Consider the following 144,179-nt stretch of genomic DNA (forward strand, 5'->3'; position numbering starts at 1 on the left):
AAATGAAAGAAAGAATAAAAAAAGAATGAAATTTGAGTGTTATTTCAAACACAAATAACAGCACTAACACTCCCCAATATATTTTTCTTCAATGATACAAATATTTTATATGTGTATTCAAACTTTGAAATGTGGTTTGTGATATTGAGGAATTATATTTTTTTATTTTTTAGATGGAAGTAAAATTAAATAGCTAAATGTCTATAATATAGGAAAGTGAACCATGGGACAATTTCAGAGTCACTTATATAACAAGGTCTTCTAGTACAGCATGTAGGTCCAAGCCTTGTGTTATTAAAATTTTTAAAAATACTTATGGAAATTTTTGTATTATTTAGAATAAGGGCCCTGGTGCTACTACATTACCAAAAATTCCAAGCAAACTTCAAAAACCTTGTTTTGACTTAGGCTTAAAATGCAATTGTGTGATATTAGAAATTATAAATATAAGGTTCAAGGTTTTTCTAGCTGATGAGAATTAAATAAAAATAAAAATAAATAATTTTTTTGATTTTCAAATTGCAAAACATGTATTAAACTATTATTTCTATAATGACTCCTGCCCAGGCATCTCTCTAGTTGACTTGTGGGCACAGACTTAAATAAATTTATTTAAAATATAGAAAACAAAGACTTTGTCCCTTCAATTTTATGTATAGAAATTAACCAATGAAATAATAAGATACAGGTTAAATGTGTTTCATGCACAAGGTTTGTCAATGAAGCTGTTATTTTTAATAATGCAACCCTGGAAATATTCTCAATGCCCTAGGGTAATGAATTTACATGCTAAAGTACGTATGTAGAATTAGACACTAATTTGTGACTTAAAAAGAAATTTAACATACAATGAGAAATAGTATACATATATTTATATGTGTATAATTCATGATTGCTTAAGCCATTGATAATTAGTTTTATTGTATTAATTTATGTGTTTCAAGAGGCTTTAATGTTAATAACTACACCAACTTAGGTTAATTATTTCTGTTTGAAGTAAAAACCAACCGTTCATTAGTTCTTGACTTTCTAAGCACTACCTCAGCATAGTGTATATATAGCCTTTCATTTAAGTAAACTGCCTTCCCCTTTAGGAAAAACAAAACAAAACAAAAACCTTCCACTATAATCTTTTTATCTTTGTATTTATGTATTTTTGAGCCAGTTTTGCTCTATTTCCCAGGCTGGAGTCCAATGGCACAATCTCATCTCACTGCAACCTCCACCTCCCATGCTCAAGCAATTCTCCCAACACAGTCTCCCATGTAGCTGGGACAACAGACATGTGCCACCACACCTGGATAATTTTGTGTGTGTGTGGTTTTTTTTTGTAGAGATGAGGTTTTGCCATGTTGCCTTGGCTGGTCTCAAACTCCTGAGCTTAAGTGTTCCTTCCACCTCAACCTCCCAAATTGCTGGGATTACATGTGTGAGTCACTGCACCCAGTCACTTTAATCTTTTTATTCTTCTTCTGGTTTCCAATAATTTGTTCTGACTATATCTCTAATGTCCCACCTTCTAGATTCTCTGCTCTCCATCACCTGAACTTTCATCTTTCAGGAACCATGAGCAGCCAGGTGGACCTACATCAGTCAAAATGCTTCCGTCTGCAAGGAATAATACTCTATTTATACTATCTTAAGCTAATATATTAACCTCTGATTCTAGAGCAAAAAAATCCAAAGATGAGAATAATTTGGGCTTACATAACACATGTAACGTGATTCCAAAATGCGTGGTGTAATTCATGTTTGTTTTCCTCTTGTATTCACTGCAAAGGTCATGAGATACAACGTTTTCAGTTCGACCACATGCTTGACATTGAATCATTCAATGCAATTTACATGTCTAAAGAAGGTTTTATTCTATGATAAATTTTTCTGGATCCACATAGACTTCAAATTAAAATTAGAGTATATTATAAGGATTAAGGGAAAGTTGATCCTAGGAAGAAAATCACTGTCAATTATAAAGCTAGAATCTTACTTTTATATTCCTGACCACACAGAATTTCTGATTGTAGGAGAAAGATTCAAACATAATTTTGGATAAACAGAGTGTTTCTTCATTGCAGTCTGTACACATGCAGCACTTCCATATATGAAACCAACAGAGTTGTTCATTTGTCTTTGACACTTTTTAAATGTCCATAACTGTTTAGCTCTTTGATCAAGGCTATTTGTTATCTCTTCCACCTAAGTATTTATATGTTTGATTTGTATGGGTTAAAAATGACAAATGAGCCATTGTATAGTGTTACTGTGTCAAAAATAGAAGGTGATTTGTTACTTTAGCTAAGGTTTGTGAATCTGTCATCACAATGCTATTCTATGCATTGTTAGAGGTATTTTTTAATAGTCTTACATTTTATTTTATGTATCCTCCTTGCTTATCAGTGTTTGTTCATAGGTTAATTATGGTGAATATTCTAATGACTGTTAATGTCTACAATAAACAAAGCAAGCACCATTATAAACTCTTTATCATATTACTATTACTAATAGTATTACTAAGAACACTAATTAGTAATACTATTATTAATAACAATATGACTAATAACAATATGACAAAATATAATTACTTTGACTTAATTATATGTATAACTTGAAAAAAATCCTCTCAAAAATTTGGGTATTTATTCAGTAGAGTGTATAGAATATTACAAATAATAAAACATATTACAAAGGCAAAATAAGTTGTTATGGAAACATAAAGATCTTCAACACAAGAATAAAAGAGTATCACACAGCACAAGAAAATAGGAGTATCAGGCACAATGTACCACTATAAATAAAATGAGAATTGAAAAAATTTGATTTTTCTACCCTTGAGTTTTAAAACTACAGTAAATTATAGCTGATGTCTTCTGCAATGATATAGATCTGATTTATAGAGTACAGGAGTGACAAGAAGGTGGAGGAATAGTTCAACTCTGGCTTATGGCTTTGAAGTGGTGCTATATAGTTATTCTCACAGTAAAATGGCTAACCTTTCATTTATAGATCATGATGATGGATGACACTTTAAGAGCCTTGAGGTGATATGTGGTATCCTAAAACACTGAGATATACTCCTAGTTTTTAAACAGCAATGCAGCAATCATCATCATGAATGAGTATGCTGGCTTTTGGTGTATTTTAATTATGCCATGGCTAACAAGTAGAATTTTCCTGAAAATATTGATGAAAAGATAACTTCTTTTATCAAAAACAAATCTATCAATATAATATAATCATGTATATACACTATTAGGGCATAGTATATTTGAGAAATTTTAATGGAAAGAAACAGAAAGAAATAATATTACCGCATTGTAAAAAAAGAATAACATTAAACTCTGAGACCTAATTTATTTTTCTTTAAAATGTGGACCAAATTACCTGCTTTATTTGTTATCACATGTTTTTTGTTAAACATAAATGAAATATTATGTATAAAGTCAGTTCTATATTGATTCTAGTCCAATATCCTTTTCTGGTTTTTCTCTTGAATCCTTTTTAAGTAATCCAATCCTTAATACTTCATTTTCCCGTAAGTTTCAATTTTTGACCCTCTTCTTTTACCTTGATACTTTTCCCCTATACTAGGTGATTATATTGATTTCCTTTGGTTTAGGATCAATAAAATTGATTTTCTATGATGATCTAGAACCAATTTCAACTCAAGCTATAAGACACATTTAAGGAACTAGCTGCTAAAGATCTGCCACTGAATTTAATCACGTCTCCTCTGTTTTGCTTTAACCTCCATTGTGCTTTAAAGAGGCAAAACTACAATCTAAATAAAAGTCACAACAAATCTAAGTAAACTGGAAATCTGGAAATCTCACTTAAAACTTTCATTTTATAACCACTTAAATCCAAGCAACCAGTAAATCATACCTATTCTATCTAATATACCTCCTTGTAATTCATTCTATTTCTTCTCTAGTTATATATACATCCTTCATTTAAACTACAGCAATATTAGTTTCTAACTTGTGTTCCTACATGTTGAACATCCCATGAAAGGTAGATTGCTAGATCTTAAATGCAAGCTTACATGTCCTCACCACACTCCAATCTTTTATTGATTCTCCAACACCTGTCACTTATTGAGATTTTTAACATGGCCCATGTACCTTTATCATCTGGCCTCTGACAATTTCTGCAAATGTCAGCTGATGCCCTGAAAGTAGGACAAATATGTGGACCCAGTCCCACATCAACAATGGGAAACTCTATTTAGTTTTCTGAATATACCATTCAGTTTGTGCCTCAGTGACATCACACATGCTGTTTCCTGCATCTAAATATCTTTCTCTCTTTTGTCATTTAAATAATCGGGACTCATCTTTAACATTCTTTCTTATGTATTTTCTTCTAAAATACATAAGATGGGAGATCACATCTATTCTATATCTGAATTTCTACAATAATCCACTTAAATATCTGACCCCGTGCCTTGCAGCCCCATTGCAACACTCATTTGTAAGCTTCTTAAAGGCCTGGATGGATCATCCTGATACATGAAATTGAAGACTTTAATCCAAAAATATATTTTTATTAAAACATATTTACTAAAGAAATTGCTAATTAAAACATGACTTCTTTGTATACAAAAAAGTGCCACTAATAATGTAAAAAGGTATAATTTAAATATCTGAGCAAAATTAAAACTTCAGCTGCAATAATAAATTTGATGCAATGTACATTTATGTTGTTCATTTGTTTGTAAAACCTAATGGACCAATGAATAACATATTTTTTATAATTGATAATAAAACATAAGACAAATGAATTTTTGATGATGATTTAAATAGATAATTCAAATTAGAACTGAGTTTCTTTACTATTTATGTGATTTTATCATTTCATCTATATTAGAAAAAGCATTTTTATCTGACAGTGAGAAATTGTCCATGATGCTAGTAATTAAACTGTTGAATACATAGCATGTGTCAGGGAGGATATTACCATACTTCAAAATTCACAAAAATTATATGAGCAAACCATACCTTAAACTGTTATTTGCTACTCTACTTTAATTGGGAAGTGGTGGAGGTAGAGTTTCAAGCCCCAGAGAAGGTCAATAAATCTTCCTTTTGTTTTTTTTTAAAGGATTTTTGTAGTCACATAGGCTCGGTATATGGACTGGACTAAATCATGTTCAGTAGGTTTTTTTTTTTTAATTTTTTATTGGATTTTAGGTTTTGGGGTACATGAGCAGAGCATGCAAGACAGTTGCGTAGGTACACACATGGCAGTGTGCTTTGCTTTTCTTCTCCCCTTCACCCACATTTGGCATTTCTCCCCAGGCTATCCCTCCCCACCTCCCCCTCCCACTGGCCCTCCCCTTTTCCCCCCAATAGACCCCAGTGTTTAGTACTCCCCTTTCTGTGTCCATGTGTTCTCATTTTTCATCACCAGCCTATGAGTGAGAATATGCGGTGTTTCATTTTCTGTTCTTGTGTCAGTTTGCTGAGGATGATGTTCTCCAGATTCATCCATGTCTCTACGAACGACACGAACTCATCATTTCTGATTGCTGCATAATATTCCATGGTGTATATGTGCCACATTTTCCCAATCTAGTCTATCATCGATGGGCGTTTGGGTTGATTCCAGGTCTTTGCTATTGTAAACAGTGCTGCAATGAACATTCGTGTACATGTGTCCTTATAGTAGAACGATTTATAGTCCTTTGGATATATACCCAGTAATGGGATTGCTGGGTCAAATGGAATTTCTATTTCTAAGGCCTTGAGGAATTGCCACACTGTCTTCCACAATGGTTGGACTAATTTACACTCCCACCAACAGTGTAAAAGTGTTCCTTTTTCTCCACATCCTCTCCAGCATCTGTTGTCTCCAGATTTTTTAATGATCGCCATTCTAGCTGGCGTGAGATGGTATCTCAATGTGGTTTTGATTTGCATCTCTCTGATAACCAGTGACGATGAGCATTTTTTCATATGATTGTTGGCCTCATATATGTCTTCTTTCCTAAAGTGTCTGTTCATATCCTTTGACCACTTTTGAATGGGCTTGTTTGTTTTTTTCCTGTAAATCTGTTTGAGTTCTTTGTAAATTCTGGATATCAGCCCTTTGTCAGATGGGTAGACTGCAAAAATTTTTTCCCATTCTGTTGGTTGCCGATTCACACTAGAGACTGTTTCTTTTGCCGTGCAGAAGCTGTGGAGTTTGATTAGGTCCCATTTGTCTATTTTGGCTTTTGTTGCCAATGCTTTTGGTGTTTTGTTCATGAAGTCCTTTCCTACTCCTATGTCCTGGATGGTTTTGCCTAGATTTCCTTCTAGGGTTTTTATGGTGCCGGGTCTTATGTTTAAGTCTTTAATCCATCTGGAGTTAATTTTGGTGTAAGGTGTCAGGAAGGGGTCCAATTTCTGCTTTCTACACATGGCTAGCCATTTTTCCAACACCATTTGTTGAACAGGGAGTCCTTTCCTCATTGCTGGTTTTTGTCAGGTTTATCAAAGATTGTATGGTTGTAGCTATGTTGTGTTGCCTCTGATGCCTCTGTTCTGTTCCATTGATCTATATCTCTGTTTTGGTACCAGTACCATGCTGTTTTGATTACTGTAGCCTTAGAGTATAGTTTGAAATCCGGTAGTGTGATGCCCCCCGATGTGAGGTGGGGATGGATTACCAGGGGAGAAATACCAAATGTGGGTGAAGGGGAGAAAGCAAACAAAACACACTGCCCTGTGTGTACCTATGCAACTGTATTGCATGCTCTGCACATGTACCCCAAACCTAAAATGCAATAAAAAGAAAAAAAAAAGATTTGCAGTGTAGGATTTTTTTTTAAAGTACAAAGGGAGAAAAACACATTTAACTAGTGACTTTCTTGCTTCTCTAAAATTATTCTTTGTAAATTTCACACTCTGACATTCTATACTTTCACAATTTCTTTATAAATTTACCTGACAAGTTAAAGAACTAAACTTGGGGGGGAAAATTACCAATAATTTGGTTTTGACTTTAGGAGTACACTATTCCAAATCAATATGTGATTCTACCAAATGAATAAAAAATTTGGCTTTTTCCCATCCAAATATTCAAAAAGCATATTGCAGTTATTAAAACACTAATGACATTACTATAATTGACTATAAGAGAAAATCAACATTTCTTAGAGTTAAGATATTCAGTTCAGTAAAGCTTTTAACACATATCTAGCAGATCATAATACAAAAAAATTGTCTCTGTTGTTAATCTATTCTATAGTATGAGAAGCAATAAGTCATAGCAGAAAATAGTGGTGAAGTTTTCATTTTGGAGTCAGGAGACTCAAGTTGTAATCCTGCCTTCACTATTAAACTGCAAAGCCATTTGTCGATTTCCTGATCTCTGTAGGTAGCTATTTCTTCATCTATAAAGCGTTTAGGTTATCTCCAAGGTTCCTCCCAGCTGGAGTTTCAATCATTTTGTGATTCGTGACTCAAAGGAACAGTTGTTTCTTAAGAATCATAAATAATGCTTTGTTGCTGACTTATGGGTCACACCCTTAGGACCCAATTTTCTGCAAGATTAAAATTAAATATAGATTGCTTATCAAATTGAATGTGGAGAAATTTGAGAGGTTATGCAGGGAAAACAAAAGGTAATATGTATCATGCCATATTAATTTCGATGATGGTTCCATAAAACATCTGTGTAAATTGTTCTCAATTGGTGCAATTAATTTAATGGGACAGTCATACAAATCACATGTACATTGCTATAAGGAAGATTCTCCCCAATTGAAAAATAGAATATATGTAGACTAAGGAATTTGATTAATAACTATAACCTTGAATTTTTATTTGAGTTATACCCTAGAGATTCCTCTGAAGAAAAAGGATGCTGTAAGTCTGAGAGCATCATTTTCCTTGCAGATCTACTTGTTTTGGATTAGATTTTTAGGTTTTGGTTTTGGTTTTGGACACCCAGTGTTTATTGTTTTTATCAGGGAACTATGCACTCTACTATTTTTGATAATCTTCACCTTTCAACACTGTATTGCAGCAGGAAATTTTACACATTTACTATTTGCTATGTCCTAAAAGCTTTTGAGGGCATTTCCTATCATTGTTCTTGATCCTTGATTTTATTTCTGAATTAGCCCAGACATTGGGATGTATGCATACTTTGACAGATTGCCTGGACTTATCTCTCTTTCCCTTACTCCAATTTCTTAAATAATTGCTTTCTCTGAATCTTTGTCTGTCATGTATTTGTATCAAGGTTACTAACAAAATAGTATGTTAAGTGCATTTTATGTATTTTCAGGTTTTGTGCTGTGAAATAAAAATATTGTTTTGTTTTGCTTTTCTTTGCTTTGGTTATCTGGACCTGACATATGAACTTGCAATATTCAGTTACTCTTATGTAGGATAATTTGACAGCATTTTTGTATCCTAGATTTTATACTGACCACACAATACATTTTAACTGATTTCTTTATCATAATTACTAATCTTATTATACTACCCTGTATACAGTATAGTGTAATACCTATTTTTTTTAAAATAAAGATAACTTTTGAATAAAAGATCAATACGATTTTCTCCAACCATTTTAGAAAGCCTGGGACTTTGGAAATGCTATGTCAACTTTTAAAACCTAAAGTTATGTTCTAAGAAGTTACAGAGAAAAGTAACTCAAAGTTATGCGCATGGTTAATCTCATCTGAAGGTTTATACAATCTAGATTTCATTGAAGCCCAGATAAAACTTTGAGTTAAACACACTGATATAGTCTAAATTCACTTAGAAATATCTCTTCTGAGAAGCTTTTGATTTTAGTTTCACTGCTTATCTAAAAATATAGCAATGCTTTTTAAATTAACAAAACTGTAATCTGTAGTGATTTCAATTGATAGCCACATAGGATTGTTGTGTTAGTTTCTTAGTTTGGAAAAAATAATTTGTAATAGAATACATGAAATAATAAAAAATGGAACTGTTTTCTTTTTCTATCCTAATTTCATTGAACCAAATGATATAATAGTCCTTTCAGAATGCAGGAATGCATTTTTATTATTTTCTAAAGTCAGGCTATAATTTATGGTAGAGCCAAAACTTGTGACTCAAAGGAACAAGTTGTATCCCACTTTAATTATGCTCCACCCCACTAAGTCATAAAATCAAATTTTTAAAAACTTGTTTTTTTAAATAAAAAAGTGGGGTAACATTTTTCCTGCTTGATTATCAAAATCACTCAAATTACAAGTTTGATATTACACCTCAGTTTATACATGTAGATATCCCTTGGGTTATTTTTAACTTTGAAAATTGGCACAATGATTACACAGTATTTTTAAGTAGCCAGAATAATTTTAATTTGAATACCTTGAACTGATCATGGTTAAGAAAAATATCACAGCTATTGCTTATGTCTAAATTTGAAGGATTTCTCACAACAATTATCTTTTCTATGGCTAAGCTTTTGAATTTAGGCATTTGTTGACTGTGAGCTATTAAAACGTCAACATATATGTAAATTATTCAAATTCATAAAGACCCAAATTGGTCAATTTCTGGATCAGTTTTTTCCTAACTGTGTCATGTGACAGTGTTTATTTTCAGATAGAAGATGGCAGCATTGCACTCCAGCCTGGGTGACAACAGCAAAACTCTGTCTCAAAAAAAGAAAAATACTAATTTATACATATGATTGTATTTTAGGTTTTGAGGTACATGTGAAGAACATGCAAGATTGTTGCATGGCTACATACATGGCAATGTGGTTTGCTGCCTTCCTCCCCATCACCTATATCTGGCATTTCTCCCCAGGTTATCCCTCCCCAACTCCCCAGCTCCCACTTTTGCTCCCCTAGTTCCCCCTGACAGACCCCAGTGTGTGATGCTCCCCTCCCTGTGTCCATGTGTTCTCATTGTTCAACACCCACCTATGAGTGAGAACATGTGATGTTTGATTTTCTGTTCTTGTGTCAGTTTGCTGAGAATGATGGTTTCCAGGTTCATCCATGTCCCTACCAAGGACATGAACTCATCGTTTTTGATGGCTGCATAGTATTCTATGGTGTATGTGTGCCACATTTTCCCCGTGGAGTCTGTCATTGATGGGCATTTGGGTTGTTTCCAAGTCTTTGCTATTGTAAACAGTGTTGCAATGAACATTTGTGTGCATGTGTCCTTATAACAGAACTATTTATAATCCTTTGGATATATACCCAATAATGGGGTTGCTGTGTCAAATGGAATTTCTATTTCTAAATCCTTGAGGAATCACCACACTGTCTTCCACAATGGTTGAACTAGTTTGTACTCCCACCAACAGCATAAAAGTGTTCTTTTTCTCCACATCCTCTCCAGCATTTGTTGTCTCTAGATTTTTAAATGATTGCCATTCTAACAGGCATGAGATGGTATCTCAATGTAGTTTTGATTTGGATTTCTCTAATGATCAGTGATAATGAGCATTTTTTAAAATATGTTTATTGGCCTCATATATGTCTCTTTTTGTAAAGTGTCTGTTCATATCCTCTGCCCACTTTTGAATGGGCTTGTTTGGTTTTTTCTTGTAAGTCTGTTTTAGTTCTGTGTAGATTCTGGATATTAGGTCTTTGTCAGATGGGAAGGTTGAAAAAATTTTTTTCCATTCTGTTGGTTGCTGCTTCACTGTAATGATAGTTTCTTTTGCTGTGCAGAAGCTCTCGAGTTTCATTAGGTCCCATTTGTCTATTTTGGCTTTGTTGCCAATACTTTTAGTGTTTTAGTCATGAAGTCCTAGCCTATGCCTATGTCCTGAATAGTTTTGCCTAGATTTTCTTCCAGAATTTTTATTGTGTAGTTCTTATGTTTAAGTCTTTAATCCATCTGGAGTTAATTTTAGTGTCAGGAAGGGGTCCAGCTTCTGCTTTCTGCATGTGGCTAACCAGTTTCCCCAACATCATTTATTAAATAAGGAATCTTTTCCCAATTGCTTGTTTTTGTGAGGTTTATCAAAGATCAGATAGTTGTAGATGTGTGGCATTGTCTTCGAGTCCTCTGTTCTGTTCCATTGGTCTATATCTCAGTTTTGGTACTAGTACCATGCTGTTTTGATTACTGTAGCCTTGTAGTATAGTTTGAAGTCAGGTAGTGTGATGCCTCCAGCTTTGTTCCTTTTGCTTAGAATTGACTTGGCTATGTGGGCTCTCTTTTGATTTTATATGAAGTTTAAGGTGGTTTTTTCAAGTTCTGTGAAGGTTATTGGTTGCTTGATGGGGATAGCATTGAATCTGTAAATTACTTTGGGCAGAATGGCCATTTTCACTATATTCATTCTTCCTAACCATGAGCATGGAATGTTTCTCCATCTCTTTGTGTCCTCTATTATTTCGTTGAACAGTGGTTTGTAGGTCTATTTGAAGAGGTCCTTTACATTCTTTGTTAGTTGTATTCCTAGGTATTTTATTCTCTTTGTAGCAATTGTGAATGGCAATTTGTTCTTGATTTGGCTCTCTTTAAGTCTGTTATTGGTGTATAGGAATGCTTGTGATTTTTGCACGTTGATTTTGTATCCTGAGACTTTGCTGAAGTTACTTATCAGTTTCAGGAGATTTTGGGCTGAGACAATGGGGTCTTCTAAATATACAATCATGTCATCTGCAAATACAGGCAATTTGACTTCCTCCTTTCCTTACTGAATACCCTTTATTTCTTTTTCTTTCCTGATTGCTCTGGCTAGAACTTCCAATACTATACTGAATAGGAGTGGTGAAAGAGGGCATCCTTGTCTAGTGCCAGATTTCAAAGGGAATGCTTCCACTTTTTGCCCATTCAGTATGATATTGGCTGTGGGTTTGTCATAAATAGCTTTTATTATTTTGAGATATGTTCTGTCAATATCTAGTTTATTGAGAGTTTTTAGCATAAAGGGGTTTTGAATTTTGTCAAATGGATTCTCTGCATCTATTGAGTTAATCATGTGGTTTTTGTCTTTGGTTCTGTTTCTGTGATAGATTACATTTATATACTTGTGTGTTTTGAACCTGCCTTGCATCCCCAGGATGAAGCTTACTTGATCGTGATGAATAAGCTTTTTGATGTGCTGTTGCGTTTGGTTTGCCAGTATTATATTGAAGATTTTCGCATCTATGTTCGTCATGGATGTTGGCCTCAAGTTTTCTTTTCTTGTTGAGTCTTTGCCAAGTTTTGGTATCAGGATGATGTTGGTCTCATAAAATGATTTGGGGAGGAGTCTCTCTTTTTGGATTGTTTGGAATAGTTTCTGAAGGAATGGTACCAGCTCCTCTTTGTACGTCTGATAGAATTCAGCTGTGCACCTGTCTGGACCTGGATGCTTTTGTTTGGTAGACTATTAATTGCTGCCTCAACTTCAGCCCTCTTTATTGATCTATTCAAGGTTTCAGCTTCTTCCTGTTTTAGGCTTGGGAGCATGCAAGTGTCTAGGAATTTATCCATGTATTCCAGGTTTACTAGTTTATGTGCACAGAGTTGTTTGTAGTAATCTCTGATGAAGGTTTGTATTTCTGTGGAATCTGTGGTGATATCCCATTTATCATTTTTTCTTGCATCTATTTGATTATTCTCCCTTTTCTTTTTTTATTAATCTGGCTAGTAGTCTCTTTTGTTGATCTTTTCGGAAAACCAGCTCTTGGATTTATTGATGTTTTGAAGGGTTTGTTGTGTCTCTATTTCCTTCAGTTCTGCTCTGATCTTAGTTATTTCTTGCCTTCTGCTACCTTTTGAGTTTTTTTTATCTTGCTCCTCTAGGTCTTTCAATTTTGATGATAGGGTGTCAATTTAGATCTTTCCTTTTTTCTCATGTGGGCATTTATTGCTATAAATTTCCCTCTAGATACTGCTTTAAATGTGTCCTAGAGATTCTGGTACATTGTGTCTTTGTTCTCATTGGTTTCAAAGAGCATCTTTATTTCTACCTTCATTTCATTGTCTTTTCAGTTGACATTCAGGAGCCAGTTGTTCAGTTTCCATGAAGCTGTGTAGTTCTGAGTTCGTTTCTTAATTCTGAGTTCTAATTTGATTGCCCTGTGGTGTGAGAGACTGTTTGTTATGATTTCCATGCTTTTGCATTTGCTGAGGAGTGATTTCCTTCCAATTATGTGGTCAATTTTGGAGTAGGTGCAATGCAGTGCTGAGAAGAATGTATATTCTGTGGGTTTTGGGTGGTGGTTTCTGTAGATGTTTATTAGGTCTGCTTGGCCCAGAGCTGAGTTCAAGTCCTGGATATCCTTGTTAATTTTCTGTCTCATTTATCTGTCTAATATTGACAGTGAAGTGTTAAAGTTTCTACTATTATTGTGTGGGAGTCTAAGTCTCTTTGAAAGTAGTTAAGAACTTGTTTTACATACCTGGGTGCTTCTGTATTGGGTGCATATATATTTAGGATCGTTAGCTCTTCTTGATGCATTAATTCTTTTACCATTATGTAATGCCCTTCTTTGTCTCTTTTATCTTTGTTGGTTTAGTCCATTTTATCAGAGACTAGGATTGCAACTCCTGCTTTTTTTTTTTGGTTTCCATTTGATTGATAAATTGTCCTCCATCCCTTTATTTTTAGCCTACCTGTGTCCTTGCAGGTGAGATGGGTTTCCTGAATACAGCACACTGATGGGTCTTGAATTTTTATCCAGTTTGCCAGTCTGTGTCTTTGGATTGGGGCATTTAGCTCATTTGCATTTAAGGTTAATATTGTCATGTGTGAATTTGATCCTGTTATTTTGATGCTAACTGGATGTTTTGCCTCTTAGTTGACACATGTTTTTCATTGTGTTGATATTCTTTACCATTAGGTACATTTTTGGAGTGGCTGGTACTGGTTGTTCCTTTCCTTGTTTAGTGCTCCTTTCAGGAACTCTTGTAAGGCAATCCTGGTGTTGACAAAATTTCTCAGCAATTGCTTGTCTGTAAAGGATTTTTATTCTCCTTCACTTATGAAGCTTAGTTTGGCTGGATATGAAATTCTAGGTTTAAAGTTCTTTTTTTAAGGATGTTGATATTGGCCCCCACTGTCTTCTGGCTTGTAGGGTTTCTGCTGAGAGATCCACTGTGAGTCTGAGGGGCTTCCCTTTGTGGGTAACCCAACCTTTCTCTCTGGCTGCCCTTAGCAATTTTTCCTTCATTTCAACCCTGGTGAATTTGATTATTATGTGCCTTGGGGTTGCTCTTCTTGAGGAATATCTTTGTGTGTTCTCTGTATTTCCTGCACTTAAATGGTGTTCTGGCTTGCTTGGTTGAGGATTTCTCCTGAATAATATCCTGAAGAGTATTTTCCAGCTTGGATTCATTCTCACCATCATGTTCAGGTACACCTTTTAAACATAGATTAGGTCTTTTCACATAATTTTATATTTCTTTGAGGCTTTGTTCTTTTCTTTTTACTCTTTTTTTCTCTATTCTTGCCTTCTTGTTTTATTTAATTGAGTTGATCTTCAATCTCTGATATCCTTTCTTCTGCTTGGTTGATTCAGCTATTGAAACTTGTGTATGCTTCATGAAGTTATCATGCTGCATTTTTGAGCTCCATCAAGTTATTTTTATTCTTCTCTAAGCTGTTTATTCTAGTTAGCATCTCATCTAACCTTTTTTCTAGGTTCTTAGTTTCTTTGCATTAAGTTAGCACATGTTCTTTTAGCTCTGAGTTTGTTATTACCCACCTTCTACAGCCTGTTTCTGTCAATTCATCAGATACATTTTCCATCCATCTTTCATCCCTCGATGGCGAGGAGTTGTGATCCGTTGGAGGAGGAGAGGCTTTCTGGTTTTTGGTGTTTTCATCCTTTTTGTGCTGGTTTCTTCCCACCTTTGTGGCTTTATCTATTTGTGGTCTCTGTAGTTGTTGACTTTCAGATGGGGTCTCTGAGTGGACGTTCTTTATGTTGATAATGAAATTATTACTTTCTGTTTCTTAGTTTTCTTTCCAACAGTCAAGCCCCTCTGCTGCAAGACAATTGGAAGTCCACCCCAGACCCTGCTTGCCTGGGAATCACCTGCAGGGGCTGTAGAACAGTAAGGGTTACTGCCAGTTTCTTTTTCCATTATCTTCATCCCAGAAGGGTGCATGTCAGATGTTAGCCTGAGCTCTCCTTTATGAGGTGCCTCTTTGGGAATACAGGGGTCAAGGAGTTGCTTGAGGAGACAGTCTGTCCCTTATAGGAGCTTAGGTGCTGTCCTGGGAGCTCCATTGTCCCGTGTAGAGCTGCTGGGCAGGTATGTTTAAGTCTGCTGAAGCAAAACTCATAACTGCCTCTTTTCCCAGGTGCTTTTTCCTAGGAAAGTCAGCTTTATTTGTAAGTTTCTGTTGTGCTGCTGCCTTTTATCATAGATGGCCTGACCTGTATGGAATAGTCTAGTCACAGTCTGCAGGCAGAGGGGTTGCTGAGCTGCTGCAGGATCTGCCCAGCTGCTGTGTGAACTGCCATGGTAGTGGCAGACTGCCTTGGTAGTGATGGTCATCCTTCTCGCCACTGGGTTGGACTGTCCTTGGTCTAGCTGTGCTTGCTGTGAAACTCTAGATCGAGAGCATTTCAGGTTGCTTTTTCTGTGGGGGTGGTACCCACCAAGCCAGATCGCCTGGCTCCCTGTCTCAGTCCCTCCATTTCAGTTGAATGGTCGGCACTGTATCCTAGGCATTCCAGGAGCCAATTAAAACAGCCACCCAGATTTGTGTAAGTTTTTGTGTGCCAACCTGGCACTGGCTGAAACTGCAGTCCTGAAAACTCATGATGCTTTTTGGCCTGGAAATCAGCTGGTCTGAGGGCAGTGAAAATTAGTTTGGAAATGCAGTGGGCACTCACCCTCTGCATTGTTCTTGCTAGGAACCTCACTCCAGAGCTGTTTGTATTTGGGCATCTTGGATCAAACCTCTGACTTCTTCTTTTCTTTAATTGCATTTTAGGTTTTGGGGTACATGTGCAGAGCATGCAATACAGTTGCATAGGTACACACATGGCAGTGTGTTTTGCTTCCTTTCTTTCCTTCACGCAAATTTGGCATTTCTCCCCAGGCTATCCCTCCTCACCTTCCCCTCCCACTGGCCCTCCCCTTTTCCCCACAACAGACCCCAGTGTTTAGTACTCCCCTCTATGTGTCCATGTGTTCTCATTTTTCATCACCCGCCTATGAGTGAGCATATGCAGTGTTTCATTTTCTGTTCTTGTGTCAGTTTGCTGAGGATGATGTTCTCCAGATTCATCCATGTCTCTACAAATGACACAAACTCATCATTTCTGATTACTGCATAATATTCCATGGTGTATATGTGCCACATTTTTCCTGTCCAGTCTATCATCATTGGGCATTTGGGTTGATTCCAGGTCTTTGCTATTGTAAACAGTGCTGCAATGAACATTTGTGTGCATGAGTCCTTATAATAGAACGATTTATAGTCCTTTGGATATATACCCAGTAATGGGATTGCTGGGTCAAATGGAATTTCTATTTCTAAGGCCTTGAGGAATCGCCACACCGTCTTCCACAATGGTTGAACGAATTTACACTCCCACCAGCAGTGTAAAAGTGTTCCTTTTTCTCCACATCCTCTCCAGCATCTGTTGTCTCCAGATTTTTTAATGATCGCCATTCTAACTGGCATGAGATGGTATCTGAATGTGGTTTTGATTTGCATCTCTCTGATGACCAGTGACGATGAGCATTTTTTCATATGATTGTTGCCTCATATATGTCTTCTTTACTAAAGTGTCTGTTCATATTTTTTGCCCAGTTTTGAATGGGCTTGTTTGTTTTTTTCCTGTAAATCTGTTTGAGTTCTTTGTAAATTCTGGATATCAGCCCTTTGTCAGATGGGTAAACTGCAAAAAAATTTTTTCCCATTCTGTTGGTTGCCGATTCACTCTAGTGACTGTTTCTTTTGCCATGCAGAAGCTGTGGCATTTCATTAGGTCCCATTTGTCTATTTTGGCTTTTGTTACCAATGCTTTTGGTGTTTTGTTCATGAAGTCCTTGCCTACTCCTATGCCTGGATGGTTTTGCCTAGATTTCCTTCTAGGATTTTTATGGTACCAGGTCTTATGTTTAAGTCTTTAATCTATCTGGAGTTAATTTTGGTGTAAGGTGTCAGGAAGGGATCCAGTTTCTGCTTTCTGCACATGGCTAGCCAGTTTTCCCAACATCATTTGTTAAACAGGGAATCCTTTCCCCATTGCTGGTTTTTGTCAGGTTTATCAAAGATTGTATGGTTGTAGATATGTTGTGTTGCCTCCGATGCCCCTGTTCTGTTCCATTGGTCTATATCTCCGTTTTGGTACCAGTACCATACTGTTTTGATTACTGTAGCCTTGTAGTATAGTTTGAAATCCGGTAGTGTGATGCCCCCCGCTGTGTTCTTTTTGCTTAGAATTGACTTAGATATGCGGCCTCACTTTTGGTTCCATATGAAGTTCATGGTGGTTTTTTCCAGTTCTGTGAAGAAAGTCAATGGTAGCTTGATGGGAATAGCGTTGATTTTGTAAATTACTTTGGGCAGTATAGCCATTTTCACGATATTAATTCTTCCTAAACATGAACATGGAATATTTACCCATCTGTTTGTGTCCTCTCTGATTTCGTTGAGCAGTGTTTTGTAGTTTCTTGAAGAGGTCCCTTACATTCCTTGTGAGTTTTATTCCTAGGTATTTTATTCTTTTTGTAGCAATTGTGAATGGCAGTTCGTTCTTGATTTGGCTTTCTTTAAGTCTGTTATTAGTGTAGAGAAATGATTGTGATTTTTGCACATTGATTTTATATGCTGAGACTTTGCTGAAGTTGCTTATGAGTTTCAGGAGTTTTTGGGCTGAGGCGATGGGGTCTTCTAGGTATAGCATCATGTCGTCGGCAAATAGAGACAATTTGGCTTCTACCTTTCCTATTTGAATACCCTTTATTTCTTTTTCTTGCCTGATTCCTCTGGCTAGAAGTTCCAGTACTATATTGAATAGGAGTGGTGAAAGAGGGCATCCTTGTCTAGTGCCGGATTTCAAACAGATTGCTTCCAGTTCTTGCCCATTCAGTATGATATTGGCTGTTGGTTTTTCATAAATAGCTTTTATTACTTTGAAATAAGTTCCATTGATACCGAGTTTATTGAGGGTTTTCAGCATAAAGGGCTGTTGAATTTTGTCAAATGCCTTCTCTGCATCAATTGAGATAATCATGTGGTTTTTGTTTTTGGTTCTGTTTATGTGGTGAATTACGTTGATAGATTTGCATATGTTGAACCAGGTTGGCATCCCTGGGATGAATCCTACTTGATCATGATAAATAAGTTTTCTGATTTGCTGTTGCAATAGGCTTGCCAATATTTTATTGAAGATTTTTGCATCTATGTTCATCAAGGATATTGGCCTGAAGTTTTCTTCTCTCCTTGGGTCTCTGCCGGGTTTTGGTATCAGGATGATATTGGTCTCCTAAAATGATTTGGGAAGGATTCCCTCTTTTTGGATTACTTGAAATAGTTTCAGAAGGAATGGTACCAGCTCCTTTTTGTTTGTCTGGTAGAATTCGACTGTGAAGCCATATGGACCTGGGCTTCTTTTGTGTGGCAGGCTCTTAATTGCTGCCTCGACTTCTGACCTTGTTATTGGTCTATTCATAGTTTCAGCTTCCTCCTGGTTTAGGCTTGGGAGAACACAGGAGTCCAGGAATTTATTCATTTCTTCCAGGTTTACTAGTTTATGTGCATAGAGTTGTTTGTAATATTCTCTGATGATGGTTTGAATTTCTGTGGTATCTGTGGTGATTTCCCCTATATCATTTTTTATTGCATCTATTTGGTTGTTCTCTCTTTTCTTTTTAATCAATCTGACTAGTGGTCTGTCTATTTTGTGGATCTTTTCAAAAAAACAGCTCTTGGATTTATTGATTTTTGGAGGGTTTTTCGTGTCTCTATATCCTTCAATTCAGCTCTGATCTTAGTTATTTCTTGTCTTCTGCTGGGTTTTGAGTTTTTTTGATCTTGCTCCTCTAGCTCTTTCAATTTTGATGATAGGGTATCAGTTTTGAATCTCTCCATTCTCCTCATATGGGCACTTATTGCTGTATATTTTTCTCTAGAGGCTGCTTTAAATGTGTCCCAGAGATTCTGTCATGTTGTGTGTTCTTTCTCATTGGTTTCGAAGAACTTCTTTATTTCTGTCTTCATTTCATTGTTTATCCAGTGAACATTCAAGAGCCAGTTGTTCAGTTTCTATGAAGCTGTGTGGTTCTGGGTTTGTTTCTGAATTCTGAGTTCTAACTTGATAGCACTATGGTCTGAGAGGCTGTTTGTTATTATTTCAGTTGTTTTGCATTTGCTGAGCAGTGCTTTACTTCCAACTATGTGGTCAATTTTTGAGTAGGTGTGATGTGGTGCTGAGAAGAATGTATATTCTGTGGATTTGGGGTGGAGAGTTCTGTAAATGTCTATCAGATTTGCTTGTTCCAGGTCTGAGTTCAAGCCCTGGATATCCTTGTTGATTTTCTGTCTGGTCGATCTGTCTAATATTGACAATGGAGTGTTAAAGTCTCCCACTATTATTGTGTGTGAGTCTAAGTCTCTTTGTAAGTCCTTAAGAACTTGCCTTATGTATCTGGATACTCCTATATTGGGTCCATATATGTTTAGAATCGTTAGCTCTTCTTGTTGTATTGATTCTTTTACCATTATGTAATGGCCTTCTTTGTCTCTTTTGATCTTTGTTGCTTTAAAGTCTATTTTATCAGAGATGAGAATTGCAACTCCTCCCTTTTTTTTGCTCTCCGTTTGCTTGGTAAATCTTCTTTCATTCCTTTCTTTTTAGCCTTTGTGTATCCTTGCATGTGGGATGGGTTTCCTGGATACAGCACACTCCTGGGTTTTGGTTTTTATCTCATTTTCCAGTCTGTGTCTTTTGATTGGTGCATTTAGTCCATTTACATTTAGAGTTAATATTGTTATGTGTGAATTTGATACCGCCATTTTGATGCTAGCTGGCTGTTTTGCTCATTAGTTCATGTAGATTCTTCATTAACTTTATGATCTTTAGCATTTAGTTTGATTTTGGAATGGCTGGTACTGGTTGTTTTTTTCTATGTGTAGTGCTTCTTTCAGGAGCTCTTGTAAAGCAGGCCTGGTGGTGACAAAATCCCTAAATACTTGCTTGTTCGCAAAGGATTTTATTTTTCCTTCACTTATGAAGCTCAGTTTGGCTGGATATGAAATTCTGGGTTGAAGGTACTTTTCTTTAAGGATGTTGAATATTGGCCACCACTCTCTTGTGGCTTGTAGAGTTTCTGCCAAGAGATCTGCTGGGAGACGGATGGGCTTCCCTTTGTGGGTGACCCGACCTTTTTCTCTGGCTGCCCTTAGTATTTTCTCCTTTATTTCAACCCTGGTGAATCTGACAATTATGTGCCTTGGGGTTGCTCTTCTTGCGGAATACCTTTGTGGTGTTCTCTGTATTTCCTGCATTTGAGTGTTGGCCTGCCTTGCTAGGTGGGGGAAATTTTCCTGGGTAATATCCTGAAGAGTATTTTCCAGCTTGGATTCATTCTCTTCGTCACATTCTGGTACACCTATCCAACGTAGGTTATGTCTCTTCACATAGTCCCACATTTCTTGGAGACTTTGTTCATTCCTTTTTCCACTTTTTTCTATAATCTTCGTTTCTCATTTTTTTTCATTGAGTTGATCTTCGACTTCTGATATTCTTTCTTCTGCTTGGTCAATTCATTTGTTGAAACTTGTCCATGCTTTGCAAAGTTCTCGTATTGTGTTTTTCAGCTCCTTCAATTCATTCATATTCCTCTTTAAGTTATCCATTCTTGTTATCATTTCCTGAAATCTTTTTTCATATCTTTTTTCACGGTTCTTAGTTTGTTTGCATTGATTTGAAACATGTTCTTTTAGCTCACAAAAGTTTCTCATTATCCACCTTTTGAAGTCTAATTCCGTCATTTTGTCACACTCATTCTCTGTCCAGCTTTGTTCCCTTGCTGGTGAGGAGTTTTGGTCCTTTCTAGGAGGTGAGATGTTCTGGTTTCGGGTGTTTTTTTCCTTTTTGCGCTGGCTTCTTTTCATCGTTGTGAGTTTATCCACCTGTCATTTGTGTAGTTGCTGACTTTTCGATTGGGTCTCTGAGTGGACACCCAGTGTTGATGATGAAGTATTTCTGCTACTTGGTTTTCCTTCTACCAGTCTACCCCCTCCACTGTATGACTGCTGAGGTCCACTCCAGGCCCTGCTTGTCTGGGGCGCAACTATAGCAGCTGCGGAACAGTGAGGGATGCCACCAGTTTCTTTTTCTTCTATGTTTGTCCCAGAATGATGCCTGCCAAATGTCAGTCTTCTGGATATAGAGGGGCCAGGGAGCTGCTTGAGAAGACAGTCTGAACTTTATAGGATCTCAAGTGATGAGCTGTGAGCTCTGTTGTTCATTCAGGGCTGTTAGGCTGCTATGTTTAATTCTGCTGCAGCAGAACTCATAAAAAAAACCTTTGTTTTTTCTCAGATGCTCTGTGTCAGGGGGTTGGGGCTTTCTTTATGAGTGTCTGTTGCACTGTCCTGCTTAGCTAGGAGGCAGTCTAGTGACTATTTGCCTGCCGAGGCTCCACCCTGCTGGTGTGAGGTCCGCCCTGTTGCTGCAGGCTCTGCCATGCTGCTGTGGTCTCTGCCTTGCTGCCACAGGCTACACCCTGTGGCAGAGTCTCTTTGTTGTGGTGGGTTGCCTCAGCAATGGCAGGCTGCATCAGCAATGGGAGTGTTCCTCAGTAGAGGCAGATTACCTCCATAATGGCGGACGCCCGTCCCTCACCGAGCTGCACCGTCCTGGGTTCAGCTGTGCCCACAGTGTACCTCTTTACCCGAAGCATTTGGAATCGCCATTTTGTTTATCCCACTGCGCTGGCCCAAACGCCATTTTTCTGGAATCTTCTGGCCTGGCTCACTGTCCAAGTCCCATTCAATTAGATGGATATGCCTATCTGCCCTCTCAAGTCTCACATTGCCAGTTCAACAGGGCACCCGGACCAGTGTGCTCTGTGTGGAGTGCTGTGGAGTGCAGCTGCACTGCAGCGCTGTCCGCCAGCTGTTCTGGCCCCCTGCTGCACCAGCCAAAACTGCTAAGCTCATGTCCCACATCTCTTTTATACCTGGGAGTTTCCCCCTTTTGTGGGCAACAAAGATCCATCTGGAAATGCAGCCCTGACTCACCCTCTTCACGTTCACTGAGAGCTTCAATCCTGGGTTGTTTTAACCATGCCATTTTGAGTCCCCGCCCAACATAATATTTTATGCCACAAACACAGGATAAACAAGAGTTGGTGAATTCAACAGAGTTATTTATGAAACGTTTAAAACAGAATGCATGAAGGAAATAAATGATCATAATGTGTGTATATTTTCTTCACCATTAAAATATAAAATTTACAGTTTTAAGAATTCAAACCCCACGTATAGACAATAAGCAGAGTTAACTTTTTTCTCACCTCTCCAGTCCCTTTCTCCAAAGGTAACCACCATTAACACTTTCCTGTTTTATTTCAAAAACATATGCAAATATAAGTATGAACCTATAGGTACACACATGTCATTATTTTTTTGTTTACCAAAAAGCATCATTTCTGTAGATGCTATTATGTATTTTGCTTTTCTCATGTTATAAGAAAAACTTTAAATAAATTAAGCAGAGTTGAAGCAATATAGAGAAATTATCTGATTGACTACAGCTGGGATATGTCCTATTTTTCATGATTGCCTTAACGCCATGATGAGTTGACTATCTGTGATTGGTTGAAACTGTTATAATCCTAAATCAATATTTCGTTTTTTCTTCTATATGCTAAGTTACGTTTCAGTTCATTATATCAGAACTCAATGTTGAGGAGACAGCCTCAGGTTAATGGCTTCCTGCTTACTTAATTTAACACTCAAGTCACAAATATCCCAGACATTTTAAAACAAGTCCTCCACTGATGGTAAACTTAACCTTATTATTTCTTGCAGAGTGCTTTGCCTGTGAATATAACAATAGATTAATTTGAAATTGGGGCAGTCATTAATAAATACTTATATTTTTTATATAGGCAAATTGTCCTCAAAAAGAGCTGTACTATTTTGCATGCTCAGTGAATTGGAATGTGTTATTGTTATGTTGAATAGAAGTTAAGCAAAAGTATTTATTCACTTTTTTACAGTTAATGATTTATATAGCAATGAGGAAACAACACAGTATTGAAATGTCTAAGTTTTATGATAGCTCTGATAATGCTTTTTAAATATGATAACTATGCTATGGTTTTCATAAGTGGTAATTGTTGAGATTGTATGGGAACTTCCAGTTGTTTTCTAGTGTCTTATTAAAAATCTGAATGCTAGAATTTGCTTAATATAACAGAACCTAAATAGTAATCTTGAAATAAACTTAAGGATAAATATGGTGTGAATATACAGAAGAAAATTTTATCCTCCATAGATATTTTACATTGTAATTAATGAACTATAAATAATAAATAACAATCCATGATGACTGCATACTTCCACAAGGCACAGTTATATTTGAGTGTAGTCTGTTTCCTAGGTTTGAGTTATTATGCATGTTTTACAGATGAATATTAAAAGCATATCAGTTTGTACCTAGGTAAAGGCAGAAAATGGCCTTCTGGATTTCAATCCAGATTTTCTCATTCAAAGACTGTTTGTACTTTTACTAAAATATACCATGCAACACACAACATTGACTGAGGGCACAGGGGAATATCTAGGTACTACTTGTAAGTACGTACATAAAGCATCAGATGAAGCTATGTATACATATAGGCAGTGTATGCATGTGTATATATATGTGTGTGTGTATAAATATAGTTTTGTATACTCTATTAATTTCATAATGAAACTCTGGAAAAGCAAAACTTTTGCAGATTTGACAATTGTTTCAGTATTATTTTTATTTTATTTGCCAATATAATATAATAGATTAGCTACTAATAACTCAAAAAGGCAATTACCAATTACATAAGATATTACAATTCAATTTCTATTATGATTTTGTTTTTCTCAGTTTCAATCTTGTAATCCCATTTAAATTGGGGGGAAGTTGTATATTATTGCACTTACTTTGTATTTAAGGACTGATGCAGCAGTTTAAACAGTTAATCAAAAAGAAAATACAACTTTGCTAAGCTATTCTTAATTGATAAGCTAAATAACTTTGTATGTACCCTGAAAAGTTCTTTTAAATGTCACATATCATCATAAATGAAGATTTTAGTTTTAGATTATCAAAATAATAATGTGCAGGAGGACTCAAGATGGCGCTGTGAGAACAACCCAGGATTGAAGCTCTTGCTGGAGGCATGGAGAGGGTGAGTTGGGGAAGCAGTTCCAGATGGATCTCAGTTGCCCACAGAACGGGGAAATTCCCAGGTATAAAAGAGACACGGGACGCCAGGCAGAGGTCTCCGCTGGAGCAGCTGGCAGCCAGTGCAGCTCCGGCCCACACCGGAGCACAGAGGCGCTCCACAGAGCTCCATACAAAAGCGCACTATTACAGTTGCCCTGTTGAACCGGCAAACTGAGACCCAAGAGGGCTGAACTTGAGACTGAATGGGTCTTGGACTGTGACCCAGCCCAGGAAATCCCAGGGACTCAGCGATAGGGGTAGCGCAGAGTGACAAACAAAACAGTGATTCCAAACGCTCCCGGTGAAAAGGTTTTCTTAAAACGCAGCTCTGTGGGGGAGAGGCATCCGCCATTACTGAGGCAATCAGCCCCTACTGAGGTACACGCCCATTGCTGATGCAGCCTGCCTTTGCCGAGGCAACCCGGTACAACAGAGAGACTCCGCCGCAGGATGTAGCCTGTGGCAACAGGGAGGAAACCACAGCAGAAGGGCAGAGCCTGCAGCAAAAGGGTGAACCTCACACCAGCAGGGCAGAGTCTTGGCAGGCAAAAAGTGACTAGACTGCCTCCTAGCTGGGCAGGACAGCAAGGCAGACACTCACAAGGAAAGCCCTAACCCGCCCCCAGACAGAGCATCTGAGAAAAAAAGGGTTTTTTTTATGAGTTAGGTTGCAGCAGAACTAAACATGGAAGCCTAGCAGCCCTGAATGAACAATAGAGCTCACAGCTCAGCACTTGAGCTCCTACAAAGTACACACTGTCTCCTCAAGCAACTCCCTGACCCCTCTATATCCATAAGACTGACATATGGCAGACATCATTCTGGGACAAAGAGAGCAGAAAAACAAACTGGTAGCATCCCTCACTGTTCCGCAGCCGCTTTTGGTGCACCCCAGACAAGCAGGGCCTGGAGTGGACCTCAACAGCCATACAGCGAAGGGGCTAGACTGGTAGAAGAAAAACCAAGTAACAGAAATACTCCATCATCAACAATCTGGGTGTCCATTCAGAGACCCAATCGAAAAGTCAGCAACTACACAGATAACAGGTGGATAAATCCACAAAGATGGGAAGAAACCAGTGCAAAAAGGAGGAAAGCACCCGAAACCAGAACACCTCGCCTCCTAGAAAGGACCAAAACTCCTCACCAGCAAGGGAACAAAGCTGGATGGAGAATGACTGTGACGAAATGACGAAATTAGACTTCAGAAGGTGGATAATGAGAAACTTTTGTGAGCTAAAAGAACATGTCTTAAATCAACGCAAAGAAACTAAGAACCTGGAAAAAAGATTTGAGGAAACGATAACAAGAATGGATACCTTAGAGAGGAATATGAATGAATTAAAGGAGCTGAAAAACACAATACGAGGATTTCGCGAAACATGCACAAGTTTCAATAGCCGAATTGACCAAGCAGAAGAAAGAATATCAGAAGTCGAAGATCAACTCAATGAAATAAAACGAGAAACCAAGATCAGAGAAAAAAGCACAAAAAGGAATGAACAAAGTCTCCAAGACATGTGGGACTATGTGAAGAGACATAAACTACGTTTGATAGGCGTACCAGAAGGAGACAAAGAGAATGAATCCAAGCTGGAAAATACTCTTCAGGACATTATCCAGGAAAATTTCCCCCACCTAGCAAGACAGGCCAACACTCAACTGCAGGAAATACAGAGAACACCACAAAGATATTCCGCAAGAAGAGCAACCCCAAGGCACATAATTGTCAGATTCAACAAGGTTGAAATAAAGGAGAAAATACTAAGGGCAGCCAGAGAGAAAGGTCAGGTCACCCACAAAGGGAAGCCCATCAGACTCACAGCTGATCTCTCAGCAGAAACTCTACAAGCCAGAAGAGAGTGGGGGCCAATATTCAACATTCTTAAAGAAAAGAACTTTCAACCCAGAATTTCATATCCAGCCAAACTGAGTTTCATAAGTGAAGGAAAAATAAAATCCTTTGCGAACAAGCAAGTACTCAGAGATTTTGTCACCACCAGCCCTGTTTTACAAGAGCTCCTGAAAGAGGCACTACACATAGAAAGGAACGACCAGTACCAGCCATTCCAAAATCACACTAAATGCTAAAGAGCATCAACATAATGAAGAATCTACAACAACTAACAGGCAAAACAGCCACTTAGCATCAAAATGGCAGTATCAAATTCACACATAACAATATTAACCCTAAATGTAAGTGGACTAAATGCACCAATCAAAAGACACAGACTGGCAAATTGGATAAAAAGCCAAAACCCAGGAGTGTGCTATATCCAGGAAACCCATCTCACATGCAAGGATACACGAAGCATAAAAATTAAGGGATGGAGGAAGATTTACCAAGCAAATGGAGAGCAAAAGGAAGCAAGAGTTGCAATCCTCATCTCTGATAAAATAGACTTTAAAGCAACAAAGATCAAAAGAGACAAAGAAGGCCATTACATAATGGTAAAAGGATCGATACAACAAGAAGAGCTAACGATCCTAAACATATATGGACCCAATGCAGGAGCACCCAGATACATAAGGCAAGTCCTTAATGACTTACAAGGAGACTTAGACTCCCACACAATAATAGTAGGAGACTTTAACACTCCACTGTCAATATTAGACAGATCAACCGGACAGAAAATCAACAAGGATATCCAGGGCTTGAACTCGGACCTGAAGCAAGCAAACCTGATAGACATTTACAGAACTCTCCACCACAAATCCACAGAATATACATTCTTCTCAGCACCACATCACACCTACTCTAAAATTGACCACATAACTGGAAGTAAAGCACTGCTCAGCAAGTGCAAAACAACTGAAATCATAACAGCCTCTCAGACCATAGTGCAATCAAGTTAGAACTCAGAATTCAGAAACAAACCAGGACAGCACAGCTTCATAGAAACTGAACAACTGGCTCCTGAATGTTGACTGGATAAACAACGAAATGAAGGCAGAAATAAAGAAGTTCTTCAAAACCAATGAGAACGAAGACACAACATGCCAGAATCTCTGGGACACATTTAAAGCAGTCTCTAGAGGAAAGTATATAGCAATAAGTGCTCATATGAGGAGAATGGAGAGATCCAAAATTGACACCCTATCGTCAAAATTGAAAGAGCTAGAGGACCAAGACCAAAAAAACTCAAAACCCAGCAGAAGACAAGAAATAACTAAGATCAGAGCTGTACTGAAGGGGATTGAGACACGAAAAACCCTCCAAAAAATCAATAAATCCAAGAGCTGTTTTTTTGAAAAGATCAACAAAATAGACAGACCACTAGCCAGATTGATTGAAAAGAAAAGAGAGAACAACCAAATAGATGCAATAAAAAATGATAAAGGGGAAATCACCACAGACTCCGCAGAAATTCAAACCATCATCAGAGAATATTACAAACAACTCTATGCACATAAACTAGTAAACCTGGAAGAAATGGATAAATTCATGGACTCCTGAGTCCTCCCAAGCCTAAACCAGGAGGAAGCTGAAACTATGAATAGACCAATAACAAGGTCAGAAGTCTAGACAGCAATTAAAATCCTACCACTCAAAAAAAGCCCAGGTCCAGACGGGTTCACAACTGAATTCTACCAGACACAGAAAGAGGAGCTGGTACCATTTCTTCTGTAACTATTCCAAATAATCCAAAAAGAAGGAATCCTACCCAAATCATGCTACGAGACCAATATTATCCTGATACCAAAACCCGGCAGAGACCCAACAAGAAAAGAAAACTTCAGGCCAATATCCGTGATGAACATAGATGCAAAAATCTTCAATAAAATATTGGCAAGCCGATTGCAACAGCAATTCAAAAAACTTATTCATCATGATCAAGTAGGATTCATCCCGGGGATGCAAGGCTGGTTCAACATATGCAAGTCTATAAATTTAATTCACCACATAAACAGAACCAAAAACAAAAATCACATGATTATCTCAATTGATGCAGAGAAGGCATTTGACAAAATTCAACAGCCCTTTATGCTAAAAACCCTCAATAAACTCGGTATCAATGGAACGTATCTCAAAGTAATAAAAGCTATTTACGACAAACCAACAGCCAATATCATACTGAATGGGCAAAAACTGGAAGCATTCCCTTTAAAATCCGACACTAGACAAGGATGCCCTCTTTCACCACTCCTATTCAATAAGGTACTGGAAGTTCTAGCCAGAGCAATCAGGCAAGAAAAAGAAATAAAGGGTATTCAAATAGGAAAGGTGGAAGCCAAATTTTCTCTATTTGCAGACGACATGATAGTATACCTAGAAGACCACATCGCCTCAGCCCAAAAACTCCTGAAACTGATAAGGTACTTCAGCAAAGTCTCAGGATATAAAATCAATGTGCAAAAATCACAAGCCTTCCTCTACACCATAACAGACTTAAAGAGAGCCAAATCAAGAATGAACTGCCATTCACAATTGCTACAAAAAGAATAAAGTACCTTGAAATACAACTCACAAGGAACGTAAGGAACCTCTTCAGGGAAAACTACAAACCACTGCTCAACAAAATCAGAGAGGACACAAACAGATGGAGAAACATTCCATGTTCATGGTTAGGAAGAATTAATATCGTGAATATGGCTATACTGCCCAAAGTAATTTACAGAATCAACGCTATATTCATTAAGCTACCATTGACTTTCTTCACAGAACTGGAAGAAACCACCATGAACTTCATACGGAACCAAAAGAGAGCCCGCATAGCCAAGTCAATTCTAAGCAAAAAGAACAGCGGGGAGAATCACCCTACCAGGTTTCATACTATACTACAAGGCTACAGTAATCAAAACAGCATGGTACTGGTACCAAAACAGAGATATAGATCAATGGAACAGAACAGAGGCATCAGAGGCAACACAACATAGCTACAACCATACAATCTTTGATAAACCTGACAAAAACAAGCAATGGGGAAATGATTCCCTGTTCAACAAATTGTGCTGGGAAAACTGGTTAGCCATGTGCAGAAAGCAGAACCTGGACCCCTTCCTGACACCTTACACTAAAATTAACTCCATATGGATTAAAGACTTAAACATAAGACCTGGCACCATAAAAACCCTAGAAGGAAATCTAGGCAAAACCATCCAGGACATAGGAGTAGGCAAGGACTTCATGAACAAAACACCAAAAGCATTGGCAACAAAAGCCAAAATAGACAAATGGGACCTAATCAAACTCCACAGCTTCTGCACGGCAAAAGAAACAGTCTCTAGTGTGAATCGGCAACCAACAGAATGGGAAAAAATTTTTGCAGTTTACCCATCTGACAAAGAGTTGATATCCAGAATTTACAAAAAACTCAAACAGATTTACAGAAAAAAACAAACAAGCCCATTCAAAAGTGGGCAAAGGATATGAGCAGACACTTTACGAAAGAAGACATATATGAGGCCAACAATCATATGAAAAAATGCTCATCGTCACTGGTCATCACAGAGATGCAAATCAAAGCCACATTGAGATATCATCTCATGCCAGTTAGAATGGCGATCATTAAAAAATCTGGAGACAACAGATGCTGGAGAGGATGTGGAGAAAAAGGAACACTTTTACACTGTTGGTGGGAGTGTAAATTAGTCCAATCATTGTGGAAGATGGTGTGGCGATTCCTCAAGGCCTTAGAAATAGAAATTCCATTTGACCCAGCAATCCCATTACTGGGTATATATCCAAAAGACTATAAATCGTTCTACTACAAGGACACATGCACACGAATGTTCACTGCAGCACTGTTTACAATAGCAAAGACCTGGAATCAACCCAAATGCCCATCGATGATAGACTGGATTGGGAAAATGTGGCACATATACACCATGGAATATTATGCAGCAATCATAAATGATGAGTTCGTGTCGTTTGTAGGGACATGGATGAATCTGGAGAACATCATCCTCAGCAAATTGACACAAGAACAGAAAATGAAACACCGCATATTCTCACTCAGAGGCGGGTGCTGAAAATTGAGGACACATGGACACATAGAGGGGAGTACTAAACACTGGGGTCTATTGGGGGGAAAAGGGGAGGGCCAGTGGGAGGGGGAGGTGGGGAGGGATTGCCTGGGGAGAAATGCCAAATGTGGGTGAAGGGGAGAAAGCAAACAAAATACACTGCCATGTGTGTACCTATGCAACTGTATTGCATGCTATGCACATGTACCCCAAAACCTAAAATGCAATAAAAAATAATAAAAATTAAAATTAAAAAAAATAATAATAATAATGTGGAGATCTGTTCTGAATATTGAATAAGACACATTCTCATTAATACAAATATCTATAATATCTTTCTATGTATGGTCTGGTCAACAGAATAATTTCTTTAAAATTCTTTGAACTATTTTATAGAATAAGACAGTTTCTCTTCTCTTGTTTTTTATAATTAGAATACACACGTAGAATTAAGAACCATTTTTTTCCTTTTAGTTGTATATGGGATTTTATTCTAATGTGAAGAGGTGAAAAGACAAATATCCATGATTTGGGACTCTTAAATTCTCCAGATATAGTAGAAATTAAATGAGATATCCTCAAGGGATAGTCTTTTTTCAAGATATAAAGAATGGTATTTTAAAGCAAGAAGAATCTTGGTGAATTCACTGCCTAAGGTACAGAGGTAGAAAAGCATGAAGGCTGACATGGAATTGAAATTGGGCAAAGGATATGAACAGACACTTTACAAAATAAGACATACATGAGGCCAAGAAACATGAAAAAATGCTCATCATCATTGGTCATTAGAGAAATGCAAATCAAAACTACATTGAGATACCATCTCATGCCAGTTAGAATGGCGATCATTAAAACATCTGAAGACAACAGATGCTGGAGCGGATGTGGAGAAATAGGAACACTTTTACACTGCTGGTGGGAGTGTAAATTAGTTCAACCATTGTGGAAGACAGTGTGGCGATTCCTCAAGGACCTATAAATAGAAATTCCATTTGACCCAGCAATCCCATTACTGGATATATATCCAAAGGATTATAAATTGTTCTACTATAAAGACACATGCACACAAATGAATGTTCATTGCAGCAAAGTTTACAATAGCAAAGACCTGGAATCAACCCAAATGCCCATCGATGATAGACTGGACAGGAAAAATGTGGCACATATACACCGTGGAATATTATGAAGCAATTAAAAACAATGAGTTCGTGTCCTTTGTAGGGACATGTATGAATCTGGAGAACATCATTCTCAGCAAACTGACACAAGAACAGAAAATGAAATACCGAATGTTCTCACTCATAGGCAGGTGTTGAACGATGAGAACACATGGACACAGGGAGGGGAGCACTACCCAATGGGGTCTGATGGAGGGAATAGGGGAGGGACAGTGGGGGGTGTGGAGTTGGGGAAAGATAGCATGGGGAGAAATGCCAGATACAGGCGAAGGGGAGGAAGGCAGCAAATCACACTGCCACGTGTGTACCTATGCTACTATTTTGCATGTTCTTCACATGTACCCCAAAACCTAAGATGCAATTAAAAAAATAAATTGGGGGATTGTTTACAGGCACTTGTGGAAATGGCCCTATAGCAAGACTCAGTATCCAGCATTATCATCTATTGTAGTCAAAGCTAGGGAAATGGGACTGAGAATTAAACATAGAAACTAGTTAAACCCCCGAACCTCCCAAACTGGTGGCAAACTGTAAGTCAATATATGGAACAAATCAGACTCAAAATTCAGAAAAAGGAAGTGGCTGAGAAAGTGAACAGGGGTAGGGAAGAGGTATGCATGGTAATTTAAACAAGCCAGGAGGCTACCATAAAGAGTTTGATTTTGAGTATGTTTCATAGCTTCCTACTCAGCCTCTTTTCTCTTACACTTCTAGTACAAAACCTAAACATGCATGTACAGGTGCTATGTCAGATTCACCACAGTAAGAAAACAATATTTTATTGTCTTTATTTCAAATCAGAAAATGTTAGCATGTCACAGTGCATCTAATCCGACTCTCCTCTGGCTGATGATCCTACATTTTCATGTGCGATGTTCCAATATTCAGTTTGCCAAATACAGAGACTGGAAAAGCAGACTGAAAGCACTGGGCTGTTTTGTAGGAAATAATGCCTCAGCTTGCTTATCCCTCAAACAACTCTGAGATTTAGACCAGTTCTTACTTTTAGATATGTCAATGAATACATGTAGAGGTATTTAATGTATTTGTATTTATATGTTTTTAAAATCAAAATATAAATTCCACAAATGCAGAGATAGTGCTTTACATTCTTAAAGTCCCCTCTCATTCTCTACCTTTACTGTTCTGTGTCCTAAGGCCCTTTCTAGGTAAATCCTACTCTACATGTAATATTTAAGAAATAGTATATACCCTTTAAAGGTATTATTAGGGTATCAATATTAATTGTCTGACATCCTGCTTTGTTCTGAATGTTTTTGACTTGTATTTCAGTAGCTAGCTTAGTCATACAGAATAACACTAGTTTTGTTTTTGCATGGCTATTGATATGATTAATACTGCTGAAATGTTGCCAGTGGAAATTTTTCTTGAGAAGATGCTTGGTTGGTTGGTTGTTTAATTCAGTATTTTTGTCTGAAAATCAAAGAGGTTTACTAAGAAAACATTAAATGCAGTATTTCATATTCTGGAGTATATACCACAAAGAACAAAATATATTGATAAGAAAGATGCATTTTGATTATTCTGTGAATGTTAGAATGAATTATTCACTATTTCAACTGTCAGCTTAATGTTAGGATAAGAAAGGAAACTGGGATATAGATTCCTGTAACAAAATTGGAACATAAGGATTATACGGCAAACCTTCCTAGGTGAATTCAGGATGGGACAAATGCTATGCTCTAATTTTGGCCTGTATCTGCCCTCTGGGGTCCTATTATCTCTTAAGTTTCCCTGAGTTATTTTCTGGCTATGGGTCAAGGTAACATGCAGGCCAAACGTGAATAATTAGGTTTACTTCAGAGACAACCTAACACAATGGCAACTTATACTCCAGTCTTTGGTTTTAAGAGGCACTCATAAAATGCAATTTCAAAGGTACTTAAAATAGGCATGTAATCATTTTTCCAAGTTATTCTCGTTCAAAGACATCCTTGAATATAACTGTCTTAACCAGAGTATTATTCTGTCGAATAAAAGGCTGTGCAAAAATGGAAAGATGAAATTATCTCTATTTCTAGTATACAATGTTTTTAAGACACTGATAAACTAGTGATATCAATATATAAAATGCATTTAGTCACAATCGGTATAACTATACAGATGTAACCTCATTTTTAGATATCTGGGAATCCAGCCAACCCGAACAGGAAAGTCGGCTCAGGGAGCCACTGAGGTCAGGACGATCGGCCTCCTGCTCAGCTTGTGGCAGGCTGCCTCTTTCCCTGGAGCCGCCTTGGACACCGCCGCCAGCATTTTCCGGTGCCGCTGCGGCCCCCCTACCACAGAGCGCCCACGTTGCCGCTGGCCAGTTGGGCACGCCAATGCACATGCGCAAGCGGCGCGTCACAAGCGCGAGTTCCAACCCGGGGCTCGCGTTACAGTGACAGCCCCCGTGGCCTGGGGAACTGCCGTCTCAGCGGCTTGGCAATGAAGAGGCCCTCCGTGCCAGTGCCCGGGCGTTGGGCGACGGCCGCTCTCTCCCCGAGACGGTCGCCAGGATCTGGCGATTTTAGGAGTTGGGCAGGGCAGGACCAGGCTGAGAAGAGCTGCAGCGGAGCTTCAGGGATGTGCAGGGCGATCCCCGAGGATCCCCACGATGCTTCAGGCCTCCTCAGACGCCGTGGGAGTTGCGTCTCCTTGAAAGCTGTCCCTGCTTGGATTTCCAGGTACCGCCAGCCTGTGTGCCCCGGGGCTGCTCTCTCCCCGAGGGGCTTCCCGGGAAAGAGCAGAACCCTGCAGCCTCTGGAGCTGCCTGCGACTGTTGGATGTCTCCGTGTGTCTTGCTTCCTTCGTGTGTGTGTGTGTGTGTGTGTGCGTGTGTGTGTATCTGTGTGTGTCTGCAGGGGTCCCTGGGCTTCCAGACCAAGGCAGGGCCCCTTGGTGTGTGGCCCAGGTAGAAGTGGGACAGTGAGCTGATGGAGCCAGGGAATGTTCAGCTGTTGGAGGAACAGCAAGGAGGTCCCTGTGGCTTGAGCAGAGTGAGTGGGAGAGAGGGAGGAGGGAAGGAGGACGGATTGGGCAGGGCCTGAGGGCCTTGGGATGGGGGGAAGTTAAGCAGTTTATCTTTTATTGTAAGTGTGATCAGAAATCAGGAAGCAAGGAAGAAACAGTCCAATTTGAGTTTCTGGGTTTCTTTTTCCTTGTGATGGACGCTCACTCTGTCACACAGGTGGGAGTGTCGTGGCCTGATCTTGGCTCACTGCAATCTCTGCCTCCCAGATTCAAGTGATTCTTGAGGCTCAGCCTCCTGAGTAGCTGGTATTACAGTCACCCACCACCATTCCCGGCTAATATTTGTAATTGTAGTAGAGACAAGGTTTTACCATAATGGCCAGGCTGGTCTGGACTGCCTGACAAGTGGATCAACCTGCCTCAGCCTCCAATTTATGTTTTAATGCAAAGATATTGGTCTGGGTTGGTGGCTCACACCTGTAATCCCAGGAATTTGGGAGGCAGAGGCAGTTGGATCACCTGAGGTTGGGAGTTTGAGACCAGCCTGACCAAGATGGAGAAATCCCATTTCTACTAAATATACAAAATTAGCTGGGCATGGTGGCCCATGCCTGTAATCCCAGCCATTTGGGAGGCTGAGGCAGGAGAATTGCTTTAACCTGGGAGCCGGAGGTTGCAGTGAGCCAGGATCCTGCCACTGAACTCCAACCTGGACAACAAGGGCCAAACTCTGTCTGAAAACAAACAAAAAAGAAAAGAAAAGAGAAAAATAACGTGGGCATGGTGGCAAGCACCTGTAGTCCCAACAACTCAGAAGGCTGAGGCAGCAGAATCGCTTGAACCTGGAAGGTGGAGGTTTCAGTGGGCTGAAATCACCCACTGCACTCCTGCCTGGGTGACAGAGCAATATTCTGTCTCAAACAAAACAAAAACAAACAGTTCTGGGCTCATGTGATCCTCCTACCTCAGCCTGCAAAATTGCTGGGATTGTAAGCACGTGCTACCATGTCCAACCTGGGCCAAAATCTTAATGGAAAAGGGTAACAAAGTGTGAGAAGGAATGTATTCGGGGGTAAGCACTTTTGAGGCAGAGAACCCAGCCTATGCAAAGGCCCTGGGACAGGAGTGTGTCTGCCCTGTTGGAGGATAAATGAGGAGTTCCCTGTGGCTGGAGCAGAGTGAGGAGGGGAAGAGAGAGAGGAGGGAAGGAGGAGGGGTTGGGCAGGGCCTGTGGGTCTCGAGGTGGTGAAGGAAGTTAAGCAGTTTATGTTTTAATGTAAGTGTGGTGGGAAATCAGGGAGTAAAGGGAGCAGGGAGTAAAGAGTCCGATTTGAGTTTCTGGGTTTTTTTTTTTCCTTGTGACGTACTCTCACTCTGTCACCCAGGTGGGAGTGCAGTGGTGTAATCTTAGCACACTACAACCTCTACCTTTCAAACTCAAGTGACTCTTGTGGCTCAGCCTCCTGAGTAGAGGCACCGGCCACCATGCCTCGCTAGTTTTTGTAATTGTAGTAGAGACAGGGTTACACCATAATGTCCAGGCTGGCCTGGAACTCCACATACCTCTAGTGTATCAACCTGCCTCAGCCTCCAATTTATGTTTTAATAAAAAGATATTGGTAAGGGTTGGTGGCTTATGCTTGTAATCCCAGCATTTTGGGAGGCTGAGGCAAGTGGATCTCCTGAGGTTGGGAGTTTGAGACCAGATTGACAAATTTGGAGAAATTCTGTTTCTACTAAATATGCAAAATTAGCTGGACATGGTGGCCCATGCCTGTAATCCTAGCCATTTGGGAGGCTGAGGAAGGAGAATAGCTTGAACGTGGGAGGCGGAGGTTGCAATGAGCCAAGGTCATGTCACTGAACTCCAACGTGGGCAACAAGAGTAAAACTCTGTCTGAAAACAAAATAAAATAATAATAAAAAATTTGGGCATAATGGCAGGCACCTGTAGTCCCAGCTACTCAGAAGGCTGAAGCAGCAGAATCTCTTGAACCTAAAAGGTAGAGGTTTCAGTTGGCTGAAATCACCCACTGCACTCCTGGCTTGGTGACAGTGCAAGATTCTGTCTCAAACAAAACAAAAAGCTAAATAAAAGCAAACACTTCTGGGCTCATGCGATCCTCCTACCTCAGCCTGCGAAATTGCTGGGGTTATAAGCAAGTGCCACCATGCCCAGCCTGGGCCAAGATGTTAATGGAGAGTGGTAAGCAGTGTGAGAAGTAAGGTATTGGGGGGTAAGCACTTTTGCTTTCAAATTGGTTTTTATTATTTATTTAGAGAAGGATCTTGCTATGTTGCCCAGGCTGGAGTACAGTGCTATTCACTGGTATGACCATGATATAATACACCTTTGAACTCCTGGGCTAGAGTGATCCTCCTTTCCCAGCCTCCATACGCGCTGAACTACAGGCATGCACCACCATGACTAGCTTTTAACAATCTATCTACAATTCACTAGGTATATTTTATTCAATGACATATATCAGAAAAGTACATTGTTTTATTAGTCTCTTTAGTTAAATAGTGATTGTTTCGGGTGACAGAGGGAATGTATTTTTGGGTCACTGCAGATACACATGAATCTATTTGAAAACCTCCAAATCATCAAAATTAGTCATGTATTTTTTTGGTGCTGTTCTCGTATAAATTTTGCAGATTTTACAGTATGTGTTACCAGACTCTCAGAGGAATACTCTTATTTATTAGCTTTTGGCTATTTCATTCACTGTTATAAACAACTCAATGAATTGATTATCTTTGTAGGTTTGTCAAATATATAACTGGTCTATTGCCTTAAAATTTGACCATAGCATCTTGTATTTCATTTATTCAAATAACTATTTTAAGTCAAATTATGGAGAAATAAATAATCCTCAAACATAAATTTTAGAATGTAGTTTTCTCTCAAAAACTTAAACTTCTGAGACCTTTTTTGCCTTGTAATATTACAAAATAAAGAAATTTAGACTCAGCTTCAAGAAATACTTCATAACTCTTTACTCTGACCAAATAAGATTTTTATGTCTATGGCAAAAGTGTATGTATGCTTCCTCATAGATTCTTCTGAGGCCATGTTTGTCTGAATCTCTTTAAATATTATTGTGAACTATGGAAGTTGAAAATAATATTAACTTTCTTTTTTTTTTTTTTGAGATGACGTTTCACTCTTGTTACCCAGGCTGGAGTGCAATGGCACGATCTCGGCTCGCCGCAACCTCCGCCTCCTGGGTTCAGGCAATTCTCCTGCCTCAGCCTCCTGAGTAGCTAGGATTACAGGCACACGCCACCATGCCCAGCTGACTTTTTGTATTTTTAGTAGGGACAGGGTTTCACCATGTTGACCAGGATTATCTCGATCTCTTGACCTCATGATCCACCCACCTCAGCCTCCCAGAGTGCTGGGATTACAGGCTTGAGCCACTGTGCCCGGCCAATATTAACTTTCAAAAGTGGAAACATGTATATGATGTAATAAATTTGAATTAATTATTCATTTTCTATAAGAAAGCATCAACACAGCAATTAATTTTGGAGACACAAAGGTAATACTCACCTGAGAATTTCAGGTTTATTTATTTATTTATTTTAGGGTTTTTTTTTAAAGAGATACAGGAGATAAAATAAAAGGTACAGTGCTTTTTTAACATAGGCTATTGTCCATTGCATCATTCTGTATACCATTGTGTGCCCATAGCTTAGCTTCCACTGAAAAGTGAGAACTTGTAGTATTTAGTTTCATATACCTGACTTACTCACTTAGGATAATGGCCTTCAATTTCATCCAAGTTGCTGCAAAAATAAGCATAATTTTATTCTTTTTTATAGCTGAGTAGTATTCCATGGTGTCTATATATTACATTTTTTTAATCCACTTATTGGTTGATGGACACTTAGATTGATTCCATATCTTTGCACCTGTGAATTGCGTTGCAAATGGAAGGCAAGCACTATCCTAAATGCATTAGCAACCTTTTTGTATGTTTGTTTTATATGGTTAAATTTTTAGCGAGGCACTTTAGGATTTTAGTTAATACTGGATACTTAACTGAGTATAAAGAGATATACTGTAGATACAGTAAAAATGTGGGTGATTTCTGAAGGAAATATTTTTTCCCACAAATTCAGAACTTGAATTTTGAAAGAATAATCTTAATTATAAGTATCTGTCAGTTATTTGTGAGGCCATGTCTTTCTTTCCTTAACTTGTTTACTGGATTGCAATCAAATAAAAAAATGTAAAGGTAAAATATGTAGTTTCTCTGTGAGGTTGGCACCCCAATCCAACCTCATAATGTATGTCTAAAACATACAGTTATAAGAAGCTGAAAATAATGATTTTTTTTCTCATGAGACCATTAGTCATTAGGGTTCAAGCAGATGTTTTGTGTTGCGCAAGTTACAAAATGTGACACAGGGTGGAGGGGGAATTTCCCTATTTCCATGAAGGACAGAGAGAAAATCACTGTGTCTGCCTAGGACAAAATTTCCTTATCTGTTATATGAAGGAATTAATCCAAAGGAATTCTTTATTAAGAGACTGTACTAATTAGTCAAGTAGACTTGTCCACATATAAAGTTCATCTGTTTCAGATGTTATAACACTTAATATCCCTTGCACTGTCCACAGTGCTGAGTAGATTCAGATAAGTATGTTCTAAAACTTGATTGTTTCCAATATCATATTTATTGAGCTCATTGAACACACTGGTTAATTTTTATGCCCCTTGGGATAGACAGAATAATGACTCTTCAACTATTTCTATGTCCTAATTCCCAGAACTCACAAATGTGTTATGTTACATGACAAAAGAGCATTTATTGAAGATAAAATTAGCCAATCAGCTGACCTGGAAATATTATTTTAGAATATGCAGGAAATCTCAATACAATAACTAGAGTCCTTGAAAATAAAAGAGTAAAGCAGATAAGCTCAAAGTCTGAGGGAAATGTGACTATGGAATAAGTGTGAGATGTGATGCGAGTAGCACAGAGAACCATGGGTCAGGGAAGTGGGCTGTCTCCAGAAGTCATAACAGACAAATAAATGGATTTTTCTTTTGACCTATAGGTGTGGCTATAGTTCTGTCCACACCTCTATTTTAGGCTAATGAGACTTATGACTTACAGAACTATAAGGTAACAAATCTGTGTTGTTTTAAATCATGTAGTCTGTGGTGATTGCTGCAACAGTGATAGAAAACACTTCTCTTATAGATTTTACAGCATAGTGAGGGATACTAACAAGTAAATTCATATATCTGTCAAAACAGTATTCCTAGAATATGATGGGAGGTCAAATTATGTAACAAAATCATTCTTTAGCTAGCCTCACTAAACTGTTATTTTTCAAAATTGTTTCTTAGTTGAGTCTTGACTAGGAATAGGACAAACAGGAATGGATATGGTGATATAGAGTAAATAATTTTAGCTCAAAAAAGGAAACAATGTATGCTATGCCATAAAAGTTTGAAAGGCTTTTATACACTTAGAAGAATCACAACATACTGAACTCTTGTTTACTTGTATTACACCATGAATATGTCTCAATATGGCCATAGTTTGCATTGACATGATTTTGTGTAAAGCATTTGAAAATTTTGTTCTGTTTTCTAGAACTAGAAAATAATAGGGCTATGGTATATTGGAACTTAAGGTTCTTATTTATAAGTTACAAAAATAAAGACTTTAACAATATTACATTTTACAGATTTGGGACTGTTGGTCTCTTCTGTCATGTCAGTAATTACGTCTAGAAAGCTTACTGGTAATGCTACATCCTTCCCATGTTCTTCTTTCAGTTCTGCTCTTTCTCCTTCTTTCTCTTTGTAGATTTAAGAGACCTATCCTAAAATCTTAAACCTACTTCATTTGTTATCATATATGGCTTCTAGAAAACATATTTATATAAAATTGTTTTATGATTTGTCAAAATAATTTACATTTATGAATTTGTATTAGGAAGGAAAATGTGATCTATGCAAATTAAATATAATTTAGCTTTACGGTATGCAGAAAAGAGACCCAAGACTGTTGTCGTTAGAAAGGTCTGCTTGCAGGATTAAATCTTGTCTGGCCTATAGGAAAGTGATTATCTCTGAGAATAAAGAGATGGGGAATGAGAGAATAGAGACATGCAGATGTATAGTATAGTTGGTAGTAGTCTAATTCTTGGTTTAAGCAAGTTTTTAATATTCATTACACCATACAAATAAATACCTTTAAGAAAAGCACCACTTATCTGCTAATGGTAATAGTGTATCATACATAAACTGTTGATTAGCCTAATGTTGTACCTTTAAGTTCCAAATAAAATATTAATAGTAGAAAATATAAGGGGTTTAGAAATGGATTAGTATTCATTTCATAGAATTTACTGAATTAATGCCTTCATGTCAATTATTAACGTTACTTTTTTGAGCTTCTGTTTACTTATTTCACAAACAATGGTAATGGCTCTCTCGTAAAATTTTTTTTGAGAGAGGTTAGTCATTATTCCTGTTACGAAATATTTCTGATTCTCTTTGCAGACACATGACAGGATTATACTCCTATATTTTTGTTTTTCAAGTGATGCATGATCATATTTGTGCTTAAAAGTGAACTGGTAGAGGTCATCTCTGAATGAGAAATAGATCCACTATATTTTTTACAATGTTTTCCTTCCCTCTGTCAAGTGTGTAATTATTAGTTTATGTCAACCTACAACCATGAGTGAGCATAATAGCAGAAAAATTTAGACATGGAGAGTGAATAACAATATATAATTTTTGTACATGTGTCCTTATAGTAGAACGATTTATAGTCTTTTGGATATATACCCAGTAATGGGATTGCTGGGTCAAATGGAATTTCTATTTCTAAGGCCTTGAGGAATCGCCACACTGTCTTCCACAATGGTTGAACTAATTTACACTCCCACCAACAGTGTAAAAGTGTTCCTTTTTCTCCACATCCTCTCCAGCATCTGTTGTCTCCAGATTTTTTAATGATCGCCATTCTAACTGGCATGAGATGGTATCTCAATGTGGTTTTGATTTGCATCTCTCTGATGACCAGTGACGATGAGCATTTTTTCATATGATTGTTGGCCTCATATATGTCTTCTTTCGTAAAGTGTCTGTTCATATCCTTTGCCCACTTTTGAATGGGCTTGTTTGTTTTTTTCCTGTAAATCCGTTTGAGTTCTTTGTAAATTCTGGATATCAGCCCTTTGTCAGATGGGTAAACAGCAAAAATTTTTTCCCATTCTGTTTGGCCAGTGGGAGGGAGGGTGGGGAGGGATAGCCTGGGGAGAAATGCCAAATGTGGGTGAAGGGGAGAAGGAAAGAAAAGCACACTGCCATGTGTGTTCCTACGCAACTGTCTTGCATGCTCTGCTCATGTACCCCAAAACCTAAAATCCAATAAAAAATTAAAAAATATATATATATATAATTTTTGTCATTTTAGGGTTCTGATATTTTATATTTGTTACCATAACATATCCTTGCCTATCCTAACTAATAACATTTTTATTAAATTAAAAGTGATAAAAGAATGTCAATTACACAGCACAATACTTAACATATTACATGTGATTTACAATTTAGAGCAGTTTCAGTAATGAAAATTTCACCATTTTCATGTAATATAACTCTGGCAGAATACAAGATAAAAACAGGTAAATTTCAGTGACAGTAAAGACTGTAAAATTACACATTGTATGAAAACATGTGTACATATACATATATATGATGTATTAAAATGCATTAAACATGAATGTCACCAGTTTTTACATGAAACTATTTATTTTACTTGAGTTTTTAAAGCAAACCTCAGCTATATAAGCATGTATTTTATATGGGTTTTTTAAGTAATTGCTTTCATTTTACCCTTGACTGAGTCAGGAAAGCAAGTTCAGAAATTATTTATTATAAGAGACTATCTGTATACATTTCAAAAACAAGAAAAGCTATATATCATTTAGGTCTTTTTAATGTGTTATTTGTTTAAAGTAAGGAAATGATGACAAAAATTCTGGAAGGTATTTAACTCTAGCTGTAAGGTTTCAATGATGAGTTCATAGCTTAAAATCTCTACTCTATAAATCAGATATCTAAGCTGTCCTGCTTTCTTCCTAAAGAGACCATGTAGACTTAGAAAATCACCTTTAAAATGTTCTCTATCAAAAAAAAAAAAAGAAAACTCTGTTTTGGTCTTGTTATCCAAGGCAGTGACATCAGATATTATATGACATTTTAGGAGCATAAATAAAAATAAGCAGCAGTTTATGAATGTAAACATGCCTAACCATGTGTCTTTTATTTATGTGAAGTTAAAGTGCTTGTTTTAGTATATCTACAGCTGAAGTAGTTGGAAGATAATGTATATGCACAGGCATCTTTAAAAGTAACTCTTCTAACCACCAAAGTTATAAATAATATATATAATTTTTTCTAAGTCTTTTGTCCTTTTGTTTATTTTGCTTTCCATTCTCTTTAGCCACTTGTAAGAAAATTTCAGGCATATTCTATATTCTAAAAGGATACACATGCTTAGATTAATAAACAATTCTCCTTTTTCCAAGTGAAAACACATGTTTTAGATAAAATGCAATAAGGAAGGATCCCAGGACTTTGGGAGGCAAAGGTGGGCAGATCGTCTGAGGTCAGGAGTTTGAGACTAGCTTGGCCAACATGGTGAAACCCCATCTCCACCAAAAATAAAAATAAAAAAAAAATATCTGGGTGTGATGGTGGGAAACTGTAATCCCAGTTACTTGGGAAGCTGAGGGAGGAGAATCTCTTGAATTTAGGAGTCAGAGGTTGCAGTGAGCCAAGATCGTGTCAGTGTGCTCCAGCCTGGGCAACAGAGAGCAATCTTTTCTCAAAAAAAAAAAATACAATAAGTCCAGAGATGTATATGACCATTTTGAATTAAAATGAATAAAATATTATTTAGTTTTTATAGTTATGACAAATTTTACCTGCTGCTGAGTCCAAGAAAGAAACACTTTGAGACTTTAATCATTTCTAAAGATTGTTATTTGCTGTAATGACATATCATATGCATGATATTTCTAAGTATAGGAAGCAGTGTCAAGATTTTATAATTTAACTTATAAAAAGTTTTATCCTTTTGAAATTTAGTATTGCTTTTGGTAACAATCAAGGTTGCTCCTGATACAAGTTTATAAGAGTCAAATGTGGTCATTTGGCTGTGGTTACGAGAAGCCTGAAAGTAATAGAAGGTATTTATGAAGCTAAGGAACAGCTCCAGTAGCCAGAAATAGATTCATGGCTGGTGTGTGGACATCTTGGAGTATCAGCTTTCCATAGGGTCATGGAAAGTTCTGGCCAATTTATGTACAATCATGCTGTCAAATACATTGCCTGTTAAATGTTTCTAATGTGTGTCTGAACTCTTTTTTATGAATTAGGTTCAGTGTTTCAGATCTTCATGTTTATTGCAGAGAGATCTCTCTACAGGAAGAGATATCTCTACATTCATTAGCATTGGCTTAGGGACATAATTGATTTACAGATAGATAGTTTATATTTTCTGAAACTTTGGAGATCACCAAGACTCCCATTTCCCTCACTGAGCCAGTGTTTGTGTGGGGAGGACAAATTTACACTGTTTCCTTTCCATTTTACTTTTTGCACCTTCTTCACAGGGTCAAGAAATTCTCCACGGTCAGGTACTCTGGGCTTTCACATGTCTCCTTGTTGAACATAGACAGGGCCCACAGGTTTCACTACTTTGCTTCTCTGCCTGAATAATGGATAAAACAACCAGCCTTCTTTATTTGATCTGTGATACGTGTTTCTTATTTTTTACAAAACAAACTCTGCAACTGTCAGGTTCATGCAAATCCCCTTACTAAATGATTAGGGCAACTTCTAAAAAAATTTAAAAATATAAAGGGAAAGATTTAAAGCTCTGTCTACAACCCAACATCTTTTGCATCTCCTAAAAGGATTTTCATAGAACCCAAGGCACTCAGAAGAAGAAAATCTCCAATGGATGCCTTTTTACTCTTTACTTTGCTCTTGGTCAGTATTATGCAGTCTCCTTTCTTCTGGTTACTCCATTTAAAAAATCAATCATCTAACTCCTTCACCAGAAATGTGTCTCATTTACTTGAGCTTTTTTCAGTCTGCATACTCCAGTATGGTGTTAGACCAAATGGAAATTGTAGTGAAGACTTCAGCTTTAATCTGCTAAACTGAGATTCTCTTCAGTTTACAGTTTCATTTGTACAGGTAAGTATATACTTTTCATTTCTTGTTTCTTTTTTAATATTTCCATTAGTGGAAATTCGGGCTATCTGTCTCTAACCTCTCCTTGTTGACATTTAAAGTATGCACATTTCCTCCTAAAACCACTGTGGCTATTTTGTTTTTCTTAGAACTTATTATTCAAGTCCTTTGAGGTAGGATTCAGATCTGACTTTCAAGTCCATGGACTATCTCTGGGATTGAGAATTTTAGATGAGTGATGAATAGATCTGTGTCTTCACCTTTTGATCTAGCCTTGGGGCAGGCACAAGTGCCTATGTTTTATGATCTTCCTCAGAATGGAAGAAAGATGTCAGTAGTCCCTTATTCTTGAGACACATTTAATTTTCTTTTTAAGTTATAACTATTGTTAATTGAAATTTAATGGGTATTTTTAATATACATTTTTATTTTGAAATTAATTTTCTGAAAAGTTGCCAATAGAGTATTCACATATGCTTCTCACACAGTTTTCCCGATGTTTAATTTTTAACATAATTCTATATTTTCTTTTTTATGCCAATTGAAGATTTATTTTATTTTATATTTTATGCTTTCAACTATTGCTTTAGATTCAGGGGGCACATGTGCATGTTTGAGACATAAAAAGAGTTTAGGCACATATTGACACTGAGTTTTGGGGTGTGATTGATCCCTCCACCCAGATAGTGAGCATAGTACCCAATAGGTAATTTTTCAGACTTTGGCCCACTCCTGTTCTTCCCTCTATAGTAATTCGCAGTGCTACTGTTCCCATATTTATGTCCATGTGTACCCAATGATTAACTTTCACTTATAAATGAGAACATGCTGTATTTGTTTTTTCTCTTCTTGCATTAATTTGTTTAGGATAATGGCCTTCAGCTACATCCATGTTGCTGTTAAGTACAAGATTTTATTCTAGTTTTATTGCTGTGTAATATTTCATGGTGTATATATGCTGCATTTTCTTTATTCAATCCATGAACATCTAGGTGGATTCCATGTCTTGATAATAAGGTTTGGCTGTGTCCTCACCTGAAATTTCATCTTGAATTGTAATCCTAATAAGCTTCATAATCCCCACCTGTCAAGGGAGAGACAAGGTGGAGGTAGTTAATCATGAGGGGTAGTTCCCCCATTGCTGTTCTCGTGATAGTGCCTGAGTTCTCGTGAGACCTGATGGTTTTATAAGTGTGTGGTGGTTCCTTCTGAGTTTACGCTCCTTCCTGCTGCCTTGTGAGAAAGGTGAGTTACTTTCCGTTTGTCTTCTGCCATAATTGTAAGTTTTCTGAGTCCTCCTCAGCTATAATGAATTGTGAGTTGATTAAACCTTTTTTCTTTATAAATTACCCAGTCTCAGGCAGTGCTTTATAGCAGTGTGAAAACAAACCAATATACTTGGCTTTTGTGTTTAGTGCTATGATGGAACACACAAATTAATGTGTTCTTTTCTCTTAGTATGATTTATTTTCCTTTGTGTATATGCCTAGTAATGTAATTTCTGGGTCTAATAGTAGTTCTAAGTTCTTTTGGAAATCTGCAGGCTGCTTTCCAGAGAGGCTAAACTAATTTACATTCAAACCAAGAGTATATCACCATTCCCTTTTCTCCACAGCTTCACCAACTGTGTTAAGCTGTTCTTGTATCACCACAAAGAAACACCTGAAACTGAGTAATTTGTAAAGAAGAGAGATTTAATTGGCTCATGGTTCTGCAGGCTATACAGGAAGAACAGCTCCAGTATTTTCTCAGCTTCTAGAGAGGCCTCAAGGAACTTTTGCTCATGGTGTTATTTTTTGACATTTTAATAGTAACAATTCTGATTGATGTGAGGTGGTATCTCATTTTTGTTTTGATTTGTATTTCTCTGATGGTTAGTGATGTAGAGCATTTGTCATGTTTGTTGGCTGCTTTTAAGTCTTCCTTTAAGAACTGTCTGTCCATATCCTCTGCTCACTTTTCTATGAGTTTTTTTCACTTTTGAATTGTTTAAATTCCTTATGGCTTCTGGATATTAGACTTCTGTCAGATGCATAGTCTGTGAATGTCTCCTCCCATTCTGTAGGTTATCTGTTTACTTTGTTGATAGTTTATTTTGAGGTGCAGAAGCTCTTTAGTTTAAGGTACCAATTGCCAGTTTTTACTTTTTATACTACTCATTTTTGTAACTGTTTCTGAGGACTTAAATTCTTAGCCATGGCTGATGTCCAGAATGACATGTCCTATGTTCTCTTCCAGCACTTGTATAGTTTTAGGTCTCACATTTATATTGTGATAATTTTTGTATGTGATGATAGGTGGGGATGCATTTTCATGCTTCTGTATATGTCTAGACAGTTATCCTAGCACCATTTATTGAACAGAAATTTTTTTCCTCATTGCTTATTTTTGCCAACTCTGTTGAAGATAAAATGGTTGTAAGTGTGAAGCTTTATTTCTGTTCTCTAATCTGTTCCATTGGTCTATGTGTTTCTTTTTTGTGGCAATACCATGCTGTTTTAAAGTAGTCTTATATGCAATTTGAAGACAGGTAATGTGATGCCTTGAATTTTTTTCTCTTTACTTAGGATTTCTTTAGCTATGCATATTCTTTTCTAATTCCATATGAATTTTAGAAGACTTTTTCTAGTTCTTGAAAAAACATAGATGGTAGTTTAATAGGAATAGTGGTTGAATCCATAAATTGCTTTGGATAACACGGCCATTTGAACGCTATTCTTCCAATCCATGGGCATGGAATGTTTTTCCATTTGTTTGTTTCATCTATGATTTCAATCAGGAACATTTCATAATTATCCTAGAAATCTTTTACCTCTTTTGTTAATAAACGCATTCCTACCATATTTTTTGTGGGTATTAAATGAGTTTGTGATGTTAATATGGCTCTCAACTTGAATATTATTGGTGTGTAGAAATGCTACTGATTTTTGTATGTTGATTTTGGATCCAGAAATTTTACTGAAGTTGCTTATCAATTCCAGGATCTAGAAGCCTTTTGGAAAAGTCATTATGGTTTTCTAGGCACAGAATTATGTCATCAGCAAAGAGAGTTAGTTTGCTTTTTTTCCTATTTAGATGCCTTGTATTTCTTTCTTTTGCCTGATTGCTCTGTCTAGGACTTCCAGTACTATGTTGAATAGGAGTGGTGAAAATGGGCATTATTATCTTGCTTCAGTTGCCAAGGGGTGTGTTTCCAGATTTTGTCCATTCAGCATCATGTTCACTCTACATTTGTCATAAATAGTTCTTAATATTTTGAGGTTTGCTCTTTTAATACCTGATTTGTTGTAGGTTTTTATCATGAAAGGATGTTGAATTTTATCAAGAGATTGATCTGAGTCTGTTGAGGTAATCAAAAGGTTATTATGTTTTGTTTATGAGGTGAATCAAATTTATTGATTTGCATATGTTGAATCAACTTTGCATCCCGGGAATAGAGCATTCTTGATCATGCTGAATGAACTTTTTTATGTGCTGCTGGATTCTGTCAAATAACATTTTACATATCTTTTTTTAATTCTGGAATACTACATTTCTTCCTTTCTTTTTAAAATATACTTCTATAAAGTTTTTTTAATGTTTAATTGTAACACTCAGAAATGCTAGCTAACATTTTTTAAGTAATTGCCTGATTTTTCTCTGGGTCCTACATAACAGTTCTGCACTCAGCTTGTTTCATGTTGAAGCATATGCTTTCTTCAGATGAAACAATAAGAACTGTAGCTAGATGAAAATTATTCAGGAATTTAGCAATATTGGAAATTCAACAAATTTGATAATTTTGACATGAGCTTTCTATGAATTTTGAATCTCATATTTAAAATTTTTTGTGTGTGTATTCTTTTTTGCTTGGGCATCTCTTTTAAAGCAGCAGAAATGTTCAATAATTAGTGTAAATTTTGGTGTACCCAATATAGGCCATTCCTAATTAGAGCAAAGGAAAAATCAAACAACTGAAATGGAACTCTTGGTTAGAGCAGAGGTGATGTCAGCCACATCGTATTTATCAAATCCACTCATGGATATTAGTCTAACATTCTCACCAATTCTGGTCATAATCAAAGTGACTCTTAGATACTGATCTAATGGAGATCAAGAATAATGTCATAGTATTGCTCTATCCCTTGAACCCAAAACAGTAACTGATACATGAGAGGCATCAAGGATAATTTGGTTACTCTACCATGAATTATGAAAGATCTAAGGTAATTAATCATGTATAATAATTGTGTATCCATACTCCAATTGACAAATTTAGATGAATTACTTGCATGACTTCTAAGATACAAGTAACATTGTTTGCCATGTATTATTGAATTTAAGGTTTGTCTGCTTCCCTGTAACTTTTAAAGATCTGCAAAAATAAATTTAATGAAAGAATTGTGGAAAACAGAATTTGTATGATTTGAGAGCAAAAAATAAGAGGAAATGTCACTGAAAATCCAGAAAAAGAAACTCTCATGAAATAATCAAGTTGGTAAATCTCTGGAAACCTCAAAAATAAGAAAATAGTTTAATGCATAATTCATGTGGGAAGAATATAAGGCCAACAGGGACCTATATCTTCCTGCTGCTTCTTGTGCATAGTAACTTAATGGATGTTTTGTGTTTAGTCATTCTTTCTTTTGCACATACATTCAGTTTCTTGGAGATTCTACTCCCATTCCCTCAGTTTCTGTATCTAGTTCTAACTTACAAAAATACAGTTTAAATAAATAAGGACAGCATTAATTCATGAAAAAGTTAATTAGCCTATTAACCCATTTCAAATAAAAGCAGTAACCCTAGCATATTCCTCAGGAGGAAATACAAGAATTAAATAATAAGATGCTATAAATATAGCTCAGTGAATGATAAATAGTAGCCTAGATATATTAGTTATTATTATTAGTTTCTTGTGACAAAGACTCTCTTGATCAGACTTTAGTCAGCCTCCTCTGAGCCTTTTTAGGGACTGGGCCTTAACCTTGGCCTGGGAGAACTACAGATTCTCAGCATAAATGGTTTTGTGCATGTCCCACACTGAGACTTGAAGAAACACTAGCACAGCTTTTAATAAGGACACATATACACGAATGTTCATTGCAGCACTGTTTACAATAGCAAAGACGTGGAATCAACCAAAATGCCCATTGATAATAGACTGGATTGGAAAAATGTGGCACATATACACCATGGAATATTATGCAGCAATCAGAAATGATGAGTTTGTGTCGTTTGTAGGGACATGGATGAATCTGGAGAACGTCATCCTCAGCAAACTGACACAAGAACAGAAAATGAAACACTGCATATTCTCACTCATAGGTGGGTGATGAAAAATGAGAACACATGGACACAGAAAGGGGAGTACTAAACACTGGGGTCTATTGGGAGGAAAATGGGAGGGCCAGTGGGAGGGGGAGGTGGGGAGGGATAGCCTGGGGAGAAATGCCAAATGTGGGTGAAGGGGAGAAGGAAAAAAAGCACATTGCCATGTGTTTCCTACGCAACTGTCTTGCATGCTCTGCTCATGTACCCCAAAACCTAAAATCCAATAAAAAATTAAAAAAAAAAAAGTTCAAGGTTGTGTTCCAGGTTAACATCCCAGCCCCCTTAAATGCTTACTTGAGAAAGATCAATACTGCCAAAATGAGGTACTGTTTGTTTTGGCCAAACCATGGCTATATTAATCCATTTTCAAACTGCTGATAAAGGCATACCTGAGACTGGACAATTAACAAAGGAAAGAGTTTTAATGGAGAACTCACAGTTCCATATGGCTGGGGAGCCTCACAATCATGGTAGAAGGCAAGGAGAAGTAATTCCCATCTTACATGGATGGCAGCAGGTAAAGAGAGAGCTTGTGCAGGCAAACTCTCATTTTTAAAACCATCAGATCTCATGAGACCCATTCACTATCATGAGAACAGCATGGGAAATATCTGCCTCCATGATTTAGTCATGACCACCAGGTCCCTCCCACAGCATGTGGGAGTTTTGAAAGCTTCAATATGAGATTCGGGTGGGGACATACAGTCAAACCCTACCCCCCACCGTTTTTTCCCAAATCTCATATTTCCAAATTTCAAAACTAATGATGCCTTCCCAAGAGTCACCCAGAGCCTCAACTCATTTCAGCATTAATTCAGAAGACCACAGTCCAGAGTCCTATCCAAGATAAGGCATGGACCTTCTGCCTATGAACCTGTAAAATCAAAAGCAAATTAGTTACTTCCTAGACACAGTGGGAATATAGGCATTGGGAAAATATAGCCACTCCAAATTGGCCAAAACAAAGGGGATACAGGTCCCATGCAATTTGGAAATTCAGTGGGGCTGTCAAACCTTAAAGCTCCAAGATGATCTCCTTTGAATCCACATCTCACATGCAGGTCATGCCGATGGAAGTGGTGGGTTCCCATGGTCTTGGGAAGCTCCATCCCTGTGGCTTTGCAGGGTACAGCCTCCATCCCAGCTGCTTTCATTGGCTGACATTGAGTGTCTGCAGCTTTTTCAGGTGAACTGTGCGACCTGTCAGTGGATCTACCATTCTGGCGTCTAGAGGATGGTGGCCCTTTTCTCATAGCTCAACTAAGTGGTGCCCCTGTGGGGACTCTGTTTGGGGGCTCCAACCCCACATTTTCTTTCTGCACTGCCCTAGCAGAGGTTCTCCATGAGGGCCAGGCTCCTGCAGCAAACCTCTGGCTGGGCATCCAGGCATTTACCTACACTTTCTAAAATCTAGGCAGAGTTTCCCAAACCCCAGTTCTTCACTTCTGTGTACTTAGAGGCACAATACCACATGGAAGCTGCCAAGGCTTGGGGCATGCAACCTCTAAAGCCATGACCCAAGCTGATATGGTTCCCTTTCAGCCATGGATGGAGTTGCAGGCTGGGAAGCAGGGCACCATGTCCCTGGCTGCGCACAGTATGGGGACCCTGGGCCCAGGCCATGAAACCATTTTTTCCTAGGCCTCCATGCCTGTGGTATAAGGGCCCACTGTGAAGATCTCTGACAAGCCCTGGATATGTTTCCCCTATTGTGTTGGGATTAACAGTAGGCTCCTTGTTACTTATGAAAATTTCTACAGTCTGCTTGAATTTCTCCTCAGAAAAATCGGATTTTCTTTTCTATCACATTGTCTGGCTGCGGATTTTCCAAATATTCATGTTCCACCTCGATAATAAAGCTGAATGTCTTTAACAGCACCCAAGTCACATCTTGAATGCTTTGCTGCTTAGAAATGTGTTTTGTCAGATACCCTAAATAATCTCAGGTTCAAAGTTCCACAAATCTCTAGGGCAGGGGAAAAATGCTGCCAGTGTCTTTGCTAAAACATCACAAGAGCCACCTGTGCTCTAGTTTCCAACAAGTTTCTCATTTCTACCTAAGATCACCTCAGGCTGGACCTTATTATTTATATCACTATCAGAATTTTTGTTAAAGCCATTAACAGATCTCTAGGGAGTTCCAAAATTTCCCACATTTTCCTGTCTTCTGAGCTCTGCATACTGTTTCAACCTCTGCCTGTTAGCCAGTTCCAAAGTTGCTTCCACATTTTCATGTATTGTTTCAGCAAGGCCCCCCTCTACTGGTACCAATTTACTGTATTAGTTCATTTTCATGCTGCTGATAAAGACATACCTGAGACTGGGAAACTTACGAAGTAAAAAGGTTTAGAACTCACCACTTAGCTGGGGAAGCCTCACAGTTATGGTGGAAAGCAAGGAAGAGCAAATCGCATCTTACATGGATGGCAGCAGGCAGAGAGAGCGAGCTTGTGCAGGCAAACTCGAGTTTTAAAACCATCAGACCTTGTGAGACCCATTCACTATTATGAGAACAGCTGGGAAACACCCTCCCAAATAATTCAGTCATCTCCCACTGGGTCCCTACTGCAACATATGGGAATTATGGGAGTTACAAGGTGAGATTTGGGTAGGGACACAGAACCAAACCATATCATTGGCTGTTAGTCTCAGACTTCACTTTTCTTAGAGAATTTAGTTTAGGAAACTTGTAAGTCCTTTGTTTGTCCTTCCAAAATGTATCTTCAACTCAGGAATTTCTATCTCAAGGACCTTGGAGACCTCCTTTTGAAACCTAACCATTGAGAAAGATAGGGCCCCTATCTCCCAGTCTCTGTGGTAAAGTAGGAACTTTATTTCTGTAAGTGCCAGTTAGCAAACACAGCTGGCCTAATCACGAGGACCATCCACTCAAAGTGCTTTGGTACTTTTGCTTTAGCACAGTGGTCCCCGGTCTTTTTGGGACCAGGGACCAGTTTCACAGAAGACATTTTTTTCTATGAACCCAGTGGGACAGGGGGGATGGTTTTAGAATGATTCAGCTGCATTACATGTATTGTGTACCTTATTATTACATTGTAATATATAGTGAAATAATTATACAACTCACCATAATGTAGTATTGGTGGTAGCCCTGACCTTGTTTTCCATCAACTAGGCTGTCCCATCTGGGGGTTATGGTAACAGTGACAGATCATCAGGAGCAGGCAACCTAGACCCCTCATATGCACAGTTCACAATAGGGTTTGTACTTCTATGAGAATCTAACATTGTGACTTATCTGACAGGAGGCAGAGCTAGGTGGTAATGCCAGTGATGGGGAGCAGTGGTAAATATGGACAAAGCTATACTTACTTGCTCACTCACCATTCATCTCCTGCTTTGCAGCCCAGTTCCTAACAGGCCACAGCCCCCTGCTGATCCATGGCCCAGAGATTAGAAATCCCTACTTTAGCATATTCCAGCATTTAAACATTTTGTTAAAGAAAACGGTTTGTTAAACAAAATGTTTAAATGCTGGAATATGCTAAAGTAGGGATTTTATCAGAGTTTCATCAGAGTTGAGCCTAGTTTTCACAGTTAGCCTAGTTTTCACTGAAGTCTCTCTTCCCTACTGCAATATCTTACTAAGATCTGTCTTACCATTTTTAGTAAGTGTCTTACTGTGTTTCTGTATGAAAGTTTTAATGTTCATAACTTGGGATCAGGTAACAAATTCAAGGCAATCAGTAGTTTTATATTTTCTAACAGTTTTGCTACAAATTCTTTTAAAATATAAAGTAAACTCTAGACAAATGGTTCTAAATATTTTCACCACACTTCCTTATCTTTTTTGTTCCTGTACTATAAACCCAAATTTAAGAGATGGCATATGCCAAATTTCATTTAGAGCATTATAATTGTTTACCCTATTTTGAGTAAACAAATATGTATAAATACTTCTATGGAGAAACAGTGTTATAAAATTAGTTAACATAGGCCAGGTGTGGTGGCTCATGCTTGTAATCCTGGCACTTTGGGAGGCCGAGGCAGGTGGATCATGATGTCAAGAGATCCAGACCATTCTGGTCAACATGGTGAAACCCCATCTCTACTAAAAATACAAAAAATTAGCTGGGCATGGTGGTGCATGCCTCTAATCCCAGCTTTTCAGGAGGCTGAGGCAGGAGAATTGCCTGAATCCAGGAGGGGGAGGTTGCAGTGAGCCGAGATCATGACATTGCACTCCAGCCTGGATAACATGAGTGAAACACCGTCTCAAAAAACAAACAACAACAACAACAAACAACTAGTTAACATATTTCCATATCAGCAAAAATAATGCCTTATTACCTTATGACTCTTTATAATCTAAACCTGTGATTTTCTTTGGGTTTTTGAAAAGCTTTTTTAATGTATCAAGCATTTACTCTGTTCTTTCCTTATAGTCGCTACAGTTAATCTTGGTAAAATAATGTCATGTGATGTCATCTTAAAATACAGTATTTTGTATAGTCAACATATAAACCATTAATGGTTTCCAAATATTCCTGTTCATGACAACCCAAATCAAAGCAGGTAGCTAATGGAGCCTAGTAATTGTTATCAGTGGATAACTAGTAGTCGTCTATACCAGAAGTAAATGCTTTTACAGAGAACTGTTCATAAAAGTTTTAATGGCTTGGAAACCAAATATCTTCATCTTGATTAAGAAAATGAACACTTAATGTGGTTTACATTTTAACTAATGAGGACCAACTTACATAGTTTAGTGTCCCAAGCCAAAGGAGACTGGGCTTGAAGAGCCCCAAATATGGCATTATTTCTCACCAAGGAAAGATTTGCGTCAACATTTGTCCCTGCTGATTAAAAAATAGCAATAAAATAACAATAACAATCAGTAACAACGTTAGAACATTCATATTTATCTCAGCACAGTTCTGTGCAAATTATTTATAAAAATCTACTTAATCCTTACATGTTATGAAGTAGCTACTATTACATAAAAAAGTCAAACTGAAAGAGTATTTTATTAAAAATAATGCTTATAAAATATATTAAAGAAACCATAATTTGACTTTTTTTTTGGTTGTGTTAATTTGCACATCACTGTCTAGGCAAGATGGGCATGTGCAGAGCTTCTGCCACCAAACACTCAGGGAAGACCAATAGACAACCCAGGACAAGAGTTACTTTATTAATAAATTCCATTTGCTTTGATGGGTAAGGCTGTACATAGTGATTTCAGGGCAGGAAGTCAGGACAATGGTTGAAACTTGTCTACCTTGAATAGAGTAATGGAAAGTCATGCAGGGAAAGGAAAATCAATGGAACAAAATTGTGAATAATTAAGTTGATGAGATTGGACTTCATTTGGAGGTAATGGGAATCACATAGGCATTCAGTCAAAGAACTAACCTGAAAGGAAGTGTGATATTTGAAGAAAATATATCTGACAGCAGTTGGTGAGATGGAGCAGGTCTTGGGAGAATGAAAATAAAGAATATGCTTTAAAAGACACCATAAAGAAGAGGTTGTGAACTACACTGGTGGAAATAGAAATAGAAAGAACTCACAGAACTAAGGGACAATGTACAGGGGAAGTAGCCACTGATTAATTCACAAATTGCCAGTGGGAAAAATATATATACAGGTTACACTGATTTTGACAGCAACAGTTTGGAATAGTGAGAAGAACTACTTAAAGTAGTTTGTAGAATAGGTTAAGAGGATTAGGACAAATGACATAAAACAAGCCAGAATGCCCTATCACCAGGACTCATGAAAAACAAACAAAAAAATTAATTTTGTTACCAATTACTGTATTTTTCAAAATCAAGGTTCTCTCCAGCATTCAGCTTCCCTAGAGCAACAGTGTTGTCAGAGATAGGAAAAGCCAGGGAGATCTAATAACTCAGGGCTTCCGCTTATAATATACTCGCACACACAAATATTGCCTTGGGTAGTTATATAGAGCATCACCATTAGCCTCCACATACCCCCTCACAAATTCAGAGTAGAGTGTCTCCTTCTGTGACAGGGATGGTACTCCTTTGCAGTCCCTTCATTCATCAAAATATGTTCACCAGCCTTCCCCACAGAATCTCGTTTTTAGCCAGTATCATCTACCTTATAAGAAAAGCTGGTGATTTAATAAGCACAGAAAACCACAAAGGAAACTTAAATTCTCATTTCCCAGTAATAACTTTAACTCAGTGTTTAAAAATGATCTTCCCCTTTTCTAATTAAAAAAAATACCTCTTCTTTCCTTTCCTTACAACATTTGACCCTATCAGTCACCCTTTCTCTCATGTTTATGCTCCTGTACTAACTCTCTGACAAATAGTGTTTAATTTTCTTTCCTGAAGAGTATTTCTTTGCTTCTCTTTCTTTCTGCCCCCATTTTAACATTCGTTATGTGTGACTCTGTTTTATCACTAGTGAGTGATTCTGGCTAAAGTAGGATGAGATTGTGCAGAGAAAAAATGGGATTTGAGGAGAGAATCCAAGGAGCTTAGAAGTAAAAACAATGCTAAAAGAATGTACTTTTAAAAAGAGAAAAAAACAATTTTCCTCTTAGAATAAAACAGTAAGAAAAATGGATAGAGACTCCTGTGTTCAGAGGCAGAGAATGACACAGATATTGGACATTTTCTATAGGTTGAAAAAGTAAGTTGTGTTATCTGCTTAAAACGTCTGATTTTAAGAGGGTGAGACAATTCAGAACAATGGGCCTCCAAGGGAGCTTGTATTAGGTGAATTTTAGTAAACGTAGTGTTTGCATATTTCATCTTTACTTTCTTTTTAAATTTTTATTGGATTTTAAGTTTTGGGGTACATGAGCAGAGCATGCAAGACAGTTGCGTAGGAACACACATGGCAGTGTGCTTTGCTTTTCTTCTCCCCTTCACCCACATTTGGCATTTCTCCCCAGGCTATCCCTCCCCTTTTCCCCCCAGTAGACCCCAGTGTTTAGTACTCCACTTTCTGTGTCCATGTGTTCTCATTTTTCATCACCCACCTATGAGTGAGAATATGTGGTGTTTCATTTTCTGTTCTTGTGTCAGTTTGCTGAGGATGATGTTCTCCAGATTCATCCATGTCCCTACAAACGACACAAACTCATCATTTCTGATTGCTGCATTATATTCCATGGTGTATATGTGCCACATTTTCCCAATCCAGTCTATCATCAATGGGCATTTGGGTTGATTCCAGGTCTTTGCTATTGTAAACAGTGCTGCAATGAACATTCGTGTACATGTGTCCTTATAGTAGAACGATTTACAGACTTTTGGATATATACCCAGTAATGGGATTGCTGGGTCAAATGGAATTTCTATTTCTAAGGCCGTGAGGAATCGCCACACTGTCTTCCACAATGGTTGAACTAATTTACACTCCCACCAACAGTGTAAAAGTGTTCCTTTTTCTCCACATCCTCTCCAGCATCTGTTGTCTCCAGATTTTTTAATGATCGCCATTCTAACTGGCGTGAGATGGTATCTCAATGTGGTTTTGATTTGCATCTCTCTGATGACCAGTGATGATGAGCATTTTTTCATATGATTGTTGGCCTCATATATGTCTTCTTTCATAAAGTATCTGTTCATATCCTTTGCCCACTTTTGAATGGGCTTGTTTGTTTTTTTCCTGTAAATCTGTTTGAGTTCTTTGTAAATTCTGGATATCAGCCCTTTGTCAGATGGGTAGACTGCGAAAATTTTTTGCCATTCTGTTGGTTGCTGATACACTCTAGTGACTGTTTCTTTTGCCGTGCAGAAGCTGTGGAGTTTCATTAGGTCCCATTTGTCTATTTTGGCTTCTGTTGCCAATGCTTTTGGTGTTTTGTTCATGAAGTCCTTGCCTACTCCTATGTCCTGGATAGTTTTGCCTAGATTTCCTTCTAGGGTTTTTACGGTGCCAGGTCTTATGTTTAAGTCTTTAATCCATCTGGAGTTAATTTTAGTGTAAGGTGTCAGGAAGGGGTCTAGTTTCTGCTTTCTGCACATGGCTAGCCAGTTTTCCCAACACCATTTGTTAAACAGGGAATTCTTTCCCCATTGCTTGTTTTTGTCAGGTTTATCAAAGATTGTATAGTTGTATGTATGTTGTGTTGCCTCCGGTGCCTCTGTTTTGTTCCATTGGTCTATATCTCTGTTTTGGTAGCAGAACCATGCTGTTTTGATTACTGTAGCCTTGTAGTATAGTTTGAAATCCGGTAGTGTGATGCCCCCCGCTGTGTTCTTTTTGCTTAGAATTGACTTGGCTATGCGGGCTCTCTTTTGGTTCCATATGAAGTTCATGGTGCTTTTTTCCAGTTCTGTGAAGAAAGTCGATGGTAGCTTGATGGGGATAGCGTTGATTCTGTAAATCACTTTGGGCAGTATAGCCATTTTCACGATATTAATTCTTCCTAACCATGAACATGGAATGTTTCTCCATCTGTTTGTGTCCTCTCTGAATTCGTTGAGCAGTGGTTTGTAGTTCTCCTTGTAGAGGTCTCTTACGTTCCTTGTGAGTTGTATTCCAAGGTATTTTATTCTTTTTGTAGAAATTGCAAATGGCAGTTCGCTCTTGATTTGGCTTTTTTTAAGTCTGTTATTGGTGTAGACGAATGCTTGTGATTTTTGCACATTGATTTTATATCCTGAGACTTTGCTGAAATTGCTTATCAGTTTCAGGAGTTTTTGGGCTGAAGCGATGGGGTCTTCTAGGTATACTATCATGTCGTCTGCAAATAGAGACAATTTGGCTTCCACCTTTCCTATTTGAATACCCTTTATTTATTTTTCTTGCCTGATTGCTCTGGCTAGAACTTCCAGTACTATATTGAATAGGAGTGGTGAGAGAGGGCATCCTTGTCTAGTGCCAGATTTCAAAGGGAATGCCTCCAGTTTTTGCCCATTCAGTATGATATTGGCTGTTGGTTTATCGTAAACAGCTTTTATTACTTTGAGATACGTTCCATCGATACCGAGTTTATTGAGGGTTTTTAGCATAAAGGGCTGTTGAATTTTGTCAAATGCCTTCTCTGCATCAATTGAGATAATCATGTGGTTTTTGTTTTTGGTTCTGTTTATGTGGTGAATTACGTTGATAGACTTGCGTATGTTGAACCATCCTTGCATCCCTGGGATGAATCCTACTTGATCATGATGAATAAGTTTATTGGTTTGCTGTTGCAATCGGCTTGCCAATATTTTATTGAAGATTTTTGCATCTATGTTCATCATGGATATTGGCCTGAAGTTTTCTTTTCTCGTTGGGTCTCTGCCGGGTTTTGGTATCAGGATGATGTTGGGCTCATAAAATGATTTGGGAAGGATTCCCTCTTCTTGGATTGTTTGAAATAGTTTTAGAAGGAATGGTACCAGCTCCTCCTTGTGTGTCTGGTAGAATTCGGCTGTGAACCCGTCTGGACCTGGGCTTTTTTTGTGTGGTAGGCTCTTAATTGCTGCCTCAACTTCAGACCTTGTTATTGGTCTATTCATAGTTTCAGCTTCCTCCTGGTTTAGGCTTGGGAGGACACAGGAGTCCAGGAATTTATCCATTTCTTCCAGGTTTACTAGTTTTTGCGCATATATTTGTTTGTAATATTCTCTGATGATGGTTTGAATTTCTGTGGAATCTGTGGTGATTTACCCTTTATCAGTTTTTATTGCATCTATTTGGTTGTTCTCTCTTTTCTTTTTAATCAATCCTGCTAGTGGTCTGTCTATTTTGTTGATCTTTTCAAAAAACAGCTCTTGGATTTATTGATTTTTTGAAGGGTTTTTCGTGTCTCAATCTCCTTCAGCTCAGCTCTCATCTTAGTTATTTCTTGTATTCTGCTGGGTTTTGAGTTTTTTTGATCTTGCTCCTCTAGCTCTTTCAATTTTGACGATAGGGTGTCAATTTTGGATCTCTCCATTCTCTTCATATGGGCACTTATTGCTATATACTTTCCTCTAGAGACTGCTTTAAATGTGTCCCAGAGGTTCTGGCACGTTGTGTCTTCCTTCTCATCTGTTTCGAAGAACTTCTTTATTTCTGCCTTCATTTCGTTGTTTACCCAGTCAACATTCAAGAGCCAGTTGTTCAGTTTCCATGAAGCTGTACGGTTCTGGGTCTGTTTCTGAATTCTGAGTTCTAACTTGATTGCACTATGGTCTGAGAGGCTGTTTGTTATGATTTCAGTTGTTTTGCATTTGCTGAGCAGTGCTTTACTTCCAATTATGTGGTCAATTTTAGAGTAGGTGTGATGTGGTGCTGAGAAGAATGTGTATTCTGTGGATTTGGGGTGGAGAGTTCTGTAAATGTCTATCAGGTTTGCTTGCTCCAGGTCTGAGTTCAAGCCCTGGATATCCTTGTTGATTTTCTGTCTGGTTGATCTGTCTAGTATTGACAGTGGAGTGTTAAAGTCTCCCACTATTATTGTGTGGGAGTCTAAGTCCTTTTGTAGGTCATTAAGAACTTGCCTTATGTATCTGGGTGCTCTTGCATTGGGTCCATATATGTTTAGGATCGTTAGCTCCTCTTGTTGTATCGATCCTTTTACCATTATGTGATGGCCTTCTTTGTCTCTTTTGATCTTTGTTGCTTTAAAGTCTATTTTATCAGAGATGAGAATTGCAACTCCTGCCTTTTTTTTGCTTTCCATTAGCTTGGTAAATCTTCCTCCATCCCTTTATTTTGAGCCTTTGTGTATCCTTGCATGTGAGATGGGTTTCCTGTATACGGCACACTGATGGGCTTTGGATTTTTATCCAATTTTCCAGTCTGTGTCTTTTGATTGGTGCGTTTAGTCTATTTACATTTAGGGTTAATATTGTTATGTGTGAATTTGGTACTGCCATTTTGATGCTAAGTGGCTGTTTTGCCTGTTAGTTGTTGTAGATTCTTCATTATGTTTATGCTCTTTAGCATTCAGTGTGATTTTGGAATGGCTGATACTGGTTGTTCCTTTCTATGTGTAGTGCCTCTTTCAGGAGCTCTTGTAAAGCAGGCCTGGTGGTGACAAAATCTTTGAGTACTTGCTTGTTCGCAAAGGATTTTATTTTTCCTTCACTTCTGAAGCTCAGTTTGGCTGGATATGAAATTCTGGGTTGAAAGTTCTTTTCTTTAAGAATGTTGAATATTGGCCCCCACTCTCTTCTGGCTTGTAGTGTTTTTCACTCTTTCTGCCAAGAGATCTGCTGTGAGTCTGATGGGCTTCTCTTTGTGGGTGGCCCCACCTTTCTCTCTGGCTGCCCTTAGTATTCTCTCCTTTATTTCGACCCTGTTGAATCTGACGATTATGTGCCTTGGGGTTGCTCTTCTTGCGGAGTATCTTTGTGTGTTCTCTGTATTTCCTGCAATTGAGTTTTGGCCTGTCTTGCTAGGTGGGGGAAATTTTCCTGGATGATGTCCTGAAGAGTATTTTCCAGCTTGGTTTCATTCTCTTCGTCCCCTTCTGGTACACCTATCAAACGTAGGTTAGGTCTTTTCACATAGTCCCACATTTCCTGGAGACTTTGTTCATTCCTTTTTGCGCTTTTTTCTCTGATCTTGGTTTCTCATTTTATTTCATTGAGTTGGTCTTCGACTTCAGATATTCTTTCTTCTTCTTGGTCAATTCGGCTATAGAAACTTTTGTTTGCTTCGCGAAGTTCTCGTATTGTGTTTTTCAACTCCTTTATTTCATTCATATTCCTCTCTAAGTTATCCATTCTTGTTATCATTTCCTCGAATCTTTTTTCAAGGTTCTTAGTTTCTTTGCATTGATATAATACATGATCTTTTAGCTCACAAAGGTTTCTCATTATCCATCTTCTGAAGTCTAATTCCGTCATTTCGTCAGTCATTCTCCATCCAGTTTTGTTCCCTTGCTGGTGAGGAGTTTTGTTCCTTTCTAGGAGGAGAGGTGTTCTGGTTTCGGGTGTTTTTTTCCTTTTTGTGCTGGTTTCTTTTCATCTTTGTGGATTTGTCCGCTGGTCGTCTGCGTAGTTGCTGACTTTTTGATTGGGTCTCTGAGTGGACACCCAGAATGTTGATGATGAAGTATTTCTGTTGCTTGGTTTTCCTTCTACCAGTCTAGCTCCTTTGCTGTATGACTGCTGAGGTCCGCTCCAGACCCTGCTTGTCTGGGGTGCACCTCTAGCAGCTGTGGCACAGCGAGGGATGCTACCAGTTTCTTTTTCTGCTATCTTTGTCCCAGGATGATGCCTGCCTAATGTCAGTCTTTTGGATATAGAGGGGTCAGGGAGCTGCTTGAGGAGACAGTTTGTACTTTATAGGGGCTTAATTGCTGAGCTGTGAGCTCTGTTGTTCATTCAGGGCTGTTAGGCTGCTATGTTTGATTCTGCAGCAACAGAGCTCATTAAAAAACCCTTTTTTTCTCTCAAATGCTCTGTGTTGAGGGGTTTGGGCTTTATTTTTGGATGTCCATTGAGGTCCTGCCCAGCTAGGACGCAGACTAGCCACTGTTTGGCTGCCAAGGCTCTGCCCTGCTGTTGTGTGATTCGCCCTTTTCCTGCAGGCTCTGCTGTGGTCTCCTCCATGCCCTGCGGCGGAGTCTCTCTGTTGTAGTGGGTTGCCTCGGCAATGGCAGGCTGCGTCAGCAGTGGGCGTGTATCTCAGTAGGGACGCGTTGCCTTGGCAATGGCAGGCTGCGTCAGCAGTGGGCGTGTATCTCAGTAGGGACGGGTTGCCTCTGAAATGGCAGGGTGTGTCAGCAGTGGACGTGTATCTCAGTAGGGACGGGTTGCCTCAGCAACGGCAGGCTGCGTCAGCAGTGGGCGTGTATCTCAGTAGGGACAGGTTGCCTCGGCACCGGCTGGCTGCGTCAGCAATGGGTGTGTATCTCAGTTGGGGCGGGTTGCCTCGGTAATGGTGGACACCCCTCCCCCTCAGAGCGTCTCGGGCCGTCTTCCCGGGGCTTGTTTGAAATCACGGTTTTGTTCGTTCCACTGGGCCAACCCTAACGCTCTGTCCCTGCGATCCCCTGGCTGGCCCACTGTCCAAGTCTAGCTCAGTCTCAAGTCCAGCCCTCTCATGTCTCCTGTTGCCAGTTCAATGGGGCACCCAGACAAGCGCGCCCTGTGGGGAGCGCTGGGTAGGGCCGGCCGCTGCCACCCCGGCTGCCGGCTTCGCCAGGCGGAGGTTCTGCCTGGCGTCCTGCATCTCCTCTTCACTTGGGAATTTCCCCGTTCCATGGGCAACAAAGATCAGTCTGGAAATGCAGCTCAGACTCACCTTTCCGTGGACACAATGCGAGCTCCAATCCTGGGTTGTTCTCACAGCGCCATCTTGAGTCCTCATCTTTACTTTCTTATGCAAAGTAAAATTTTTTTTTAAAATCTTGAGGTATGCAGAGATGAGTATATTTAATAAATTGAACCATTTAATATGCACTAGGGAATGTATTTTATTATAGTAATTATTGCTGCTAGCATGGTGTTTGGAAGGTCACTAATCAATAGATGTTCATTTACTTGAAATAAAATAATCCTAGCATTAATCCATTTTTGATAAATATTGCTTTGGTTAAGCAAATAATTACAACAAGATGTTGAATTTGAGTGAATCAGATTATGACCACTGGGCTTACTTAAAATGAATTACAAGTATGTAATTTTATATAAATGAAAATAATTTTCTCCACCTATACAGTCAACTTTAGGGAACAGAATATACTTAAGCTTGCTATGTTTATGTCTTCCTAAAAAGGAATATATATATATTTCTCCATTGAAAATTAAGAGATTGGATATTTTCATTCTCATTCCTTTATTAAACTAGTAAGAACTCTTCTTTGATGTTTCAGAAAAGCATGGCAGAGTGTTTTATACACAGCTTTTCAGTAAAGGAAGAAAAAGGAGGCATTGTATTGATAATATTCCCCTTAGAATGACAGTGGAAACATAGACTACCTCTGTTTATCTTACACATTACAATTCTTTTGCAAAATATAGATAATCCCATGGGGTGTAGAAAACATATGAATAATAGAGCTTTACAGTACAAGTTAGCCTATTATAATTATTATATTCTACTAACAACAATTTTTGCCTCACTTGCTCAGTGATATCTATCACAAAATGTATTGCTCAGCTTTCACAAGAAAGCAGACAGAATGTTCAGTGGTTTAAATGTGCTAATGCAGGCTTCTTTCTGAAGTTGCACTGGCATATTCAATCTCACACCAGTTAGAATGACAATCTTTAAAAAATCTGGAGACAACAGATGCTGGAGAGGATGTGATGAAAAAAGCACTGTTACACCGTAAGTGGGAGTGTAAATTAGTTCACCCATTATGGAAGACAGTGTGACAGTTCCTCAAGGATCTAGAAAGAGAAATTCCATTCGACCCAGCAACCTTATTACTGGGTATATACCCAAAGGACTATAAATTGTTCTATTATAAAGACACATGCACATGTATTGTTCATTGCAGCCCTTTACAATAGCAAAGATCTGGAACCAAGCCAAATGCCCATCAATGACAGATTGGACAAGGAAAATGTGGCACATATACACCACAGAATACTATGCAGCCATAAAAAATGAGTTCATGTCCTTTGTAGAGACATGGGTGAATCTAGAAACCATCATTCTCTGCAAACTGACAAAAGAACAGAAAACCAAAACTGCATGTTTTCACTCATAGGCAGGTGATGAACAATGAGAACACTTGGGCAAAGGGAAGGGAACAGCACTTACTGGGGTAGGTTGGGTGGTGGAGGGAAAGGGAGGTGAGGGACAGTGAGGGGCAGGGAGGTTGGGGAGGGTTAACACCGGAATAAATGCCTGATGTAGGTGACAGAGTTGGGGTGCGGGAGATAGCAAACCACCCTGGCATGTATGTCAACAATCCTGCAGGATGCAGGATATGCACATGTACCCCAGAGCCCAAAGTACAATAATAAAGTAAAAAGAATCGGTTTTAGAAACCAACCCCTGTAATTTGTCTTATGTGATGATTTCCCCTGAAAGTTTCATTTGGGATCAGTTTCATTTATAAGGCTAGAAACATTAGAATTTTTTATCACTCAAATTCCCATCTCATATTCAAAATCCATTGTATCATATTTTTCCTATATGATATGTGATTGTATAATAATAAGATTGGTATTTTATCAATCTTGGCCTAATTTTCCCATTACTCTATAATCATAGGTTCAGAGTATTATTTTCCTGAAAAAATTATGTTTATCCAAAATAAGTTATTGACTAGGGGTCAGCAAACTTTTTCCGTAAGAACAAAGTAAATCTTGAGGGCTTTTGTGGGCCAGATCATCTCTGTTGCAACAACTTAACTCTGTTGCAGTGTGAAAATCATCAGTAATACATCCTTAAGAGGGGAACAAGATTGTGCACATTTGAATTTAAATTTTATGTAATTTCCCCATGTCAAGAAATATGTTTTTCCCCCAAATATTTAAAAATGTAAAAAACATTCTTATCCTTTCAGCCTTATAAAAATCAGGTGGTGGGGATGACACAATCAGTGATACTACTCTTAGAAGCCCAGTCCCAGATTTAGAACATAGATTAAGAATTCTAGAAGAATACAGATAGGAAGTAGAAAAAATAACGTAAATTTTATCCACACTGTGATTGCTTTTAGTGCAGCAGTCTAGAAAATTAAAGATGGTAATTTAGTTAGAAGTGGGGTGTAGTGGTAATGGGGGAAGCTAGACACTTACCTTGAAGTCACTTTTGCAAAGCAAGCATGTTGTTTAATTTAGAGTACCTTTGGTGGGAACAGATCCTCTGCTTAACATCCCTGCACCCTATCATTCCTCATTTTCACTACTTACTTAAAACATGAACAATCTGTTACAAGAGTAAACACACAAAGAAAACTAAGGGAGAAGCGATGTGTTTCTCATTAATATCACCACATGTAATAATTATATTAAATCCTTCCTTCAGCCTTTGAGACTTACCTCAGCATCACCATGAAATGACACCTGTTTCTCTTGCCATTTCCTCTCTTCTCCCAATCAATGAATTAACCCTCCTTCCTTTAGATTACTTACGTTTTTTCAATCCTTATTAACAGATGTTATCCCAGTATGCCATGTGACAGAATTGATGACTTCTTTAAAATCTCTTTGAAGTTAAATTTTGAGGAGGTAGAGTCTATATTAGTATCCTCAGAAGCCTCTCCAGAGGGAAACTTCAATTGAATTGTCTTTTATTTAAAATTTTACTTTTAAGTTATATTAAACCCATTAATGAAATGTAAGATGTTTTCAGATTCTTAACTATTAATATTGAAGATCAGTGTTTGATGTTCTTCTCTATGCAAAAGGAAACATTTTGTTAAAAAGTTAATGAGTGGGGTCTATTGGGGGGAAAAGTGGAGGGCCAGTGGGAGGGGGCGGTGGGGAGGGATAGCCTGGGGAGAAATGCCAAATGTGGGTGAAGGGGAGAAGAAAAGCAAAGCACACTGCCATGTGTGTACCTACACAACTGTCTTGCATGCTCTGCTCATGTACCCCAAAACCTAAAATCCAATAAAAAATTAAAAAAAAAAGTTAATGAGTAACATGGACTGAAAAATTTAAAGATTCATGCTACATATTTCCTTTTAATGAAAGAATTCATTTGATGCTTTGATATCTTCTTGGAGTACCATTTTATCTGCAGATACAGATTTTTTTTTCATATGGAATAACATACTGATGTTGTCTCCATATATAGCCACTTTTTGTGTCTTCATGTATTTTTCTTTGTAGTGAGCTTATTTAGACACCAAAGTATCTACCAGTTTGTTAAGTCACATACATTTGTAACAGTCTTTCAACACAGTTGTTCTAGAAATACATAACATGTAGCAAACTAATTGCACCTTGGTGCCTATACACCCACACATGCATACACACATATACTAAACTAGATAACACAAATCTGTTATTAGAGTATGTATGTCTGTTTATATACAGAGATTACTAATCAAACCATAGTAACAATAATCATCATTAAGTTCATAGTAATTCACATTTGTTATATTCTTACTCTGTTACCCATTATGCTAACCAAGCTACTTGCACGTTCTTATTTGGTGCTTACAGCAATCACACTGATAAAACACAGCTTCATAATCATTTATCTCTGCTAAGAATGAGTTTATGTGAAATATTTCCCTGGTTCTACATCACAGCATATGTTCCAGCGTAAGGCTTGTAGGCTAATACTATCTGTATGTGCAAAGTGTTTCAGACAAGGAATATAACTAAACTTAATAGGGCATTTGTTAAAACCTAAATATCACTTTAGGAAGGATATATGTTTGTTGCTCCCATCAAATAGATGCTTATACTGTCATTTTAATAGATCCATTTTAACCTCAAATCCTCATGTACTTAATCTACATCCTTATTCTACAGAAAACAGGAGATATCAAAATATGTTACCTCTTTGCATATTATACTTACATGACAGAAGAACTTTAGAACATGTTAAATGGGAAGTAGAATATATAGAAGAATTCCCCAATCTTCTAATATTTCTTGAAAACAAAGTTACAGTTGGGCTGAATACTCTCCTTTCCTATGCTTATTTGAACATTCTGTGACATTCTTTCTCCTATTCTTCCTCTTCCTCCTTTTCTTTTAAACCTGCTTTTTAATATATAGTAATGATGGTTAATGTTGTATACTATGTTACTTATCAATGCTAATAACAATTTCTTAGTTTCATTTTCTCATTCAAATGAAGTCCAGGTACTCAGGTCACAAAAATTTTAGCTCTGTGGAAGACCTTATGATATAGTAAGTTTCCATATAATAAAAGTATATGTTCTCTTTATTGTATATTAATATGATTAACTTCTGAGTAAGATTGCCTGTAAAACACAATTTTACTATTATTCAAAGGCAGATTCACAAAGAAATTAGGTAATTAAGAAAGTCCTACATTTGACATCTTGATCTACAATTTCATCAGTTAGTTGCTCAATGGCTACGATCCCACTGGAAAGAACATTCACAATATTCTTAGGACTCTGGTGATGTTTATCAAATAGTCATGGTTTTAGTCCAGGTGGACTGGCTCAGGCCTGTAATCCAAGCACTTTAGGAGGCCAAGGCAGGCAGATCATGTGAGGTCCGGAGTTCAAGACAGGCTGGCCAACATGGTGAAATCCAGTCCCTACCTTAAAAAAAAGAAAGTCATGTTTTTAAAAGATGCAATGAAATTCATTATTAAATATTAGTGATCTTTAATGACAGATCGCTTATGAACTAGGTTTTCTTTTTCTATGCTGAATTTAAACAATTATTTAGGTAACAAATACCATTTTGCAAAATAAATTATAAGCTTTTAAATGATTAATTTTAATTGTAAAAATGGGCATCCAGAAAATTAGTAGTGAGAAGGAAGAGTATATAATGCAGTAAAGTATAGCCTCCATGTAGCTGAAGACACATTTATATCACCTAGTTAAACTTGTTATAAATACAAGTCTTGGGTTCCAATTGCAGGTGCTCATGAGTCTAAGTTGGACCCAAAGTCTCAAACTCAACAAATGTCTTTGGTAACTGTGAGTCTAGTAGTATAATTCTTAACATGTACTTTGTATTAAAGTTAAGTAGAGGTACTTTTTTAAAAAAAATCAGATTTCTGTACTGAACCGAAAATACTTGATTCTATATCTGGAAAGCTGTCTGGGAATCTGCATTTTAACAAGCACGTCTGTGATTGCAGTTGGGAAGCTCACAAAACATACTTTGAAAAATAAGACACACTTACAATGGCTTCATTTAAATAACCCCAAACAGATAAAATATTAAGGCCTCCAAATAAGCATCTCTATGATTTCACTGATTTAAAAGTTGCTCATCTGTCTAGGAATATGTTATTTATGCCTGACCTAATTTTCCATAGAAAATCAAGGAGAGCAGCTTTTTCCTCATGTTCTTTCTGTATCTTCCAATTTTCTATAGTTTCTGCAGAGCTTTTCCTCATGCTTCCCTTTTAAAATTCCTTTAGTTCAGGATCAAACAGCAGAAACCTGAACATTGATTCCACCCACAGACATAATTTTGAGGTTTTTTTAGACTTTATTTGAAAATTTTTTGTTAGTCATTTTTTTAGAATTAAATATTGTTAAAGGCTTTGTGCATTCAAATATCAAAATGTATTTCTACTAAAAAAAAAAAGAGATAATTTGGTAATGTTGAGCCTGCTGTTGTCCACGCCTTTAAACACTGTGATATTTTTAGTTCACAAGTGTCTGTACCAATCCCTATAATCTCACAGATACTGAGACCAAGTATCCATGGCCATTTTCCATTGGGAATATTTTTATTATTGAAAAACTTCTCTCTATATTTATGGTTTTATATCTAATAATAAATTATAAAATTTGACTAAAAGGCTATATATATCAAGATAAATGGAGACAATTTTTAATGAAATGAACAATATTTTGTGTGTTTATTTTATAAAAATGCTTGACACATTTTGTTACTTGTATGTGTCTTATTTTGTCATTGTTAGTTTATGTGTGTTTTTTCTCTCTTGCTAGAATGAAAGTCTATGATATTTTTATACAGAGATAGACAGTGTCTTATTCATCTCCATGTTTCAGGTACCAAGCTAACTGTGATGTTCTTGGCATAGAACAGATGTACATATGTGTATTTCATTGATTAATACTGTCTTTTAAAAAAACTATGAACACTAGAGATTGCATAATTCTAATTTATTTTCTTGGGATTTTCTTCAATTTGTTGCACATCTGTTGGATTATCTCTTGAATCTTCTCTTTCCATTCTTGCCCAATTCCAAAATTTCCACACACGTATTTCTGTTTAGTTACAGAAACAGAATAAAACCTCTACCGAGTATACTTTTATAATAAACATTGTATCTAGTAAAGAATTGTCCCAACATGTTCTAGCCTTATGACTGCTAGTAGAAACAACCCCCTTCTATTTTCTACTGTATAGACTCAATTTTTATCATTTTATCACTTACTTGGTGCATGTTTATTCTCAGTTAATTCATAATATGTATTCTCTCACATGGAATATATTTATTATTTTAGGTAATAGCTAACGTTCAGTGTACTTTTTCTCTTTAGAAAGCATGATGAACATTTAGAAAACATTGTATGACTGAATACATATGCAACATTCAATTAAAAAATAAACAAAATCCAAGCCCAAATCAGCAAGACCAAAAATAATCACCACTTACTCAGTACTTAGCATATATGTATCATATGTTAGTCATTCAACAAAGACTATTCTGCCTGGTATGTCATTTGATCCGCATCACAACTCTCAGAAACTCTAGATTAAAAATACAGTTTCAAGGAAGAGGTAATCAGTAGCAGAGACCAGAATCAAATGGCAGACTGATCCTAAACCCTTGTTGCATACACAGGAGTATGCAGTGGGGCTTTGCCTCTTGGTGGGAATTTCTGTGGAAAAGCATGAGAAAAATAAGGACAGTATAAGAAGAAAGTTGATGACAGTAGCACCCTGACCAGAAGCTTATTTGTATAGATAGTGCACTTCATTAGTGTTGAAAATGTTTAAATATTTAATATTTAGTTCAGGTGGTGCCAATATAGTTGTAACATTAAATTATAGTTTTGTGGCTATTTTGGTCATGAAAATTATTAAATTATTAAGTTTAAATTGCTTAAACTTCCAAAGGGATAAAGTTCTTGACTTTAAAAGCTTTAATTTTTAAGCCATTAAAATTTCTTTAATGAGCAATATTGCCTTAATAATTACCCCTTAAACGGAATAAAACTTTCAGCATTTTCAACTGCTTTCACCTCTTTCATCTCTTTTAAAAATTCTTGGAGCAAATAAAACAGCATAGATTTGATACTGGCAGGAAGTTGTGAAATGCTTCAATTATGCAGCTGATGATACAACTCAAAATTTCTTTTGGCCTCTCAGTTTCTCTAAGCTAGTGTTGGCTCAGCATTTTTATTTCCACCTTTGAGATACTGTATGATTTTTATTGTTCTTACTAATATATAGTTCCAATTATATACATATAGATCTAGGATGTATACATATATGTGTATATGTATGTATATGTGTATATGTTGCTATGCATTGTTTACTAATTCTCTTGCTAATGATTTTTTTTTTTTGAGACGGAGTTTCGCTCTTGTTACCCAGGCTGGAGTGCAATGGCGCAATCTCAGCTCACCGCAACCTCCACCTCCTGGGTTCAGGCAACTCTCCTGCCTCAGCCTCCTGAGTAGCTGAGATTACAGGCACGCACCACCATGTCCAGCTAATTTTTTGTATTTTTAGTAGAGACGGGGTTTCACCATGTTGACCAGGATGGTCTCGATCTGTTGACCTCGTGATCCACCTGCCTTGGCCTCCCAAAGTGCTGGGATTACAGGCTTGAGCCACCGCGCCTGGCCTGCTAATGATTTTTTATCCACTTTGACTTTATATAACATTAAAATAGTTTTATTATGAAATAATTATCTTTATTAAGAAAATAATTCTTCAATGAAACATTATATAATTTTAAATTTGGAAGTTGTCTGGGAGTTCCTTGTCTCCTGCCATTGTAGCACTCATTTATAAAATATTCATGAAAACTCATCCAAGGTTGAGGAGCTAACACATTTAGATTGTTGTTTTCTTGTGTGTGGAGGACAGCTCAAAGTAATCAATGAAACCATTTGCAACTTTGATTTTTTTGTGTATTTTTGTTGTTACTGTTCTGATGCATGATTGAAATAAAGCTGCTGCCAATCTTATCCCCTTTTAACACCAGTTAATCTGCTGAAATACTAAAATTATGAATTTACTTGTCTTCAGATTGTTCAAAAAAGCATCATGTCCACAGAGACCCTTCACCACATTTGTCAGAGTCCCTACTTTACATTTCTCTCACTTTCCTTGCCTTAATTACCGTGTGTGTGTGTGTGTGTGTGTGTGAGAGAGAGAGAGAGAGAGAGAGAGAGAGAGAGAGAGAGAGAGAAAGAAAGAATGTGTCTGTATGTGTGTGTGTTTGAGAGAGAGAGAGAGAGAGAGAGAGAGAGAGAGAGAGAGAGAGAGAGAGAGGAGGACTGAAGTCTTTAATATTTCATCATGAGATTGTGATGAAACATGCTTCTCTGTTTCTTATGCCACAAAGTGAATCATATTTGCTGGCTTTAATAACTCAATGACTCAGCAAATATGATTCATTGAACTCCCTGAACAATAGTCTTTTTCCTCATTCACATTCCCCACAAATTGTAAGCCTTGCTTTTAGGGAGTTAGAAAGTTTCTTTCTCTTCATTTTAGAAAAACATGGCATTGCTGTGTTTCTAAGGCACACTTTAGAAAGTGAAGTCCTTCTACATTGAACTTTCTAAAGTGAAGTCTTTCTAAAGTATGCTTTAAAAATAGAGCAGTGCCATATTTCCCTATAATGGGTATTGCAAAATATAAATACTGTTTCTAGTCCTAAATCAGTATTTTTTTCTAACCTTCCATTATTTCCTTAGTTTTCCCAAATATTGTCATCTAATTATGTTAAAATGTAAAATTATACTGTGCTGCTGTGCCCCGTTATCCTGCCCTCTTTTAAGTTACAAAGAGCTATAGTTTCATTTATTATCTTGCATCTTCACATATTCATGCTATTGCCTTAAAATTTATATTAAAAAGTATGAAAACATAAATATTAAGATGGACATTGCAAAGTAAATATTACCAGTGACAATAAGAAACTTGCTTGGAACTTATAGAATCTATTCCAACAAGTTTTTATACTGTGTAAATTAATAAATTATATCCCATTTGAGTACAACACTGTCACCCAACCATTATGTCACACAAGATATAATATTAAATTATATTTCTGCAACCAGTTTTATTTTTTGTTTATAAGTAAGTCAAGGCAAAATTTTTATAATATAGTTTAGAATGTAAAAAGAACCACATACAATATATTCAGTTTGTTTTTCAAACTTTTATATTATAATTTTTTGTCAAGATTGCCATCTTGACTTTGCTGGTGATATCTTGAAGAAAGTGTCATTTATGCCTCCAGCTCACCTAGATTCAAATTTTCTCTAGATAATTAAAAATTAATTATTGTATTTAGAGAAAACACTCATTTAATAATGCAACGAAAAAAGTTTTTTAATCATTGACGTTAGTGAATAGTGAGGTTAAGTACTGAAACTTTTCATGCCACTCTGTGTAATACCAATTGTTAATTAAATTTTTTTAATATATGTACACAGAGCTTTAGAAATATGTCCCTTGTTTCATTATGCACAAAAGATGCTGACAAGAAAGGTAGTTTTGTTAAGCTGATAATTGTTGTTTTATTTCATTTGTTCATTTTATTGTGTTCCTCTTTTACTTTTGGGATTATACAGTTATTCAAATCTGTTTAAAAAGTGACTTGCTCTGCTCCCACTCTGTGAAAGCTACTACAGCTACTCTATAGAAATAACCAGAATGGTCAAAGATACAAATACCTTAACAAATGAAACTTAGCCAATGAGATGGACCTTATTATTTATTAACTTTAGTGCTGTTTTTGTGTTTATTTACTCTATACTCTTTGAACAATCGAATATTTTAGAAGAGGAACAACATGAAAGAGGAAATATTAATCATTCATGTAGTCATACAGTCTCTTGGTCATTTTTCCTCATCCTCTCATTTTTCTAGTTGGAGAAAGTTTTGAAGAAAAAACAAGTAGGAATATGACAAAACCAGAAAGACTGACTTAGACATGAGAAATACAGGAAGCTGATGATGATGCAGGTTTAGTAGGCTGTTTATAGACCTTTTAGATAAAAGGTCTGGACTGACCCTAACGTGCCTTGATTAAATGCAGGTAATTTCATCTTGACTTGGTTCTATATTTATCTTCTTTTCTCTCTAGATATGTACTTGCCTCAAATGTTCTGTCACTGTGCAAGAGGGACCTGACTCTTTGAATTGTGTGACCTAAGGGTTCAGTCTTAGGTCACTATTGTCTTGCTTATTCTCACTTTCTTGGTGATATCATTCATTCTTATAGCTTTAAATACCACCTACACCCTGATAATTCCCCAAATTTCCTTCTGTATATCTGACCCCTAGAACTCCAGGCTTACATATTCAAATGCCTTCTCAACCTTATAACTTTCATGTCTCGTATCTCATACTCAACACATCTAAAACTGTTTCCTATTGGCTAGTGGGCCATTATCTCAGCTTACAGGGTCAGCTGTTGATCTTATTATCCAGATAAAACAATTCTCCCTAGATATGAATAAGCTTAAACTTCTACTGGGAATTTTTATTTTAAAGAGAATTTTTACAGTACATGGTAACAGATTTCTAAGGTAATCAGAGGTGGTGATTTTGAGAATAAGTGCTTCTGTGTCCTTCATTTTTGTTTTAATTACTCTAATTCTGGCCAGGCAAGGTGTCTTACACCTGCCATCCCAGCATTTTGGGAGGCTGAGGCAGACAGATCACAGGTCAGGAGTTCGTGACCAGCTTGGTGAATGGTGAAACTCGGTCGCTACTAAAAATACAAAAAGTTGCTGGGCATGGTGGTACAAACCTGAAGTCCCAGCTACTGGATAGGCTAAGGGAGAAGAATCACCTGAACCCAGGAGTGGAGGTTGCAGTGAGCCGAGATTGTGCCACTGCCCTCTGACCTGGGCAGCAGAACGAGACTCCATCTCAAAAAAATAAAATAAAATAAAAATTCTAATTCCATTCCCTTAAATTATCAAAGAGTTTTTTTAATATAAAAACATCAATATTACTGTAACATATCATTGTTTCTCTGTTGAACTTTGCAAGGGGATACCATAGCGTGTATAGACATATAACTTGGTAAGAATATTGGAGTTAGCACAGAGAATTACAAATATTCAACAATTTAAAAAATATTTTCAGTTGTAAGACAAAAATGCTAAATTGTGTTTGTGTTCTTTTGAAATGTATGTACTATACTACGGTCACCCATGTATTTTTATTATTTATTTTTATTTCATTATTTGTGGTATTTAAGCCATTTAGATAATTTAATACAATCTTTGGAAAGATATAGAGCAGTCATGGGCATAGGTTGTTCTGTGCTGGAGGAATGTTACTAGTATAAGAAGCAAATAACACAAAAATTACAGCAACAAAAAGAAACAAAACAAACTTTAAAAATATTTTTTTTCTTCTGAGACAGAGTTTCGCTCTTGTTACCCAAGCTGGAGTGCACTGGCGTGATCTCGGCTCACCACAACCTCTATCTTCTGGGTTCAGACAATTCTCCTGCCTCAGCCTCTGGAGTCGCTGGGATTACAGGCACATACCACTGTGCCCAGCTAATTTTTTGTATTTTTAGTAGAGACCATGTTTCACCATGTTGACCAGGATGGTCTCGATCTCTTGACCTCATGATCCACCCACCTTGGCCTCCAAAAGTGCTGGGATTACAGGCATGAACCACCATGCCCAGCCAAAAATATGTATTTTTAATATATTTCTCAAGTACTATGAAGAGAAGTAGCACACACCTTTTTCATTTCTTTGTCATTTGTTGACTTCGTACACCAAAGCTGATCCATTAACCCATTCTCTTTAAACCAACTTATCTTCAGAATGTCTTCTCCCTTGATTCCAAGCCTTTTCTGCTCTCATTCTTCTAATCTCCTTTTATTATTATTTTGATTATTTTAGAAAACCAAAAGAACTAATACAGCAAAACAAAAACTCAGAAGACAAAAATATGTAAAGATTAAGTCCCCTAACAGAATATTCATAGAAGGAGAGAAAAAACAAGCACTGTATTGTCCAAATAGCCTCAGATGTTAGGGAAGGACAGGTATACAGTTAACTGTACAATTTTTTTAATCAACACAGTCCTGAGTTTAAATTCTACTCTGCCATAAACTAGCTATGTGATCTTGGAAATATTAATTAACCTCTTGAATTTGAACTTTGCTTATGTTATACAATGGTTAAAACATACCTATCTCATAGGATTGATGTAAATGGAATGAGATAATGTAGCTAAAATATTTAGACACTGCCTTGTACTAAACAATGTAAGAAAATATTTTTGAGATTCTGAGAGTGTTAAAGATGAGATCAAGGGTTAAAACCATTGGGCAAATCCAGGCTGGTAGTTTGGTAAGACATAAGAGCTAATATATAGTATTTCTGAGGTGAAATACTATATTTGAAAGGATCAGGATCTGCCCCAGTAAACAAAGCCTCTTTACTTTCCAAGGTTTTGAGTTGGCCAGGCTATATGCACATCCCCTAAGAGGAAGAATTAGTCACAATCAAATTGATGTAATAGGATAAACATAAAGGTAACAACTAACAATTTTTGATGGCTATTTTACCCCTAAAGAACAATCAGTATTGTTCATAAAAGTATCAAGAAATATAAATGAATCTAATGTCTTATTTTACAACATTAGAGAAATTTTTAATGACATAAATGAACATAATTGAACTGCATATAAAAAGTGTTTAACCAATATTTAGTATCTAATATGTTATAAATAGCCCTGCCTTCACATATATTTCCTCTAGGAAAAAATATAATTATTTACTTTCTATAGATATTTAGTGTTCTTCAAAGTATCTTTGTTATTAAATTAATTTGGGAGGGGGATGTGGTTAAGAAAACACTGCTAAACCAGTACATATAACTATGCAATTTATATAATAAATGCAACCACAGTGGCTGTATATTTTCTGGATGTTAATGGCCTGAAATCCCTTTCAGTAGCAGCATTAATCAGTCAAGGATGGGTTATTTTATGGACTTTAATTGCCTTTGTTGATATATGGAGATTTTGTTTACAGATTATTCTTCATTAAACCACCATAGATTGCAAGCTATGTTTCTTAAGAGATATTCTCAAAACATAAATTATACTGCTAAAAAATCTGTTCAGAGCTAAATTAAATTAGATAGCTGCATTTTTTATGAAGCATAGGTAATGGAGCAGTATACCACAAATGCCTTTTCATGAGACATTAGTGTGGAATATGTTTAACACATAATTTTTTCCCAAGAAACATTCCTCTGCTTGCGTGCAAGTTTATGAGCCTACTTGTTGTTTCCCCTGAGTAATTCATGTAAAACATATAACATTTGAAATGTACTTATGATGTTTGACAATTGTAATGAATACCTGCCTTAAGGTCAGACATTGCCAACAATTTTCATTTTTTAAAATGAACTAAAACAGTAGTGCTCATTTATATTTTCCAAATGTCTTAATAATGTTGAATATACTGAGAATTAAGTAGCAAAAGTTTTAGTAAGTGTTGCAGTCAATGTTTTGTTTCACATGAATAATTTTTTATTGTACCTTTTGGGGAAACATTATTCATGGGCTTGTAGTACATGACTATCGTTCATGTTGATTTTAATAACATTTTGCTCACATACATTTTTAGATGGAGTACAGAGTCAACAAATTTGGGTATGATTTTACTACTTGAGAATATATTTTCATTTCCAAAATGTTATTGACTTTCGAAATTTCTAGCTAGGGACAGAATTTTTTTTCTCATTTTTTTTTCATGGAGAGTAATGTAACAGCTGTGGGAAAACAAATGTGATTGTATTTACCAAAGTACACTAAACAAACCAAGACAGTCTTAATTTAATTCAATGTGAAAGTTGGAATTTTAAGAGAACTTAAATGCATGACTTCTTGAAGAATATTATTGGACCAGGTCATATCATTTTATTTGATGATTTTCTCCGTTTTGTATTTTTTATTTTGTTGAGAGAGGTTCTCACCGTGGCACCCAGGCTGGAGTGCAGTGGCTCAATCATGGATCACTGCAGCATAAATCTCCTGGGCTCAATCTATCCTCCCACCTAAGCCTCCAGAGTAGCTGAAACTATAGGCATGTGCCACCACAACCAGATAATTATAATTTTGATAATTATAAAATATAATTACATTATAAAATAAGTATAATTGTAATTATTATTTGTAGAGATGAGGTTTAACCAGGTGGGTCTCAAACTTCTGTGTTCAAGTGATTCTCCCACATTAGCCCCTCCAAGTGGCTGGACTATAGGTGTACTTGCATCATGTCACCTATTTTATTTTGTAGAAATGAGGTTTTGTCATGTTGCCTGTGCTGGTCCTAAACTCCTGGATTCAAGCAGTCAGGCTGCCTCAGCCTCCCACAGCCCTGGGATTAAAGTTGTGAGCCACTGCACAAAGCCTCCCCTTTAATATAGAGCAAAGTGTTTGTATACAAATCCCCTCAGATGTTTTGCTCTGAAATACCCTCAGAGCTATGCTTAGTCCTTTTTTAGCTCTATTATTTTTACTCTGTTTGTCAAAGTATTTCAAGTTAAAATATTTTTTAAAATTTCATATGTGTGCACATCTTCCCATAGTAACCAAAATGACATAGGCAAAGCCTTTCCAAAGCACAGAAGTATTAGGTTGGTGCAAAAGTAATCACCATTTTTGCCATTACTTTCAAAGGCGAAAACCGTGATTACTTTTTTACCAACCTAATAGCCTGTTTAACAGTGTCTTGCTGGTGGCGTCATATCTCTTCCTTACCATGCATCTTCATTTATCTGTAAAAATTCTTTGTAGTAGACAGTAAAAAACTTAGTTATCATTGATTTATTGAGCAACCTAATATTTATTCTAATATATTAAGATAATATAAATTTTAAAATCTCCATTACCCTCTAGTCTGTTATATTTTATTGATCAAATTGTTATGCTAAGACAATTCTAATGGTAAGTACTATAGGTTAATTTCTACTCTTAACCTGAAACAAGAATAAATTTGGCATGCAGGCAAATTTATGTAATGTTCAAAACATGAACATATGCCAGGAATTGAGGGATTTCTGAGGGCAGGTACCTAGATTTTCTGTATGCCTTTCCTTCTCTTCTCTCTGTTCTTCTGCCATTCTTTAATATTTTTCCATATTTAATAATGCCACATGTTATATTGGGCAGTGGGCCAGGATATGGTTAGAATCATGTGTTTGCCCCAGGATCTTCTAACAATAATATTATTAAATATAGAAGAGTTTATATACCATTATTTTTACCACATGTGGTGCACATAAATTTCTTTTTAAAACTTCTATTTATCTTGTGACTTGTTTAGATATATTGAATTACTGTATTATTTTCTTTATCTAAAAGTGTTATTAAATGTAAACATTTAAAACAACCTATTTTAACAAATAATTTTAGCATTATTTTTATTTTTTTAATTACAATACATATAAAGTATAAATACTTCAACTAAAAGACCTTTATTATTTATATTAATCTTTTTAGCCACCTGAAATGGCTATATCTTTTCCAGAAATTTGTTATATTTTTATGGGTATTTGTATCCACTCATGATCTAGCCTTAGTTTTATGACACTAGAGAATTCTGCATTAAAAGTTTCAGACTAGTTAGACTACGAATGAAAGACAAAGCTTTATAAGACTGTTCTTACATATCCCTGTTCTCTCTCATCCTTCCATTAGGAATTCTGCCATACTCTTGGTTTCTGATGGATTTGGTGTTACTTGACCTTAAGTTTGGACCATCCTTTAAACAATTCATCTGTGTTCTCTGTTACATTCTTTCTGAACAAGTGTAGCTTGACTCTTACCTCTTATGATTTCTGAAAACATTTCAGCCTAAAGAAACATATACACTTAGGGATTTTGGTTGCTGATTCTACTTGATGACAATACTAATTTTTCTGGCCTAAGTGCAAACTGGCATCTTTACATAATCTCAATCCTGACCCATTGCTTCAATGTGCAAGATAGCAGACAGTTCTAAAATCTTTATTTTGTTTTACTTAGTTTCAGTCTGTCTTTATGTTAAACAAGAAGGACACAAACCAGGAAGCATCTTTAGGCACTATGTGAAGACTGCTCAATGGAGTTGTGATTATTCTCCTATATCTCAAAATTGAAAATGATTCTTGTCCTCTGTGAAGGGTTTCTAGTAGTTGCTTTTAGAGTTCTTAGTTAGCCTTTCATTATATTCATTCTCATCCATGGAAGACATTCTTTGGAAGTAATTCTTACCTCTTATGAATTAGAATAATTATTTATGTGGTCAGCTACTACAGAAAAACTAAGGTACATTGAGAAAAAAATGCCCAGACATATGAGTTCTTCACATGTTTCCTCTACTCCACCTTCACATTCACTGACAAGCTACAGTGATAAAGCCCTGTTCCTAGATTCTCCATGAAAAGAGTTAAGACTACAAATCTAACAGTCTGTGTTTTCTAGCTCCTACCTGAGGTCTGGCTTCTAACATGGTTTATGAGAGCTGTGGGATTGTCATTCACTATTTACGTGTGGACAATGAAAAACAAAGCAGCCATTTTAAACAGGCATGTGGTGTTTACACAATTTCTCCCTCTTGCTCACTCAGGGGTAAAAACAAGCCCCTAGCTTCACTCTGGAAGGAATTGATATATGAAAGTATCCCCTCAACTTTTCCAGCCACTACGTGAGGAACTAGCTTCTAACTTCTGCATCTGTGAGAACTAATGGAGACCAGCATCCACTAGCATCCATGGAAGCTATAGATATCAAAGCAACAGTTTGAAGAAGTGTGTGGCTTGAATGAGCTTGCGGACACTTGCCTTAACTCTTCCCCCAGCTCAGTTTGCATGAGCAGATTATGTACTCAGCTCTTCCCTGAGGAGAGAAGAAACTGGAAAATCCAGTTAGTGCCCAGCATTTATGGCTACTACTAAAAAGGACTGGTATCTCACCTATTTCAGGGCAGTGATGAGACTTGGCATACTCTAGACACCCAGAGACCACACAGAAAAAAAAGAAAAGACATTTCTGAAAATCACAAAGGTTTAAGAGGTACATAATTTCTAGTAGGGCTGAATTGTGAGGATCTTCCCATATATGAGACCAATCTATGAAAACTAAAAGAAGTGACTGGTTTAGATAATCTGCAGACACCAGCAGAACAGTAAAGGAAAATGAAGAAATAGAGAAATATGTTCCAGATAAAAGATCCAGCAAATACTCAGAAATAAACCTAATATATTGGAGATATATGATTTTCACAACAAATAATTCAAAGTGATGGTCATAAAGATGTTCACCAAGTTCAGAACAGCAGTGTAAAACCTGCACATGTGGCCCTCAGCATAAAATAGAAGTGCTTTTTAAAAAAAAAAAAAGGATCAGTAAACTAATGGAAAAAACTAATGCAGGAGAGGGGATGGGGTTCACTAGAAACCATCCAGAATAGCAAAAAATGAAAAAGGAGAAAGAGTCAAGATAGCTTAAAACCTATGGGAAACCATCAAGTGGACCAATATAATCATTATGAAAATATAAAAAAGAGAAGCTAAATATAGAGGGACAAAAAGCTTATTTGAAAAAAAAACTTGTTTCCATGTCCTACGTAATCTAGAAAAAAATAAAGATAAATCTTTAAATGACAAAAAACTTCTCAAATTTGAGGAAGAAAAGAAACATCTAGTGCTAGAAAGCCAAAGGGGCATCTTTTGATCCATACCAAGACACATTATCATCAAATTGAGAAAAGTTAAAAACAGAATTTCAAAGCAGCACAAGAAAAGCAACTTGTTATGTATTGGGGAACCCTTAAAAGACGGTTGGTGGATTTTCAGCAGAAAGTTTGCAAACTAGAAGGGAGTTGGATGATACATTTAAAATGCTGAAACACACACACACACCCCTGTCAACCAAAATAATATGCCCAGAAAATTATTCTTCAAAACTTGAGGCAAAATAAAAATTAAAGCTGCAGTGTTTATTGCCACTAGCCTTGCCATATAAGAAAGGCTAAAGGGAGTACTTGAAGTTGAAATCAAAGGATGCTAAGTAACAATATAAGAGCATACAAAAGTATGCAACTCATTGGTAAAGGTAAATATATAGAGGCAAATAAAAAATACTATGTTGTTGTAACAGTGGTGGTAAATCACTTAATTCTAGTCTAAAATTTAAAAACAAAAGTATTAAAAATAGCCACAACTAAAATTGCATTAATAGATACACAATATTTAGATATGTAAATTCTGACATCAGTAATCTAAATGGGAGCACGGTTAAAACGTGAAGATTTTGTGTGAAAGTGATTTGTTATCAGGTTTAGATTGATATAACTATAATATAGTTTGTATAAAACTCATGTCAATCACACAGAAAATACCGACAGAATTTATACAAAAGAAAAAGAGAAATGAATTAAAGCCTATCAAGCAACAACAATAACAAAATGCAAAACACAAAATAAGGCATCAAGAAAGAAAAAGAGTAAAGGAACAAGAAAAACAGAAAGCAGTCAGTAAAATTTCAATAGCAAATCATTCCCTATTAATAGTTACTTTAAATGTAAATATTAAACTGTCCCATTCAAAAGATATTAACTGGCTGAAGGCATAAAAACTTGACATTAACTATTTAAGGACATACACAGTTAAGCATGGGATGGTAAAACATATTTTATGCAAATAGTAAGTAAAGCAGTATGGCTATATTTACATTAGACAAAATAGACTTTATGTCAAAAACACTCTAGAGGCAAGGTCATTACCTTATGATAAGGTCGGTTTAACAAGAAGATATAACTATTGTATATGCACTCTGTATCAGAGAACCTAAACATATAAAGAAAATACTGACAAAACTGAAGAGAAACATTTAAAGCAGCATAGTAATATTAGGAGATTTTAATACTCTACTTTTAAAAATGGACAGAATATCCACAGAGAAAGCAATGGAAAACAGCTTACTTGAACAATAGAAGAGATCAAATGAAGCTAACAGATATCTATAGAAATTTCTACCCAACCACAGATTATACATTCTTTTGAAGCACATATGGAACATTCTTCACAATAGATCACCTGTTAGATAACAAAAAATCTTTTTAAGATGATGGAAACTGTATTAAGTATCCCTTCAGGTCACAATAGAGTGGAATTATAAATCAGTTAACACAAATACATGAAAACTGAACAATACACTCTTGAATAACCATTGGGTCCAAGATTAAATTTAAGAAATTAAAATTTATCTCATGACAAAAGTTAAAACAAACTATAGCAACAATTGTGAGATACAGCAAAAGCATTTCTGAGAAGGAATATTATAGCAACTGAGCCCAACCTGTTTTCTGTTGTCAGTGCACTACTTCTATATCTATACAATATCAAACATTCTCTCTCTAGGCTCAAGGACCATCTTGGAAGAAGAGAGAATGTGAAAAATTGTAAGATCTGGGTCAGACAGGTGGAGTGTACAGGCTAAACCAAATCTGTCTTGAATTCTGATTCAACATGTCGGCTTTTGATTAACCTCAGTTCTGGGAATACCTCTAAACTCTTTACTCTACTACAGCTAAGAGCACATACTTACTGCAGTCTTTGCCCATAAGCAAATTACTTCAATTGTCCTTAAATATGGTATATAAGCCCTGGGTTCTGGAGGTTCATAGCACGGACATCCATCAATTTGTTTCACAGCCACCCAAAACGTGGCTTCTGTTTGTAAGTAACTATTAAATATTTCTGAGCAGGAAAAATAAAAGAAACATCTTAAATAACCTAAAAAAAAAGTAACACAAATATTATCAGAAGGAAGGAAATGATGCTAATTAAAGCAAAAAAGAAGTTTTAAAAGGATAGAAAAGCTATTTCAAGTTGCTTATCAGTTTCAGGAGTTTTTGGGCTGAGGCGATGGGGTCTTCTAGGTATACTATTATGTCGTCTGCAAATAGAGACAATTTGGCTTCCACCTTTCCTATTTGAATACCCTTTATTTCTCTTTCTTGCCTGATTGCTCTGGCTAGAACTTCCAGTACTATATTGAATAGGAGTGGTGAGAGAGGGCATCCTTGTCTAGTGCCGGATTTCAAAGGGAATGCTTCCAGTTTTTGCCCATTCAGTATGATATTGGCTGTTGGTTTGTCATAAATAGCTTTTATTACTTTGAGATACGTTCCATCAATACCGAGTTTATTGAGGGTTTTTAGCATAAAGGGCTGTTGAATTTTGTCAAATTTTTTCTCTGCGTCAATTGAGATAATCATGTGGTTTTTGTTTTTGGTTCTGTTTATGTGGTGAATTATGTTGATAGACTTGCGTATGTTGAATCAGCCTTGCATCCTGGGATGAATCCTACTTGATCGTGATGAATAAGTTTTTTGATTTGCTGTTGCAATTGGCTTGCCAATATTTTATTGAAGATTTTTGCATCTATGTTCATCATGGATATTGGCCTGAAGTTTTCTTTTCTTGTTGGGTCTCTACCGGGTTTTGGTATCAGGATGATGTTGGTCTCATAAAATGATTTGGGAAGGATTCCCTCTTTTTGGATTATTTGGAATAGTTTTAGAAGGAATGGTACCAGCTCCTCTTTGTGTGTCTGGTAGAATTCGGCTGTGAACCCGTCTGGACCTGGGCTTTTTTTGTGAGGTAGGCTCTTAATTGCTGCCTCGACTTCTGACCTTGTTATTGGTTTATTCATAGTTTCAGCTTTCTCCTGGTTTAGGCTTGGGAGGACACAGGAGTCCAGGAATTTATCCATTTCTTCCAGGTTTACTAGTTTATGTGCATAGAGTTGTTTATAATATTCTCTGATGATGGTTTGAATTTCTGTGGAGTCTGTGGTGATTTCCCCTTTATCATTTTTATTGCATCTATTTGGTTGTTCTCTCTTTTATTTTGGCAACTTCAGCAAAGTCTCAGGATGTAAAATCAATGTGCAAAAATCACAAGCATTCGTCTACACCAATAACAGACATAAAGAAAGCCAAATCAAGAACGATCTGCCATTCACAATTGCTACAAAAAGAATAAAATACCTTGGAATACAATGCACAAGGAACGTAAGGGACCTCTTCAAGGAGAACTACAAGCCACTGCTCAACGAAATCAGAGAGGGAACAAACAGATGGAGAAACATTCCATGTTCATGGTTAGGAAGAATTAATATCGTGAAAATGGCTATACTGCCCAAAGTAATTTACAGAATCAATGCTATCCCCATCAAGCTACCATTGACTTTCTTCACAGAACTGGAAAAAACCACCATGAACTTCATATGGAACCAAAAGAGAGCCCGCATAGCCAAATCAATTCTAAGCAAAAAGAACACAGCGGGGGGCATCACACTACCGGATTTCAAACTATACTACAAGGCTACAGTAATCAAAACAGTATGGTACTGGTACCAAAACAGAGATATAGACCAATGGAACAAAACAGAGGCACCGGAGGCAACACAACATATCTACAACTATACAATCTTTGATAAACCTGACAAAAGCAAGCAATGGGGAAAGGATTCCCTGTTTACCAAATGGTGTTGGGAAAACTGGCTAGCCACGTGCAGAAAGCAGAAACTGGACCCCTTCCTGACACCTTACACAAAAATTAACTCTAGATGGATTAAAGACTTAAACATAAGACCTGGCACGATAAAAACCTTAGAAGGAAATCTAGGCAAAACTATCCAGGACATAGGAGTAGGCAAGGACTTCATGAACAAAACACCAAAAGCATTGGCAACAAAAGCCAAAATAGACAAATGGGACCTAATGAAACCCCACAGCTTCTGCACGGCAAAAGAAACAGTCACTACAGTGAATCAGCAACCAACATAATGGGAAAAAAATTTTTGCAGTTTACCCATCTGACAAAGGGCTGATATCCAGAATTTACAAAGAACTCAAACAGATTTACAAGAATAAAACAAGCCCATTCAAAAGTGGGCAAAGGATATGAACCGACACTTTACGAAAGAAGACATATATGAGGCCAACAATCATATGAAAAAATGCTCATCGTCACTGGTCATCAGAGAGATGCAAATCAAAACCACATTGAGATACCATCTCATGCCAGTTAGAATGGCGATCATTAAAAAATCTGGAGACAACAGATGCTGGAGAGGATGTGGAGAAAAAGGAACACTTTTACACTGTTGGTGAGAGTGTAAATTAGTCCAACAATTGTGGAAGACAGTGTGGCGATTCCTCAAGGCCTTAGAAATAGAAATTCCATTTGACCCAGCAATCCCATTACTGGGTATATACCCAAAGGACTATAAATCATTCTACTAAAAGGACACATGCACACGAATGTTTATTGCAGCACTGTTTACAATAGCAAAGACCTGGAATCAACCCAAATGCCCATTGATGATAGACTGGATTGGGAAAATGTGGCACATATACACCATGGAATATTATGCAGCAATCAGAAATGATGAGTTCGTGTCGTTTGTAGGGACATGGATGAATCTGGAGAACATCATCCTCAGCAAACTGACACAAGAACAGAAAATGAAACACTGCATATTCTCACTCATAGGCGGGTGAAGAAAAATGAGAACACATGGACACAGAGAGGGGAGTACTAAACACTGGGGTCTATTGGGGGAAATGGGGAGGACCAGTGGGAGGGGGAGGTGGGGAGGGATAGCCTGGGGAGAAACGCAAAATGTGGGTGAAGGGGTGAAAGCAAACAGAACACACTGCCATGTGTGTACCTTTGCAACTGTCTTGCATGCTCTGCACATGTACCCCAAAACCTAAAATGCAATAAAAAATAAGAAAAAAAATGAATTTAAAAAAAAAAAGCTATTTCAAAAGTCAACAAAACTGAGTTGTTTTTTGAAAAGGCAAAAAATCCTTTCGTAGAGTAACTAAAGAGAGGGAAAACTGAAATAAAACCATAAATGAAAGAGTAGACATCACAACAGATGTCTCAGAAATAAAAAGGGCCCATAAGGGGATATGAATAAATATACAGCAACAAATTAGATAAATGTGAAGTAATAGTTAAATTCCTAGAAACATATACATTCTACCAAGATAGAAGAAATAAAGCCACTGCATGGCTTTGTGGGAGAATGCCACCATTCAAAGAATTAATAACAATCTTTTTTAAATTCTTTGAAAATCTGGAAGATAGAACACTTAACAAACTCCTTTTATGTAGCCAGCATTGATCTGATAACCAAAGACATTCACAAGAAAAGTAAACTGCAAGCCAGTAACCTTGATGTACATAGATGCAGAAATTCCCCAATAAAATATGAGCAAACTTAATGCAATAACACATTGAAAAAACTGTATACAATGACTAACTAGGACTCATACCTGGGGTGTAAGGATGGTTAAACATACATAAGTCATTCAATAAGATACACCACATAAACAGAATGAAACACAAAATTCAGCAACAGAAAAACACAAAATCATTTCAATAAATTCTGGAAAAACATTTGACAGATTTAGCACCTATTTCTAATTTTAAAAAACTCAATAGGTATAGAGAAAACCTACATCAATACAGTAATAGACAGATGAAAACCCCACTGATAACATAATAATCAATGTGGGAAACCCAAAATCCTCTTCTCTAAAATCCTGTAAAAGACAAGATTTCCTGCTCTTGCCACTTCTAGTCAAGATAACACTAACTAGTCAAGATAACAATAAAGCAATTATATAATGAAAATAAATAAAAGACATTCAAATTGGATATGAAAAAGAAAAATTTTCTGTTTACAGTTGACAGAAAAGTGTCTTAGAAAAGTCTGAATGTCTCAATGACAACCAAAAAATGCTACAATGAATATATGAATTTAGTAAAGTTGCTCTATATAAAAATAGGTGGCATTTGTATACACTAACAATAGATTATTTGAAAGGAAATTAAAATACATTTTATTTATATAATTTATTGAAATATAATCAAACAGGAACATATATACATTGAAAATTATAAAGTATTAATAAGGGAAAATGTTTACTTTTTGTAAACTACCACATTTTTCTTTTTTAGAAAACTTTTACCTTAGGTTTAGCAGTACATGTGGCCGGTTTGTTATGTAGGTGAAATTATGTCATTGGGATTTGATATACAGGTTGCTCAAGTACCTGTGTACTATGCAAATGCCCAAAAGTTACTTTTGCTCCTGTCCCTCCCCCCACCTTCTGGTTGGTCTCACTGTCTGTTGCTCCTGTCTTTGTGTCCATGTGTTTTCATCATTCAGCTCTCAAGTGAGAACATGCAGTATTGTTTCCTGGTTTTCTCTTTCTGTGTTAGTTTGCATAGAACAATGCCCTCTAGTGCTATCCATGTTCCTGCAAAGGACATGGTCTCATTCTCTTTCATGACTGCATAGAATTCCATGGTGCATATGTACCACATTTGCTGTGATGAATATATGTAGGCATGTGTCTCTGTAATACATCAATTTATATTCCTTTGGCTATATACCCAGTAGTGGGGTTACTGGGTCAAATGGCAATTCTGTTTTTGGCTCTTTGAGGAGTTATCACACTGCTTCCTACACTGGTCAAACTAAAGTATATTCCCACCAACAGTGTAAAAGTGTTCCCTCTTCTCCATGGCCAGGCCAACATATGCTACCTTTTTTTACTTTTTAATTAAAAAAAAACTTTGACTGGTGTGAAATGTTACCTAGTGTGGTTCTGATTTGTATTTCTCTAATGATCAGTGATGTCGAAATTCTTTAAAATATGTTTTTTGGTTACAACTATGATTTTATTAAGTGTTCATGTACTTTGCACACTTTTTAGTGGGGTTGTTTCTTTCCTGTAAATTTGTTTAAATTTCTTATAGATGCTAGATAATTTACCTTTGTCAGATACATAATCTGCAAATAATTTCTCCCAATCTGTCAGTTGTCTGGTAACTTTGTTGATAGTTTCTTTTGCTGTGCAGAAACTCTTTAGTTTATTTAAATTCCATTTGTCAATTTTTACTTTGGTAGTTATTGATTTTGGCATATTTGCCATGAAATCTTTGCCAGTTTTTACGTTCAGGACAGTATTGCCTATATTGTCTTCCAGTGCTTTTTATAATTTTGGTTTTTACATTTAAGCATTTAATAGATTTTGAATTGATTTTTGTAGATGATGTAAGGAAGGGTCTGGTTTCAATCTTCTGCATGTAGCTAGCCAGTTATCCCAGCATGATTTATTGAATAAGCAGTTCTTCTCTCATTACTTATTTTTATCAGTTTCCTCAAAGAGCAGATGGTTTTAGGTGTATGGACTTATCTCTGGACTCTGTTTTGTTCTGTTGTTCTATGCATCCGTTCTTGTACCAGTACCATGCTGTTTTGTTTACTGTAGCCCTGTAGTGTAGTTTGAAGTCAGATAGCATGATGCTTCCAGCTTTGCTCTTTGTGCTTAAGATTCCTTTGACTATTTGGGCTAATGTTTCTTCCATATAAATTTAAAATAGTTATTTCTAGTTCTGTGAAGAATGTCAATGTTAGTTGGACAGAAATAACATTTTATCTATAAATTGCTTTGTGCAATATGGTCATGTTAACCATATTGATTCTTCCTATCCATGAGAATAGAATTTTTTAAATTTATTACTGTTATCATTCATTTCTTTTAGCACTGCTTTATAGTTCTCATTGTAGAGCTCTTTCACCTCTCTGGTTAACTGTATGCCTATGTATTTTATTCTTTTTGTGGCAATTGTGAATGGGACTGCATTTCTAATTTGACTCTAAACTTGACTGTTGTTGATGTATAACAATGGTAGTGATTTTTGTACATTGATTTTATATATTGATACTTCACTAAAGTTGTTTATAAGCTTACAGAGCTTTTGGGCTGAGAGTGGGCTTTTCTAGATATAGAATCATGTCATCTGCAAACAGGGTTAATTTGACTTCAACTCTTTCTCAAGCCAGGACTCTTAATATTGTGTTGAATAGAAATGGCAAAAGCAAAAATCATTTTCTTTTACTGGTTTTCAAGCTGAATCCTTCCAGCTTTTGCCCATTCAGTCTGATGTTGGCTGTGGGTCTGCAATATGTGACTCTTATTATGTTGAGGTATGTTCCTTCGATACCTAGTGTGTAGAGAGTTTTTAACATGAAGGGATGTGGAATTTTGTCAGAAGCCTTTTCTGCATTTATTGTGACGTTCATGTGGTTTTTATCTTGAGTCCTGTTTATTTTATGAATAATATTTATTGATTTTTGTATGTTGAACCAACCTTGCATCCAGGGATTAAAAAATAATGATGGTGGTACAGTATTGAAATAGTGTTGGATTCAGCTGGGTAGTATTTTGAGGATTTTTGCATCAATGTCCCTCAGGTATATTGGCCTACAGTTCTTTTTTGTTGTTGTGTCTCTGAATGATAGACACAATATCCTGAATGTTTTGTTATCAGGATGATACTGGCCTCATAGAATGAGTTGAGAAGTTTCTTCTCAATTTATGGGAAAGAATTTAGGCATGGCACCAACTCTTCTTTGTATATCTGATAGAATTCAAATGTAAATCCATGTGGTCAAGGGTTGTTGTTGGTTGGCAGGCTGTTTTTACTGATTCAATTCAGAATGTGTTATCGATCTATTCAGGGACTCAGTTTCTTCCTGGTTCAGTTTAGAAGATTGTAGAAATTAAGGTCTTTGAGATTTTATAATTTCTGTTTATAGAGAATATCATAGTAGTCTCTGATAGTTAATTGTATTTTTGTGGGGTCAGTGGTAATATACCCTCTGTCATTCATGATTCTGTTTATTTGTATCTTTTCTGCTTTCTTCTTATTCTAGCTAATGGACTATCTATTCTATTAATGTTCCCAAAAGTAACCTCCTGACTTCTTTTGAATGGTTTTCATATGTCCCAAATCTCTTTCTGATTAGATCTGATTTGGTTATTTTTGTCTTCTGCTAACTCTGGGTTTTTATTCCACTACCTTGTGTAGATTTTTTTTTTAATTTTTTATTGCATTTTAGGTTTTGGGGTACATGTGCAGAGCATGCAAGACAGTTGCGGAGGTACACACATGGCAGTGTGCTTTGCTTCCTTTCTCCCCTTCACCCACATTAGGCATTTCACCCCAGGCTATCCCTCCCCACCACCCCTTCCACTGGCCCTCCCCTTTTCCCCCCAGTAGACCCCAGTGTTTAGTACTCCCCTCCCTGTGTCCATGTGTTCTCATTTTTCATCACCCGCCTATGAGTGAGAATATGCGGTGTTTCATTTTCTGCTCTTGTGTCAGTTTGCTGAGGATGACGTTCTCCAGATTCATCCATGTCCCTACAAATGACACAAACTCATCATTTCTGATTCTATTCCATGGTGTATATGTGCCACATTTTTCCAATCCAGTCTATTATCAATGGGCATTTGGGTTGATTCCAGGTCTTTGCTATTGTAAACAGTGCTGCAATGAACATTTGGGTACATGTGTCCTTATAGTAGAATGATTTATAGTCCTTTGGGTATATACCCAGTAATGGGATTGCTGGGTCAAATGGAATTTCTATTTATAAGGCCTTGAGGAATCGCCACACTGTCTTCCACAATGGTTGGACTAATTTACACTCCCACCAACAGTGTTAAAAGTGTTCCTTTTTCTCCACATCCTCTCCAGCATCTGTTGTCTCCAGATTTTTTAATGATCACCATTCTAACTGGCGTGAGATGGTATCTCAATGTGGTTTTGATTTGCATCTCTCTGATGACCAGTGACGATGAGCATTTTTTCATATGATTGTTGGCCTCATATATGTCTTCTTTCATAAAGTCTGTTCATATCCTTTGCCCACTTTTGAATGGGTTTGTTTTTTTCCTGTAAATCTGTTTGAGTTCTTTGTAAATGCTGGATATCAGCCCTTTGTCAGATGGGTAAACTGCAATAATTTTTTCCCATTCTGTTGGTTGCTGATTCACTGTAGTGACTGTTTCTTTTGCCGTGCAGAAGCTGTGGAGTTTGATTAGGTCCCATTTGTCTATTTTGGCTTTTGTTGCCAATGCTTTTGGTGTTTCGTTCATGAAGTCCTTGCCTACTCCTATGTCCTGGATAGTTTTGCCTAGATTTCCTTCTAGGGTTTTTATGGTGCCAGGTCTTATGTTTAAGTCTTTAATCCATCTGGAGTTAATTTCAGTGTAAGGTGTCAGGAAGGGGTCCAGTTTCTGCTTTCTTCACATGGCTAGCCAGTTTTCCCAACACCATTTGTTAAACAGGGAATCCTTTCCCCATTGCTTGTTTTTGTCAGGTTTATCAAAGATTATATAGTTACAGATATGTTGTGTTGCCTCTGATGCCTCTGTTTTTTTCCATTGGTCTATATCTCTGTTTTGGTACCAGAACCATGCTGTTTTGATTACTGTAGCCTTGTAGTATAGTTTGAAATCCGGTAGTGTGATGCCCCTCGCTGTGTTCTTTTTGCTTAGAATTGACTTGGCTATGCGGGCTCTCTTTTGGTTCCATATGAAGTTCATGGTGCTTTTTTCCAGTTCTGTGAAGAAAGTCGATGGTAGCTTGATGGGGATAGCATTGATTCTGTAAATTACTTTGGGCAGTATAGCCATTTTCACGATATTGATTCTTCCTAACCATGAACATGGAATGTTTCTCCATCTGTTTGTGTCCTCTCTAATTTCATTGGGCAGTGGTTTGTAGTTCTCCTTGAAGAGGTCCCTTACGTTCCTTGTGAGTTGTATTCCAAGGTATTTTATTCTTTTTGTAGCAATTGTGAATGGCAGTTCGTTCTTGATTTGGCTTTCCTTAAGTCTGTTATTGGTGTAGACGAATGCTTGTGATTTTTGCACATTGATTTTATATCCTGAGACTTTGCTGAAGTTGTTTATCAGTTTCAGGAGTTTTGGGGCTGAGGCGATGGGGTCTTCTAGGTATACTATCATGTCGTCTGCAAATAGAGACAATTTGGCTTCCACCTTTCCTATTTGAATACCCTTTATTTATTTTTCTTGCCTGATTGCTCTGGCTAGAACTTCCAGTACTATATTGAATAGGAGTGGTGAAAGAGGGCATCCTTGTCTAGTGCCAGATTTCAAAGGGAATACTTCCAGTTTTTTCCCATTCAGTATGATATTGGCTGTTGGTTTGTCATAAATGGCTTTTATTACTTTGAGATACGTTCCATCGATACTGAGTTTATTGAGGGTTTTTAGCATAAAGGGCTGTTGAATTTTGTCAAATGCCTTCTCTGCATCAATTGAGATAATCATGTGGTTTTTGTTTTTGGTTCTGTTTATGTGGTGAATTACGTTGATAGACTTGCGTATGTTGAACCAGCCTTGCATCCCCGAGATGAATCCTACTTGATCGTGATGAATAAGTTTTTAAATCAAAATCAGCTGTTGCAATCGGCTTGCCAATATTTTATTGAAGATTTTTGCGTCTGTGTTCATCATGGATATTGGCCTGATATTTTCTTTTCTTGTTGGGTCTCTGCCGAGTTTTGGTATCAGAATGATGTTGGTCTCATAAAATGATTTGAGAAGGCTTCCCTCTTTTTGGATTGTTTGGAATAGTTTTAGAAGGATTGGTACCAGCTCCTCTATGTGTGTCTGGTAGAATTCGGCTGTGAACGAGACCCACTATTTTTAAGCCCATTTATGAGCTTAGTGCCAGTATTGATTCACAGGCTATACCAGAAAACAAGTATCATTCTGTTCTCTAATATAGGTGACTAGACTTCAAAAGTATGTGAATTACTTATAAAATTTTAAAAACTATTAGAAATTTTTCTCATATCAGGGCTTCTCTATTTCAATTCTGTTTGCTGAAATCACATCACATAGTTTGAGAAGATACTACATGGTAAACAATGAGTTATATAAACTAGTGATTTTTCTCAGTGAGCAGTAGGTTCAGTTACATGAATACATTTTCCAAAAAAATAGCATTGTCCTTCAAATATGCAAACTCAAATCTATGCAAATTGCACTTACATACACTTAAGATAAAATATTCTTTAAGTAACTGAGAATGTTTATAATTGACATTTTCCATTCTACAGGTTAAAAAAGAGATCTATTTTCCCAATGAATATATTATCTCACATAAAGAACAAATAACAAGATATATTTAACCGTGGTATATAAAACTAATGGTATATCATAACAATTCATCCTATTTATCTAAGAGATGGAAATATTGGTAAAAGTTGTTAATATTATTATCCTTTTGTTCAGCAGTTATCCAAGAATATTTAGTAGTAATACTTAGCACACATTAAATAACTAGTATACATCATATAAACATGCTGTTTGGTGGGACATAAATAGGTGACATTCAGGGATTTTGTATGGTTCAAACCAATATTTATATCAGTTACAACTTTTGTTAGAGAATGTTATAACAATATTATTTATGAGGAAACTGAGAAATCATTGAGTAGGTAATATGTTCAAAATCAAGCAGTGAATGATGGAACCTGGAAGAGAACGTACATCTATCCAATGTTCAACCACCATATTATACTGTCGCTAATTCAATGAAGCAGTTTGATATGACAGAAAAAAAATGTCCTACATTGAATCGTAAGACTGATATTTTTGTTATAGTTCTGCTCCTGGCCCAGTGATCATTAACAAATCATTTAACCTTTATAACTTTCAGTTTTCTAACTGTCAAGTAGGGATAATTACATTTGTGTTCTCTACATCACAGACATAAAAATAAAGTGGAAACTTCAAAGTAAAGTATATGAATTGCATAGGCAAACTAAATGAGGTGAAATGGAAGAGAGAAATTTGGGCAGAAAATAATCAGTTACAAAGAAAGGAGGCTGACATTTGGAGGTTAGGAGAAACCTTCTGAGGATAATGCAGGAGAAATTGAAAGTGTGGTAGTCATGTAACATTCAATTTATTTGAGATTTGGAGAGCAAAAGGCTTGAACTTTTTCTTAAGTTTAACATGAAAGACAGCATTTCAAAGAAGTGTGTATGTGGTAGGCTAAAAGGTTATTTTTTTAAACAAACAAGCCCATTCAAAATTGGGCAAAGGATATAAACAGACACTTTACAAAAGAAGACATATATGAGGCCAACAATCATATGAAAAAATGCTCATCGTCACTGGTCATCAGAGAGATGCAAATCAAAACCACATTGGGATACCATCTCACGCCAGTTAGAATGACGATCATTAAAAAATCTGGAGACAACAGATGCTGGAGAGGGTGTGGAGAAAAAGGAACACTTTTACACTGTTGGTGGGAGTGTAAATTAGTTCAACCATTGTGGAAGACAGTGTGGTGATTCCTCAAGGCCTTAGAAATAGAAATTCCATTTGACCCAGCAATCCCATTACTGGGTATATATCCAAAGGACTATAAATCGTTCTACTATAAGGACACATGCACACCAATGTTCAATGCAGCACTGTTTACAATAGGAAAGACGTGGAATCAACCCAAATGCCGATTGATGATAGACTGGATTGGGAAAATGTGGCACATATACACCATGGAATATTATGCAGCAATCAGAAATGATGAGTTCATGTCGTTTGTAGGGACATGGATGAATCTGGAGAACATCATTCTCAGCAAACTGACACAAGAACAGAAAATGAAACACCGCATATTCTCACTCATAGGCGGGTGATGAAAAATGAGAACACATGGACACAGGGGAGCACTAAACACTGGGGTCTATTGGGGGGAATAGGGGAGGGCCAGTGGGAGGGGGAGGTGGGGATAGATAGCCTGGGGAGAAATGCCAAATGTGGGTGAAGGGGAGAAAGCAAACAAAACACACTGCCATGTGTGCACCTATGCAACTGTATTGCATGTTCTGCACATGTACCCCAAAACCTAAAATGCAATAAAAAATAAAAATAAATAAAAATTAAAAAAAGTTTTTTTCCTCCACTTCAACAGAACGGGTTTAGAGCAGTTATTATATGGCTGAGTAGCATTTTAGTGGAAATAAATAAGAAAAATCCCTAAATACAGCATCAGTATTTGCAGTACAGATGTCTCAAGGAGCAGAAAATAAATATTAAGATCAAGTGGAATGGTCCCAGTGTGGGAGATCTCTCCATAGCAGTAAGGAAAAGGCCAGAAAATATGACAATCAAAATGAGAAAATGTATTTGAGTTAGTCAGATCTCCAACGTATCCAATTATCAGAAGCCACTTTAAGTTTGTGCAGTAAAAAGATAAAATTTATAATTGATATGTTGTAGGAGATTAGAATATAATATCTCAAAATATGCCACTTCAGCATAAGGATTATTATAAACCAAAGGAAAATAAGAAGTGAGCACATGAAAAGCTCTCTGCCCTCTCTTTATTTGGCTAAAAAGTAGGACATAAATTTACAAAAGCAAAGGTATACTTTCTTGCATCTCTACCCAGGAAGCAAAAAGGTTGACACACTGAAATCAACTTTAGACTCTCAATTAGAGACCAAAAAAGTCTACATTAATAAACTTTACCAATTTGCATTTATTTACCTTCTCAAATTTTCTTTGTTTAAATATTCAAAGTTCTTTTCCTTTGTCTTGTCACTGCTGTAAAAATTTACTGTTTTTTGTTGTTGTTGAAGATGTTATATAAGCTAAAATTCGAAACCACTTCTTTTAGAATTATTCATTTCTTTGGTATCTCCATGTATATGTGAAGTGTACAGCTAATAAATTTGCCTTTGTTTTTCTCTTGTTAATTTGTCTTTTGTTACAAGGGTTCATCTCCGTTAAGATGTATGAAGGATAAAGAGAAAATTGTTTTTTTTCTCACCTACATCACCATGATATCTCATGAAAGTCAAGGAAAAATCAAACACAAGCAAACAATCTTATAAAACAAATGCATTCAGCGTCACTTTGAGAAGAGGAAAAAGAATTAAACTTCTGTCAGACAAAAGAAAAAACCCAAAATAAGGAAAGAGAACTTTCACATGACTCTCCCATGGGTTAATATAATTAAAAAGGCATTTTCAGTTATGAATTAAACATTTAAATATCAAAGATAGAAATCAACAATGGTAAGATTAGAAATTAGATCTAAACAAATTCTGAAGAAGCTGAAGAAAAACATTACATCATCTCAGAAATTGTGACCAAAAACAATGTTGCCAAGTATTATACAACTTACTATACAAAACAGTGTGATAAAAACGTGGAAACAATAAAGCCGACACCATGAACATCTCTTTTAGATGAATTGAAACAGAGAAAAGGATAATCAAAGAAAACACCCTACCGAAGATGGCGCTGTGAGAACAACCCAGGATTGGAGCCCGCGTTGAATTCGCAAACGGTGACTCAGTGCTGCATTTCCAGACTGATCTTTGTTGCCCACAGAACGGGGAAACTCCCAAGTATAAAAAGACACGGGACGCCAGGCAGTAGGTCTGCCTGGCGAAGCCGGCAGCCGGGGCGGCGGCGGCCGGCCCTACCCAGCAATCCCCACAGGGCGCGCTTGTCCAGGTGCCTTGTTGAACCGGCAACCTGAGACTTGAGAGGGCTGGACTTGAGACTGAACGAGACTTGCACAGTAGCCCAGCCCAGGGGATTGCAGGGACAGATCGCTTGGGATACCCAGGGGGACGAACAAAACCGCGATTTCAAACTATCCCGGGCAGACGGTCCGAGATGCTCTGTGGGGAAGGGGCGTCCACCACTACGGAGGCAACCTGCCCCAACTGATATACACGCCCACTGCTGAGGCAGCCAGCCATTGCCGAGGCAACCCGCCCCAACTGAGATACACGCCCACTGCTGACGCAGCCAGCCGTTGCCGAGGCAACCCGTCCCTACTGAGATACACGCCCACTGCTGATGCAGCCGGCCGTTGCTGAGGCAACACGCTACAACGAAGAGACTCTGCCGCAGGGCATGGCAGAGACCACAGCAGAGCCGGCAGGAACAGCACGAATCACACAACAGCAGGGCGGAGCCTCGGCAGCCAAACAGTGGCTAGTCTGCCTTTGAGCTGGGCAGGACACCTGATCGGACATCCAAAAATAAAGCCCAAATCCCTCAACACAGAGCATTTGAGAAAAAAAAAAAGGGTTGTTTAATGAGCTGTGTTGCAGCAGCATCAAACATAGCAGCCTAACAGCCCTGAATGAACAACAGAGTGCACAGCTCAGCAATTAAACCCCTATAAAGTACAAACTGTCTCCTCAAGCAGCTCCCTGACCCCTCTATATCCAAAAGACTGTCATTAGGCAGGCATCATCCTGGGACAAAGAGAGCAGAAAAAGAAACTGGTAGCATCCCTCGCTGTGCCACGGCTACTAGAGGTGCACCCCAGACAAGCAGGGTCTGGAGCGGACCTCAACAGTCATACAATGAAGGGGCTAGACTGGTAGAAGGAAAACCAAGCAACAGAAATACTTCATCATCAACATTCTGGGTGTCCACTCAGAGACCCAAACGAAAAGTCAGAAACTACGCAGACGACCTGCGGACAAATCCACAAAGATGGGAAGAAACCAGCGCAAAAAGGAGGAAAACACCCGAAACCAGAACACCTCGCCTCCTAGAAAGTACCAAAACTCCTCACCAGCAAGGGAACAAAGCTGGACGGAGAATGACTGTGACGAAATGACGGAATTAGACTTCAGAAGATGGATAATGAGAAACTTTTGTGAGCTAAAAGATCATGTATTAAACCAATGCAAAGAAACTAAGAACCTTGAAAAAAGATTTGAAAAAAGATTCGAGGAAATGATAACAAGAATGGATACCTTAGAGAGGAATATGAATGAATTAAAGGAGCTGAAAAACACAATACGAGAACTTCGCGAAGCAAACGCAAGTTTCGATAGCCGAATTGACCAAGCAGAAGAAAGAATATCTGAAGTCGAAGACCAACTCAATGAAATAAAATGAGAAACCAAGATCAGAGAAAAAAGCGCAAAAAGGAATGAACAAAGTCTCCAAGAAATGTGGGAGTATGTGAAAAGACCTAACCTACGTTTGATAGGTGTACCAGAATGTGACGAAGAGAATGAATCCCAGCTGGAAAATACTCTTCAGGACATCATCCAAGAAAATTCCCCCCACCTAGCAAGACAAGCCAACACTCAATTGCAGGAAATACAGAGAACACCACAAAGATATTCCGCAAGAAGAGCAACCCCAAGGCACATAATCGTCAGATTCAACAGGGTTGAAATAAAGGAGAGAATACTAAGGGCAGCCAGAGAGAAAGGTCGGGTCACCCACAAAGGGAAGCCCATCAGACTCACAGCAGATCTCTCGGCAGAAACACTACAAGCCAGAAGAGAGTGGGGGCCAATATTCAACATTCTTAAAGAAAAGAACTTTCAACCCAGAATTTCATATCCAGCCAAACTGAGCTTCAGAAGTGAAGGAAGAATAAAATCCTTTGCGAACAAGCAAGTACTCAGAGATTTTGTCACCACCAGGCCTGCTTTACAAGAGCTCCTAAAAGAGGCACTACACATAGAAAGGATCAATCAGTACCAGCCATTCCAAAATCACACTGAATGCTAAAGAGCTTCATCATAATGAAGAATCTACAACAACTAACAGGCAAAACAGCCACTTAGAATCAAAATGGCAGTATCAAATTCACACATAACAATATTAACCCTAAATGTAAATGGACTAAATGCACCAATCAAAAGACACAGACTGGCAAATTGGATAAAAATCCAAAACCCATCAGTGTGCTGTATCCAGGAAACCCATCTCACATGCAAGGATACACAAAGGCTCAAAATAAAGGGATGGAGGAAGATTTACCAAGCTAATGGAAAGCAAAAAAAGGCAGGAGTTGCAATTCTCATCTCTGATAAAATAGACTTTAAAGCAACAAAGATCAAAAGAGACAAAGAAGGCCATTACATAATGGTAAAAGGATCGATACAACAAGAAGAGCTAACGATCCTAAACATATATGGACCCAACACAGGAGCACCCAGATACATAAGGCAAGTTCTTAATGACTTACAGAAGGACTTAGACTCCCACACAATAATTGTGGGAGACTTTAACACTCCACTTTCAATACTAGACAGATCAACCAGACAGAAAATCAACAAGGATACCCAGGGCTTCAACTCAGACCTGGAGCAAGCAAACCTGGTGGACATTTACAGAACTCTCCACCCCAAATCCACAGAATACACATTCTTCTCAGCACCACATCACACCTACTCTAAAATTGGCCACATAATTGGAAGTAAAGCACTGCTCAACAAATGCAAAACAACTGAAATCATAACAAACAGCCTCTCAGACCATAGTGCAATCAAGTTAGAACTCAGAATACAGAAACCAACCCAGAACCGCACAGCTTCATGGAAACTGAACAACTGGCTCTTGAATGTTGACTGGGTAAACAACGAAATGAAGGCAGAAATAAAGAAGTTCTTCGAAACCAATGAGAATGAAGACACAACGTGCCAGAACCTCTGGGACACATTTAAAGCAGTCTCTAGAGGAAAGTATATAGCAATAAGTGCCCATATGAGGAGAATGGAGAGATCCAAAATTGACACCCTATCGTCAAAATTGAAAGAGCTAGAGGAGCAAGATCAAAAAAACTCAAAACCCAGCAGAAGACAAGAAATTACTAAGATCAGAGCTGAGCTGAAGGAGATTGAGACACGAAAAACCCTTCAAAAAATCAATAAATCCAAGAGCTGGTTTTTTGAAAAGATCAACAAAATAGACCACTAGCCAGACTGATTAAAAATAAAAGAGAGAACAACCAAATAGATGCAATAAAAAATGATAAAGGGGAAATCACCACAGATTCCACAGAAATTCGAACCATCATCAGAGAATATTACAAACAACTCTATGCGCATAAACTAGTAAACCTGGAAGAAATGGATAAATTCCTGGACTCCTGTGTCCTCCCAAGCCTAAACCAGGAGGAAGCTGAAACTATGAATAGACCAATAAAAAGGTCTGAAGTTGAGGCAGCAATTAAGAGCCTACCTCACAAAAAAAGCCCAGGTCCAGATGGGTTCACAGCCGAATTCTACCAGACACACAAGGAGGAGCTGGTACCATTACTTCTAAAACTATTTCAAACAGTCCAAAAAGAGGGAATCCTTCCCAAATCATTTTATGAGACCAACATCATCCTGATACCAAAACCCGGTAGAGACCCAACGAGAAAAGAAAACTTCAGGCCAATATCCATGATGAACATAGATGCAAAAATCTTCAATAAAATATTGGCAAGCCGATTGCAACAGCAAATCAAAAAACTTATTCATCATGATCAAGTAGGATTCATCCCAGGGATGCAAGGCTGGTTCAACATACGCAAGTCTATCAACGTAATTCACTACATAAACAGAACCAAAAACAAAAACCACATGATTATCTCAATTGACGCAGAGAAGGCATTTGACAAAATTCAACAGCCCTTTATGCTAAAAACCCTCAATAAACTCGGTATCGATGGAACGTATCTCAAAGTAATAAAAGCTATTTATGACAAACCAACAGCCAATATCATACTGAATGGGCAAAAACTGGAAGCATTCCCTTTGAAATCTGGTACTAGACAAGGATGCCCTCTCTCACCACTCCTATTCAATATAGTACTGGAAGTTCTAGCCAGAGCAATCAGGCAAGAAAAAGAAAGGGTATTCAAATAGGAAAGGTGGAAGCCAAATTGTCTCTATTTGAAGACGACATGATAGTATACCTAGAAGACCCCATCGTCTCAGCCCAAAAACTCCTGAAACTGATAAACAACTTCAGCAAAGTCTCAGGATATAAAATCAATGTGCAAAAATCACAAGCATTCGTCTACACCAATAACAGACTTAAAGAAAGCCAAATCAAGAGCGAACTGCCATTCGCAATTGCTACAAAAAGAATAAAATACCTTGGAATACAACTCACAAGGAACGTAAGGGACCTCTTCAAGGAGAACTACAAACCACTGCTCAACAAAATCAGAGAGGACACAAACAGATGGAGAAACATTCCATGTTCATGGTTAGGAAGAATCAATATCGTGAAAATGGCTATACTGCCCAAAGTAATTTACAGAATCAATGCTATCCCCATCAAGCTACCATTGACTTTCTTCACAGAACTGGAAAAAACCACCATGAACTTCATATGGAACCAAAAGAGAGCCCGCATAGCCAAGTCAATTCTAAGCAAAAAGAACACAGCGAGGGGCATCACTACCGGATTTCAAACTATACTACAAGGCTACAGTAATCAAAACAGCATGGTACTGTTACCAAAACAGAGATATAGACCAATGGAACAAAACAGAGGCACCGGAGGCAACACAACATACATACAACTATACAATCTTTGATAAACCTGACAAAAACAAGCAATGGGGCAAGGATTCCATGTTTAACAAATGGTGTTGGGAAAACTGGCTAGCCATGTGCAGAAAGCAGAAACTGGACCGCTTCCTGACACCTTACACTAAAATCAACTCCAGATGGATTAAAGACTTAAACATAAGACCTGGCACCATAAAAACCCTAGAAGGAAATCTAGGCAAAACTATCCAGGACATAGGAGTAGGCAAGGACTTCATGAACAAAACACCAAGAGCATTGGCTACAAAAGCCAAAATAGACAAATGGGACCTAATGAAACTCCACAGCTTCTGCACGGCAAAAGAAACAGTCACTAGAGTGTATCGGCAACCAACAGAATGGGAAAAAATTTTCGCAGTCTACCCATCTGACAAAGGGCTGATATCCAGAATTTACAAACAACTCAAGCAGATTTACAGGAAAAAAACAAACAAGCCTATTCAAAAGTGGGCAAAGGATATGAACCGACACTTTACAAAAGAAGACATATATGAGGCCAACAATCATATGAAAAAATGCTCATCGTCACTGGTCATCAGAGAGATGCAAATCAAAACCACATTGAGATACCATCTCACGCCAGTTAGAATGGCGATCATTAAAAAATCTGGAGACAACAGATGCTGGAGAGGATGTGGAGAAAAAGGAACACTTTTACACTGTTGGTGGGAGTGTAAATTAGTTCAACCATTGTGGAAGACAGTGTGGCGATTCCTCAAGGCCTTAGAAATAGAAATTCCATTTGACCCAGCAATCCCATTACTGGGTATATATCCAAAAGACTATAAATCGTTCTACTATAAGGACACATGTACACGAATGTTCATTGCAGCACTGTTTACAATAGCAAAGACCTGGAATCAACCCAAATGCCCATTGATAATAGACTGGATTGGAAAAATGTGGCACATATACACCATGGAATATTATGCAGCAATCAGAAATGATGAGTTCGTGTCGTTTGTAGGGACATGGATGAATCTGGAAAACATCATCCTCAGCAAACTGACACAAGAACAGAAAATGAAACACCGCATATTCTCACTCATAGGTGGGTGATGAAAAATGAGAACACACGGACACAGAAAGGGGAGTACTAAACACTGGGGTCTATTGGGGGGAAAGGGGGAGGGCCAGTGGGAGGGGGAGGTGGGGAGGGATAGCCTGGGGAGAAATGCCAAATGTGGGTGAAGGGGAGAAGAAAAGCAAAGCACACTGCCATGTGTGTACCTATGCAACTGTCTTGCATGCTCTGCTCATGTACCCCAAAACCTATAATCCAATAAAAAATTAAAAAAAAAAACACCCTACCTTCTAAAATGACCAGAATACGTAGAGCAAAAATTCTAGATAATTTTTGTAAAAGAAAAGGCATCCCCCATATGCATATTAAAATGACACTTACGGTCTTTGTAAAACTGACTTAGAATAGTTCATACCTTAGACATATTGGCAAGCTTAGGAAGGGTTACAAATGAGTAGTAACATGAGGAAATACTATACAAATAACACCTTTTAAGGATTCAAGTAAAGGACACCTTTTATTCAATGAAGAGTTGGCTGGGAAAACTTAAAATAACTGTAAGTGCCTATGTATGAATCACTGGGTAAATGAAAATCCGGGAGTTCACAGTGATCATATAAAGACATCAGAAGTTAGGGAGAGAAGAATAAAAGGATGAAGAGAAGGAGGAGGAGGAGGGAAAGAAGGAGAACAAAAACAGAAACAAGATTTGCTATATTAGGGATTAGTATTATCTAAGCATTTAATATATAAATCAGTAATATGAGAAAAAATAAACATTCACTATTCCTTTTTTAGGAAGAATTGTATTACTTTCTTAGAAAATGAGAGAGGAAATTACATAGAAAAATACCAACTAATATATGGGGAAGGTATGACTGAATTAGAAAAATCACCATTTTGTACACCCTAATCAAATAATTGGTACAAGAATTTGGTACAAGAATCACAAACAGATGATATATCTATTAATTTTTGGGAACGGGAAAATTTTAAGGTGCAAGGCTTAAGCAGCAAAGTCTCCTTGCTAAGATCCACAGAAAAACTTACCTTTGAAATGAACACATTTTATAATCATTATCTTAAGTAAGCAATAAAAATTAGTATCACTAATAGTGGGACAACATGATACTATCTTATGAGCTCATCAACCTGAATTATTAAGTGATCTATGAAATAATCTTGCAAACAGTTTAATCTGCATCTAACCTTGCCTTTATGTCCATTCAATTTAGAGGAAATAAAGGAATAGTATGGAAGACACAAAGAGGAAATAATCAGACAAATAAAAAATATTCTGTGAAAAAAAAACTGTCCAAGTTTTTTGTAAAAACGTCATGAAAAAATAAAGTGAAGTGATTGCTTTAGAACAAAAGAAACTAAAGAACAAATAACAGCATATCAACTTGTTGATTCTCATCCTGATATGTATCTTGCCGGGCCAATAGGTAAGGCAATGATGTTTAGAGACAGTGCATACAGAAAGTCTTGGAAGGCTCAGAGCAGTGGTAATAGCCTTTTTGTCTTTGAAAATTTATTGTTTGCTTCCCTTGACTCAAATTTGAAGCATCCGGTCTCATGACCTTTATTTTTGTTTTATTCTACTTCACCTAGAAAATGCTGTATTTTTATATTGAATGGATTACTTGAATATGAATGACTTTCTAGTCTGTACTTTATATCAAACCTCTCACCTGAACATCATTAGATTCCAGTCTCTGTCAGTGACTAGTTAGGGATACTTTGTCCAATAATTTAAGTTGTGACTTAGCCTGATTACACATAATACAGAAATGAAAACACCAGGCTGACCTACCTCAAGAGTCTATTCTAATTAAGAAGGAAATATATAAAAAGTTCTAAAGCTGTGAAATAATGTGCTTATGATCATTTACTTAGGTATATGGATATATAAATTTCCTTTATTGAGGAGGACAGTGTTTCACAAAGGCACCTATAGGCACTCTACATCCATAGAGAGCTAATAAGAAAAATAAATACTCTTAAACTTTCTACTCTTGCTATTTTCTTGAGTTCCCTTGTGATTTATGGGTCTGATTTCAGTCAATATGTACATAACCAAAAAAGATTAAGTATCACCCAGTCCTCATTTTCCATAACGAATTTAATCAATTTTAAAATGTCTTTTCTCAACCCACTATTAAGGCGAAAAAGCTTCATTTACAAAAACAACTATATGGTTGAAATTTGTACCTATAGTAGAAATATATAACTAACAAATTTTTTAATAACTTGCTCCTTTCAAATAAATTTAGTTGTCATAAAAATTTAAAAGTACATTGAGCCAATTTTCCTAGGCATGTACAAAAAGATAGTAATATATCTACAAGTCTTCAGTGTAGGTTGGCATAGTTTAGAATAACTGATTCTGATAACAGATCAGAGAACATCTCTAACACATAGGCACACACATTACAGGCCAATCACAAGGAAATTTAAAACAGACCTGATTCTGATGGTATGTTTGTACTTGAATCAATGCAAAGGCAGTAAAAATAAGACAGAATTTAATAAGAGTGTTTAGAACACTGCAGCAAAAATACATATCAAACTGACAGTGTGGCGGCCTGTCTGGAGCAGCCACTACAGTGATGCCAGCTGCAAGCCAGGGATGGCCTGAGGCCTTGTGGCTGGACTGCGAGTTCTAGAATGAGAACTTATGGATCTTTTTCCATGTCCATCCATGACTTCCCATGGATTAATCAACATGTAATTTCTCCCTTCTGAGCCCTCAAAATCCCCAGCCAAATTCAGACATTTTTCAGGGCAACCTGCCTGCTAATAGGAGCTACCCACTTCAAATATTCTCTACAATCTTCCTGATAACTGTCTGCAGTTAGAAGCTACCCACTTTTGGTCTCCTCTATAAACACTTTGGTATGACCTGTGTACGGAAAGGAGCTAATCACTTTGGGTCCCCTCTACTCCCACTGGGACAACCTGCCTGTAGATAAGACCCATTTGGGGCCTCCTCTACACTCTTCAGGATGACCTGCTGGCAGATAAGAAGTACCCACTTTGGGTCTCCTTTACACTCTTTGGGAAGACTGGCCTGTAGATAGGAGCTACCTACTTTCAGCCTTTTCTCTGCTGAGAGCTGTTCTGTCACTCAATAAAGCTCTTCTCCACTTCACTTACCCTCCAGTTGCCCACATAACTTTATTCTTCCTAGATGCAGTACAAGAACACTGGATTCACTGAATGGTGGGAGCAAAAGAAACTGTAACACTTTCCTGGGTAGCTTTTGCATGCCCCTGGAGTGTAGGAGTGAAGAGTGATCTTTCTGGGAGCCCAGAACTTGGTATTCTCTAAGACAGAGCTGCTCTAACACTATAGTCTTCCTGCCCTCTGCAGGCACTGGGCAGCTTCCCCACATGATGGGAAGCAGTGGCAGGGCTGGGTAAGCCCAGGAGCTATGGGCCAGAGTAGGGTGGTGAGACTGAGAGAGCTGTAGTATAAATGGGCTGAAACATACCTCCCCCACTTGCCACACTGCAGGCAACAAGAAGGAGAAAAGAGCTGGGGCCCTTCTGGGACCCCAGATGTTGGGGCTCTCTGGACTGGGGCTGTGACATTCTGTAATATCCTTTTTGGGGATCTGTGGTTCCTGGGATCTGCAGGCTTAAGAGCACTACAGTGTTCTTGTCTAGACACAGTTGCCAAAGTGGAAGCTCTTTGCTGTACATCTGGTCCAGCCATGGCCTCACATGGAGCTGGCATATGTGCTGGCTCCTGGAGCTGTCTGCCTTGCCACAGCAGCCAGAGTGCTTGGTGCACAGTGGCTGGACCCTTTGCTTGCTCATTCACACACCTCTCACTGCTCCACTTTTGGCTCGCCTTTAGCAGGAGTGGGATCCAAGATGGTACTGAGTCAAGCACAGCCTGCTGGGCCAAGTGGGTGGAATGAGCCCAGCAGGCATGAGAGATAATCAGGTGGAAGGCACCACAAACCACAAAAGTTTTTGGCTAGTGAAGAAACACCTAAAGGGTCCTGTGACAGAACTAAACTCTGTTTATAAAAAATGCACACTTGAAAATCTGAGATAATATGGACTTTACTACTAAATCCCAGGTCAAGTACATCTAATTATGTTTCCCTTAAGATAACACGTCTAATTTCTCACATCATAAATCTGTACATAGAAGGTTGTTAAATACAAGAGTTTTTTTGGGGGGGTGGTTGTTTCTACAGTGATTATCAGATGCTTTATAAAATAGTATTTTTCTGACATTTGAGGAAAAATTTTAGTCCTATTTCCCAGTAAATCTAACTAGTAATTCTCATTCCTTGATTTATTAGCTGCTACCATAATTCTATTCTTCATTTCCACTGGCTCTAGGTGGGAGGCAATTCTTTCTGGAAGGTGTCACTGGCAAAAGAAGGATAGAATATCTGCCTATCTGATAAAAAATAATGTTTCCTTTACTATTTTAATGAAAATAGATTGGGTTGAGCCCTTTATCATACATTCTCACTAAAATATTTGTATGTTTTATATCTCAGTAACATTTTTACCTCCCACATTATTCTTTTCCATTTATTTCCTGTGACAACTTTTTGTGTAAATTAACCAGTGTTCACGGGTTTTCCCTGAAACAGTTCACTTGACTGAAGACGTTAAGATGATGAGTTTGCTTCATCATGTAGCACAATACAAATGTAAAGGTGAATATTAGACAACACTGTATTTAAAAATCATCTAGCTACCAATTGAAGGTTATCACCATTCACCTCTTTGCAAGATCTTAACACGGTTATTTTTCTAGAACTCCCCTGTTCAACATAATTCTCTTTCACTTTTCCAATAGAGGCCGCTTTATCTCCGTATACTCTACTCTTTTAGATGTAATCCTTCATCAATGTGTTTACAAAATAACATGCCCCTATACTTTTACAGAAACTCCAGGATCTTGTTCTAGGTCCTGTTTCTCACCAAAGAGAAAGGCAATCACTGTGACAAAAATTGCCAGGGAAGAAATCTTTATTTGGATGATACAGCTGAGACAATGGTGATGGAAGATCAATCTCAAATTCATCTCTTGAAGAGGCTAAAACTAGGAAAGGAATTTAACTATGTATTGGGAAGAAGGAATTAGGGAGAGGTAAGGAAAAGGAGTTGGCAACAGGAAGCAAGTGGTCAGTAAGGTCACCCTGACTAGTGAGGGGTCTGAGTCTCATTGTTCAGATATGGTTATCTGGTAAGTTTCATTTTCTTAGTATTATCTGGGAGCCCTGATGGTTGGTTTCCTAAGAAAGGAACTCAGATAAGACAAATGGAACTTTTTCAAGTTTTAAGACTGGCATGGTCAATTTTTATGTTTATTCAAAAGAAACTATAAACAGTTCTATGGGGCAATTGGGCCAGTTTTAATACTAGGTCTAAACATTTGGTAGCACAGAAGAACTGCCAAATATTTTGGAATATTAAGTACAGCTTTGATACTAAGTCCCCAAACACTTAAAAAGTAGCAGTGACTTTAATAAATTTTTGTATAATTATTCTCACTCTGCTATTATAAGACCTATGCCAATTTTGTAGAAGAAAACCACATCAGCATGGAAAATATGGTTTTACAATGATCCCTCTGATCTCATGTGTTTATTACTAGAGCACATATTCTCAGAATTTTATAAAGGGTTTGGTCCCATTGTTTTCACAACAAGATCAAGATATGAAGACAATCTGTTCCCTTTCCATCTATCACACTGAATATTCAAAAACCTACAAGATCCTTAAAACATTTAGAAGACAAAAGTTTGGTAATAATATCATTGATAGAGTCTGCAAAGGAACTCTGGTAAGTAAGAAGCCATTTCCTCTGTGGCTTAAAATTACATTATTTTTCTAGAGAGGTGAAGTTCTGAAAGGCAATTAAAGTCTTTAATTACAATTTCCCTGAACCTCAAGGTGGGAAAATGTATAAAAACTTCAGAGACCACTAAGAAGGCACTAATGAATGATAATGTATTCTCAGCAATCAGAAAGAGCCACCAACTCTAAAACAATATGCTACTACTTCTGTAGCTTTTGCAAACACATAGGAAAGGTTTTGTTAATTTGTAGATAAAGAATACTTGAAAAAACATTTTAAATATATTTGACAAGTTACATTTTGCTAGAGGCCTGACACAATAGAATATCAGCTATAATACACCTATTAAATATGTACATGTAAATCTAACCATAATCGTTATAAGTTCTGTCCCATTCATGGGGAAGGAATGAAGTTACTGTTTTTTGAACAAAATATAACATTTTATAAGTAAGGTAGAAGATAAGGTTGAAATCACCAACATGTATCTCACAGTGGTATGGCTCGTTTGTGGCCCCACCCAAATCTTATCTTGAATTTTAGCTCCCATAATCCTCACATGTAATGGGAGGGAACTTATGGGAAAAATTGAATCATGGGCATGGGTTTTTCCCATGCTATTCTCATGATAGTGAGTAAGTCTCATGATATCTGATGGTTTTATAAAGGGCAGTTTCCCTGTACACACTCTTCTGCCTGCTTCCATGTAAGATGTCTTCGCTCCTCGTTCACATTCTGCCATGATTGTGAGGCCTCCCCAGCCATAGAAAACTGTAAATCCATTAAGCTTGTTTATTAATTAGCCAATATTAGAGGTTTCTTCATAGCAGTATGAAAATGGACTAATACACATAGTATGGTTTTGTGAAACTTTGCCTCATATACATATATGCACATATATAAGTAAATATGTGTGTGTGTATATGTGCATTAGCTTGCTATGTCTTTGAGAAGCCGCATGAATGTGTTTTTTTCATAATGCAACCACATTTAAATTGGAAACATTTCCTCACTGGGGTAGTCCTGATTAAAAACAACCTTTTCTGTGAATCTAAAATAAAATAATTAGGAGATCCAAGATGGCCGACCACTAACAGCTCGGGATTGTAGCTCCCAGTGAAAGCTCAGAGAACAAGATGACGCCACACCTTTAGACGAATTTTCATCACTCACCGATCAGCTGATTACCAGTGGAGGAGCCCTACGGGTCGCCAGCGCGACTCTTGTGGCCACTGCAGCAGTTTTGCTGGCGCCTTGGCGCAGCAGCTCTTCATGCAGAGCAAACGGGACTGCTTCCCCTACTGACCAGAGTTTGGAGCTCCAGGAAGTCAGAGCCACTTGTTGAGGACTCAAGAGGGAAGCCAGACCAGAGACTCCCAGGCAGAAGAGCACCATCAGTCTTATTGCTGCTATTTAGGCCGCCACAGTGGGTTGCTCGGATCCCAGCACTGGGAATCAATAAATTGGACGTTGACTCAGAAACCTAATTAGAAAGGCAGTTCATCCACAATTAAGGGAAAAAAACAGCCCAAGAAGGCCGAGTACACTCAGAATAAGAACCCATCAGCAATGGAACAAGCCCTGATGGAAAAGGACTCATCCACAATGGAACAAGCCCTGATGAAAAAGGACTCATCAGTAACGGAACAAGCCCTGATAGAAAAGGACTGTGTTCCAGTATCTGAAGTAGGCTTTAAAAGGTGGATGATAAGAAACTTCTGGGAGTTAAAGGAACTTGTTCTAACCCAATGTAAAGAAACTAAGAATTTGGAAAAAAGGTTCGATGAAATGATGAAAAGAATAGACAATATAGAGAGAAATACAAATGAACTTATGGAGTTGAAAAATACAACACGAGAACTTAGTGAAATATGTACAAGCTTAAACAGCCGAATGGATCAAGCAGAAGAAAGGATATCAGAGGTCGAAGACCAACTTAATGAAATAAAATGACAAGACAAGAATAGAGAAAAAAGGATAAAAAGGAATGAGCAAAGTCTCCAAGAAATATGAGACTATGTGAAAATACCTAATATACGTTTGATTGGTGTACCTGAATGTGAGGGAGAGAATGAATTTAAGCTGGAAAATACTCTCCAGGACATTATCCAAAAAATTTTTCCTAATTTAGCAAAGCAGGACACTATTCAACACCAGGCAATACAGAGAAAACCACACAGATATTCCTCAAGAAGATCAACCCCAAGGCACATAATTATTAAATTCACCAAGATCGAAATGAAAGAGGAAATATTAAGGGCAGCCAGAGAGAAAGATCAAGTTACCCATAAAGGTAAACCTATTAGGCTTACAGCAGATCTCTCAATGGAAACCCTACAAGCTAGAAGAGAGTGGGGGCCAATATTCAATATACTTAAAGAACAGAACTTTCAGCCCAGAATTTCATATTCTGCCCATTTAAGCTTTACAACTGAAGGAAAAATAAAATCTTTTAGGAACAAGCAAGTACTCAGAGATTTTATTACCACCAGGCCTGCTTTACAAGAACTTCTAAAAGAAGCATTATACACAGAAAGGAACAACCAGTATGACCCTTTCTAAAAATACATCAAAAAGTAAAGAGCATTAACATAAAGATGAATTTACATCAACAAAAGGACAAAATAGCCAGTTAATATCAAATGGCAGCAACCCTAAATTTAAATCGACCAAATCTCCCAATCAAAAGATACAGACAAAATCTAACAGTATATCCAAAGATATACATAGACTCAAAATAAAGGGTTGAAAAAAAAAAACTTACCAACCAAATGGAGAGCAAAAATAAATAAATAAAAAGCAGGAGTTGCAATTTTCACATTTGAAAAAATAGATTTCAAAGCTACAAGGATACAAGGGTAAAAGGATTAATGTAATAATAAGAGATCTCAACACCCAGATACATAAGGCCCATAATGAGATTTAGATTCAACGAGACAGAAAATTGATAATGATATCCGGGACTGGAACTAAGATCCAGAACAAATAAACTCAATAGAGCTCTCTATTTTAAACACACAAAATATACATTATTCACAAAATCTAATGGTATACCTAAAGATATACAAAGACTCAAAACAAGGGGTTGGAAAAAAACTCACCAACCAAATGGAGAGCAAAAATAAATAAATAAAAAGCAGGAGTTGCGATTCTCACACTTAATAAAATAGATTTCAAGGATACAAGGGTAAAAGGATTAATGTAACAATAAGAGATCTTAACACCTAGATACATAAGACCCATAATGAGATTTAGATTCAACGAGACAAAAAATTGATAACGATATCCAGGACTTGAACTCAGAGCCAGAACAAATAAACACAATAGAGCTCTCCATTTTAAACACATAAAATATGCATTAACCACTTTAAACACACAAAATATTGATCGGCCATTATTGAAACCCATTTTAGGAATGAAGTAATATTCTTTTTTCCCCTCTTTTTCTCTTTTTCCCTCTTCTTTTTCTCTTTTTTCCTCTAAAAAAATATTGTTTTCTTAATGTTCATTTCATTTGCCTACACTACCCATAACTTTGCTCATTTCTGGCATCAAGCAAACTCCCAATGTCCAGATGACACACATCTCCATTTATTAAGAACTTTGTCCTTTTCCACTGCAAAAAAAGAAAAGAGAGAGAGAGAAAGAATTCTGAGAACTTGTTACAGCCAAAATGAACCTAAGGAACCATTATGCTTAAATGTAAAGTGGTAACCTGATTGAGATCCTGAAACAGAAAACAGATACTAAGTAAAAACTAGGGAAATCTGAGCAAATTTTGGATTTTAGTTAGTAAAAGTGTATTGCTACTGCAAATTTGCAATAGATAAAGTTAAATGATAAGGAAGACTTTGTTCATGGCTATTGCAATAGAGAAGAGAGACCAGAATGCAGACTAGATCTGAACTCAGCTCTGATGGAAAGAAGGGCTGGAGAACTGTTAAAAGCTCCAGTGGACTTGAGTGTGGGGGAATCACAGACCAGGTGTGTTTACTAATTGGTTTTCCCAAAGGAAAATAAACTTCCTTGAATTTTCATGACAGAAAGTAGGTTTAGAAATTGCAGCAAGCCTTCTAAGGAAGTTAGGCTCCTACCCTCCCACAGAAACTGGGAAATAGGGCCTTCTTCCTTGACTATTACATTTCAAAGACATGGCCCCCCAGGTCATGAAAAAGATGGGCTGGTTTGTAGAACTGATAAGAAGCTTTTAAAAAATTTACACATATACACCATGGAATATTATTCAGCCATCAAAAACTATGAGTTTGTGTCCTTTATAGGGTCATGGATGAACCTGGAGAACATCATTCTCAGCAAACTGACACAAGAACAGAAAATGAAATGACGCATGTTCTCACTAATAGGCGGGTGTTTAACAATGACAACACATGGGCACAGGGAGGGGAGCACTACACACTGGGGTCTGTTGGGGGGAATAGGGAAGGGACAGTGTCGGGTGGGGAGTTGGGGAGAGATAGCATGGGGAGAAATGCCAGATATAGGTGAAGGGGAGGAAGACAGCAAATCACATTGCCATGTGTGTACCTATGCAAATATCTTGCATGTTCTTCATGTGTACCCCAATCCTAAAATGCAATAAAAAAATTTACATCTCAGAGGGGCAGAGAAAGAATTTACAATTACAGGGTTTCTAAAGTAAATGCTCTAAGAAGATGAGAGTGACCTTCATGGTTAGGCTATTTAGTGATGTGAACTGTTAGGTAAAGGCCTAACATAAAAGCTTCACTACTGTAACATACTTTCAAGAAAGTTGCTTGGAAGACAAATCAGATCTCAGTTTACATCCTGGCTTCACCACTTAAAACTGTTGGTTTAAGCAAGTTATTGGTTATTTTTTTAAATAAAAACTAATTCTACATTGTACATGTGTTTCTTTCTTTCTTTCTTTCTTTCTTTCTTTCTTTCTTTCTTTCTTTCTCTTTCTTTCTTTCTTTCTCTCTCTTTTTCTTCCTTCCCTGTTTCTTCCCTCCCTCCCTCCTTCCTTCTTTCCTTCCTCCCTTCCTCCCTCCCTCCTTCCTTCCTTCTTTTCTTCCTTCCTTCCTCCCTCCCTCCCTTCCCTTCCCTTTCCTTACCTTCCCCTCCCTCCCTTCCTCCCTCCCTCCCTCCCTCCCTTCCTTCCTTCTTTCCTTCCTTCCTTCCTTCCTTGCTTCCCTCTTTCCTCCCCTCCCCTCCCCTCCCATTCACTCCCCTTCCCTCTCCATTTCACCAAGTCTGGGTTCAAGCAATTCTTTTGCCTCATTCTCTTGAATAGCTGGGATTACAGGTACCCACCACCACACCCAGATAATTTTTGTATTTTTAGTAGAGACAGTTTTTCACCATGTTGGCCAGGCTGGTATCGAAATCCTGAACTCAAGTGATCCACTGGCCTCAGCCTCCAAAAGTGCTGTGGTTTCAGGATGGGCCACTGCTTCTGGCCATTGTGCCTAATTTCTATAAACTACCTGTTTGTTTTTCTCTCTAACAGGACCGTGACCAAAATCTGAATGAGAGGCAAACCACCATCACCACTCTCACAGTGGATGTTCTGGATGGAGATGTTTCTTCCTTGTGTCCTTGTGACAAACACTCGTGATTGCCGTCCACTTACTTACCAAGCTGCCATACCTGAGTTGAGAACTCCGGTAAATATATTATTTTCTTTCTCTCTTCATTTGCATGTTTTAAAACTCCATGGGATCATGTTCAAGTATTTTGTGGACACATTAATTTACACTAGCAAAACTCATTATATGCATGTTGAAAAATATGTATGTCCAAAACTATTTTTGGGGAGTTTTAATAAATTTTTAACACAATGAGTGATTATATAATTTACAAAGTAGAAAGTATGTCATGAAGCAGCAATTCAACATGGTTATTTTATATAAATCACCAAGGAGTCCATTGATCAACACATTCTGAAAAACTCCAAGTAATCACTGCAGCATTTTCTTAAATTCACATTTAAACATGCAGTCTTAAGTTAGAGGATTCTCACGACAATAGGATACTTTTTTTAGCCAGTAGAGCTCTGAAATATTATTGGAGATTATGTTTGGCTGTTTGAAGGTAGGAGCTAACAAATACTGAATGCAGATACTTATCTCTTCAAGTACAGATACAGAAAGGTGAAGCATGAATACATATTTTCTATCCTTAATCCTGTATTTTTGACAAATGCTAATGAAGCTATAAATTTCTTTCAGTTTGGAATTTACACCTTGGGCCTCCCTAGATGATTGATGTGCATACCTAAGAATGAAGATTTTAAGGCAAATGTTCTGCTGAGGCAAAAATATCAATTTCTCCCCTAAGCAGTATATATGTGTGTTTGTATATATACACATATGGTTTTAAAAAATTCAGTGGTCTAGGATTTAACCATTTAGCTAATATTTGTGCTGTTTTCCTGGAAAGCAGTCAGCTCTCTGGGTTCCAAAAATGGCTAAAAGTGCTAGAAATTTTTGGAAGCTATTTGGCATTTTTCTCTAAAAACATGAGAACTGCAGTTCTTCTTTTTAAAATTTATTTATTATACTTAAGTTCTGGGGTACATGTGCCAACCTGCAGGGTTGTTACATAGGTATACATGTGCCATGGTGGTGGTTTGCTGCATCCATCGTCCCATCACCTACATTAGGTATCCCTCCTAATGCTATCCCTCCCAAATCCCCCTACCTCCTGCTCTTCCTCCCCTAGCCCCTCACCCCCTAGGCCCAGCATATGGTGTTTCCTTCCCTGTGTTCGTGTGTTCTCATTGTTCAACACACTCCCCCCCCATTATGAGTGACAACGTGCAGTGTACAGTTTTCTGTTCTTGTGTCAGTTTGCTGAGAGTGATGATTTCTAGTTTCATCCATGTCCCTGTAAAGGACATGAACTCATCCTTTTTATGGCTGCATAGTACTCCATGTTACATATGTGCCACATTTTCTTTATCTAGTCTATCATTGATGGGCATTTGGGTTGGTTCCAAGTCTTTGCTGCTGTGAACAGTGCCACAGTAAGCATATGTGTGCCTGTGTCCTTATAGAAGAATGATTTATATAACTTTGGGTATATAGCCAGTAATGGGATTGTTGGGTCAAATGGTATTTCTAGTTCTAGGTCCTTGAGTAATCACCCCATTGTCTTCTGCAATGGTTGAATTAATTTACACTTCCACCAACAGTGTAAAAGCACTCCTTTTTCTCCACCTCCTCTCCAGCATCTGTTGTCTCCCAATTTTTTAATGAATGGCATTCTAACTGGCCTGAGATGGTATCTCAGCATGGTTTTGATTTGCATTTCTTTAATGACCAGTGATAATGAGCTTTTCTTCATACATTTATTGGCTGCATAAATCTCTTATTTTGAAAAGTGTCTGTTCACATCCATTTTTTTCATGCAAGTTAACACCAGTGGTCATCTCCGCTAATAAACACAAACATGATTCTCAACTATTTTAGATCTATGAGATCTAAAAAAACCTAAAATGCAATAAAAAATAATTTAAACAAAACCAATAGATGTATTAATATTATAACATTGGATAAGCACTCCTTGGCTTTACATTGAGAAGGCATTTTTATTATATTCCTCAAAATCTCAAGTAGAGAAAGGACCCTCAGAACTGCAGTTCTCTTTTGTTAATTTCAGTTTTTTTATGCTGTTTCCTTGCCATCTTTGTGGATTTATCTACCTTTGGTCTTTGAATTTTGTGACTTTTGGGTGGGGTTTCTGAGTGGACATCCTTTCAGTTGTTGTTGAAGCTATTTCTTTCTGTTTGTTAGTTTTTCTTCTAACAGGCCCCTCTGCTGCAGGTCTGCTTGGAGTTTGCTGAAGGTTCACTCCAGACCCTGCTTGCCTGGGAATCACCCGTGGGGGCTTCCGAACAGCCAAGATTACTGCCTGTTCTTCCTCTGGTAGCTTCGTCCCCAAATGGTACCCGTCACATGTTAGCCAGGGCTCTTCTGTATGATGTGTCTCCTGGTTAGAATGCACAGGGAGTCTGGGAGCCACTTGAGGAGGCAGCCTGACCCTCAATGGAGAACTGCAGTTCTGAGGGTCCTTTCTCTATTTGATATTTTGAGTAATAAAATAGGAATACCTTCTAAATGTAAAGCTGAAGAGTGCTTATCCAATGTTATAATATGAATACATCTGTTGGTTTTTCTCATAGTGGATCTAAAATAGCTGAGAATCATGTTTGTGTCTCCTAGCAGAGATGATCACTGGTGTAATTAACTTTAATGAATTAAAAAGCTGGAGATAAAAATAAATAAATCTTATGTGCATTGAATAAAAGAATATATTTTCAGCCAAATGAAGTATTTTGCAGACAAAAAGGTTGATCAGAACTTGTCTGGAGAAAATAGACATGGATTACCTAAGGTTGTATGCCATTGTTACTTTGTTGAATCCCAACAAGAAAACCCACAAATTATTAAAGATGGTGAATGCAAAAATTTTCTTTGAAAGGACTGGTAAAATTAATGATGACAGGTGTAATTTTTATAAGGCTGCACACCTATTGCCATCTGCCCCTTGGCAAAGCTGACAAAAGCAATGGAAAAAAGACTCCTTATTCTATAAATGGTGCTGGAAGAACTACCTAGCCATATGAATATTGAAGCTGGACCCTTTCCTTACACCATAAACAAAATAAACTCAAGATGGATTAAAGACTTAAATGTAAACCCCGAAGCTAGAAAAGCCCTGGGGACCACCTAGACAATACCATTTAGGACAAAGGCGCAGGCAAAAATTTCATGACAAAGACACCAAAAGCAATCACGACAAAAGCAAACATTGACAAATGGGATCTAATTAAACTTGAGAGCTTCTGCACAGCTAAATAAACTATCAAAGGAGTCAACAGACCAGCTACAGAATGGGAGAAAATACTTGCAACCTATGCATCTGACAGAGGTCCAATATCTAGCATCCACAAGGAACTTAAATTTACAAGAATTTTTTTAAAAGCATTAAAAAGTGTACAAAAAACATGAACAGTTTTCAAAAGAATACATACATACAGCCAATAAATAAGAAAAACAGTTTAATATTGCTAATCATCAGAGAAATGCAAATCAAAACTGCAATGTGAGACCATTGCACAATCAGTCAAAATGACTATTATTAAAAAGTTAAAAAATAAGAGATGCTAGTTTCCTTCCCAAACTAACAGTGGAACAGAAAAACAAATTCCACATGTCTTCATGGATAAGTGGGAGCTAAATGATGAGAACTCATAAACAGAAGGAAGGGAACAACAGACACTGGAGTCTATTTGAGAGTGGAGAGTGGGAAGAGACAGAGGAGCAGAAAAGATGACTATTGGGTACTGGGTTTAATAACTGGGGGATGAAATAATCTGTACAATAAGCCCCTATGACACGAGTTCACCTGTGTCACAAACCTGCAGATGTACTCTTGAATCTAAAATATAACTTTTTAAAATGTTTTATTTATCTTTTAAAATATCTGCAAGAGGGTGGGTGTGCTCTATAACTAATTACTTTTTGCAAATGAAATTTAAATGTGTAAGTTTTAAGTATATTAGGTGGTATTAAAATCTTTTAAAATTTCTACAGGAGGGCAGGTTTTCTCTATGACTAATTTTTTGCATATGAAATTCAAACGTGTAAGGTTCAAGTATATTTGGCTGGTATTAAAATGTGCATTTTGTTTTATTCAGAAATTTTTTTTGGAAATACAATAGTGTAAAAGCAGCATGCTGAAATACATATTTAATACTTGATAATATTTTTCAATCATCCCCATACAAATTAGGCACTCTGGAGTGTGTGTGTGTGTGTGTGTGTGTGCATGTGTGTGTGCGCACATGTGTGCATGCATGTTTACTTCCAATTAAAATCCTTTTGAATATAAAAAAGGAAAAAATATAATTTTTTAGTATTAACTAATGTTTCTGAGTTAATATATTTAGCTAGTTTGCCAGTGGGACCTGAAGAGAAGGTATATATTAAAACCACAATAATCCAATTCAGTGAGTCATTCTGATGACTATTTAATAGTAGTTAGTTCATTGAGGAAAGTAAAAGAATATAGAGGCTGCTGCTTGAAAAGCAGAGTGTACAGACTTAATTTTATAAAGGATCATTGAGCTTCCTTTTCTCTCCAGATTACATACTGAACATCTTTCTCCTTCCTGTGCAGTTTAGTGCTAGAGACCAGACTATACTTTGAATTTGGGGCTACAACATAAATGTTCATAAAGTCTAGAGGTTGTATAGAATGTTCTGTTTGATGAACTGTGCTAAGCTCTGCACAAATATTAACTGATTGAATACATTGAATATACATAAAAACTCTTGGGAGACAGTTTAGGTATGTAGATGTATGGACATTGATAGGATTTAGGAAGAGTCAATAAAATTAAGATACATTTGAGGCCTAGATCTACACACAAAAATTGATAGCAGGTTTTTTTCTGGCTCTTGCAGCCTGGGTTAAGTTGGAGATTCTTTCTGTAAATAGACATAGTTGAAAAGTATTTATATCCCAAAGTATTTTCCAAGAGTATGGGCAAATTTTTGGTCAGAATTCCTTGCCCTTTCCCTTGCTGTACCATAATATTAATATTTTGAGTATCAGTACTCAAAGAAGAACTAGTCCAAGGAGAAAACTTACCTAGTCTTCCGATGACAACTCAATTCAGTATTAAATTTTGCTTATCCTAACATAAGGAGAATGATGAATTAATGGTAAAGAAATTAATCCTAGAAATTTTTTATGCTCTGGATCCTTTGTAAAGAAATATTTAAGCTAAGAGCATGAGGGATCCTTGGCATGATGATTTCTTGATGGTAAAAAAGGAGGTCCTTAAGTGAAGATCAATAAATAGTTTTGTAAACAAGTACTTTTGTATTTTATTTTAAAAACATGCTTTTTAAATTAAATGTTATGGAAGAAATTCTAGAATGACTAATCTTGATCGTTTTATCATTTTTAACAGATTGAGTCATTTCTTAACATACTTTGAAACAATAAGAATTTTAGTTTTACACATTTAAGTAACTATGGCAAATATTTATTTGTTATTGTCATGTATAAAAACATAGATATATTTATTTGTAAACATAGATACTTGAGATTATCAGTAACTGTATAAAAAGCCAGCAGAACTTAGTGGGTTCAAATAAAAATAATTTAATTTGCTCATGAAGTTGCAAATTTTGCAGGAGTTGAGAAAACATCTTATCTTTGCTCCATGCAGCATCAGCTGTGGAACTTTAACTGAGGGCTGGGTACCACTTTCATGATAGTTAACATAGATGGCTACCAAGTTGATTTTGGCTATTGACTGGTACTCATCCAAAGCTGTGGGCTGAGACTTTATTTTCACTCCACTTAAGCTTCTTATATGCTGAGAATAATGGTCTGCAGCTTCATCCACGTCCCTTCAAAGAACATAAACTCATCTTTTTTATGTCTGCATAGTATTCCATGGTGTATATGTGCCACTTTTTTTTATCCATTCTATCATTAATGGGCATTTGGATTTGTTCCAAGTCTTCGCTATTGTGAATAGTGCTGCAATAAACATACATGTGCATGTGTCTTTTTAATAAAATGGTTTATAATCCTTTGGATATATACCCAGTAATGTGATTGCTGGGTCAAATGGTATTATGGTATTTCCAGTTCTAGATCCTTGAGGAATTGCCACACTGTCTTCCACAATGTTTGAACTAATTTATACTCCCACCAACAGCATAAAAGCATTCCTATTTCTTCACATCTTCTCCTGTTGTCTCCTGATTATTTAATGATTGTCATTCTAACTGGTGTGAGGTGGTATCTCAATGTGGTTTTGATTTGCATTTCTCTAATGACCAGTGATGATAGCTTTCTTTCATATGTTTGTTGGCTGAATAAATGTCTTCTTTTGAAAAGTGTCTGTTCATGTTTTTTGTCCACTTTTTGATGGGGTTGCTTGTTTTTTTCTTGTAAAATTGTTTAAGTTCTTTGTAGATTCTGGATATTAGCCCTTTGTCTGATGGGTAGATTCCAAAAATTTTTTCGCCTTCTGTTGGTTGCTGGTTTACTCTATTGATAGTGTTTTTTTTTTTTAATTTTTTATTGGATTATAGGTTTTGGGGTACATGAGCAGAGCATGCAAGACAGTTGCGTAGGAACACACATGGCAGTGTGCTTTGCTTTTCTTCTCCCCTTCACCCACATTTGGCATTTCTCCCCAGGCTATCCCTCCCCACCTCCCCCTCCCACTGGCCCTCCCTTTTCCCCCCGAATAGACCCCAGTGTTTAGTACTCCCCTTTCTGTGTCCATGTGTTCTCATTTTTCATCACCCGCCTATGAGTGAGAATATGCGGTGTTTCATTTTCTGTTCTTGTGTCAGTTTGCTGAGGATGATGTTCTCCAGATTCATCCATGTCCCTACAAACGACACGAACTCATCATTTCTGATTGCTGCATAATATTCCATGGTGTATATGTGCCACATTTTTCCAATCCAGTCTATTATCAATGGGCATTTGGGTTGATTCCAGGTCTTTGCTATTGTAAACAGTGCTGCAATGAACATTCGTGTACATGTGTCCTTATAGTGTTTTTTTGTTGTGCAGAAGCTCTTAAGTTTAATTAGATCCAACTTATCTATTTTGACTTTTGTTGCCATTGCTTTTGGTGTTCAGTCATGAAGTCCTTGCCCATGCCTGTGTCCTGGATCATATTGCCTAGGTTTTCTTCTAGAGTTTTTATGCTTTTAGGCCTCATATTTAAATCTTTAATCCATCTAGAGTTAATTTTTGTACAAGGTGTAAGGAAGGAATCCAGGTTCAGCTTTCTGCATATGGCTAGTCAGTTTTCTCAACACCATTTATTAAATAGGGAATCATTTTCCCATTGCTTGTTTCTGTCAGGTTTGTCAAAGGCCAGATTGTTGTAGCTGTGTGGCATTCCTTCTGAGGCCTCTATTGTGTTCTATTGGTCTATATCTCTGTTTTGGTATCAGTACCATGCTGTTTTGATTATAGTAGCCTTGTATTATAGTTTGAAGTCAGGTAGCATGATGCCTCCAGCTTTTTTTTTTCTTTTTTTGTTTTTTCCTTAGTATTGTTTTGGCTATGTAGGCTCTGTTTTGGTTCTGTATAAAGTTTAAGGTGGTTTTTTCCAATTCTGTGGAGAAAGTCTTTAATAGCTTGATTGGGAAAGCATTGAATTTAAAAATTACTTCAGGTAATATAGCCATTTTTACAATATTGATTCTTCCTAACCATGACCATGGGTTTACATTTACATCAGTTTCTAGAGGGAAATATATAGTACTAAATGCCCACCAGACAAATGAAAAATGATATAAAATTGAAACCCTAATACCACAATTAAAAAAACTAGAGGAGCAAGATTGAACAAATTCAGAAACTAAAAGAAGACAAGGAATAACTAAGATCAAAGCAGAAATGAAGGAGACAGGGACACACACACAAAAAAAAAACCTTCAAAAAATCAGTAAACCCAGGAAGTGGTTTTTTGAAAAGATTAACAAAATAGATAGAATGCTAGTCAGACTAAGAAAAAGTAAAAGAGAAAATTCAAATAGTTGCAATAAAAAATGATAAAGGGGGTATCATCACTGATCACACAGAAATACAAACTACCATCAGAGATTACTACAAACAACACTATGCACATAAACCAGTAAATCTAGAAGAAATGAATAAATTCCTGGACTTACACCCTCCTAAGACTAAACGAAAAGAAGTTGAATTCCTGAATAGACCAGTAATAAGATGTGAAGTTGAGGAAGCATTTAATAGACTACCAACCAAAAAAGTCCTGGAACAGACAGATCCACAGCCAAATTCTACCAGAGTTACAAAGAGGAGCTGGTACCTTTCCTTCTGAAACTATTCCAAACAATACAAAAAGAGGGACTCCTCCCTAACTCATTTTATGAGACCAACATCATCTTGATACCAACACCTGGCAGAGACTCAACTATTAAAGAAAATTTCAGGCCAATATCCATGATGAACATCTGTAATGGAACAGAAGGAGTTAATTATGTTTACAAATCATGGACAGACTCTATATCTTCATTTCCTTATCATTGGGAGTATTCCGAGCTCAGAATTTTCCCAATGCAAAAAAAGGCTCTGAAGAGCCGGACCTGGGAACCTGGCCTGTTCCCTGATCCAATTTTTGGTAAACACCTCAAGGATGTTAGTTACATGATGAAGACGTGAACAGTGTCCTGACTTGACCCTTCTTTGTTTTAAAAAGTATAAAAGATTGTTTAGCAGAAGCCGAACTGAGCTTCGGTGGTGACTTGGTCTGGACTTGCGAAAACCTGTGCTGCTTTATTGCCGGTGTTGAAGTTTGTGAGCGTCTCTAGGTATCCTTGTAAATAAATTCTTTTGCTTTCCTTGTAAATAAACTCTTTCTTTTCTCTATATATCTCGCCTGGTGTTTTTCTTCCCACGAATCTGCCTGAAAAGATTAGAAAATCCAAGCTTGGTACTGAGCAGTGCTCACACAACATCGATGCAAAATTCTTTAATAAAATACTGGCTAACCAAATCCAATAGCACATTCAAGGGTTTATCCATCATGATCAAGTAGGCTTCATCCCAGTGATGCAAGGCTGGATCAACATCCACAAATCTATAAACATAACCCACCACATAAACAAAACCAAAGACAAAAAAACACATGATGATCTCAATAGATACCCAGAAGACCTTCATCAAATTCAACAGCCCTTTATGCTAAAAACTCTCAATAAACTAGATATCAATGGATTGTATCTCAAAATAATAAGAGCTATTTATGACAAACCCACAGCCAGTATCATACTGAATGGATAAAAGCTGGAAGCATTCCTTTTGAAAATTGGCAGAAGACAAGGATGCCCTCTCTCACCACTCCTATTCAATGTAGTATTGGAAGTTCTGGATAGGGCCATCAGGCAAGAGAATGAAAGAAAGAATATTCAAATAGGAAGAGAGGATACCAAATTGTCCCTTTTTGCAGATGACATGATTGTATATTTAGAAAACTCCATCGTGTTAGCCTAAAATCTCCTTAAACTGATGAGCAACTTCAACAAAGACTCAGGATACAAAATCACTGTGCAAAAATTGCAAGCATTCCTATATACCAATAACAGACAAACAGAGAGACAAATCATTAGTGAACTTCCATTCACAATTGCTACAAAGAGAATAAAATACCTGGGAATACAACTAACAAGGGATGTGAAGGACCTCTTCAAGGAGAACTACAAACCACTGCTCAAGCAAATGATAGAGGACACAGACAGAAGTATTTTTTTAATGGTAAGGGTTTAACAATATTTGCTATCATTACTATTATTATTGGCAGTGGACATTTTTCATGTGGCTTGGTGTTTACTCAGAGGGAAGAAGTAGCTAATTCAAATTAATTATGAAAACTCCAACTTATCTTTAGTTGAAATTATAGCTTTAAAAACCGTGTTGTATGTAGATAGTACCTAATTTATTCTGATTGTACTATTTCAAATTAATTTAGTATTATTTTGGATCTTTAAAAGAATACAATATATTTATTCGAAAGAACAGTAGAGTATTTTTTAAGAGTTGGCATTGCCACTGCTGGTGCTGAGTTAATTATGCAGTATATTATTACTTTGGGGAGAGGCAGCTGCTGATGCCAAATCAGCTTAAGTCAGAAGGCGGCATAACACCTTATGCCAGAAGGTGATACTCCTAGAGAGAGAAAATACATCAACTAAACAAATTTTAAATGTCAGATAAGAAAGTATCTTGCTTCCTTCCTTTATTTCTTTAATAAATAAAAACCAATAGATTATAGTAATGTTTCTCAAATTGTCCCACAGAGTCTCATGTCGGGCTGTGGAGCTTCAGGGTTTCCAGTATAGGTAAATATAGGACTTCCTTTTCGCTATAAACTTGGCAATTCTGCTGTGTTTCCACACACTAATGTAGAAGGTTTTTCATAATTTAATTTTAAAATAATTGGCTGCTAATTATAAATTATAAAGAAACATTTTAAAGGATTAGATACATATTAAAAATTAGAAATCCTCAATTTTCAAACCCCAGTCCCCTGGATAACCATTATTTATTCGATAAATGTCTTTCCAAATATCTGGAGCCTGACTTAAGCAAATTAATTTCAAACAAGCCAAATGACCCTGGCCTACATAAAAGTAAAGTATTAGAAGATTCACTGTGGCCTCACAGAATCTATTGGTAACTATTTTTTTAATTTTTTATTGCATTTTAGGTTTTGGGGTACATGTGCAGAACATGCAAGACAGTTGCATAGGTACACACATGGCAGTGTGTTTTGCTTTCTTTCTCCCCTTCACCCACATTTGGCATTTATCCCCAGGCTATCCCTCCCAGTTCCCTCCCCCGCTGGCCCTCCCCTTTTCCCCCCAATAGTCCCCAGTGTTTAGTACTCCCCTCCCTGGGTCCATGTGTTCTCATTTTTCATCACCCACCTATGAGTGAGAATATGCGGTATTTCATTTTCTGTTCTTGTGTCAGTTTGCTGAGAATGATGTTCTCCAGATTCATCCATGTCCCCACAAATGACACAAACTCATCATTTCTGATTGCTGCATAATATTCCATGGTGTATATGTGCCACATTTTTCCAATCCAGTCTATCATCAATGGGCATTTGGGTTGATTCCAGGTCTTTGCTATTGTAAACAGTGCTGCAATGAACATTCGTGTGCATGTGTTCTTATAGTAGAACGATTTATAGTCCTTTGGATATATACCCAGTAATGGGATTGCTGGGTCAAATGGAATTTCTATTTCTAAGGCCTTGGTAACTTTTTAAAGGAATTAAGAGCTGAAGGTTGAGGAAAAAAAAGGCATACATATATGTTTTGGTGGTTAGAGATGGATCGTGTGATTTGGCATGAGTATAGAGATGAGATGTAATTCTTTATCTTTCTAACCCAATGCAAATTTGAGGGAGAGAGCAACTGTTTAACCTAGCTTGAATCACATAATTGCCCTTTGACCAGGAGAATGAAGCCTGGAATAATTTTATGCATTAACTTGGCTAAGACATGGTACCCGAATATTTTGTCCAATATATCTGCTTATTGCTGTAAAGGTATGGTTTTAGATGATATTAATGTCAGATCACTAGCTTTTGGATCTGTGATATTGGTGGGCTGCATCTAGTCAGATGAAGACTTTAAGTAAATAGACTGACCTCCCTAAAAAACTGAGGATTCTGGCAGATTGTTTTTGGACACAAACTGTGACAACAGTTCTTCTCTGTGTCTCCAGCCTGCTGGCCTATCCTATAGATTTTTAATTTGCTACACTTCACAATCACATGAGCCAATATCTTTAATTATCACTCTCTCTCTCTCTCTCTCTCTCTCTCTCTCTCTCTCTCTCTCTCTCTCTCTCTCTCTCTCTCTCTGTGTGTGTGTGTGTGTGTTTCTCTGTGTGTTTTTCTCTCTCTCTGAGAAACATACACATGTACACACATATGCACACATTTTACTGGTTCTGTTTCTCTGGAAGCTACAACCAATACAGGGCCCCTAATGAAAGTGTGTCTAACGGAAAAGGTAATTTATTTAAAAAGCGAGATATTGCTAAAGTGAACTGGATGCTAGGCAACTGAAAGCCAAATATTTAAAGCAAATATGTAATCAAATAATCATTTTTTTGCTAGTGTTCTCCTATGGTTGTCTACCAGGTTTGCCTAAAATCTGGTCAGAATGGCTTTGAAATATAGGCATTAGATTGTATCTCTTTCCTGCTTCAATGCTATGATAAGCTTCTTGCTAAATAATCATATCTAAGTGCCTTCCTTTACCATTACCTGTAAGCTACACAGTCTTGTCTCACTTGCCTAATCCCATCTACTTCGACTCCCTCTTTTCCACCTGCTTCCTGGTCTTCTTTCTGTCCTTTATCATGCTGCATTCTTTGGATGAGGGGAAATGTCTTCGTGTGCCATTTTTTTCCAAAATGTTCTCTTCTGATATTTTCCTGTGGCTGGCTACTTTAGTTATTTAGATTTCAGCCCAAATGTTACCTCCTTAAAAAAGACTTCTCTAATATCACAGTCTATAATACCCAGCTTTCCTCAAGAATTAGATAATGCGTGACTTTGTTTTCTGCAGATTAGTTTGCTATATGGAAATTTCTTGCATATTCATTGAATTGATTAATATCTGTCTACTTTATTCAAAATATAAAAATGTCAGAAACAGAAACTTTCCCTATATCATTTGCTATCATGTTACAAACTGTAAAGATGGTGCTCCAAATTAGGATGCTCAATTAATATTTACTTACATGAAATAAATTAAAACTTCCCTTTCAATGCATATGTATTTTACCTTTTATAATAGCTGCATAGAATTACTTTGTATAAATGTACCTTAATTTATTCATTTGTTTTATATTTTGGAATTTTGTGTACACTAATACTTTTTTAAAAAGCGCTTCACTGATTTTTAAAAAAAATACCTAGATAAAATATATCCCTCTCTGAGGAGATGTATTTCTCTCTGATGCGTTCATTTGTAAGCAAAACTAAATTTAAGTTACATATTCCTTATTTCAGTTCTTCTTGATTAAAACAAATAATGAAGGATATGCTAAATGCATAACATTGGGATTAAGTGAGACTAAAACATGGTTTTGAATTCAGTGAGGTCACCAGAAAAAAATTATGTAAATAACAATAAAACTTATAAACATAGCTGTTAAGATTATTCCTGAAAAGCTTTGCAGCTTTCCTTTTTAGAAGCCTTATTATATGTAGTGGGCTTTAAGGTTAAGCTTATTTTTCTGTAAGAATATTATTACTCGACTATAATAATTCTAAACTAAATTGATTTGTAGATAGGCTAATAGTGATGTTTTTCAATGTTACTTTGTTTACTAACATCTTCTACAAATACATAAAAAATGTAAATAAATAGGCTATGGACACAGCAATGGAATTACCTACTTCCCAAGTGATGTTAGTTAATGATACTTTCAGGACCTTGAGAAGAAATCTTATACATAAGCCACTGTCATTTTCTGTCCCTGTTTCTACTTTTGCTCCCTGTTGCCCATTTTTCACACAGCAGTCAGGGTAATCTTTTATTTATATTTTATTTTTTTATTTCAAAATCTAGAGGAAGGGCTTTTATTTATTTTTTATTGTACTTTAGGTTCTGGGGCACATGTGCAGGTCATGCAGTGTTGTTTCATCGGTGCATTCATGACTGGATGGTTTGCTGCCTCCATTCCCCCTTCATCTATATCCAGCATTTCTCCCCAGGTTATCCCTTCCATAACCTCTGCCAAATGACCCCAGTGTGTCATGCTCCTCTCCCTGAGTCCACCTGTTGTCATTGTTCAACACCTGCTTATGAGTGAAAACATGCAGTGTTTGGTTTTCTGTTCTTGTGTCAGTTTGCTGAGTATGATGGTTTTCAGTTTCATCCCAGTCCCTACAAACGACTCATTATTTCTTATGGCTGTGTATTATTTCATGTTGTATACGTGCCACATTTTCTTCAGAGTGATCTTTTAAAAGCATAAGTCAGTTTGTTATTCTCTTGCTTAAAATACTCTAAGAGCTTTTAATTATGGTAAGAATAAAATTATCAATGGCTGTGTATGGATTACCAGGGTACACATGATTTAATTCATGCCTATCTCCTGCTCTGCAGCCAGGACATTTATCCTCTCCCTTGAACCTTCTAAGTTTGTTTCCATGCCCAAGGTTTTGTGATTCATTTTGCTATAAAACTTCTTTCTTAGGCCTTGAAATCATTGGTACATTCTCATCAATCGATACCAAGTTTCAGGAAACAATATAACTTCCCAAATTTTCTGACAACCCTTTCTCATATACTTTTGTTTTAAATAACAACAAAGTCACAGAAATTAATAAAGAAGTTTTATTTGCTTTCTGTTGGTATATAGAGGTGAATACAATTTATAGTAGCTCTGTTTTCAGTGAGATTTTTTTCAAACTTGGAGCTGGCTTGTGCCAATGTTAATAATTTAAGGGGGGAAACAATAATATAGTTCAGTAAATAATATATAAGACAGCTGGTTCATTTTAATAAAATTGAAAAATGTTGCCATGTCAAGATAATAAAATAATTATTGGTACCATAAATATTTATAATGATATGTCAAAAAGTTGTGATAAACATCAAAAATACTCTGAATTCCTAATCACTGAAATATAAGCAATTTATGTGAAGACATATGAAATGAAAAAGCACTTATTTCTTAAAAAATTACGTTTAAGGTGGCATTTTCACATAGGAGAACAAAATGAAAAATGTAGAATGATTTAAGTACAACTATGTCAAGAAGCATGTCTTTAGTATGATTTGAGGGTTATATAAAAGGGCAAGCCCTTTTATATCATTTATCAGCCTTGCATGCATGCATTGGGTTCAAAGGTTATTTAAAATACTGCTTTTGGCCAGATGCGGTGGCTGATACATGTAATCCCAGCACTTTGGGAGGCCGAGGTGGGTGGATCACGAGGTCAAGAGATCGAGACCATCCTGGTCAACATGGTGAAACCTCGTCTCTACTGAAAATACAAAAAATTAGCTGGGCATGGTGGTGTGTGCCTGTAATCCCAGCTACTCAGGAGGCTGAGGCAGGAGAATTGCCTGAACCCAGGAGACAGAGGTTGTGGTGAGCCGAGATTATGCCATTGCACTCCAGCCTGGGTAACAAGAGTGAAACTCTGTCTCAAAAAAAAACTTGCTTTTACTCAGAAGGCTTATTTCTCAGTCTGGCTGCTTTGGTATGAAGTTTCAGAAATAAGGAACTTCTTGGATTTTGTACTTAGGTTATAAATATTTTCTGTGCTCAGCAATTTTATACCACACAGCATTAACAGAGCATGTACCTAATTGATAACACACATTTGGTCCTTAACAATTACATTCTCTTGTATACATTGTAGAGTATCTAACATGCCTTAATGCATGCATGGTATGACTTTCAGTTGCATTACTCTAGATTTTGATTTCTAATTATTGTCACTATTATATAGCAATACATTTCCACATATTAACATCGGCAGAGAAATGTGTGTGTGTATATATATGTATATATAGTGTGTGTATATGCATATGTATATGTATGAAATTGTTTCCGTTTGAAACAATGTTAATCATGATAATTGAGGAACCCTCTTAGGACATATAAACATATTTTTGGTCTGTGAAATTAAATACACATTTTTCTTTTAGAAAAAAAATGCATGCAGAGATTAAGCATGGAGTGACAGTAATTTGACCTGGTCAGCAATGCGCTGAGTGATAATTGCCATTGTACTCTATTGCCCCACCTGCTAAGTGGTGGAAGCTACACTCAGTCAAGAATTGTACCAATTCTTAAAGCCAGTCCCCTCTGAAGGCTTATACTAGCAATGGAAATTACACAGGTAGGTGACTCATTATTCAATACGGTTTCCTATTTTTCTTACTATCCAGAAGGAATTGAGCTAAGTTTTATAAAGAAAGTTGGGAGGCATATAATACTCACTTTAAAAAAAATTAATCAGTGTAGGTACATAGTAGGGGTATATATTTATGGGGTGCACGAGACACTTAGACACAGACTTGTAATGCATAATAATCACATCATGGTAAGTGGGATATTCATTTATTTGAGCATTTAGCCTTTGTAATTTTACCTTGAAAAGTGGACTGAATGCATTTTGAAATGAAGCTGTAAAACTTTTCAGATGGAAAGGCCTGAGATCAAAGGAAGAGTAACCTAGTAAAGTAGCTACTATATGTTAGTAGTTTTATAAATTACCTAACCACAACAGAGTAAATATGTGTTTTAGTATAATTGACTGCCATAAAAAAATACCACAAACTGGGGGCACATCATAAACACTAAAACTTTATTTCTTTTTCTTTTTAATTTAAAAGGGATTTATTCATTAAAAACATAAACATATAACATGTGAAAATAAATATTTGTAATTTGAAAACAATCTATATTTTTTGTTTCTTTTTTTAATATTTTATTGGATTTTAGGTTTTGGGGTACATGAGCAGAGCATGCAAGACAGTTGCGTAGGTACGCACATGGCAGTGTGCTTTGCTTTGCTTCTCCCCTTCATCCATATTTGGAATCTCTCCCCAGGCTATCCCTCCCCACCTCCCCCTCCCACTGGCCCTCCCCTTTTCCCCCCAATAGACGCCAGTGTTTAGTACTCCCCTTTCTGTGTCCATGTATTCTCATTTTTCATCACCCGCCTATGAGTGAGAATATGCGGTGTTTCATTTTCTGTTCTTGTGTCAGTTTGCTGAGGATGATGTTCTCCGGATTCATCCATGTCCCTACAAACGACATAAACTCATTATTTCTGATTGCTGCATAATATTCCATTGTGTATATGTGCCACATTTTTCCAATCCAGTCTATAATCAATGGGCATTTGGGTTGATTCCAGGTCTTTGCTATTGTAAACAGTGCTGCAATGAACATTCGTGTACATGTGTCCTTATAGTAGAACAATTTATAGTCTTTTGGATATATACCCAGTAATGGCAATGCTGGGTCAAATTGAATTTCTATTTCTAAGGCCACGAGAAATCGCCACACTGTCTTCCGCAATGGTTGAACTAATTTACACTCCCACCAACAGTGTAAAAGTGTTCCTTTTTCTCCATATCCTCTCCAGCATCTGTTGTCTCCAGATTTTTTAATGATCGCCATTCTAACTGGCATGAAACGGTATCTCAATGTGGTTTTGATTTGCATCTCTCTGATGACCAGTGACGATGAGCATTTTTTCATATGATTGTTGGCCTCATATATGTGTTCTTTCATAAAGTGTCTGTTCATATTTTTTGCCCACTTTTGAATGGGCTTCTTTGTTTTTTTCTTGTAAATCTGTTTGAGTTCTTTGTAAATTCTGGATATCAGCCCTTTGTCAGATGGGTAAACTGCAAAAATTTTTTGCCATTCTGTTGGTTGCCGATTCACTCTAGTGACTGTTTCTTTTGCTGTGCAGAAGCTGTGGAGTTTGATTAGGTCCCATTTGTCTATTTTGGCTTTTGTTGCCAATGCTTTTGGTGTTTTGTTCATGAAGTCCTTGCCTACTCCTATGTCCTGGATAGTTTTGCCTAGATTTCCTTCTAGGGTTTTTATGGTGCCAGGTCTTATGTTTAAGTATTTAATCCATCTGGAGTTAATTTTAGTGTAAGGTGTCAGGAAGGGGTCCAGTTTCTGCTTTCTGCACATGGCTAGCCAGTTTTCCCAACACCATTTGTTAAACAGGGAATCCTTTCCCCATTGCTTGCTTTTGTCAGGTTTATCAAAGATTGTATAGTTGTAGATATCTCGTGTTGCCTCCGGTGTCTCTGTTTTGTTCCATTGGTCTATATCTCTGTTTTGGTACCAGTACCATGCTGTTTTGATTACTGTAGCCTTGTAGTATAGTTTGAAATCCGGTAGTGTGATGCCCCCCACTGTGTTCTTTTTGCTTAGAATTGACTTGGCTATGCGGGCTCTCTTTTGGTTCCATATGAAGTTCATGGTGGTTTTTCCAGTTCTGTGAAGAAAGTCAATGGTAGCTTGATGGGGATAGCGTTGATTCTGTAAATTACTTTGGGCACTATAGCCATTTTCACAATATTAATTCTTCCTAACCATGAACATGGAATGATTCTCCATCTGTTTGTGTCCTCTCTGATTTCTTTGAGCAGTGGTTTGTAGTTCTCCTTGAAGAGGTCCCTTACGTTCCTTGAGAGTTGTATTCCAAGGTATTTTATTCTTTTTGTAGCAATTGTGAATGGCAGTTCGTTCTTGATTTGGCTTTCCTTAAGTCTGTTATTGGTGTAGACGAATGCTTGTGATTTTTGCACATTGATTTTATATCCTGAGACTTTGCTGAAGTTGCTTATCAGTTTCAGGAGTTTTTGGGCTGAGGCGATGGGGTCTTCTAGGTATACTATCATGTCGTCTGCAAATAGAGACAATTTGGCTTCCACCTTTCCTATTTGAATACCCTTTATTTCTTTTTCTTGCCTGATTGCTCTGGCTAGAACGTCCAGTACTATATTGAATAGGAGTGGTGAAAGAGGGCATCCTTGTCTAGTGCCAGATTTCAAAGGGAATGCTTCCAGTTTTTGCCCATTCAGTATGATATTGGCTGTTGGTTTGTCATAAATAGCTTTTATTACTTTGAGATACGTTCCATCGATACTGAGTTTATTGAGGGTTTTTAGCATAAAGGTCTGTTGAATTTTGTCAAATGCCTTCTCTGCATCAATTGAGATAATCATGTGGTTTTTGTTTTTGGTTCTGTTTATGTGGTGAATTACGTTAATAAACTTGCATATGTTAAACCAGCCTTGCATCCCCGGGATGAATCCTACTTGATCATGGTGAATAAGTATTTTGATTTGCTGTTGCAATCGGCTTGCCAATATTTTATTGAAGATTTTTGCATCTATGTTCATCATGGATATTGGCCTGAAGTTTTCTTTTCTTGTTGGGGCTCTGCCGAGTTTTGTTATCAGAATGATGTTGGTCTCGAAAAATGACTTGGGAAGGCTTCCCTCTTTTTGGATTGTTTGAAATAGTTTTAGAAGAAATGGTACCAGCTCCTCTTTGTGTGTCTGGTAGAATTTGGCTGTGAATCCGTCTGGACCTGGGCTTTTTTTGTGTGGTAGGCTCTTAATTGCTGACTTGACTTCTGACCTATTTATTGGTCTATTCACAGTTTCAGCATCCTTCTGGTTTAGGCTTGGGAGGACACAGGAGTCCAGGAATTTATCCATTTCTTCCAGGTTTACTAGTTTATGTGCATAGAGTTGTTTGTAATATTCTCTGATGATGGTTTGAATTACTGTGGAGTCTGTGGTGATTTCCCCTTTATCTTTTTTTATTGCATCTATTTGGTTTTCTCTCTTATGTTTTTAATCAATCTGGCTAGTGGTCTGTCTATTTTGTTGATCTTTTCTAACAACCAGCTCTTGGATTTATTGATTTTTTGAAGGGTTTTTTGTGTCTCAATCTCCTTCAATTCAGCTCGGATCTTAGTTATTTCTTGTCTTCTGCTGGGTTTTGAGTTTTTTTGATCTTGCTCCTCTAGCTCTTTCAATTTTGATGATAGGGTGTCCATTTTGGATCTCTCCATTCTGCTCCTATGGGCACTTATTGCTATATACTTTCCTCTAGAAACTGCTTTAAATGAGTCCCAGAGGTTCTGGCATGTTGTGTCTTCGTTCTCATTGGTTTCGAAGAACTTCTTTATTTCTGCCTTCATTTCATGGTTTACCCAGTCAACATTCAAGAGCCAGTTGTTCAGTTTCCATCAAGCTGTGCGGTTCTGGGTTAGTCTCTGAATTCTGAGTTCTAACTTGATTGCACTATGGTCTGAGAGGCTGTTTGTTATGATTTCAGTTGTTTTGCGTTTGCTGAGCAGTGCTTTACTTCCAATTATGTGGTCAATTTTAGAGGAGGTGTGATATGGTGCTGAGAAGAATGTGTATTCTGTGGATTTGTGGTGGAGAGTTCTGTAAATGTCTATCAGGTTTGCTTGCTTCAGGTCTGAGTTCAAGCCCTGGATATCCTTGTTGATTTTCTGTCTGGTTGATCTGTCTAATACTGACAGTGGAGTGTTAAAGTCTCCCACTATTAATGTGTGGAAATCTAAGTCTCTTTGTAAGTCATTAAGAACTTGCCTTATGTATCTGGGTGCTCCTGCACTGGGTCCATATATGTTCAGGATCGTTAGCTCTTCTTGTTGTATTGATCCTTTTACCATTATGTAATGGCCTTCTTTGTCTCTTTTGATCTTTGTTGCTTTAAAGTCTATTTTATCAGAGATGAGAATTGCAACTCCTGCTTTTTTTTGCTCTCCATTTGCTTGGTCAATCTTCCTCCATCCCTTTATTTTGAGCCTTTGTGTATCCTTGCATGTGAGATGGGTTTCCTGGATACAGCACACTGATGGGCTTTGGATTATTATCCAATTTTTCAGTCTGTGTCTTTTGATTGGTGCATTTAGTCCATTTACATTTAGGGTTAATATTGTTATGTGTGAATTTGATACTGCCATTTTGATGCTAAGTGGCTGTTTTGCCCGTTAGTTGTTGTAGATTCTTCATTATGTTGAAGCTATTTAGCATTTAGTGTGATTCCGGAATGGCTGGTACTGGTTGATCCTTTCTATGTGTAGTGCCTCTTTTAGGAGCTCTTGTAAAGCAGGCCTGGTGGTGACAAAATCTCTGAGTACTTGCTTGTTCGCAAAGGATTTCATTTTTCCTTCACTTCTGAAGCTCAGTTTGGCTGGGTATGAAATTCTGGGTTGAAAGTTCTTTTCTTTAAGAATGTTGAATATTGGCCCCCACTCTCTTCTGGCTTGTAGACTTTCTGCCGAGAGATCTGCTGTGAGTCTGATGGGCTTCCCTTTGTGGGTGACCCGACCTTTCTCTCTGGCTGCCCTTAGTATTGTCTCCTTTATTTCAACCCTGTTGAATCTGACGATTATGTGCCTTGGGGTTGCTCTTCTTGTGGAATATCTTTGTGGTGTTCTCTGTATTTCCTGCAATTGAGTGTTGGCCTGTCTTGCTAGGTGGGGGAAATTTTCCTGGATGATGTCCTGAAGAGTATTTTCCAGCTGGGATTCATTCTCTTCGTCCCCTTCTGGTACACCTATCAAACGTAGGTTAGGTCTTTTCACATAGTCCCACATTTCTTGGAGACTTTGTTCATTCCTTTTTGCGCTTTTTTCTCTGATCTTGGTTTCTCGTTTTATTTCATTGAGTTGGTCTTCGACTTCAGATATTCTTTCTTCTTCTTGGTCAATTCGGCTATTGAAACTTGTGTTTGCTTCGCGAAGTTCTCGTATTGTGTTTTTCAGCTCCTTTAATTCATTCATATTCCTCTCTAAGTTATCCATTCTTGTTATCATTTCCTCGAATCTTTTTTCAAATCTTTTTTCAAGGTTCTTAGTTTCTTTGCATTGATTTAATACATGATCTTTTAGCTCACAAAAGTTTCTCATTATCCATCTTCTGAAGTCTAATTCCGTCATTTCGTCACAGTCATTCTCCGTCTAGCTTTGTTCCCTTGCTGGTGAGGAGTTTTGGTCCTTTCTAGGAGGCGAGGTGTTCTGGTTTCGGGTGTTTTCCTCCTTTTTGCGCTGGTTTCTTCTCATCTTTGTGGATTTGTCCGCTGGTCGTCTACGTAGTTGCTGACTTTCCGATTGGGTCTCTGAGTGGACACCCAGAATGATGATGATAAAGTATTTCTGTTGCTTGGTTTTCCTTCTACCAGTCTAGCCCCTTTGCTGTACGACTGCTGAGGTTCGCTCCAGACCCTGCTTGTCTGGGGTGCACCTCTAGCAGCTGTGGCACAGCGAGGGATGCTACCAGTTTCTTTTTCTGCTCTCTTTGTCCCAGGATGATGCCTGCCTAATGTCAGTCTTTTGGATATAGAGGGGTCAGGGAGCTGCTTGAGGAGACAGTTTGTACTTTATAGGGGTTTAATTGCTGAGCTGTGCGCTCTGTTGTTCCTTCAGGGCTGTTAGGCTGCTATGTTTGATTCTGCTGCAACAGAGCTCATTAAAAAACCCTTTTTTTTTCCCTCAAATGCTCTGTGTTGAGGGGTTTGGGCTTTATTTTTGGATGTTCAATGAGGTGTCCTGCCCAGCTAGAAGGCAGACTAGCCACTGTTTGGCTGCCGAGGCTCCGCCCTGCTGTTGTGTGATTCGCCCTGTTCCTACAGGCTCTGCTGTGGTCTCCGCCACACCCTGCGGCGGAGTCTCTTCGTTGTAGCTTGTTGCCTCAGCAACGGCAGGCTGCGTCAGCAGTGGGCATGTATCTCAGTAGGGACGGGTTGCCTCGGCAATGGCTGGCTGCATCAGCAGTGGGCGTGTATCTCAGTTGGGGTGGGTTGCCTCGGTAGTGGTGGACGCCCCTCCCCCACAGAGCGTCTCAGGCCGTCTGCTCGGGATAGTTTGAAATCGCGGTTTTGTTTGTCCCACTGGGTATCCCAAACGATCTGTCCCTACAATCCCCTAGGCTGGGCTTAGGTCCAAGTCTCATTCAGTCTCAAGTCCAGCCCTCTCAAGTCTCAGGTTGCTGGTTCAACAAGGCACCCGGATAAGCGCGCCCTGTGGGGATTGCTGGGTAGGGCCAGCTGCCGCCGCCCTGGCTGTGGGCTTCGCCAGGCAGACCTACTGCCTGGCGTCCCGTGTCTTTTTTATACTTGGGAATTTCCCCGTTCTGTGGGCAACAAAGATCAGTCTGGAAATGCAACTCAGACTCACCGTTTGTGGATTCAACGCGAGCGCCAATCCTGGGTTCTCACAGCGCCATCTTGAGTCCTCCCACCCCTTTATCATTTTTTATTGCATCTATTTGGTTGTTCTCTCTTTTATTTTTAATCAGTCTGGCTAGTGGTCTGTCTATTTTGTTGATCTTTTCAAAAAACCAGCTCTTGGGTTTATTGATTTTTTTGAAGGGTTTTTCGTGTCTCAGTCTCCTTCAGTTCAGCTCTGATCTTAGTTATTTCTTGTCTTCTGCTGGGTTTTGAGTGTTTTTGATCTTGCTCCTCTAGCTCTTTCAATTTTGACGATAGGGTGTCAATTTTGGATCTCTCCATTCTCCTCATATGGGCACTTATTGCTATATACTTTCCTCTAGAGACTGCTTTAAATGTGTCCCAGAGGTTCTAGCATGTTGTGTCTTCGTTCTCATTGGTTTCGAAGAACTTCTTTATTTCTGTCTTCATTTCATTGTTTACCCAGTCAACATTCAAGAGCCAGTTGTTCAGTTTCCATGAAGCTGTGCGGTTCTGGGTCGGTTTCTGTATTCTGAGTTCTAACTTGATTGCACTATGGTCTGAGAGGCTGTTTGTTATGATTTCAGTTGTTTTGCATTTGTTGAGCAGTGCTTTACTTCCAATTATGTGGTCAAGTTTTGAGTAGGTGTGATGTGGTGCTGAGAAGAATGTGTATTCTGTGGATTTGGGGTGAAGAGTTCTGTAAATGTCTATCAGGTTTGCTTGCTCCAGGTCTGAGTTCAAGCCCTGGATATCCTTGTTGATTTTCTGTCTGGTTGATCTGTCTAATATTGACAGTGGAGTGTTAAAGTCTCCCACTATTATTGTGTGGGAGTCTAAGTCTCTTTGTAAGTCATTAAGAACTTGCCTTATATATCTGGGTGCTCCTGCATTGGGTCCATATATGTTTAGGATCGTTAGCTCTTCTTGTTGTATCGATCCTTTTACCATTATGTAAATGGCCTTCTTTGTCTCTTTTGATCTTTGTTGCTTTGAAGTCTATTTTATCAGAGATGAGAATTGCAACTCCTGCTTTTTTTTGCTCTCCATTTGCTTGGTCAACCTTCCTCCATCCCTTTATTTTGAGCCTTTGTGTATCCTTGCATGTGAGATGGGTTTCCTGGATACAGCACACTGATGGGTTTTGGCTTTTTATCCAATTTTCCAGTCTGTGTCTTTTGATTGGTGCATTTAGTCCATTTACATTTAGGGTTAATATTGTTATGTGTGAATTTGATACTGCCATTTTGATGCTAAGTGGCTGTTTTGCCTGTTAGTTGTTGTAGATTCTTCATTATGTTGATGCTCTTTAGCATTTAGTGTGATTTTGGAATGGCTGGTACTGGTTGTTCCTTTCTCTGTGTAGTGCCCTTTTAGGAGCTCTTGTAAAGCAGGCCTGGTGGTGACAAAATCTCTGAGTACTTGCTTGTTCGCAAAGGATTTCATTTTTCCTTCACTTCTGAAGCTCAGTTTGGCTGGGTATGAAATTCTGGGTTGAAAGTTCTTTTCTTTAAGAATGTTGAATATTGGCCCCCACTCTCTTCTGGCTTGTAGTGTTTCTGCCGAGAGATCTGCTGTGAGTCTGATGGGCTTCGCTTTGTTGGTAACTCGACCTTTCTCTCTGGCTGCCCTTAGTATTTTCTTCTTTATTTCAACCTTGTTGAATCTGACGATTATGTGCCTTGGGGTTGCTCTTCTTGCAGAATATCTTTGTGGTGTTCTCTGTATTTTCTGCTTTTGAGTGTCGGCCTGTCTTGCTAGGTGGGGGAAGTTTTCCTGGATGATGTCCTGAAGAGTATTTTCCAGCTTGGATTCATTCTCTTCGTCCCCTTCTGGTACACCTATCAAACGTAGGTTAGGTGTTTTCACATAGTCCCACATTTCTTGGAGACTTTGTTCATTCCTTTTTGCGCTTTTTTCTGTAATCTTGGTTTCTCGTTTTATTTCATTGAGTTGGTCTTCGACTTCAGATATTCTTTCTTCTGCTTGGTTAATTTGGCTATTGAATCTTGTGCATGCTTCGTGAAGTTCTTGTATTGTGTTTTTCAGCTCCTTTAATTCATTCATATTCCTCTCTAAGTTATCCATTCTTGTTATCATTTCCTCATATCATTTTTTAAGTTCCTTAGTTTCTTTGCATTGATTTAATACATGTTCTTTTAGGTCACAAAAGTTTCTCATTATCCACCATCTGAAGTCTAATTCCGTCATTTCATCACAGTCATTCTCCGTCCAGCTTTGCTCCCTTGCTGGTGAGGAGTTTTGGTCCTTTCTAGGAGGTGAGGTGTTCTGGTTTCAGGTGTTTTTTTCCTTTTTTCGCTGGTTTCTTCCCATCTTTGTTGGTTTATCCGCTTGTCGTCTGTGTAGTTGCTGACTTTTCGATTCGGTCTCTGAGTGGACACCCAGATTGTTGATGATGAAGTATTTCTGGTACTTGGTTTTTCTTCTACCAGCCTAGCCTCTTCGCTGTACGACTGCTGAGGTCCACTCCAGGCCCTGCTTATCTGGGGTGCACCTGTAGCAGCTGTGGCAATGACGGATGCTACCCATTTCTTTTTCTGCTATCTTTGTCCCAGTTTGTTGCCTGCCAAATGTCAGTCTTTTGGATATAGAGGGGTCAGGGAGCTGCTTGAGGAGACAGTCTGTACTTTTTTGGAGCTCAATTGCTGAGCTGTGGGCTCTGTTGTTCATTCAGGGCTGTTAGGCTGCTATGTTTGATTCTGCTGCAACAGAGCTCAAAAAAAAATAAACCTTTTTTTCTCAAATGCTCTGTGTTTGGGGGTTCGGGCTTTATTTTTTGATGTCCGATGAGGTTTCCTGCCCAAGCGGAAGGCAGACTAGCCACTGTTTGGCTGCCAAGGCTCCACCCTGCTCTTGTGTGATTCGCCCTGTTCCTGCAGGCTCTGCTGTGGTCTCCGCCATGCCCTGCGGCAGAGTCTCTTCGTTGTAGCATGTTGCCTCGGCAATGGCAGGCTGTGTCAGCAGTGGACGTGTATCTCAGTAGAAACGGGTTGCCTCAGCAATGGCTGGCTGTGTCAGCAGTGGGTGTGTATCTCAGTTGGGGCGGGTTACCTCGGTAGTGGTGGACGCCCCTCCCCCACAGAGCGTCTCGGACCGTCTGCTCGGGATTGTTTGAAATCGCAGTTTTGTTCGTCCCACTGTGTATTTCAAACGATCTGTCCCTGCAATCCCCTGGGCTGGCCTACTGTCCAAGTCTCGTTCAGTCTCAAGTCCAGCCCTCTCAAGTCTCAGGTTGCCAGTTCAACAGGGAACCCGGACAGGCACGCCCTGTGGGGATTCCTGGGTAGGGCCGGCCACCGCCACCCTGGCTGCCGGCTTCGCCAGGCAGACCTACTGCCTGGCGTCCCATGTCTTTTTTATACTTGGGAGTTTCCCCATTCTGTGGGCAACAAAGATCAGTCTGGAAATGCAGCTCAGACTCACCTGTTTGCGGATTCAACAAGAGCTCCAGTCACTTCAGATATTCTTTCTTCTGCTTGTTCAATTCGGCTATTGAAACTTGTGCATGCTTCGCGAAGTTCTCGTATTGTGTTTTTCAGCTCCTTTAATTCATTCATATTCCTCTCTAAGTTATCCATTCTTGTTATCATTTCCTCATATCTTTTTTCAAGTTCCTTAGTTTCTTTGCATTGATTTAATACACGTTCTTTTAGCTCACAAAAGTTTCTCACTATCCACCTTCTGAAGTCTAATTCCATCATTTCGTCACAGTCATTCTCCATCCAGCTTTGTTCCCTTGCTGGTGAGGAGTTTTGGTCCTTTCTAGAAGACGAGGTGTTCTGGTTTCAGGTGTTTTCCTTTTTTTTGCGCTGGTTTCTTCCCATCTTTGTGGATTTATCTGCTTGTCGTCGGCGTAGTTGCTGACTTTTCGATTGGGTCTCTGAGTGGACACCCAGATTGTTGATGATGAAGTATTTCTGTTACTTGGTTTTTCTTCTACCAGCCTAGCCCCTTCACTGTACGACTACTGAGGTCCACTCCAGGCCCTCCTTTTCTCGGGTGCACCTATAGCAACTGTGGCAAAGTGAGGTATGCTACCAGTTTGTTTTTCTGCTATCTTTGTCCCAGGATGATGCCTGCCAAATGTCAGTCTTTTGGATATAGAGGGGTCAGGGAGCTGCTTGAGGAGAGAGTCTGTTCTTTTTAGGAGCTCAATTTCTGAGCTGTGAGCTCTGTTGTTCATTCAGGGCTGTTAGGCTGCTATGTTTGATTCTGCTGCAACAGAGCTCATTAAAAAAACATTTTTTTTTCTCAAATGCTCTGTGTTGGGGGGTTCGGACTTTATTTTTGGATGTTCGTTGAGGTGTCCTTCCCAGCTAGGAGGCAGACCTAGCCACTGTTTGCCTGCCGAGGCTCCGCCCTGCTGTTGTAAGTCTCACCCTGTTGGGGCAGGCTCTGCTGTTCTGCTGTGGTCTCCGCCACGCCCTGAGGCTGAGTCTCTCTGTGGTAGTGAGTTGCCTTGGCAACGGCAGGCTGTGTCAGCAGTGGGCATGTATCTCAGTTGGGACGGGTTGCCTCGGCAACAGCTGGGTGCGTCAGTAGTGGGTGTGTATCTCAGTTGTGGCAGGTTGCTTTGGTAATGGTAGACACCCCTCCCCCACAGAGCGTCTCGGACCGACTGCACAGGGATCGTTTAAAATCGCGGTTTTGTTCGTCCCACTGGGCTAGCCCAAACGCTCTGTCCCTGCAATCCCCTGGGCTGGCCCACTGTCCGAGTCTTGTTCAGTCTCAAGTCCAGCCCTCTCAAGTCTCAGTTGCTGGTTCAACAGGGCACCTGGACAAACGTGCCCTGTGGGGAGTGCTGGGTAGGGCCGGCTGCGCCACCCCGGCTGCCAGCTTCGCCAGGCAGAGGTACTGCCAGGCGTCCCGCGTCTCCTTATACTTGGGAATTTCCCCGTTCTGTGGGCAACAAAGATCAGTCTGGAAATGCAGCTCCGACTCACCTCTCTGTGGATTCAAGGAGAGCTCCAATCCTGGGTTGTTCTCACAGCACCATCTTGAGTCCTCCCCCTAAAACTTTATTTCTAACAGTTCTGGAGGTTGGGAATTCTAAGATTAAAGCACCAGCAGATATGATATCTGATGACGGCCCACTTTTGATTCACAAATAGTGGTGTCCTTATACAGTGGGAAGGGTGAGGGGTCTCTCTTTGGCCTTTCATTTATTAAGGGAACAATTTTTAATAGCCCTCATTATTGAATCACCTCTGAAGACCAAACCTCTAAATGCCACCATCTTGAGGGTTAAAATTAAACACATGTATTGGTACCAGTACCATGCTGTTTTGATTACTGTAGCCTTGTAGTATAGTTTGAAATCCGGGAGTGTGATGCCGCCCACTGTGTTCTTTTTGCTTAGAATTGACTTGGCTATGTGGGCTCTCTTTTGGTTCCATATGAAGTTCATGGTGGTTTTTCCAGTTCTGTGAAGAAAGTCAATGGTAGCTTGATGGGGATAGCATTGATTCTGTAAATTACTTTGGGCAGTATAGCCATTTTCACGGTATTAATTCTTCCTAACCATGAACATGGAATGTTTCTCCATCTGTTTGTGTCCTCTCTGATTTCGTTGAAGAGTGTTTTGTAGTTCTCCTTGAAGAGGTCCCTTACGTTCCTTGTGAGTTGTATTCCAAGGTATTTTATTCTTTTTGTAGACCAATGGAACAAAACAAAGGCACCGGAGGCAACACAACATATCTACAACTGTACAATCTTAGATAAACATGACAAAAACAAGCAATGGGGAAAGGATTCCCTGTTTAACAAATGGTGTTGGGAAAACTGGCTAGCCATGTGCAGAAAGCAGAAACTGGACCGCTTCCTGACACCTCACACTAAAATTAACTCCAGATGGATTAAGGACTTAAACATAAGACCTGGCATGATAGAAACCCTAGAAGGAAATCTAGGCAAAACTATCCAGGACATAGGAGTAGGCAAGGACTTCATGAACAAAACACCAAAAGCATTGGCAACAAAAGCCAAAATAGATAAATGGGACCTAATGAAACTCCACAGCTTCTGCATGGCAAAAGAAACAGTCACGAGAGTGGATTGGCAACCAACAGAATGGGAAAAAATTTTTGCAGTTTACCCATCTGACAAAGGGCTGATATCCAGAATTTACAAAGAACTCAAACAGATTTACAGGAAAAAACAAGCCCATTCAAAAGTGGGCAAAGGATATGAACAGACACTTTACGGAAGAAGACATACATGAGGCCAACCATCATATGAAAAAATGCTCATCGTCACTGGTCATCAGAGAGATGCAAATCAAAACCACATTGAGATACCATCTCACGCCAGTTAGAATGGCGATCATTAAAAAATCTGGAGACAACAGATGCTGGAGAGGATGTGGAGAAAATGGAACACTTTTACACTGTTGGTGGGAGTGTAAATTAGTTCAACCATTGTGGAAGACAGTGTGGCGATTCCTCAAGGCCTTAGAAATAGAAATTTAATTTGACCCAGCAATCCCATTACTGGGTATATATCCAAAAGACTATAAATCATTCTACTATAAGGACACATGTACACGAATGTTCATTGCAGCACTGTTTACAATAGCAAAGACCTGGAATCAACCCAAATGCCCATTGATAATAGACTGGATTGGAAAAATGTGGCACATATACACCATGGAATATGATGCAGCAATCAGAAATGATGAGTTTGTTTCATTTGTAGGGACATGGATGAATCTGGAGAATGTCATCCTCAGCAAACTGACACAAGAACAGAAAATGAAACACCGCATATTCTCACTCATAGGCGGGTGATGAAAAATGAGAACACATGGACACAGAAAGGGGAGTACCAAACACTGGGGTCTATTGGGGGGAAAAGGGGAGGGCCAGTGGGAGGGGGAGGTGGGGAGGATAGCCTGGGGAGAAATGCCAAATGTGGGTGAAGGGGGCAAGGAAAGCAAAGCACACTGCCATGTGTGTACCTACACAACTGTCTTGCATGCTCTGCTCATGTA

General features: G+C 37.7%; 1 long non-coding RNA gene across 1 annotated transcript; it reads left to right on the top strand.

Moving 5' to 3' along the window:
• The first annotated feature begins 33,871 nt into the window (after positions 1 to 33,871).
• On the top strand, positions 33,872 to 121,133 carry LOC144578484 (uncharacterized). The gene is made up of 2 exons (XR_013524339.1): positions 33,872 to 34,163; positions 114,354 to 121,133. It is a non-coding gene; the product is annotated as an uncharacterized LOC144578484 (long non-coding RNA).
• The last annotated feature ends 23,046 nt before the right edge of the window (positions 121,134 to 144,179 follow it).

Source organism: Callithrix jacchus, chromosome 12 (assembly GCF_049354715.1).
Source record: "Callithrix jacchus isolate 240 chromosome 12, calJac240_pri, whole genome shotgun sequence".
NCBI lineage: Eukaryota > Metazoa > Chordata > Mammalia > Primates > Cebidae > Callithrix > Callithrix jacchus.